Raw genomic sequence first — 144,179 nt, forward strand, 5'->3', positions numbered from 1 at the left:
GCCATTTGATCGCTCGGCCTCTTTGTCCGCTCGACCGCAAGCCCGTCTGGTCTCACGCTCGCTTGACCACTCACTCGATCGGCCGATCGCTCGATCTGCTCGGCCAGTCACTCACTCAGCTCGCTCGGATATTGTGCAGTCTACGTTCAACACTTGACAGAAACTACCCCTACTGGCAGCCTAAAATTATTTGCTCAGGTTATCTCAACAGATAAGTTGAATTTAATTCAGTGTAATTTAAATTCGGCTAATTCTCAAAATCTCTGATAGATTGTCCAACAATCTTGAAACAAATTTGATTATATTGAGATGACCACATAATAAAGTGTTGAGGTGCAATAGACTCAACACATGAAGGCCCCCTTCACACCGACTGGAACTGTGCCAATCAATCACGGGGAAAAGCCAGAGAAGTTCAATGGACTGAACTTCAAGAGGTAATAATAGAAGATGCTCTTCTACTTGACCACACTCAATCTGGCTCGGTTCTTGACCAAAGACCCTCCCAAGCGTGCTAAGGATGTTGATACGCATATCGTTAATGCAGTGGACTCATAGACTCATTCTGAGTTCCTTTGCTGAAACTACATCCTCAACTGCCTTGTCGACTCGTTGTACACTGTGTATAACATGAAGATAACAGCTAAAGAACTGTGAGAGTCCTTGGACAAGAAGTACAAGACGGAGGATGCAGGGGTCAAGAAGTTCATCATGGGTTGATTCCTAGACTACAAGATTGTTGACTCCAAAACGGTGATCAACCAAGTCCAAGAGTTTCAGGTGATCTTGCACGAGATTCACTCAGAAGGGATAGTTCTAAGTGAAACCTTTCAGGTGGCTGCTAACATTGAGAAGTTGCCTCCAGGCTAGAAGGACTTCAAGAACTACCTGAAGCACAAGCGGAAGGAGATGAATAAGGAAGAATTCATTGTTAGACTTAACATCGAAGAAGACAACAAGAGTTCAAAGAGAAAGTTATTCTCTCAGGCTACTGTGAAAGCCAAGGTGGTTAAGCATGGTCAAAACTCAAAACGGAAGAACCCCAAGTCTTCTAAGATAGGACCTAGAGGGAGGCATCAGCAAGAAGAAGTTCTCTAGGAAGTGCTTCAACTATGACCGAGTCAGTCACAAATCTTCGGAGTGCAGAAAGCTGAAGAAGAAGCAGGAGGCTAACTTGAACGAGAGACCAGAAATGAATGACCTCTGCGTCGTGGTCTCTGAATTGAAACTGGTGGGTTCAAACCCATGGCAATGGTGGATCGATACTGGAGCCACCAGACATGTCTATTGCAACAAGGAGCTGCTCCACAACTTCGAAGAAGTCAATGGAGATAAATTATTCATGGGGAACTCAACAACCTCGGACATCATGGGCTAAGGAAAAGTAGTGCTGAAGATGACCTCGGGCAAGAACCTTACTCTAAACAATGTGTTATATGTTCCGGAGATTCGGAAGAATCTAGTGTCCAAATCATTATTAAGCAAGCATGGCTTTTGCATTATTTTTGAGTCGGACAGAGTTGTATTGTCCAAGAATGAAATGTTTGTAGAAAAGGGCTATGTATCTGATGGGCTATTCAAGATCAATGTAATGGTCATTAGACCTAAGATAAATAAAAATAAAAGCTCTTCCACTTACATGCTTGTGTCTTCATGTTTGTGGCATGGTAAACTAGGGCATGTTAATTACGATGTGTTGCGTAGATTAATAAACATACAAAGCATATCTACATTCCACCTTGACCCAAAACGCACGTGTAAGATTTGTGTTGAAGCAAAAATGACAAAGTCATCCTTTCAACATATTGAAAGAAGTAATGAATCACTTGACCAAATCCACACTGACGTGTGTGACCTAAAAGGTACGCCAACACGTGGCGGTAATAAATACTTTATTACTTTTGTAGATGATAACACAAAATATTGTTATGTGTATCTTCTCAAAAGTAAGGATGAAGCTATAGAAAAATTTGCTCTATATAAGAATGAGGTTGAAAACCAACTTAATAAAAATATTAAGGTGGTTCAAAGTGACCGAGATGGTGAATATGTATCACTGTTCGCTAAGTTGTGTGTTGAATATGGGATCAGACATGAAACAACAACTCCTTATACACCTCAGCAAAATGGAGTTGCTGAGCGAAAGAATTGAACTATAAAGAAGATGATGAATGCTCTTCTATTTAGCTCTGGGTTGTCAGAGTTCATGTGGGGAGAAACTGTGTTAATAGCTAATTATCTTTTAAATAAAGTACACCGAAAAAAAAATAGATAAGAGACCTTATAAGTTATACAATGGAAGACAACCATCTTATAAATATTTATAAATGTGGGGGTGTCTTGCCAAAGTTTTGGTGTCTAATCCGAAAAGAATTAAGATAGGACCAAAGATTATTGATTTCATATTTATTGAATATACACATAACAGCAGTGCTTATCAATTTTTTATGTATGAGTCACAAATACTAGATATACACACGAACTCGATAATAAAATCGAGAAATGCCTCATTCTTCGAGCATGTGTTTCTGTATAAGACCTTAGAGGAAGCTAGCTCCTCAAAATGAGCATGTGAAACACAAGGTGAAGAAGATAATGATGAGGAACCAATCAAGGTTGAGCTTAGACGGAGTAAAAGAGTTCGGGTAGAAAAATCCTATGGATTAGATTTTATCACTTTCATGTTGGAAAGTTAGCCCCGGAGTTACTCAAAAGTCGTAAGCTCTTTTGATGGACCTCACTGGAGAGAAATAATTACATATGAGATAGAATCTATCTTGCAAAATCAGACTTGGAAACTTGTGGATCTTCCTCCCAGAAGTACTAGTGAAGTCAGATGGTACAATTGATAAGTACAAGGCCATATTGGTAATCAAAGGATACCGACAACAAAAAGGGCTTGATTACTTTAATACATATTCTCCCGTGTCGAGAATAACTTCTATTAGAATATTGTTGGCTATAACCGCTCTATTGAATCTCAAAATACATCAGATGGATGTAAAGACAGTCTTTCTAAATGGAGATTTAGAAGAGAAAATCTACATGGAGCAACTTGAGAGATTTTCTATACCAGGACAGAAAATAATATTTGTAGATTGATGAAGTCATTATATAGCTTGAAACAAGCATCAAAGCAGTGACATAAGAAATTTGATAATACGATGAAGGCATGTGCATTCAAGATTAATGAATGTGATAAATGTGTCTATATGAAAGTCACAGAGAATGACTACGTCATCTTATGCCTATATGTAGATGACATACTTATAATTGGGAGTAATAATAAGATAATCAAATCCACTAAGGACATGTTAAACTCAAGATTTGACATAAAAGACATGGGCCTAGCTGATGTGATTCTAGGAATCAAAATTCTTAGAACAACAAAAGGACTTGTTCTTAGTTAGTCTCATTATATGGACAAGATTCTTGAGAAATTCACCAATGGTGATACTACGTTGGCATGAACGCCGATAGATATGAGTCAACATCTATTAAAAAATTGAGATGATAGTATCTCTTAGATAAAATCTCTAAAGTGATTGGAAGTCTGATGTACCTGATGAGTTGTATATGACCAAACTTGGCCTATACAGTAAGTAAACTGAGTAGATACACGAGTAATCCCGGTGTTGAGCACTGGAAAGGGATAACAAGAGTACTGAGATACTTGAGGTATACTCATGAATATAGACTACACTATACGAGATATCTTGCTGTAATCGAAGGATACAACGATGCGAGTTGGATATCTGACATAAAAGATTCTAAGTCTATAAATGGATATGTATTCACTCTGGGAGGTGCAGTCATTTCCTAAAAATCTTCTAAGCAAACGGTAATAACCAGATCCATGATGGAATATGAGTTTGTGGCTCTTGACAAATGTGGTGAAAAACTTGAATGACTACGGCAATTCTTAAAAGATATTTTGAGATGGCCGAAACTTGTACCAGTAATTTGCATACATTGCGATAGTTAATTGACAATCAATTGGGCACAGAGCCATCTATATAATGGTAAGTCTAGACATATACGTCGTAGACATAATATCATTAGACAACTACTCTCAACGGGAGTTATCGCTGTTGACTATGTGAAGTCAAAGGATAACCTAGTAGATCCATTAACCAAGGGGATAAATAGAGAATTAATTGCAAGTTCATCATGAGGGATAAGCTTGATGTCATAAGAAATGTAGGTGCAAAGGAAATCCAACCTATGCAGACTGGAGATCCTAAGAACTAGGTTTAAAGGGACAACCTAATTGTACTGATAAAGTTGCTCACTGTGGGGGACCGGCCCGGTGGATCAGTGAAGGATGGAGGTTGAGCATACGTCTTTTAATGATCCAAGTAGAGTAATAAGGAATACTCTTAAGAGATTACCTATGTGAGAAAGAAGTGGAGCCGCTTCGAATAAAATTAGAGGCACAATTCTTAGAACTTCTCACAGAACCAGACGTGTTCATAGACAAGAATAAACACACTCGTGAGAATTGAGTTGTATCAGGGAGAGTCTTGGATGAGATATGTCAATGCTTGTACAAAACGGCAGAATAGTTCAAGGACATTGCGTTTACCATCAGCCAGTAAGCAAATAAATCTTCACAAGGGAAGGTTCAAATAATAAAACCTACCTGTCCTATACTGAACTCAATTGGTGAATGCTATCAAATACCCTATTTCCATTCATGTAGGAGATTATTGAATATATGTGAATAAAGAAGATGTGTATAAAGTACGGTACCCAAATAGTAATTAAATAATAAGGTAAAATAAATAAATAAGCTTAACGGAATTTTTAGAAATTTTTTGAGAATTTTTCGGAGCTCGTATGACGTGTTTGGAGGGGATGCATTTAGAGGTTTGGAAAAAGTCTATTTAGAATACCCATTTAGTTAGGAGTTGATTAACTAGATTAACATATAGTTGGTTAATTAAAACCTAGGTTAAAAATATTTAACCCTAACTTTAATTTCTTATTATCACCAAACCCCTTCCCTTCTCTCCCGATCTCCTTCTTCACCCGACGCCGCTTCTTCCCTCTCGCGACGCCAAGCCACCGCCGCCTTCTTCCTCCCCTTCCTCTCGCCACCGCCGATTCTCCTTGCACCCGAGCCCTCTTCCTCTGACCTAGCGTTGGTAGCCTGATCCCTCTCCGACTCCACCGCTCGATGCCACAAGTGGATTGTGTCGGCTCCGTTCAACCTAATGCCGACACTGACCCCTCTGCCCTAATCTTCCCGGCCGATCTCACCAGGAATCGATTGACGCATCGACTGTCCACAGGCCTCGCTGAGCAGAGCCCTAGCTGACGATCCACCATCGACGATCTTCTCCTTCCCTTGTCATAGCCAGAGCAAATCCATCCCAGCCCTAGCGTGAGAGATTTGATCGATCATCCTTCTCATTGTAGAACCTCTCGGTGCCCTGGTGCTATCGTCGCTTCCTCTGCCCTGGTTCATCTTCACAGCAACAATCAGATTGCATCAATGAGGAAGCTATGAGTTTGAATTTGGCTCCAGCCATCCCTATTGAGGATGATCTACAGATTGTGCCACTAATTTCTAGCAACCACTTCAGTTTTGGGTAAGCTATATTTGGGCATTTGATCTTTGCTTAGTGTTGATTTAGGGAATGATTAATGCAGAAGGCAGTGGCTTCACTTGGTCTCGCCCACCGTCATCGGTAGTGAGTTGCTCCGACCGTGAGTAGTGCATTGGATTTGGGGTAAGACATGTGTGATTGATTATCATCCAAAGGATTCATGATGCCTAGTTGATTTAAGACATGGATTAAATGATGTGTTGACTTGGGTTGTTTCATGCTTAGCCTAGTCTAATTTGTTTATGGTTAGGGATAGCTAATCTTGTAGCTTCGAAATGATTATGGTTAAATGTTTGATCTAATCTAAGTTTCAGGTTGGATCCAATTATTTAGTTAACCGAGATTAATTATAGAATTAGCTAAGTAAAAATATTTTGATGCAGGACTTTGATTCGAGACAAGCGTCTCGACATAGGATTTCTGATCACGATATTCTTTTTGAGATGAGTACCTTTGACTTATCTCTTGATATGATCATTTTTTATTTTGATATGCATAGTAGTTTATAGCTAGTAGTAATGATTATGTTTACTTCTACTTTGGTATGTCACTTCTTAGTTCTTGTAGTCTGCCTATATTCCTATCTGTTATGCATTCATACTTATATTCTCTTGTTTGTTGGCATGTTTACTCCTGTTCATAGAAATGGTATCATACATTCCCCTATTGTGTAGTAGTCTAGTTATTTGACATGTCTGACTTGTGTACGTAATTTATTGTTACCTAGATCATTGTATGGAGTTATTTCCTTTTTGGTACATTTTATATCGAGATGTATACTGTCAGTATCTGCATGTTTAGTGTCATGCACCATCTTGCATAATTGCATGCTAAGCAATTATCGGGCCCCCACGGGCGGGATCAACCGGTTATGACATGGTATTCTTGCAACATGGGTCGGGAGGTCGAAGGTCTGCGGCAGCAATTGCGATAACATCAATATCTGTCCGTGCTAAACACCTTCGACCGCCATGTCATCGCCGGGCCCGTATTCACCGTGATTTACTCCCTCTCATACTCGTGGGGCAGGGGTGAGGGGGCCGCTGAGCGGCGGGACCCGCCTTTGCAACATGCTAAGCAATTATCGGCTCCATTATTGTTGAGTACATCACCAGTTACATGATCTGCACACACAACCACTCATGGGTTAGTGGTACATCAGGCAGGGTGTGTGCAGTTTACTCTGTCAGGGCTCCGCTGGTCCGCTCATGGGTAGCGATGACTGCAGCGTGTAGCGGGCAGGGATCCCTCCCCTTGATCATGATACAGGGAGATGAGAGCTTAGACTCCCCCACTATGTTTGGGGTAGGAGGATAGTGTTGGATCACAACGGTCGGCTAGAAGGGGGTTGAATAGCCTGAAAAAATAAAAACAAACCATTCTCGACTTTTCTTAAATTAACACTTGCATAAAATAGAAAAGCAGTAAATTAAAACAGAAAGGAAGAGGCATACAGGGATTTACTTGGTTACAACCGGGGAGGTTGTTAATCTAAGGAAAGTGTCGCACTAACTATCTCCTTCAGGCGAAGAAGCCTCTTACAGCAATGAAGCGCACAAAGAAAGAAGCTAAACTCTAAATGAAAGCTTACAAGTGTTGGAAATGAATTGCTTGTATTTTTTGAAAAGTTTTTGGTCCAAGGCTGTATTTATAACCTTGGTCGGGATGCCCTTAAGGGGTTCCGGGCGCCCATGGGGGATAAAACTTTATCCCCGACGTACGGATCACGATTTGAACGTGATCTGGAAAAGGTCTAACTCCGAGCGCTCGAAATGGATTCAGGCGCTCGGACCACTAAGTCAACCAAGTTGATTTTCTGGTCCGGGCCTTCTGCTCCGGTGCTGCTCGCCTCGGTCCGGGTCTTCCGCTTCGGCTCCACTTGCTTGGGTGATTTCTGCTATCCGGAATAAGGCTCACCTGAACCCAACTTCCGGTCTTCTCGAGCAGGCTTCCGCTCTGGCTTCTCGTCCCTCGGAATCGTCGTGTGCTTCCTTCTCGTCCACCAGCGTACTCATCCGCAGACTTCGTCCCTCGGTCGCACCCCGTGCCGACCTTCTCGCTAGCTGCATCTCTTGCTCCCCGAACAGTCTTATACTAACTAATTTTGCAATAAAGTGCAAAAAAAATAGAAAATTTTGGTCTACCTCCCTCTAGACTTATACTTTTCCTTCTCCCCCTTTGATCACATAAAAAAAAGGGGTTCAAAGAAAAACTCTAAGGGAAAAAATTTTGTAATAATTTTCAACGAAAAAAAAATGTTCTAAGTTAAAAGATTTCTAAGTAAAACTTTAAGTAAGAGAATTTTCAAAAAAAAATCTGACTTAGAAAATTTTACAAAAATATTTTTAAAAATTTTTCTAAGTAAAAATTTAAGCAGAAATTTCTAATTTCAGAAGAACTTTTAACTTATTTTTCTAAGTAAAAGTTTTACATAAAAAAATTCTAAGAGAAAAAAATGTTTAAAAGATTTTTTAAAGCATTATTAAATTTCAACCTTAATGTTTTATCATAAAGTTAATTAAACATTTTATTTCAATATTTTGACTTCCAAGTCGTAGTGAGGCACTAGGTCTTCTTGTTATTGGAGTAACAACCACTTCCTTAGACAAAGTTTTATAAAGAAACTCACTGTTTAATTTTTTCGCTGAAAGCGCTAAATCTGATTAAAATTTAGATTAAGCAAGACTTAGGAACCCAATATAGGTTCCAGTCAACTGGATTAACTAAGAATTTCTTAGAGACATATTTCTTTAAAATATTTCTAATTTGTCCCTTATTATATCTAAAATACCAATTTAAATTATTAAATTTTCTAACATTGGTATTAGATGAACATGCCTAGTTTTTCAAGATATTTACTTATATTTTTAAATTATCATTTTCTACTTTTAATTTTTTATTTTCTAATTTAATTCTGTCAAATTCTTCTATTGGGAAAGATTTAGCTAATATTAATTTTAAATTCTTAATTTCTTTTTCTAATTTGCAGCAATCCTTAGTTAACAATTTAACGAACTTAAACAATTTATTGGAAGGAAGAGATCGTACCTGACTTACCTTGTCGATCTCGTTGTCTGTGTCTCCCCTGAACTGTTGCTATCTTCCGATGTAGCTCTCCCTTCATCGATGCTCTCGATGCTCATTTCGGAAGAGCTTGACTCATAGTCATCGTCTTGATGACTTTCCATTAGTGCAAGTCCGGAGAAGACTTCGACTTCCGATTCGGACGACGTATTGTCCCACGTCGCTTTTAATGCCTTGCATTTTTGAATAGGCTTCTTACCTTTATCCTTGTCCTTATTCTTTAGCTTAGGGCAGTTATCCTTGACATGCCCTTCTTCGTCGCAGTGGTAGCAGCGGATGGTCCTTTTCTTTCTACCCTACATATGGTTAGTTTTTCTAGACTTACAAAGATTCTTGAATCGTCTTACCATCATTACCATTTCTTCGTCGTCGAGAGAAGACTCCGACTCAGGTTCGTCTCTTGATGCTTTGAGGACGACATTGTTCTTGGGCTCCTTCGTACCTGCACATCTTGATTCGTGCACTTCAAATGTGGAAAAGAATTCTTCTAATGTAATTTTTTCTAAATCTTTCGAAATATAAAAGGCATCTACTAGTAACGCCCATTTTGAATTTCTAGGAAAGGAATTTAGTGCGTACCTTAGCGAATCTTGGTTACTTACCATCTCTCTGAGATTCGAAAGTCTAGTGATGATTTCCTTAATTCTCGAGTGCAGATGCGCAACTGTCTCATCTTCCCCAAGTCGTAGGCTGGTGAGCTGGTTATGGAGTAAATCTCATTTTGCAAGCTTGGCTTCGGACGCTCCTTCATGCAGCTCAAGGAACTTCTCCCAAAGTTCCTTCGCGGAGTTATAGTTGTCGATCCGGTTGACTTCTTGTGGCGGAAGAACACTCAACAAATGGTACTCTGCTTTGCTGTTTGCCACGTAGTCAGCCTGCTTCTTTTTCGACCACTGATATTTCTCCTTACCTTCCGGTGCTGTAAAATCGAATTCTATAATTAACATTAAATCAAAATCGATTTTAAAAAATACCTGCATTCGCTTTTTCCAGTTAGCAAATTCCCCTTCAAACTTCGGCGGGTAGATGCTTGGTCCGACTATTATTTCGCTACTTTGTTCGGTGGTTAGTCCTCCTGAAGTGCATTGGCTCTGATACCACTTGTTGGATCACGGCGACCGGCTAGAAGGGGGGTTGAATAGCCTGAAAAAATAAAAACAAACCCTTCTCGACTTTTCTTAAACTAATACTTGCATAAAATAAAAAATCAGTAAATTAAAACAGAAAGGAAGAGGCACACAGGGATTTACTTGGTTACAACCGTGGAGGTTGTTAATCTAAAAAAAGTGTCGCACTAACTATCTACTTCAGGCGGAGAAGCCTCTTACAGCAATGAAGCGTACAAAGAAAGAAGCTAAACTCTAAATGAAAGCTTACAAGTGTTGGAAATGAATTGCTTGTATTTTTTGAAAAGCTTCTGGACCAAGGCTGTATTTATAGCCTTGGTCGGGGTGCCCTTAAGGGGTTCCGGGCGCCTTGGGGGGATAAAACTTTATCCCCAATGCACGAATCGCGGTTTGACCGCGATCTGGAAAAGGTTCAACTCCGGGCGCCCGGACGATCCGAGCGCCCGGACGATCCGAACGCCCGGAATAGATCTGGGTGCCCGAACCACTAAGTCAACCAAGTTGACTTTCTGGTCCGGGCCTTCTGCTCCGGTGCTGCTCGCCTCGGTCTGAGTCTTCCGCTTCTGCTCCACTTGCTTGGGTGATTTCTGCATCCAAAATAAGGTTCACCCGAACCCAACTTCCGATTTTCTCGAGCAGGCTTCCGCTCCGGCTTCTCATTCCTCGGAATCGTCGCGTGCTTCCTTCTCGTCTGCCAGCGTACTCATTCGCAGTCTTCGTCGCTCGGTCACACCCCATGCAGACCTTCACGCTAGCTGCGTCTCTTGCTCCCCGAGCAGTCTTCCGCTCTGGCTTCTCATCCCTCGGAACCACCACACGCTTTCTTCTCGTCCGCTAGTGTACTCTTACGCAGCGCCTCGTCCCTCGGACGCCTTCTCACTAGCTGCGTCTTCCGCTCGACTACCTGTGCTCCTAAGCTCCTGCACACTTAGACACAAGATTAAAAACACAGAGGACCTAACTTAATTTGTTGATCACACCAAAATAATCTTGGGGTTCCAACAGATAGTTGTACTCCGACAGCATCATGTCCACTCGGTCACTCATGAGCAGTGATGATAGAGTGCACAGTTGTCATAGCCCTACCACTCGGTCTCACTATCGCGTGTGAGATGGCTGACTGGCGTTAGGGGTGACCATATCATTTGCATCATATGCATGGATTGCATTTATTGCTTGTGATTGCTGCATTTTGGATGCTGCATTTGTTTGGAGTGCATATGATTGACATGTATACAGAAGACATGAGGTATCTGGTTTGACGACCTTTATGTCAAGATAGGAGGCCCTGGTGAGTATAGCTTCTTCTTCTATTGTTTAGCTATTCCTTTCCTATTATTGATCATAAGACTGTACTCCATGATTATTACTGTTAGATATATCTTACTATGCATGTCAGCTTGATACCCGCTGAGTTGTTAAACTCACCCCGTTGATTATTCTTATTTCAGGTTGAAGCCGTCAGAAGGTTCCAGTTGCTAGTCCCCACTCATAAGGTTTTCGGTTTTCGAACTTCGGTTCCTTGTTATAAGATATAAATACTTGTGATGTGTGTTTCTTGTACTCGTGGATTTTATAATGAGTTTTATGGTTTTGCGTTTGCTACCTATATTTTTCGCTGCGATGACTTTCCGTTATGGGTTCTTTTCTACTTGTTGTAGTGGAGTATGTTTCGTTTATATTAAACTACATGGTTGTGGTTGGTTGTAAAGTCAACTGGAAGTTGTACTATTATAAACTGTGTGGAATGTTGTTTATTTTATGATATTTTGTTCCAATCGGATAGGATGAATATATAAAATGCGTTGAATGTTTGTTTGTTTGTGTGTATTTATTCTTGCCGTGTTGGCTGAGGATTTTGTATTGTATTGAGGATTCAAATTGTCACCAGTACAGAGGAGATATTGCCGAAATTTCCTCTGGCAGGGACTCCCCCGGGGCGTGACAAGGTAGAAGAGGCATGAACCTCCATTGTGAGCGGGACTTTAGTCCAACATTAGGAGTTTATGTTGAGGTTCAATCAAAATCCCACATTGGAAAGATTTGGTAAAGATCATAAGTCTAAAAGGATGTAGGATATCTCTATTAACATGAGGCATTTTGGGGAGAGCCCAATAGTCACTACAAGAAAACTGCGATTCTACAACACTTAAACGACAACGCTTTTTATAAAAAGCGTTGTCTATTTTTTTTTAACAACGCTTTTAGTGAAAAGCGTTGTCTATTTCATTATTTTCTTATTAATAGACAACGCTTTTCTAAAAATCGTTGTCTATTAGTGATTTTTACGGGTCAAAGACAACACTTCGTAAAAAGCGTTGTCTATTAGCCTTTTTTTTAGTGTCTACGACAATGTTTTTTAAAAAATGTTGTCTATTGTTAAGTTCTCATCTAAATCTTGATTAATACAAACCGTTGGATCTAAGTAAGGAGTAGAAAATCCGAACCCTTCTCCCAACTCGTATCTTCCGATCATTTTTGATCCCGAACCCTTCTCCCAACTCCTCATCTCACGCCGACTTTCTCCATCCAACTCCTCCTCTCACGCCCTCTCCTTCCAACTCCTCTCCGGCAAACCCCTCTCCGGCGAACCTCTCTCCGCAAACCACTCCTCCGAACTCCTCTCCCTCAAGTCAGTTCTTCGTCTTGCTGCAGACGGTTTGAAGGTTGCCAGCTGCCCCTCAGTCTCAGATTGGAGAGGAGGTGTGGTGTTGAGGCATCGGAGGAGGTAGCCGCTTGGCTACTACGACGACGACGACTCCACCCTTCCTCCCTCCTCCGTTCTCCAAAAGTTGCTTCCTTTTGCCGCAGTTCGTCCTCGACTCCTCGGCATTGTCTTCTGCCCCTACTTTCCTTTACTTTTTTGGCGGAGAGAGAACTAGGTCGCGGATAGAGAGAGAAAGAGAGGTGGGTCGTCTCGATGGAGCGCGGAGACGAACGGAGAATCGAAGGGTGGTTGTACCTCATCCGGTCGAATCGCCTCGGACTACACTACTCGAGGAAGAGGTACTTTGTCCTCGAAGGTAACGCCCTCAATTACTACAAGAACTGGCCCGCGCCGGACGGAGCGGTACTGGGAATCTGCCTCTCTTTTTTTCGTCTCGATCTCTTTTGGGGAATGGGAGAAAGATGGGCCTTTTTTTCTTGTTTCTTTGAAATCTAGTGTTGAATTTTCTTTGTTGTTTTTCTTAGTTTCTTTGGTTAGAACTGACCTTTTGATGTTTTATTGATCGAGTTTTTAATTGAATGAAAGAGATGGAGAGACATCTTAGGCATGAGAATTCTTTAGAGTTTTGTTTCTCTGTTGATCATCCTAATCTGATCGGCCGAATGAAACTCACGATTTTTCTACTGCAACTCTTGGTTCATATGGAGAGGGAATTTTTCATTGGAGAGCGTGACCTTCTTGGTCAAACACTTATATATTCTTCTTATCTTCTTAAGTAATTGCAATGTTTTTGACAAAAACTTTTTCTGTTTCATGTTATTCTACATTTTTGCTCACATTTCCCCTAGCCATTTCTTTTGTGGTATCACCATCTCAATTACAGATTGCTCAGTGAAACAATCTTCTCCGTTGAAATATTTAGCTTCAAGTTCTTTGCGTTGTTTGTGCATACCCATTCTGTCGTATAATTTGTATTCTTTGTCTTTTGAGTTCCATAGGTTACAACATTCCCTCTATGCCTTTGCTCGTGATTAACTTTATGAGCCTGTAAAGTCAAGATCTAAGACTAGGAAGTTGAAAAAAAAAAACAAGGTTAATTACTAAAGTTCTGAATAGATTTGTTAAAACTTAGAATTGTATTATTTTGGCATTTGATATTGTACTTTTCTTTTATTATGACACAATATTTATGAATAAATGACTGTAACAAAAAGTTCTTGAATCACTCACTATATTGCGCAACAAAGGATTTATGATCTTGTTCTGAACATTGCAGATTAAATAATAGAAATTCTCTTAAAAATTATTTATTTGAGCTGGTCCCAGGAACAGTCCACACCACACATGTCAGTAGCAGTAGGAAGCTTTTCATTTTTTTTTCCCTTTCTCTATTTTATTCATATTACCTGTTTGATAAAATATTGATGGTATTATTGCTTTACCTTTGTTGCTTATTATCTAAAATTTCTCAAGCCTAATACACTGTGATTTAGACCTTTGTTGCTTATTATTTTGCTGTCATTTAACTGTCTGCTTCCGATTTTGTTTGGATATCCTTTTTTACGTTGCATGACATCATTTTGTTTGTTTCTGCAGGTTTGATGTTGTTATACACTTCTCTGGACTAAAAGCTATTGGTGAAAGTTCATTTAAGAATACTTTTATTTGTCTAAACCCCTACTACACTTCGCTGGACATAGTTTATAATTACTCTTTCTTTATCTTGTAGTGAGAGTCTTCAATTTTACTTTTTCTTTAAAATGCTCCAGTTAGTGGTATCCTTTTGACTTCCTAGTTAAATATATTTGATTTGTGAGCAATAGTTTCTCCAGCTCATTAATTTTCACTGTTGCTTATTAGTGGCTTCTTATCAATCCTAGTGGCTAGTCGCTTGGATGTAGATGCTCCAGTTCTAATCAACACAATGACACTCTAATATGGATAAGTTTTGTTTTGTACACAATCTAATTATCATTGGTGACTAGTCACTTAGGTGGAGATGCTCCAATTCTTAAACTCTAGATCATTTTTTTCCTACTTGGCTCAAGCCACATCAGCAGTAGTTAAAAAATTACAAGGGCAACAATTAAGTTATAGCTCAGATACATTGGAGTACTTTCTTGTCTTCAGTTTGTAAAAAATTACAAGGGCAACAATTAATCTTGTACTTTCTTTTCTGACACATATATTTTTTTTCAACTATGCTTGTCTTTCCCTTCTAATGATTATTACATCTTATGAAATGCTCATTCTAGTGAAATTGTGATAACTAACTGATAGCACCATTTTGAAATAGAACAACTGCCAATTATGTTGTTAATTTCTAAATTTCCCATTTTTATATGAAAATCAGCTTCTCTAATATTTGTTCCCTAGCACTGCATCCCAAGATATGGGACCCGAGCTGGAAATCTTGAATGATGACTATAAGGCTCATTTATCTTTAATTGCCTGCCTGTATATTGATTTTTGACAGTTTCAATTAACCTGGATGAATCTTTGTATGTTAGGTAACTTGCATGATTTTGTAATATAGGGCGTAGGAACCTTCAATGGTTATCAGCAGTGTAACCTTCTTCTGAGCTCATTTAGTTTTGTAATGTGAAATTTTCAATTCGGATTTGCATAATTTTGAACAAGTAGTATTCTTGCTTCTTAATATTTTTATTCATTTATTATTTTCATAAAGTTCAGTTGTTCTCTATGGTGGGTAATATAACTTTATAACCTTGTTGACGCTTGGCATATTAGATAGTTTAGATTGCCAGTTATTTGGGTAAAAGAACAACTGTACATAAATTACATTCAGAAAGATATGCTTGTGCATCTATTACTCCATCTAATGAATTGCAGCTAATGCAGGTAAGAAGACATCACCACCTTCCTTACGATCTGTGTCTACCATTATACTGGTTGGTGTAAGTTAGAGGTAAATTGTTCAAAGTTAAATAACTTGTTGGTTTGAACCTAGATGTTACTAAAACTCATTATTGGTTTTGTGGAATCTGCTCTTTCTTCCTATACCTGCATTAGATATAAAGACCAAATATTTTCATTCAAGTTTCGCAAGTTAGGTTCAAACTTTGTTGAAACACGCTCTTCAGGTGTGGAATATGTAAAATACCGGGAAAAGGGAAGATAATGATAAGGAAAATTTTCAGAAATTTTGGAAATTTTTCGGAAATTTTTCGAAGCTCGTATGGACGAGTTAACGGGGATAAAAACGGGGCCCGGGAAAGCCTGTTTAGGCTATCCATTTAAGCGAGGAAATGTTTATATTTATAATTACTTTTTCGTTTCTTTTATTTTATTTTATTTCATTTTCCCTTCCTCGTCGAAACCCGCGCGCCCCTCTTCCTTCCCCTGTCGCGACCCGTGCCGTAACCGCTCGGCGGTTCCCCTCCTCTTCATTTCTTCTGCCTGACGCCACTGCTCTTTCGCCGCAGAGCCCGATTCCTTTCTCCTCTCCCTCCCGCGCCGCCTTCTCTCGATTCCCCATCGTCACCGACACCCAACCCGATCGCTAGCCTTCATCTTCTCTCTCACACCTCCGTGAGCTTCTCCATCACATCTATTGTCACCGGTGAGCCAGCCGCCTAACCTCTGCACCAGTCGCCACAGCCACAGCAACAGCGGCAAGGCGTGGGTGGCTGTACCCGGTGCCACCATCGCACCACCATTCTTCCGTTCCGGCCATCGTCGAGCTCTAGCACTGTGCCCTAGCGCCGACCATAGCTGTTTGCCTCATATCTTTCGCTCCTCATCACCGAACCTTGTATTAAGGGGTCCAGCACCTCCTCTTTGTCGGATCTTGGACCAGGGAGGTATACTATCTTCTACTCTTCACTGGATTTTGGATTTCTCTTCCTCGCTGTGCTCCAACAGACCCGTGCCACTTACCTTTGTATCGGCAGTGAGCTTGACCCCATTTCCTGCCTCGATTTGGTTCTCTGGTTGTCATGAAATAGCTCCATCAGGTTATTGAGGAGGTCTAAGCATACGATTATTACTCTTTTGTTGGTTTAGTTTTCCTTTCTAGATTATCCTCTTTAGTCGCATGTTGGGTTGTTCTGTTTAAGGGTGCTTGGATTGAAAATTCACTGGCATGAGAAATGTGAAGGTTTTAGATTTGAATTGGAGACTTTGATTCAAGGTAAGCTATGTATATTGTTTTGGTTGATCTCTTGTTAGTGTTAGGTTGATATGGATTGGTAACATATTATATTTGAGATGTTAATATGTGATAACATGACTAATGAGTAATTAGTTATCCTAGGTTGGAATTTCAGATGTGATTGAGGTGCGGATTGTGGATGATTTACATTGATGGCAGTAGCTTTATGGTTACTCCGACTAGAATTTTCTGACAACCACTTCTCTGACTGCGAGGTGATAAAAGGATACTCACTATTGGGACCCTGATTACGGGACGATTGTTCTGATGTGAGGATTGTTTAGCACAGACTACGTATAAAGGCGAGGGTACCTTGACTTATCATTGATTAAGTCATGTTGATATGTTTAGTAGGTTATAACCTATAGTAATGATTACGTTCATTTTTGTTTCGGTTGGTCACTACCTGATCTGTTGCATGCTTGTTTGCTCACCTGTTATGCATTTATTGTAAGTACCCACATGATTTTATATATGCTCATATGGTAGTGACATACCATGCATCATTATGCTCAGGACCTAGGTTTTTATACCCTACCTGACCTGTGTACCTTAGGTCTTCGGATTTGACCATCGATACTACGGTACATATTTTGTATATATGGATATTGTTATGCTGATCAGGTTATTTCCATGCTTAGTGTCATGCATCATCTCGCATGATTGCATGCTGCGCGATAGTCTGCTCCATTATTGTCGAGCACATCGCCAGTTACATGTATCTGTACACACCACCAATCATGGGTTAGTGGTATATCAGACCGGGTGTGTGGCATTGTTTGGCTCCGTTGGTCCGGTGACTTAGCGTGGTAACCATGCAGCGGTGCTGCTATTTGGCTCGTTTAGTGTAGCGGTGGTAGCCGTAGCGGTTGGACGTAGTGTGACGCAGCGTGGTAGTCGGCAGAGATTCCTCCCCGTCATCGTGTACCGGGAGATGAAAGCATTGAGCTCCCCCATTTATGATTTGGGGTAGGAGCATAGGTGTACTCCGACAGCATCCCGTCCACTCGGTCACTTATCAGGAGTAGTGATGTCAGAGTGCACGGTTGTCACAACCCTACCCACTTGGTCTCACCATTGTGTGTGACATGGCTGACTGGCGTCAGGGGTGACCATTACATTTGCATCATATGCATAATGCATTTATTGCTTGTGTTTGCTGCATTTACTTGCTGCATTTGTATGGATGCATATGTTTGAGATGCATAAGGATTTATGACATTCTCGGTCTGACGACCTGACTATTCTAATAGGAGACCCTGGTGAGTACAGTTCTCTTCAGCCCCTTTCTGTTATGCATTATCAGCTTTTGTCTAGGAGACTGTACTCCATAGTTATTATTGTCTGCTATATCTTACTATACATGTCAACTGGTATCTGCTGAGTTGTTGAACTCACCCCCCATGGACACTATCTTTTTCAGGTACCAGGTCGTTATAGAGTCGCTTGGAATATCCTGTCTGCCGGTCCCCACGTCACATCAGAAGACTTAAAGTTTCCCTTTATGTTTTATTTGAATTATGTGTTAGTGTATTTAGCTTTGTGTTCCGGCTTTGTTTCTGGAGCGTTGTTGTTGTTACGTGGTATTTTGTGTTGTTGTGTGGTGTAAGCCTAGCCAGCTAGCAGTGTTTTGTTTTATTTTGTATGGGCTTGTCTTTATGTTTTTCCGCTGTGTTGGTTTTAATTTCAGCCGAGTGGGCTGATAAAAATATATATAACTGCGTGGTTGTTGTTATATTTGTTCAGCCATGTAGGCTGAGATTATTAACTGCGTGGTTGTGTATATATTCCGGCCGTGATGTATATTCCAGAAATGCTTGATTATGTCTGAGGAGGTGCTACCGAAATTTTCTTCGGACAGGGACTTCCCCGGGACGTGACAATTTAGTGGTATCAGAGCAAGTTTATGATACTTGCTATGTGTTCTGGATTTTCGAGATTTATCTGATACCAATTTATTGGTATCAGAGCAGGATTTACGAGTTTTATATCCCGTGTTTTGGATTTCGTGTTTTAGTTTTCTCGATGTGACTTTTCGAGTTTTGGGACCTGGCAGCAGTAGGACATCTCCAAGCTATAGGAGGTATGTTAGTATATTGTATCCTACCTTTTTGTTAGTATATGCACCGTTGACTATTACAGTTTATGACATGTATTAGCATTCTTTATTAGTACCTGTCTAGTTGATATAACATATATTATATGTGTTAGGTAAACCCCTTATCATGGTCGACTTTAATAGAGATCGAGGATTACAGTCTCTGGTGATTTTCCATATCATATCACCAGTAATTTTAGCTTCTGTTACTACTAGTTGATTAGAGGTTGGAGACACATACCAGTCTCTGTTGATATTGGCTAGGTGCTAAGTAATGACTAGTAAGTACATATTTTTGTTGACTCAGTCAGTAGTGTACTGATATACTTTAGTTAGTTTCGTCAGTAAATGATTGATTTACTCTGGTTATATTGGTCAATAGAAGACTGATTTACACTGTCGACTTGGGTAGTCGTAGATCGATTTACCTTAGTTGTTTGCGGAGGATTTGTGTACATTCGTTAAATTTAGATAGTCGATCACCGATTCATTTGTTTTGGTTGGTCCGATCAGTAGGCGATCGACTTACTCTATTTTATAGAGATGCTGATCTTTGGGTTATTTGTGCTTAGGTTGGTATCTAGAGCACATTTGAGTAAATGTTTTGTACTGACGTGGAAAAGACTGAATTGACCGTATACCATTGTCGATTTCGTTCAGTCTATAGAGGATCGATGTATCCTATTCCATGTGGACTTTAATTTTTGAATGTATGTACCTAGTTGGACAACGTAGAAGGTGACCCTGCCGTTTCAAAATGCAAGGTTGATTGGATTAAATATGCTGATTTTGCATATCTATGTGGTGGGTACATATGATTGTTATGTGTTGTAGGAGTGTTATGATGGACGGTCTAATTGCATGTAGTGGGTGTATACTTTTCCAATTATAATTGATGTGGATTTCTAGTAGATTATACCCGAGTGGTCTGATTGGTTATTGGATGTATTTTGTTGATTAAATCTATGTTGTGAAATGTGGACATGTGTTTGAGTGTTTTATTGGAGGTATCTTATCGATTTAATCTGAGTTATGATATGTGCAGATGTGTTCGGTGTAATATTTGAGGTATCTTGTTCATTATATTTGTTCTGTGTGTACACTCGTGTTGACTATGATTTGTTAGAAGTATTACGTTGATTATACTCTTGACATAGGTGTATATATGTCATGTGAGTGTTGTTTGAGGTGTATTGTCGATTATACCTACATTGATATGTGCACACGAGTTCGGTATGCATTGTTGGAGGTATCACGATGATTTATACCTTTGTTGTGAGTATGTTTAGTGTGTACTAATTGGAAGATTATATCGATCATACATATGTTGTGTGTGCACGTGTGTCAGATGTATGGTTGGTAGCATCATGATGATTCTACCTATGTTGAATGTAGAATGTTAAAAGTCTACATTATGATATTTGTTGTATTACCTTGTCAACTAATTCTCTTATTAGTGGGTGACCGACCCACTAGGATGATGATAGAGTTGACTATGTATTTGATTTGCTTACTAGGTTGTTATACCCTAAGCTACCCATAGTGATCTGTGGTAGAAAGATCTCGTATAGTCTCTAGCTGGATAGTTAGGTGCCTTGGGCACTTATGTATTGTTTGTGGTGGAGCGTTGCTCCCACAGGTTATGGATCGTTTGTGGTGGAGCGTAGCTCCCACATATTATTGTTTGTTGTGGTAGAGTGTTGCTCCCACATATTGCGGATTGCTTGTAACGGAGCATTGCTTCCATATTTATTGTAGATACATGTTACGGATTATTTGTAGTGGAGTGTTACTCCTACATATTGAGGATTTCTTGTGGTAGAGCGTTGCTCCCACATATGTGGTATTTTCTGTGATGGAGCGTTGCTCTCACACTAGAGGATCTATTCTTAGATGATTTATATCATTGGTGATCAGATTCCTGACTTGTTGTCGGGGATCTTATGGTTAGGAATGCATGTGATACAAACATTATGTGTCTTGGTGTTACCATTAGGGCTTGCGGAGTCTTAGATGTTTTCATGGACTCGATGATTTGGGTATCCCTAGGACATTGGATCAGAATTCGTTATCGTTATTGACGACGTGGTGTTTTATTCCTGATCTGAGGTGTATCATGTACACCATCTTCGCATAGTTCTAAGGATGTTTCGACGGAAACATTATATGTGAATTCAGTGGTGCGCATTTTGGTTGTCTTCTGAGAGATGATTGAGACACATGGTCACCAGTAGGAGTATACCGTGGTTCCACAGGAGATAGAGGTAGTTACCATTGGGAGTAGACGGAGTCTATAGAGGAGGCTCGCAACTCCCTTTGTTTGGCTCGATATTTCCGGAGATACGTTGAGGGTTTCTCTCGGATTGTTATGTCACTTACACGCCTGACCATGAAAGGCGTGAAGTTTACTTGGACTGAGGATTGCGAGACCAGCTTCCAGGAGCTGAAGCGAAGACTAGTGTCGGCTCCAATTTTGGTTTTACCTTCTAGAGAGGACGGATTCGTGCTCTATACCGACGGATGTGTTGACAGATATCTCAGTTCAGCCCGACGTCACTTATGAGGAGATTCCGGTACGGATTCTGGACCGGAAGGAGCGTCAGTTGCGAAACAAGACTATCCGACTGGTTAAAGTCGGATGACAGCATCATTCGGATGAGGAGGCTACTTGGGAGCTTGAGGATACTATCCGAGCTCGATATCCCCATCTTTTCATTTGAGGTATGTGATTTAATTTACTGTTCAGCATTTATACGCTTTACCTGTTGTTAGTATTTACTGATGGTAGATAACAAAATTTGGGGACCAAATTTTTATTTGTGGGGGAGAATGTAAAATACCGGGAAAAGGGCAGATAATGATAAGGAAAATTTTCTGGAATTTTGGAAATTTTTCGGAGCTCGTATGGACGAGTTAATGGGGATAAAAATGGGGCCCGGAAAAGCCTGTTTAGGTTACCCATTTAAGCGAGGAAATGTTTATATTTATAATTCCTTTTCCGTTTCTTTTATTTTATTTTATTTCGCTTTCCCTTCCTCGCCGAAACTCGCGCGCCCCTCTTCCTTCCCCTGTCGCAACCCGTGCCCTAACCGCTTGGCGGTTCCCCTCCTCTTCATTTCTTCTGCCCGACGCCACTGCTCTTCCGCCGCAGAGCCCGATTCCTTTCTCCTCTCCCTCCCGCGCTGCCTTCTCTCGATTTCCCATCGTCGCCGACACCCAACCCGACGCTAGCCTTCATCTTCTCTCTCACACCTCCATGAGCTTCTCCATCACATCTACTGTCGCCGGTGCTGCCACGGCTTTGCTATCTCGTCTCGTGTTGGGGGCGACTGTGCCCTAGGTTTTCGATCACCCCTCTTTGCTGTGCTCGTGCTCATTTCAGAGAGCCAGCCGCCTAACCTCTGCACCAGTCGCTACAACTACAGCGGCCAGGAGCGGGTGGTTGTACCCAGTGCCACCATCGCGCCACCATTCTTCCGTTCCGGCCATCGTCGAGCTTCTCTCCACTCTGCCCGACGCCATGCCCTAGTTTGCTCTTCGCTCTCGTCGGCCTACCAAATGGTGGCTTGCGGATCTTGGACCAGGGAGGTATACTATCTTCTACTCTTCACTGGATTTTGGATTTCTCTTCCTCGCTGTTCTCCAACAGACCCGTGCCACTTACCTTTGTATCGGCAGTGAGCTTGACCCCATTTCCTGCCTCGATTTGGTTCTCTGGTTGTCATGAAATAGCTCCATCAGGTTATTGAGGAGGTATAAGCATACGATTATTACTCTTTTATTGGTTTAGTTTTCCTTTCTAGATTATCCTCTTTAGTCGCATGTTGGATTGTTCTGTTTAAGGGTGCTTGGATTGAAAATTCACTGGCATGAGAAATGTGAAGGTTTTAGATTTGAATTGGAGACTTTGATTTAAGGTAAGCTATGTATAGTGTTTTAGCTGATCTCTTGTTAGTGTTAGGTTGATATGGATTGGTAACATATTATATTTGAGATGTTAATATGTGATAACATGACTAATGAGTAATTAGTTATCTTAGGTTGGAATTTCATATGTGATTGAGGTGCGGATTGTGGATGATTTACATTGATGGCAGTAGCTTTATGGTTACTCCGACTAGAATTTTCTGACAACCACTTCTCTGACTGCGAGGTGATAAAAGGATACTCACTATTGGGACCCTAATTACGGGATGATTGTTCTGATGTGAGGATTGTTTAGCACAGACTACGTATAAAGGCGAGGGTACCTTGACTTATCTTTGATTAAGTCATGTTGATATGTTTAGTAGGTTATAACCTATAATAATGATTATGTTCGTTTTTGTTTCGGTTGGTCACTACTTGATCTGTTACATGCTTGTTTGCTCACCTGTTATGCATTTATTGTAAGTACCCACATGATTTTATATATGCTCATATGGTAGTGACATATCATGCATCATTATGCTCAGGACCTAGGTTTTTATACCCTACCTGACCTGTGTACCTTAGGTCTTCGGATTTGACCATCGATACTACGGTACATATTTTGTATATATGGATATTGTTATGCTTATCAGGTTATTTCCATGCTTAGTGTCATGTATCATCTCGCATGATTGCATGCTGCGCGATAGTCTGCTCCATTATTGTCGTACATGTATCTGCATACACCACCACTCATGGGTTAGTGGTATATCGAGCAGTGTGTGTGCCTCCGCATGCTGTCAGTTCCGCGTGTCAGTGACTCCGCGGTCAGATTAACGTACGCTTCATTTGGCTCCACTGGTTTAGTGTAGCGGTAGTAGCCGGGCGGTTGGACTCTTGGCTCCGTTGGTCCGCTCATGGGTAGTGTGCAGGTGGTAGCCGAGAGATTCCTCCCGTCCTCGTGTCCGGGAGATGAGAGCATTGAGCTCCCTGATTTGGGGTAGGAGGATAGGTATACTCATTGCATCCCGTCCACTGGTCACTTATCGGGAGTAGTGATGTCGAGTGCACGGTCGTCACCTACCCACTTGGTCTCACCATGTGTGTGACATGGTCGTCCGCGGGGGTGACCATTACATTTCATCATATCATAATGCATTTATTGCTTGTGTTGCCGCATTTACTTGTTGCATTTGTATGGATGCATATGTTTGAGATCACAGAGTTTCTCTGATTCTGACACTATTCTAATAGGAGACCAGGTGAGTCGGTTCTCTTACCATGCATTGTTACGCCTTTTGTCTAGGAGACTGTACTTCATAGTTATTACTGTCTATTATATCTTACTATATATGTCAACTGGTATCTGATGAGTTGTTGAACTCACCCCCCGTGGACACTATCTTTTTCAGGTACCAGGTCATTATAGAGTCGCTTGGAGTATCCTGTCTGTCGGTCCCCACGTCACATCAGAAGACTTACAATTTCCCTTTATGTTTTATTTGAATTATGTGTCAGTGTATTTAGCTTTATGTTCCGGCTTTGTTTCTGGAGCGTTGTTGTTGTTACGTGGTATTTTGTGTTATTGTGTGGTGTAAGCCTAGTCGGCTAGCAGTATTTTGTTTTGTTTTGTATGGGCTTGTCTTTATGTTTTTTCGCTGTGTTGGTTTTGATTTCAGCCGAGTAGGTTGATAAAAATATATATAACTGCGTGGTTGTTGTTATATTTGTTCAGCCGTGTAGGCTGAGATTATTAACTGCGTGGTTGTGTATATATTCCGGCCGCATGTGGCTGATGTATATTGTGTCTGTAGAAATGCTTCAGATTGTCAACCGTACTGGGGAGGTGCTGCCGAAATTTTCTTCGTTCAGGGACTTCCCCGGGGCGTGACAGAATATTTACTTTAACGATGTATCTGCTATTTCCTCCTTTGGCTTTTCATTTTCTTGCTTTTGCATGTTCGGATTCTGGCATATTTACTTTAACGATGTGTTAATTCCTCGATGTATTGTTTACTGCTTGCATTTGATCAATTGCTTTATCTGATAGTGGCGTGGCATAGTGAGGCCATGTGTCTGAATTAGATATTTTCCTTTGATGTTACCCTAATTGGTTTAGGTCAACATAGTATCCGGAAAGTTAGATTGGCAATTAGCAGTTTTTGGTTATAATAGTGGCTGAGTTATGAATGAGAAGGTTTGGTTAAACTTTGAGTTTTCACTTCACTTGTGTTGTATAACTGTCCACTCAAATTGTATACGAGTGCATACAAACTCATTCTATTTTATTGTAGAACGTTTTGAAGTAAGTAAAGAAAAATATGCAGTTAGACGTAATAATACGGAACCTAATCATTAGTTCATGTGCTCTGAAAGTAAGTTGATTTGATAATTTCTTCTTGGTATCCTAAAAAACATGTGAGGTTATGCCTTCATAGACATTCTAGTTGTTGATTGGATAGCCATCTCTTTTCTCTAACAAGTTTTTTCACAGTACTAATGACAACTTTGTTCCACTTTATGAATACTAGTTTAGCTTTATCAAAATTTTAAATTATTTCTGTTAAGTATCCAAGACTAGAAGTGAGTTTGAAGTGATTATTTGTGAAGAAATAAATACAATATTGTTTTCTGCAAATGACTTCTTTTTCTATTTTTCACATTAATATTTTCTTGAAATAGTGCTAGGAAATTAAATAGATCTGTAGGATCTTCAGTCCTGGCCATTTATTACTAGTGTGATGAGCAGTATGTTTTCTTGTATTCCTCATTCCTAATAAAATGTGGTTTGAGTGGATCTGCAACATCACTTAGCTTATCTATTTGTAAAATGTCTTAAACTGGAATTTGAACTGTGACCTTTGTTTTTAGCTTTTACCATCGAAAATTTCTTTTGCATAATACTGATGGTATTATTTTCTGTGGCAGATACACAGTGGTAGGTGTTTTGTCCCAGTCTCAAGCCGACAATCCTTTTTATCAGTATATCTAGTAGAAGTAAGAATGTAAATCGTTGTCTTCGAGGCCGACTAGCTATTTTGTGCTTTTTTTATTTTAAATTTGAATGTCACTATCTACTTTGAAACAGAACAATTTAGTCTTTGTGTATAGTTGAATTCTCCTGTAAATACTAATACTTTGTAATTGAATTCTATTGTTTTGGTACGAGTTTGAAATCATTAGCTGAGCTAATTAATGTTATTTTATAAGTCAAATTCAAATCTAGACATGGTAAAAGAAAATTAATAGTTTTGTAAATATAAAAAAATGATTTTGTAAATAGATTTTTTTTATTTTTATTTTAAAAAGACGACGCTTTTAAAGCGTTGCACAAGTGTTGTCTTTGCCAAAAACAACAACGCTTTTAAAGTGTTGCAAAGATGATGTTTTTGCAAAAAATACACAACGCTTTTAAAGCGTTGTCTTCGCTACAAACGACAACGCTTTAAAAGCGTTGTCGTTGAGCAGACTTTTAACAACAGTGCCTTTAACAACGCTTTTTTAGGCACAAAGACAACGCTTAAAAAGCGTTGTCTATTAGCTTTTTTCTTGTAGTGAGTAAAGTCATGAGGGTCTAGGCTCAAAGTAGATAATATCATGTCATTGTAGAGATATATGAACATCCTTGGGTACAACAAATGGTATTAGAGTCATGGTTCAAACCAAATGCAATGTGGAGTGGCCTTGAACGAAGTTGAGATAGGCCCGGAGCTGGTCATGAGTGACCGGAGATGCTTATGGGGAGGCTTGGAGTAGGTCAAGGTGACCAGATGCTTGTGTGGGGCTTAGAGCAGGTCAGAGTGACTGGATACTTGCAGGGAGCGAGTAGGTCAGGGTGACTAGATGTTCACGGGGAGGCCAGAAGCAGGTCAGAGTGACTAGATACTCACAGAGAGGCCTGGAGCATATCAGGGTGACCGAATACTTGCGTGGAGGCCTAGAGCTGGTCAAAATGACTGGATGCTCACGGGAAGACCCAGACTATGAGAGTAATCGTGGCCTTTATTTGATGGGAGGATTGTTGGGGTTCAATCAAAGTCTCACATTGGAAAGATTTGGTAAAGATCATAGGTTTAAAAGGATGTAGGATATCTTTATTAGCATGAGACTTTTGGGGAGAGCCCAAGAGTAAAGCCATGAGGGTCGAGGCCCAAAGTGAACTATATCATGTCATTGTGGAGATATGTGAACATCCTTTTGGGTACAACAGTTTCAAGGCATGTTTGTTAGTTTATATTGATTCACATGCATTGATGATGTGAACAAATGTATGGGAAGATGCTCTCTCTCACTCGTGGGTACGCAAGGAGGGTGCAAATCAAGGGTCTGGATTATACTGAACCATGTTGACTCATGTACGAGCACCACCTGCACGCACTGAATGCTAGATCAGTCGGGGCAAAATTTGCCCAAGTGAAATAACCAATATTTTACCACGTGTATTCTTTTTACTGCTTAAGAAGGTAACACAAGAAGGTAATGGAAGCATTAACCATTATTTTCGTAACTATTAGAGTGTATACTAAAAATCTAACTTTTGTAAACATTTGTTTTGAAATAAAGAATCACATTAGTAAAAAATATCTACATTTATGCTAAGTGTAGTTGTTCAATTAATTTATAGATAACATGGTGTGTGGTGTCACACATAGAAGATCATGTTATCGATTCTTTATAAATTATAAACAGGAGCTCGCAACTAAGATGGAAAGGAACAAACTATTGGAATAGTCGTAGTGTAACTAGGTATTAGTTTATCTTGACTAATAAATTACACTAGTACACTCTAAGTGTATTGAGCATGACCATTTAAGGTAAGTTCTTTTTATACCGACTTAATAAAAAAACAAGACCTTAGTTATTATGGAAGTATGTGCTCTTAATCCTAATATAATAATAAGCACATATATTTAGTATTTATTTCTTTAACTTATCAAAGGGTGAGATTTAGCTCGATAAATCAAAAAGCCCGATAAGTTGGGAAATGATATTACTTATAGTGTGTATTGTTAATTATAGAAGGAAACTGTGTCCTAGTAATCTAAGTTGATAATGTCCCCAAGAGAAGCTCATAAGGATTGTCATGTTAAACCCTGCAGGTGGACTTAGTCCGACATAACGATAAGGTTGAGTGGTACTACTCTTGGACTAAGATATTAATTGAAGTGAGTTGTCAGTAACTCCTTTAATTAATGGGCATTCGACATCTTAAACACAGGGAGATTAACACACTCATAATAAGAATGAGCTCAAAATGTAATTTGGGATTGGTGCGGTAGTTCAATAATAATTCTTCAGTGATATGAATTATTATTGATGAAATTAAGTTGGGTGTTCGGGGTGAACACGGGAAGCTTAATTTCATCGAGAGACCAAAACCAATTCCTCCTCTCGGTCTCTATCGTAGCCTCTTATTTATAAAGTATTATACCCACCTTTTTGCCCATCCTAAGGTGGCCGGCCAAGCAAGCTTGGAACCCAAGCTTGGGCCGACCAAGCAAATAGGAAGAGCCAAGTTGTGTGGCCGACCCTAGCTTGAACCCAAGCTAGGTGTGGCTGGCCACATCAAATTAAAAGGATTTTAATTTTTTAAAATTTTTCTTATGTGGATTCCATGATTTTAAAAGAGAGTTTAAAATTATAAATATTTCCTTTTATAGCTTTCTACAAAAGATTAAGAAAAGATTTGATATCTTTCCTTATTTGTAGATTGAAAGGAAGATTTTAATTTTGAAAAAAAAAATATTTTTTTGTAACTATGTTCATGATTTAAAAGAGAATTTTAAAATTATAAATTTTTTCCTTTTATAAGTTTCTACAAAAGATTAAGAAAAGATTTGATATCTTTCCTTATTTGTAGATTGAGAGGAAGATTTTAATTTTAAAAGATAACTTTCCTTTTTGGAAATCATCCACATGTTTTAATAGAGAGATTTTAATTTATAAAATTCCTTTTATAGCCAACCATGAAGGGAAAAATTATTAGAGAAATTTTTATTTTAAAATTTCCGGAAACAAATTAGGAAATTTTAATTTGTGTTAAAACTTTCCTTGCTTGGAGTAATGAGGTGGTCGGCCATGATATTTAGGAAAAGGAAATTGGTTTTAATCAATTAAAATTTTCCTTTTCTCATGGCAAAGAAAATAAGGAAGGTTTTATTTAATTTTTCCTTATTTGCCAAGACCAAGGAATATAAAATTGGGGGAAGGGGTGCCTTCATGAGACACAACTCTATTATATTTTCCTCCCTCTCTTCCTTGGTGGTGGTCGGCCCTAGACTTAGCTCTTCTCCTCTTCTCTTCTTCTTTAGTGGCCGGTTTTCATCCCTCTCTTGGAGCTTTTGTTGGTGGCCAGTTCTAGCTAGGAGAAGAAGGAGAGAAAGGAAGTTTTGTTTCTAGCATCCCTTGGAGCTTGGTGGTGGTGGTCGAAACTCTTCATCCCAAAGAGAAGTGCTTGGCCAAAACTTGCAAGAAGGAAGAAGAAGGGCTTGGGTGGTTCTCATCTCGGTAGATCGTTGCCCACACAACATCCGACATAAGAAGAGGAATATGGTAGAAGATCAAGAAGTTGTTGCATACAAAGAAAGGTATAACTAGTAATTCTTTTCCGCATCATACTAGTTTTTCTTTGTATGAATTCCAAACACAAGAGGCTAGAGATTCTAGATTTTCGGATTAGATATTTAAAGTTGTGTTTCTTTTGTTTTGTTTTTCGAATTTGTGATTCTATTGTTCTTTTTGGTTAAATCTATAATTATATAAGGAAATTAAATATTAGATTTCTTTAAAAGGCTTTGTCTAGGCGGTGGTGGATGATCTCATACCCAAGAAGAACTAGTGCCTCACCATACAGTCCTGGAAGCCAATTTTAGAAATTAATATTTAATTAAATTTATAACATAGGTGGATTTGGATCAATAATGTTAAACATCGTTTGTGATCCAAGTCTAAACTATTAAGAACAGATAAGTTAAATTTGGAATCAATAATGTTAAGTTCCGTTTGCGATTCCGAATTTAATTTCTAAAGAACACAATAGGTTGTTAGGAAAGGTTGAGGACTTGTGCAAATTTTTGTACAGTGGAACCGGTACGATCTTCCAAGGACAAACCAACAGTAACCTCCCGGATAGTGATGGTCGCCGGCTAGCTTTAATCCTTAGTTATTGAATGCTCATTATGTTGGGATATGCCCAATGCGAGTGCGTGCTAGAACATGTTTCATAAATATGCGCAGCTGAAAATAAAATAATAATAATTCTTAATTATTACATCGCACACACCACACGCATACAAGGATACAACATACCAAACATAATCGCATAATTAAAATTTTACAGAAAGTAAATTTACGTTAGGTATACTTTACGGATGACCTGTAACGAGAAGGACATCAACAGTAGCAACGTTGTCGAACCTCGCCTCTATTCGTATCCACGCTGAGCTCCTCAAGACAACTCCTTAAGTGCAAGTCTCTCCTTCGGAGGTTAATAGCCACGAGCGAAGAAGAGGGATTAAGAGGAAGAAGAAGAGAAGCACACAAGGGAGAGTTTTTCTCCCTTATGGTCATCACAACAACAAGAGGGAGCACCCTCTTGTTGGCGGCAGGAGAGAGAGAGGGGAGGGAGAGGAGGATTGGGTTCCCAAAAGTCCAATCAATCAAATAATAAAACTTGTGTATAATTCTCTCCTAATTACATCTATATATAATCCTCTTTAATAAGTTGGATTAGAAAGCTCAAATCCAACCCATTATCCCTTAACCAAAAATTAACCCATTAACCCCTTAGTTTGGTTCACAACTAAATCAAGTTGGTTCATGACTAATTTATAATTAAACCAAATGTGGTTCGACTCTACCATAAGAGATGTAGCTCATCTATGCTTCCATCAAGACAAATATTTCCATATTTATCTTATGTATGGTCCAACCAAACATTTATCTCTTGATCTAAAAATCTTATTCTTTAACTTGTTTTATGTCTTTTAGAGACTCGTTAGTACATGTGGCCCATTAGGTTTTCGGTTTATTTTGACTGTCCATAATTAACTACTTAATTATAGAACGATCATGAGTGTCATCTAGTAGTACATCATGATCCCCAATTAGCTAAAAAATCATAGCTAATCTTAGAACTAATTCTAAACCCTTCAGCAGCTATAGTGAGTCGTGCCTTGTTCCTTTCACTCATCTTATACCCACTTGGTTCAAGACATGGTCTATGTGTCTGTCCCCATTAGACTAACTATGTCAAACCTAGCCCAAGTAATACTTCCTCGTTCTAAGGATTCAAATTATTCGTATATGTGTACAAGAGTCTCGTACTCTTAACATGTGATGCTTTTGCAAAAGAGTTTGGGTAATAATCCTAACGAGTGACCATAGGATATACTTCTCCTAGTAAGGAGCAGTGAATCCTATGTGTGTTATCCAAACATGTTTTAGCATTTTGACTTATACCCCAATCATCCTGGGTCCACACTTCAATAATGTGCTTACTTAAGATGTCAAAGTATAAGTCTCCATGACCAAGATGACTTATATATCTCAAGTCAAAGGAAACTTGCACTCGAGCTACAGTTAAAGCTCCACAGACATATTCATATATATAGATAACCATATAAAGTCTTACAGTAAGTCACTTCAATGAATTAGTTACCATAACTAGCATCCATGTTTAACTCTCGACATCCCAATGTCTTTAGCCAGTGAGAAAACAGTTGCTTGATGAACTAAGGAGTATAACCCATGCTAGTCTTACAGAATTGATGATGTCTGAATGCATCAATTCGATGATTAGGAAAATTCCAATATATTCATAATTGCACATGTAGAGATAATCACTAGTTGTGATCCAATCACAATTTCTCTCATGCTATGAATTGTGTTGCGAACATTCAGTAAATGAGTTTAAGACAATCAAACATATAATATGCACTCAAATAATGAATCTATATTTAGTAAAAACTATAAGCCGATTGTCTTAGGATATCCCTCAAAATCTAACACTTTCACTTGGCCTAATGCCAATCGCCATGGTGTCCTAAACTGTAAGCATGGGCGTGACTCTCAAAATTGCTTTGTGGTAGTCTTTGTCAAAGGATCTGCTTGGTTCCTTTCAGTGAAAATTTTTTTGAGCTGTATTTCTTTCCTACTAATGATCTCCTTGATCAGATAATAGCGACGAAGCATGAGTTTTAATCGCTAATGAGACCTAGGTTCCTTTGCTTACATAATAGCTCTGGTGTTGTCGTAGTAAATAGGTAATGCTTCAACAGCGAACCGAACTACTCCAAGTTCGGCAACGAACTTTATAATTTAAACTACTTCCTTTGCTACTTTCGAAGCTGCAATGTATTCCATCTCACAGGTAGAATCTGCAACAGTGTCTTGCTTAGAACTTTTCTAAGTAATTGCGCCTCCATTTAATATGAATATGAATCCAGATTAGGGCTTGGAGTCATCCTTGTTCATCTGGAAACTTGCATCTGTATATCCGCGTATGATCATATCACCATCTCTATATACCAATAATACATCTTTAGTTTTTCTCGAGTACTTAAGGATCGTCTTGACAGCCATCCAGTGATCCATTCCTGGATCAGACTGGTATATGCTCGTAACACTCAGAGCATACGATATATCAGACCTTATACATAATATAACATACATGATAGATCCTATTACGGACACATAAGGTATCTTATCCATGCAAATTCTCTCATCTTCTGTGTGTGGGTACATAGACTTCGAAAGGTGAATTCCATGCCTCATAGGTATGAAACCTTTTTTGATTAAGACATGCTAAATTATTTTTGCACTTTGTCTATATATATCGACTGTGAAAGACCAAGCAACTTTTTCGATCTATCTCTATATATTTATATCTCGAGGATGTAAGTTGCTTCTCCCATGTCTTTTATGGAGAATGTTTTGGACAACCAAACTTTAACCGACTATAAAATTGGAACATCATTTTCTATAAGTAAAATGTCATCGACATATAATATCAGGAATACGACCACACTCTTACTAACCTTTTAATATATATAAGGATTATCTGGATTTTGAAAGGAATTAAATTCTTTAATTGCCTTATCAGAACAGATATTCCAACTCTTGGATGTCTGCTTTAATCCATAAATAGACCATTGAAGCTTGCATATTTTATTTTTGTCAACAGATGTGAAACATTCGGGTTGTATCATATACACGTCCTCGAGCATATTTCTATTAAGGAAAGCTGTTTTCACATCCATTTGTCATATCTCATAATCATGATGAGCTGATATGGTCAGGAGTATCTGAATGGATTTAAGCATGACTACAGGTGAGAAAGTTTCATCATAGTCAATGTCTTGCCTTTGACGATAGTCTTTCGCTACCAATCTTGACTTGTAGGTAATTACATTACTATCCATGTCAGTTTTCTTCTTGAAAACCCACCTACACCCTATAAGCATAATGCCCTTAGGTTGGTCCACCAAATTCTAAACTTGATTTTCATACATAGAATCCATTTCATGACTTCATAGCTGTAAGCCACTTGTTCTTTTCTAAACTATTCAGAGTCTCTTTGTAATCAGTAGGTTTCTCATCCTCAATGAGTAACACGTCATTCAATTTTCTTACAAGAGATCAATATCTCTTAGAAATATTATGTGTCCTACCTAATCTATGAGGAGGTTATGTCATAATTGGTTGTGGTTTTTGACTAAGTATCTCATTAGTGTTTATTGGAGTCTCTTGAACTTCATCAAGTTCAACCATATTTTCACTTACTTCCTGTAAGAGAAATTCTTTCTCAAGGAAGGTAGCATGCCTTGAAATAAACACCTTTTGTTCCAATGGGTGATAGAATTGTTAACCCTTAGTTTCCTAAGGGTATACAATAAATAAACACTTATCAGACTTAGCATTCAACTTGTCTAATATAGTCCTCTTCACATAAGCAGAACATCCCCATATCTTAAAATAAGATATGAGAGGTTTTTTACTAGTCCATGCCTCATATAGAGTAGTTGAGATCGCTTTCATCGAGACTCTGTTTAGCAAGTAAACAACTATCATGAGTGCATAACCCTAAAAGGTTTTAGAAAGATTTGCACGATCCATTATTGACCTAGCCATGTCCAACAAGGTTCGGTTACGCCTTTCTAATACACTATTATGTTATGGCGTATATGGCGGAGTATATTGAGATAATATACCATTGCCCCTTAGAAAATCTTGAAACTCTTGGCTTAAATACTCACCACCTTGATCGAATTGAAGTATCTTGATATTTTTACCAAGTTGTTTATCTACTTCATTTCTAAATTCTCTAAACTTTTCAAAAGCTTCAGACTTGTGTTTCATTAGATACGCATGCCCATAATGAGAGTGATTATCAATGAAAGTAATGAAGTAGTTATAATCTTCTAGTGCATGAGTTGACATTGGTCCACATATATCGGTATGTATGAGCCCAAGTAATTCATAAACTCGTTCACCCTTTCTAGAAAAAGGTGACTTTGTCACCTTGCCTTTTAAACATGAATCGTATGCATCAAATGTATCTAATTAAAATGATTTGAGAACTGCAATCTTTTACAATTTCGGACATGTGTTTCTTGCTTATATGGCCAAGGCGACAATGCCACAAGTAAAAGCTTAATTGATTATCTAATCAGGCACGTTTATTGCTCGTATTGATATTGAATGCATCACTAGATATATCTAACGCGTAGATGTCATTGCATAAAGTTCTAGTACTATAAAGAACTCCATTCAACAATATATCACAATAATTGTTACTTAAAGTCAAATGAAAACCTTTTCTATTTAAGTAAGAAATAACAACAATGTTCTTTATTAATACGAGAAAAAAATAACAATTATCTAGTTCTAAGATAAGTCCACTAGGAAGCTGTAACAAGTATGTTCCGATGGCGACTGTAGCAACCTTTGCTCCATTCTCAACTCGCAGACTTGTTTCTCCCTTGACGAGTCTTCTAATATTCCTTAGCCCCTGTATGTCATTACATATATGTGAGCCATGCCAGTATCCAATATCTAAGTGTCTGAGGAAATAATATGATAATCAATAATGAAAATACCTGAAGAGGATAGGGCATTGGATGCCTTATTCTTCTTCACAGATTCAAGATTGATCTTGTAGTTTCTTCGTCAGTGTCTCATCTTGCCACAATGATGACATAGGCCCTTTTTTTATCGGTTCTATTGTTTTGGTCTTTTTGCTCTTCTCCTTAGCATGATGTTTTGGTTTCCTCTTCGAACCTTTCTTGGAGGAGTCTACTTTTTGCTCTTCCCCTTAGCCTGATGTTTTGGTTTCCTCTTCGAACCTTTCTTGGAGGAGTCTACTAACATCATAATTTTCTGTTCACCTTTAATAGAAGGCTCTACAGTCTTGAGCAAATTAGTCATCTAGGGAATGGTCGATTCTAAATTGTTCATCCAATAGTTCATCACAAATTGTGAATGACTTTTTGGTAAACTAAGTCAAATTAAGTCAATACTTAACTCATGATCCATTGTAAAATGGAGTGATGTTAAACACTCTATGTAGTCGTTCATCTTTAGTACATATTATACTGTGGACGAACCCTCCTACATCTTTGAGCAAAAGAGAAGGTTAGAGACCTTGAACCTTTCGGATCTAGCTTACTCATCAAATATCTCACAAAGATGATAAACAATATCATAAGCATCCAAATGCTCAGGTTGTTTCTATAGTTCAGGAGTCATAGCAGCTTGCATGATACAACTTGTAAGTACAGAATCATCCTTATATTTTTGAAGGACCAACAATTGGTCCACAGTTGCATCGGCATCAAGACTTATGTGAAGGGATGATCAAGGACATAAGCTAGTTTCTCAGCTTTGAGAACAATTCTTAAATTTTGAAACCAGTCCAAGAAGTTTGTCCTAGTCAGTTTATTCGAGTCCAAAATCGAACGCAGATTAACAAAAGTCATAATTAAATGATTAACCTAGAAATACAAAAATGAGAATGTATGAGAGACATGATATTAACAAGTATACATCAAATGCATATTACCCAACTTCACCTCTATCCACATTAATCATGACTTTGGCACAACAAATCAACGCTTCAAGTTTAAAATCAGCCCGTTAATCATGAGATTGCATCTCTATGGTTTGAACATATTTAATTTCAAGTTTGAGCTTAACTTTGGCCAATAACTCAAACAAGAACTTAACTCTGGTTCTTACTATATTAACGGAAGATGTAGGTTTTAATATTATATAAGGGATTTGGTCTCATCTATATCATGCAAATATTCTATCTATACGACATTACATGCATGACATAAATGATGATATGACATGTCGCACGCATGACAAAAATGATGACATGACACATCACACATATGATATAGCATGACACATCACACATATGGTAAGATCAAATCACATTACACGCATGATAAAATATAATTATACCATAATTAATGTATCTATATAACATACAATATGGTATGAACATTAAATAAATTTATATATGTTATAATTCTATTTTTAAAATAAAAATATATTATAAATCTGAATTAATATATTTTATCTAGAATCTTTCTATTATTTAATTATTTTAGAAATAGAATTCTAAATTAATTTCCTAACAATTTAAGAAATAAATAAGTAATATTTCTTAATTTATTATAGAATAATTTAAATCTAGATTTTTATGATTTTTTAAATCTTTCCAAATTTGATATTTCCTAATAATTTAGGAAACTTACTAAAAATAAAATATTTTAATAAATCTGAAATTCCAGAAGAGATTAATTCTACAATTTAATTTAGAATATTTTCAATCTGAATTTTTAATGATTTTTAAAATCTTTTCAAATTTGGTATTTCCTAATAATTTAGGAAACTTTCCAAAAATAGAATATTTTAATAAATTTAAAATTTTCAAAAAAATAATTTTATAATTTAATTTAAATATCTTAGATGTGAATTTTTTAAAATTTCAGAATCTTTCCATATTTGGTATTACCTAACAAATTAGAAAATTTTCTAAAAAATATAATATTTATTAAAATTTTAGAAAAATCCAAAAATGATAATTTCTAAATTAACATAGTATTTCTAAATTTATTTTTTCAAAATTATATCAAATTTTTTTCAAAAATGAAATTTCCTAACAATTTAGGAAACTTCAAAAATAGAAAAAGTTTTAATAATTCTAGAAAAATTTCAAAATTAATTACAACACTAATTACGAACCCTAAAATAATTTTACGATCATGTCGAAGCACGATCAAGCTCTGATACCACTATTGGGATATGTCTGATGTAGGTGTGTGCTAGAACATATTTCGTAAACATGCGCAACGAAAAATAAAACAATAATAATTTCTAATTATTACATCACACACACCCCACACATACAAGGATACAATATACCAAACATGATCACATAATTAAAATTTTATGGAAAGTAAATTTATGCTAGGTATATCTTACGGATGACCTGTAACGAAAAGAGCATCAACGGTAGCGACATTGTTGAACCTCACCTCTATTCGTATCCACGCTGAGCTCCTCAAGACAACTCCTTGAGTACAAGTCTCTCATTCGAAAGTTACTAGTCATGAGCGAAGAAGAGGGATCAAGGGGAAGAAGAAGAGAAGCACACAAGGGAGAGTTTTTCTCCCTTGTGGTGGTCACGACAACATGAGGGAGCACTCTTTTATTGGTGGCGGGAGCGAGAGGGGAGGGAGAGGAGGATTGGGTTTCCAAAAGTCTAATCAACTAAATAATGAAACTTGTGTATAATTCTCTCCTAATTACATCTATATATAATCCTCTTTAATGAGTTGTATTAGAAAGCTCAAATCTAACAAATTATCCCTTAACAAAAAATTAGCTTATTAACCCCTTGGTTTGGTTCACAACTAAACCAAGTTAGTTAATGACTAATTCATGATTAAACCAAACATGGTTCAACTCTACCATAAGAGATATAGCTCATCCACGCTTCCATCATGATAAATATTTCCATGTTTGTCTTATGTATGGTTCGACCAAATATTTAATCTCTTGATCTAAGAAGCCTATTATTTAACTTATTTTATGTCTTTTAGAGACTTGTTAGTGCATGTGACCCAATAGGTTCCTGGTTTATCTTAGATATCCATAATTAACTACTTAATTATAGAACGATCATGAGTGCCACATAGTAGTACATCATAATCCTCAATTAGCTAAAAAATTACAATTGATCTTAGAACTAATTCTAAACCTTTCAGCAGCTACAGTGAGTTATGTTTTGTTCCTTTCACTCGTCTTATACCCACTTGGTTCAGGACATAGTATATGTGTCTATCCCCACTAGACTGACTACGTCACACCTAGCCCAAGTAATGTTTCCTCGTTCTATAGATTCAAATTACTTGTATATGTGTATAAGAGTCTCATACTATTAACATGTGATGTTTTGGCCAAAGAGTTTGCGTAATAATCCTAACAAGTGGTTATAGGGTATACGTCTCCTCGCAAGGAGCGGTGAATTCTCTGTGGACTATCCAAACATCTTTGGGCATTTCAACTTATACCTAATTATCCCGGGTCCATGTCTCGATGAGATGCTTGCTTAAGATGTCAAAGTATAAGTCTCCATGACAAAGATGACTTGTATACCTCAAGTTGAAGGAAACTTTCACTCGAGCTGCAGTAGAAACTCCACAAACATATCCATATATATAGATAACTGTATGAAGTCTTATAGCGAGTCACTCCAATGAACTAGTTACCATAACTAGCATCCACGTTTAACTCTCTACATCCTAATATCTCCAGTCAATGAGAAAACAGTTGCTTGGCGAACCAATGAGTATAACCCGTGCTAGTCTTATAGAATTGATGATGTCTGAATGCATCAATTCAACGACTAGGAAAATTCTAATACGTTCATAATTGCATATGTAGAGATAATCACTAGTTGTGATTCTATCACAATTTCTCTCATGCTATGAATTGTATTATGAAAATTCAGTAAATGAGTTTAAAACAATCAAAAATATAATATGTACTCAAATAGTAAATCTATATTTAGTAAAAATCGTAAGGCGATCACCTTAATATATCCCTCAAAATCTAACACATTACTGGTCATTCAATGCTGGGAAAGGATGGCGCTCCTATATAAAGGTAGACCATGGTCTTCTATATATAGGGAGACCATGGTCTTGAGCAAGACACAAAGAAAAGAAGCAGTAGCTCTCCACCTTCGTTCCCCTCTTCCTCTGTCATGCAACTCTAGCTTAGCGGAGTGCCCGTGATAGCAGTCGAGTACCACTTAGTTCACCATGACTACCAGTGCTTGGTGAGAATCATAATTAATCGTTGTATCCTAGGAAACAGACGACCCAAGTAAACCTCAAAGTACAGCCGGAGGTGGGGCAAATCTATTTCAAGGAAATTGTGACAATCGCAAATCTCAATCCATTCGCCCGCTCAGCCTCTCTGCCTGACCAGCCGCTCGCTCACTTTGTCGCCCACTCGACTTCTTTGCCCGACCGACTGCTCGCTCACTCGGTCAGCCGCTCGACTTCTCTGTCCGACTGGCCACTTGCCTACTTTGCTTGTCCGGTCGTACTCTCACCCAATCGCTCAGTTTTTGCCTGATCGACCGCTCGCTCGGCCGCTCACCCACTCAGCTGATCCCAAGCCTCGGTACGCTCACCCGGTCGGCCTCTTAGTTCCCTTGGAAACTCCACCTCTCTTCTTAGCTACTCGGTTCTCCCATTCGACCTCTCACACGGTAGCTCGATCTGCCCACCCGGCCACTCACTCAGTCCACTCGGTTGAACACTCATTCGCTCGACCTCTTTGTCTGCTCGGCCGCAAGCTTGTCCGGCCACACGCTCACTCGACCGCTCACTTGCTCGACCTCTGGCTCGATCTACTCGGTCGATCACTCTCTCAGCTCACTCGGATACTGTGTAATTTATATTCAACACTTGACAGAAACCAAACCCTATTGGTAATCTAAGATTATCGGTTCAGGTTATCTTGATAGATAAGTTGAATTTAATTTAGTGTAATTTAAATTCGGCTAATTTCCAAAATCTCTAGTGGATTGTCCAACAGTTTTTGCACCTTTAGTAAGATGAAGATTTTGATGCTGAGTGCACAATATGTTTGATATATTACTATGGTTAAAGTTAGGTTAGTTATAATATAGCCAGTTGTGTCAAGTTTATAGGTGTATGATACTTGACAGGACAAAACAGTGACTAAATCCTAGTGGATCTAAGCATCTAAGTCCTGATTGAGAATGAGGCATGAGTTAAATCTTGGTTAGAGACCAAACAATAAAATTATTAGTTGAGGACTAGGTAAATCAAGTCCAAGTGATTAAGGTTTGGTAGAAAAATTCATAATTAAAGGCTAGGTGACTTAAATCCAAGTGATTAAGATTTGATAGATAAAATTCTTAGCAAGAGGTTAGGTGACTCAAGCCCAAGTGATTAAGATTTGATAGATAAAATTATTAGTTGGACGCTAGGTGAATCAAGTCCAAGTGTATGGAATCAAGTAAAGGCTGATTGTTTGGCAAAATGTCCAAGTGTGCAAAATCAATTGGGAGTTGATTGCTTGACACAAGTACAAGTGTGTGGAATCTGAGTTTGTTGCAAATGTACAACGAAATCAGATTTTTTTTAGATTTGTAATGAAATTCTGAATTTGTTGCAATTTGCAACAAATATAAAAATTCGTTGCAAATTGCGACGAATTTTGATATTTGTTGCAAATTGCGACGATTTTTTATATTCGTTGAAAAAAAATAGATTTTTGGTTGAAGAAAGGTTTGCGACTAAAATTTTTTTCGTCGTAAAATTAGCGACAAATTTTGCAACAAATAGGATATTCGTTGTATAATTTGCAACGAATTTTCAATTTTTCGTCGTAAAATTTAGGGACGACTGATTTGTGACAAAAATTTTTTCATATCAAATTTCGTTGCAAATGCATTTTGCAACTATTTTTTTTTTAAAATTCGTTGCTAAATTTGTCTCTAAATGATTGATTTTTTTATTAAAATTTTTTGTTTTGGTAATGTACTAATATTAACTTGTATTCTGTTTATTTTTTTTAATTATTGTATTTTTATTATTGAAAGTTATATACAATATATAAATATATTAAATTATCATTAAAAACTTTTCTATTCTAATCTTTCTGCATTTAATATTACCTAAGTTTATATATTTTATTTATCTATGTTTAACCAGTCATATAAATGCCCAACATTAAGCTTTACTTAAATTAGAAATATATTTTCTTTCTTGTGTTTTTTTTAAAATCTCTATCCAAATTAAGCACTATTCATTGGTTAAGTATTTTGTATATATTGTCATATATTTTTACACATAATTCAATCTATTATTCTAGTAAAAAATCTATTTAAATATAACTATTTCTATTTTTAAAGTAATCAGAAAAATTATCCCTCTTTTAAAAATAAATACTAGCAATCATAAAACTACAAAATGTAGTAAAATCGATTTCTTTCATTAAGGGTAAAACTCCCCACATGTACTACATAGTCTACCCCTATATGCCTATCAAAATCTCTTGAAATATAAGCTTTTATGCAAACAATTTAAAAATTCAATCATATTTAAAAGATCTAACCCAAGTATAAATTTCATTTTTTTACATAAAACTTAATAAATAAAGCACACCATAAATATTCTAAAATTAAAAGGAGATCTGTTATTATCATTACCATCACCAAGAATATCCTACTTTTAAAAATATAAAAATAACATCTTATATATCTATAGTTTATTCTCACTATCTAATTGTAAAAATATGAAATGTGAGTTTGATTATCTTATACCTGTTTTAGTCAAAGTTGCTCTATCAAAATAGCTATAGGATTATATATATTCTCACATGTTTAGTTGATTAGAGGATGATAATTTCACTATAATGATAAGAGAGATTAATTACTTTTCTCTAGTTACTTGACGGTTGACTAAAAACTGATTTAATGATTTACCTCCCTTTACTTAATTCGAGGATGGACTGTGAGAAACGTTTGAAATGAACGTATTCCTCTTTTACTATTAAGAATTATATAATTTTGCCTAAAACAATTTTAATATAATGAAAATTAGGAGGTTATTTTGATATTATTTAATAATAATAATAATAATAATAATAATAATAATTTAAAATTCTATCGAACATTATGTAATCCAAAACCTTATATTTATAATCCTTGTCTAATATAATCCCTACTCAACTTCTGAAACATCTACTACATATTTATCGTCATTTTTTAACTTTTTTTTTTGTTTTTTTCTTCTAATTATGCCGTCTATTAATTATAGCTAGTCTATTTCAAGTCTTTTAACTTTTGAATGCATGGAATTCTACAGTTCTAATCCTATAACCGTATTTTTGAGTTTTCCAAAAATAAGACTGTATACTACACTAGTGTTGACAATTGTGCGAAATTGCAAGTATGAAAAGTAATGACATGCCGTGACTACAATCAGTCCGCAGTACAGTATGGGGTTAATTTTGAGACGGGATCCCCGCGTCGTCGCAGATGCTTTTAGGTCATGGCGACGCTGCGATCTCACTGGTCTCCGATCCCTACGCTCTCTGATCCAATGCCCTCCCTGTAACGCCCTCGCCTTCCTTTTCACTCAAACCCTCCGCTAGTGAGACCGCCGCCGCCGCCGCCGCCGCCGCCACCCCTCCGCTGCTTTCTCCTCCTCTCCTCGTTCGCTCTCCTCCGTCGCCAACACTCCCCCTTTTCCTCCTTTTCACTCATTTGCGGTGCAGGTGCGTCCGCTGCCACCGCTGCTGTCCCTCCACACTCTCATCCCTCTCCGTTGCCGGCTGTGCGGTGCTCGTACGTGATTGGTTACGTTTCTTGATATAGAAAATTTCATAGTTTAATTTATTAAATTTTGTTAATGATAATTTTAGATGTGCAATTTGTTGTTAGTGATAATTTAAGTGTTTAAGTCGTTGTTGATGTTAATTTTTTTTACATAAAATTCCTTGTTAATGTTTAATTTGACACATGAATTAAGCACTTGGTTGTTTGGGAATGATCCGAATGAACTGAAAACATAGATATCTCTTGATTAAATATTTGAAAATTGTTCCATATTTAAAGAGGATAAATGATCTGAATTTATTGATCAAATATAACAAAATAGATTTAGTGGCTGACATATATTGACCAATAGTTTTGAATGGAAATGAGCTATCACTGACACAGAACATATAATTGAATGATAGACTTATCATTTAATATCATTTTTTGTGCAGCAATCATGTAGGTAGTTGATCTGTATGCATAACAATGTATGTGAACTTCATTTGATATAGTTTGATGTAATGCATGTACGTACTTGAAAATTATATGATCACTGGGTAATAATTTTGACATTCTTAGTAGATTATTATTGCAAGAAAATAGATGATAATAAACAACATATTTATTTTTCAGTTCTAGGTACTGTTTCAGTGACGTAACTATCTAACTAAGTCAAAATTTAACTCAATGGAAAAGAAAATCATTTTTATCACTGAAACTGAAAAAGATAATTAATAGCTCAGGATGGGTGTATAACTTTACCATATGAAACATTTCAACTCCTCTATTTGATGAGATAGTTTTAAAATGAACTATATTTGGGATATTTAAAGTAAGATAATCTTCATGCTACAAAATTAACAATATATTTACTATAACAGCAATATCCACAAATGTTCAAAACTTGAAACATATAATGCGCTATAACAACTCTCCCCTTTCCCCTTGATTTTCTATCTTACTTTAAATTTTGCATGATCCATGAACTAATTTAGCTCAAGGTTGTTATAAATGAATATAAATATAATATCTTTCAACAAAGCTTTGATAGTGCATGCATTGTAGAGTCAATTTGTATTTTTTGGGTTTTAATAACTCATTGGGTTTTTACCAATTCCATAATTTAAATCTACTATTGAATTTTTAAAAGAGTTGTTTAAATTTGCTAAGATTTTATGATAATCTAATCATTCTTTCATGGTCATTAAAAGGGGTTAGGATCGTTGTATTAATTTATCTTTTAATTTAATAAAATTTCCCCTATTTATTCATCGAGAGTTTGTGTTTGGCATCATGATTTGTTCATACTACATCACTTTATTTATATGAAACAAAATGTTAGGCAATCTTAGACTGTATATTCTGGAGGGTGGATAGAAGAGGGAAAAGAATTAATGGTGGAAAAGGATTAATTATGGAAAAGAAAAGAAAGAGAAAAAGAGGGAAAGAAAGGAAGAAATGAGGAGAAACTTGCAGCAGTGGCTAGGCTATGGCCATGAATTGTGTCCAGACCACAATCACAACCATGAGCTCACCTCGACCTCATTGTTGGGGGTTGTTGGTTCGCCAAAGCTTGTTGTTAGGGGTTGTTGGGTTATAGGTTTACTTGAGAGTTTGGTTAGGGAGGAAAGAATATTCGTTCCATCCAATTTCAGGTGGAAAAAGGGTAAAACTTAATCCACAGAGATTACAAATCCTTTCTTTCCCTAATTTTGTGTCAAGTAAATGGAGGAAGTTGTCTTCACTCTCGTGCAATCCATTCTTTTCCAAGTCTATCTTTTGTGGTAAACAAGGCATTAGAGTAAAAGAAAAATAACAAGGTTGCAGTAAAACACAACATTAGAAACCTGAAAGCAAACACTATCCATATAAACAACAAGAAAATAAGCTAGTATTTGAACATCGTATCGTCATCTATTTCAATCCATAGTATTAACTTGGAAGATGATGTTTTGGTTCTATGGATTGAAACAAATGATATTATTTTTGAATACCAACTTATTTTCTCATTGTTTATATGGATAGTGTTTGCTTTCACATTTTTTTATTTTATATTTTTTCAACTTTGTAGTTATGATGCTTTTGCTCTATGACTTCATTTCCTATAATGGAAGAGATGTAGCATGAACAGATCACGCCAAACACAAACTCTCGATGAACGAATATGGAAAATTTTATTAAAGTGGAAGATAAATCAATACATGGTATCTTATCTCCTTTTATGCATTGAAATTATGGTCGAGTTTTTGTAAAACATTAAATAATAGATCTATTCTAAAAAACCTAATGATTTATTAAAATCCAAAAAACCTATTAACTAGTTAAAACTAATTACTTAACCCTAAAGAACTCTTACTAATTCAAACTCTTAACTACGTTTGGAAGGAAACAACTAGGAAAGAAAGAGCACAAGGAAATAATTTCTGTATGACTTTCCTTTAATGAAAAGATGACATGAAAAAATTGTTTATCCGGTTGTTTTCTTTGATGGAAAGAAATAAAGAGTGAAGAAATTTCCAAACTTTATTTGTTAAATATTAAAAAAATGGAAAACATAAATCAGAAATAGATTATAATAGTTTTTTTTTTTTTGAGTTTTTAAAGCTTGGATTTGAGTTCCATTACAGATGAAAATGAGGCTTCTGCTCAAATAGGATGGCAGTACTAAATCAGAAAACTAGGGAAAGATTTCCTCAACTTTATCCTTCCCTCTAGTCTTTTCACCAAAGGAAACGGAGGGAAAATGCAGCTAGAAAAAACTTTGTATCACTTTATTTCCTTTATATGTTCCTTCCCCCTTAGGAAACATGCCAGAGGCTAAACCTTTTGGGTGTTGGCCTCCATCATGAACTAAGAATAACCTGATCCAAAGCTTTCTAAGTCATAGAATGGAGCATGCAATATTCATTGGTAGTTTGGCCTTAAAACTAGCATCTACCTTAACTATGTTTTACTTAAAATAATAGAAAATTAGGTAAAAGGATGCATTAGTTGATTTGCACCAACATGTGAAACACTCTATAAAATTATTTTCCAAGTTTACCTCTAGATTTTTCACACAACACCAATATTGTTATACACTGTTAATTTTAAAGATAAACTTTGGAAAATTTTATGAGCACTAATGGGTTGTATATCAACCACTAGATTAATTTGATTTGTCCTTTTCATATTATATTTAGAAATTTCAACGTGGGTAGTGATGTACTTCACTTGATGGTAAACAGAACACAATGAACTCCAAAAAAGGTGCAGGTAAGGTTTCTTCCACTTCAGCTGTAGGGGGTAATTCATCACGAGGTAAAGGTGCTGAAGATCCTGATTCTGGAAAAGGCAATAATGTGTTGAACAAGGGCATGCCTGGTTTGGGCTTAGATTCTCAGGAGAATGGGTGGGAGGTGTATGCAAAAAAATCCAAGAGCAGAACTGGTGGAGCTTCATCAAAACCTTGGGAGTCTTCAAATACTTCTTCTAAACCTTTGGGTCATGTAGAAGGGATCCCTAGGCAAGGATGGGGCACAAATGTAGGAGTTGGCAGAGCCTCTGGGAATAACTGGGCTCAAGCCAGTGATTATCGTAGGCCTGGCGGCAGAGGAATTGGTAAGCAGCAGAAACCTACTAAGGGCTGGGAGACACAGTACGTGGCCCCACCTGCTGGTCCAGGTGTAGTGCCACCACTGCAACACGGTTGGCAATGGGCTGCAAGAGGCGGGTCATCAGGTTCTCAACCGAAAATCTATGGACCTGTCTCTCAAAATCAACTTCAGGATGGTTCCTTCGGTGGAGATTTTGACTCTGATGGTAATATTGTAACTAAACAAAAAGATCATGACTCTGATTCTGATGATGATGATTTGGTGGATGATAGTGATGGTGATCTCAGTGATGACTATGATTCGGATGCTAGTCAAAAGAGCCATGAAACTAGGAAGAAAAACAAATGGTTCAATGGTTTCTTTGAGGAGCTGGATAAACTGACTGTTGAAGAAATCAATGAATCAAATAGGCAATGGCATTGCCCTGCATGTCAAAATGCTCCAGGTTCTATTGACTGGTATAAAGGACTACAACCTTTAATGACCCATGCAAAGACCAAGGGTTCGACAAGGGTAAAACTTCATCGAGAACTTGCTTTACTTTTAGAAGAGGAGCTTCGTCGAAGGGGAACTACTGTTGTACCTGCTGGTGAAGTATTTGGTAAATGGAAGGGTCTGAAGGAGACAACTGACACGGAAATAATCTGGCCTCCAATGGTGGTTATCATGAATACTATACTTGAACAAGATGATAATGACAAGGTACATAAACACATTTATTCCTATATTTTGCCTTTTCTAATCAGTAAATTTATTTTGGTACTGCCTGCTATAGTGCTTTGTGATTCAGTTATAACTTTTGGTTTTTGTATTAGTTTAGTATAATTTTCTTTTTCTAATGATTTGTCTGAAATTAACTAATTCAATTATATTCTTCTCTATTGTTTGAGTTCTTTTGTAGCCTGATTTTTCTTCCTTGAAATTTGTCTAATGAGATTAACAAAATTAAATAAATCAATTAGATATTGATTGCTCATCTTGGGTATTGATGTTCATTCAATTAATGTGTTTGTCTTATTTGCTTAATAGTTGAGTGCTCAAGAAATTGGCTAAAAACTTTGTTTTCCTTTAACTTCCTTAGCCCTTATAACTACTCAAGCTTTCCCTTACTGATGCATAGTATCTGACCACTTTAGAACTTTAATTCATGGTTTTGTGCTGAGTGTTTTATGTAAATTCTGATATTAAGCTACATTTAATAGCTCAGATATTTGATTTGAACGGTTACTTTTGCACTAGCTCAACTTAGGATTTTAACCAATAATGTTCCATGCAAATGTGAATCTTGACTCCTTTATCAAGAATGAGGTTCTAATAATAAATGTTGTAAGTAGTCCAAAGTGGCAGAACTTTTTGTGACAATATAGTAAACCCTAGAGATGCTACATTTACATGCTCAAGGGACATTGACATTATTGCTTGGTGTCGATTTGCTAAATGTTTTTGTATTTCACAAGCATGCTATATAGATGCTACCTTTACAGGAGACCCGACCACGGTTCGGAACTGTTGATTCAATGATTCGAAAAATCATGATCATTAATCTTAACATTTAAAGGTGGTTACGATTCATGACTTACAACTATCAGTTATGGTGTAGTTCGCGGTTCACGACGGTTCAAAGTTATTATTTATATTTTATTTTTTTAAAATTTAAAAATTTATAAAAATAAAAAAAGACTTATTGCTTTATTTAAGTTGCATACATATCCGTTTAAGATATAGAAGAATCAAAGTTTATTTAATTTGTTTACCTTTTTATCCCTATTACTTTAGAAAATGACGTTTTTACTCACTTCTATTTCCCATGTCCGTAGTGGTAGTTCCTTTAGTATTGAAATCTTCTACCTCGTCCTCTAGAAGTTGCATTCATTGAGTTCCTTTTACGACTCTCGTGCAATCAATACTCTGTGTTTTAGCCACTTTACTTTTTAATCTATATTTTAAATAATCTTTGTAAATATTATATAAAATTCTTTTAGAATTTTGTACAATAAAAGCAAGATCAAGAGAAGACGAATCTTTAAATGAGATTAAGACATAATTCAAATTAACATTCCATGCAAAACATCTAATTTAAGTCTAGCATCTAAAACAAATGCAACTTAATAAATATCAAAAATATAATAAAAATATTACTCTTATTTTGCCTTCATTGCTAACACACAAGAAGATAAAAATTCAATGATATTCATTTAAAATTAAAGCTATGCTACAAAAATCCATTACAACTAAATGAAAAGTCCGGTTGCATTCTTAAATATTTTTAAAATTTAATAAATACTACTATATATGTTATATTAGTGCGAAAATAAATATACATTGGTGTTATTAACATTTTATGCAAAAATTAAGACAATAGTTCTCTATATTAAAATGAATCTTCTAATAATTTATACGTTCAGTTCCAACATGTTGGTACATTATGTGGAAATTTTGTAGGTCACATTCTATTAATTTTATAAAATCTACCCCTTATTTCATTATATTAGGATGTGACCATAAATATGAAATAACAATTTTATATAATCTAAATTGTTTTTCTAAAATTTTTAATTCAACTTTCATGCATAGATTTAAAACATGATATACACATCAAATATGAAAAATATAAACCATTAATAGCGGATTGACATACAATTTTAAGTTCTTACTTGCAGTATTAAAACTATCATTAGCAAATAATATTGAAAATATTTTAGAAGATAATTTATATTCTTTTAAAATTAAGCACATCAGTAAAGATATGTTGTGATCGGTGTGTGCTTCATTAAACACTTGATATGCTAGTAAATGTTTTTGGTTTGACCGAGAGTTGTCAATCCAATGACAAGTCACACTTATACATGAATGAGTTTGCCAATCGTCACTTCAAATATCATAATATAAAGATACCTTTTTATTTCATTTATTAAATTCCTTAAATAAATCTTTTTTTATCTTGTCTTACTAATTTTGTAATTGTTCAAGTGAGTGTGGTTCAGGGAACATATTTAACCGTTCCGTTAAGTAATTTTTGACAAAAATCCTTAAATGTACATTTAGAACCAAAACTAAAATATATATGTTTAAAAGAAATAAATTTAACTTATGATTCTTTTAATTTAATATTAAAATATTTAAATAAATTAGAATCGGTATCTTCATTAGTCTCCATTAGTCGATGAAAATATGAATAATTGTGTTTGAGAATCATTGACTTCAAACTCTACTCAATGCTTAGTTTCAATGTATCTCTAGAATTTAGCAATGATCCTTAACTACCATCCGATTGGAATTTGTAAGATGCATTGCAATATATACATTTTGCATGCATCTCTTCATATGGAAGAGGAATTTTCTCACAATGTTTAGTAAAAATAGATGATTTGAAGGAGTATCTCGAACCTTGGAAGTTTTGATACTTTTTTGTCTCGGTTGTCGGAAATGGCTTTGGTTCATCATCAGTAAGTTCACTGTCATCAAGATCCAAATTCGGAATTACCTTCTCTTTTCTCTTTCGAGACTGAGATAAGCTTTCTTCCATTTGAATTGAAGACGAGAAGTTGAAAACAATCGAGCTTTGGGTATTAAGAATCAAGATTAGAGAAGTTAATGTAAAAAGAATGAAATGGAGTTGTCTATATTTATAAAGTTTGGAGAATAACAAGTAGTTAATCATATTCATTTATCAAAAATATGATTAAATAATATGGACCATTCAAATAAAAAACACCTCAAACTGTAGGAACTGTCGGTTAATGGAAGTTTCTAACGACTGAAACCGCTGGTTCAAACGACATTAAAAAAACCCTCCTCTAAAATGTCGATTTAAACCATCGGTTCACCGATAAATTTGGGTCGGAACCATAAACGACCCGTCTAGAGATAAGTTAGTTATGTTCTAAACGATTGGACTAGGTCAATGGGTAACTGAATTGGTTACCATTTCCATCTGAGTCTGGCAGACCTGGCCTTTAGGTAGGTCTACTTTACAATGCACCCAAGAAAGCTCACAAATAATTCATGCATATCCTGTCGTTGATTAAACCTCATTAACACATAATTCATGCATATGATGTCATTGATTAAACCTCATTAACACATAATTCATGTATATCAGGAGCAAATGGCCCCCATGGCATGGTGCAATGGTAAGTGCCACGCCTCGAGGTTATACTTGTTCGCCTAATCGGATGGTACCCCTAGTAACGATATGAGAAATATGATATCGAACCAATTCAAGCCAACACAAACACCAATGCGATATAAAATCACTAAACTCATAACAATTGATGCGTATATGTATGCATATACATGTGAACATACTAATCTTACAATTATACTACTATTATAAAACCTATTTAACGAAGGAAAGAAAATAATAAATAGCGGCAGCAGAACAAAAAATAAAACAACTTGATAAAAATCCAAACTAGAGTGGGATCAACAGCCATGACCTCTAAGTGACACGACACATTCTCTACTTGCTAACTTGGAAATATAGGAAAAACAAGGGGTAATGAGAACAAAATACTTAGCGGGTATAAGAAGATAGTGCATGATCAATATATAAGGAGATCAAAAGGATGCAGTTTCAGGTAATAACGTAACTCATCACCAGGTATAACCAATAAACCACCTACATATGATAAATACATAACAAGCATATAACGAGTCCTGACTGCGCGCAAACTCATGCTATCACTATCTGGTCTAGTGGCCAGTCAGGTCACTGTCTGCCAGCAAACTCATGCTACCACTATATGGTCTAGTGGGCAGGCAGGGTGAAGTAGCTATCTAGCTTCTCAGCTACGGACGGTGGGCGAAATCACACTACCACTATCTGGGTCTAGTGAGCAGTCGTATGTATCATGATTTCTTACGATTTTCTCAACAATGAATGGGAGACAATGACCGACAGGATATACCAACCGTTACTAACGTCTTTCTCAACCACGAATGGGAGACAATAGTCATCAGGATATACTAACGTAACAATAAGAAGAAAATGAATAATCACATTCGATATAACACTCTATAATCATATCTCGGTCTAATTTCACTAGTGTATAGACATGAGCCTAAATAACCAATAAGGTCTAGTAAGATATTCGATATCCTACACTACGGTATGATTGTTCTAACAATAAGCACAAGCTCAAATCATCAACCAGGGGTTAAGCTGGATACTCAACATCCTACACTACGGTATGGTGATATCATACATATATAAAAATCAAGCATGAAGAATCATGAGACTACATAGATATAAAATGAATCATCTCTAAGGTCAAGAATACAAGGCCAAGCTCAAGAGATAATATGAATAGAGTCAAGATAAGCAAATAAATGCTACCTAATCAATATATAAACAAATATAATCATGCACTAAGAACAAAGATCTAAAGAAGACAAATAGGAATTACTCACCTCTAACGTAGAGTGTCCAAATCGTCTTCTAGTAAGATGATCTATCTCTAGCTCATATCTGCAAACACATGATACGAAGAAACTCTAAGGATATATTAATCATTTAATTCGTTAATTAATCAATTAACTACCGAGTTAATTTAATTAACTGACTACAAAACCAATAATTCAATTAACTCTTAATTGATATTTAAATCAATTATCTATCCGATTAATATCCAATTAACTAAGGTGAATTAATTAATCACTCAATCTACTATTAAGCTATTAATCTTTGAAATATCACATTAATTAGTTAACTGCTCCATGAATCAAGTAATTAATAATTATCATATCTATCAATTAATCATATTATTATCTAACTAACCAAAAGTAATTAAATCTGTTAAGTAATATTAACGGTTATCAATAACATTTCTTAACCCATAAATTAATCTGATTACTCATTCCATGTTAAGCTATTCAATTAACTATTTAATTAAATCAATTTGTTAATATTTGATTAAGCTTACCTACGGACGAACACAATAGTCGGCGAAGACCACGACCGATGTCTCCCGACATGCAGGAAGAATGATGGAGGAGGGCCACGACGGTGATGACGTCTAGGCAGCCGAAGTGGCAGCTAGTCGGCATTGAGAGGAGCAGCCACGTGCGAACGCATGGACAATAAGGGAGGTCTGCTCGCGGTGGCTTGCGTGGGTTTACAGTGGCTTCAGTAGAGGCAGTGGCCGACGACAGGCGCTGCACTAGTCCCGTTGGCCGACGATGGAGAAAAAATGGTGCTCGCGAGGGAGATAGCCCGACAGAAGACCAAGTAGCGCCCGTGGTCAGGGAAGGAGGACGTGGTGCCAGCATCATCCGGGTGCGTGGATGGAGTAGTGGTGTAAGCGGTCGGTGCGAGGGAGCGACGACGGTCTCTCGCATGGCGGACAACACCGCATGCATGGGGCGAGGTACGGAGAAGAGGGGCGGCGACCCGCGATCAAGGCGCCAGAAGGCCGACGATGGAGATGGAGGAGAGGGACCGATGCCGTGGCTAGTAAGCAGAGATGGCGCGGTCGTCCTTGCGGGCAGGCGTGCGCTTGCAGGAAGGAGAACGGTGCGGGCAGAGATGAATACTAACCTAAAAATAAAGAACGGAGGAAACTTAGGTTTAGAAATATTAACTTAGGTTAATAGATATTATCAACTCCTTTAATGTGGTATTTCTAAATAGACTTTAAATCTTATCCATTTATCCCCATAAAATCTAAAATGACTCATTTAAAATCTAGAAAAATTTCTATTAATTCATATAAACTTATTTCTCTATTATTTATCAATTTAATATGCTATTATTTTCCTAAATAAATTTAATTATCTCAAATTTTAACCTATATATATATATATATATATATATATATACTACAGGAAGTGGTAGGATGAACTCCCATGTAGTGAGGGTTCAAAGCTCACGTTGGGCATTCTTGAATGTCTACGGAGTTCCAATCACCGGTGACGTTGTGCCGTCCTCTCAGAACCCCATCTTCGCTTCTTGGATTTACCCAGGTGGCTGGTGGGAAATTTCTATGAGGCCGACCCGGTCACCTCCATGATTAGTCGCAGTGTTCTAAAACACGCCTTAGGAGGCTGCCTAGGCGCTCGGCGTCGGCAACTGCACCGGAAAGGCACTGGGCGGCCAGCCTAGGCGGCCCTTCATTTAAAGTCCTACATCCTATCCGATTCATCTGCTCACGCTGGTTCAATTGCCTCTCGCCTCCTTTGCGTCTCGCCTCTTCCAGAAGCATATGTTCGATGATCGGTAAGTTTTTCAATAATTTATTTTATGCAATTTTTTTCCTCTTGCGAGCGTTGCGGGACGTGTCCGGGAGCCCGTCCGCCGTAGAGCGTTCAGTGCTGTGATGTTTTTAAAAAAAATAATTTATTGTTTATTTAATTCAATAACTCCTAACTTAAATAGGGTAATTCGAATAGGCTTTTATACACCCTAACTAATTATCCCAATAAACTATATAAAAAATATATCTAAAATTAAAATCTTTTCATAAATTTTATTAATTTATTTTCTAATAATATGATATTGAAAATTTTAAAATTTTAATAAATATTATTAATTAATTTATATTATGATATTTTATATTTAAAATAAAAAAATTCTAATAAATCTTATTAATTTATATAAATCATATTTATATTCATAATTTTATATTTAAAATTAAAAAAATTCTAATAAATTTTATTAATTTATATAAATCACATTTATATTATGATAATATTTTTTTACTGATTTATATACTAAATTTATTCTTAAATTTAGGGGTGTAATCGAATCGAGCCAAGCCGAATAGTAAGAAGCTCGAGTTCGTTCTCAGTTCGTTATCCCTAAGCTTGAACTTGGCTCGAGTTCGATTCGAGCTTTAGTTCTTAAGCTCGAGTTCGCCTAGTAATAAAATTAAATAGCTCGTGCTCGACTCGACAAAAGCTTGTTTAAAAATTAAACAAGCTTAGTTCGAGGTCATTTAAGATAATTAGCTATAATAATTATATATATATATAATAAGATAAACGAGCCTCTTAACGAACATGTTCGCGAGCCTCTTAATGAACACGTTCGTGAGCCTCTAAACGAACATGTTCGCGAGCTCATGAACTAAATACTGTAAAGCTCGAGCTCGGCTTGATGCTTTTGAGCTTGAAATCAAGTTCAAGTTCGGCTCGTTAATTTAATCAAACAAACTCGAACAGACTTTTTTTTTCTAACCAAGACCCGAATAGCTCACGTGTGGCTTGACTCGTTTACACCCCTACTTAAATCACTTTTAGGTTATCATAATTACAATGATAAGCAATCCATCTTTGATGACATCAGTCACTCAACCTGAATCCGGAATTCTTGGGAGAAAGTCAAATGACATTGGATGAGAGTATGGAATGTTGATTGATCTTAAGAACCTCGACAAAATTAAATGTAAGTTGTGTGAAAAAATGATATTGGGGGAGTATAAGATCAAGGAGCAAATAGGAAATATACCTGGAAATGTATCTGGTTGTCGAAAAACATCTTAATGATAAAAATAAGTGCAAATAGATTATTTTAGAAGGGAGGAATAGAAAGAAGAATAAAATAATGGAAGAACAAAGTTGTAGAGTCGAGATGATTATTTCTCTAGACGAAGAAGGTCTTGAAATTAAAGGGATAGATGGAATTAAAAAACCTCTTCCACTTGGCCCCATGGATAGATATACATCGGTAATTGTTCCAGAAAATGTAGGTTCTGGGGGTAAAGTGCTTTGTAAAAAAATATAAATGAAGCTCTTTTCAAAGAGAGAACTCAACAAGTTTAACAATATATTGGGAGATGAGTTTATGAAAATGGAATCCCATTTAATGATGTGGATAGTGATAACTTCAAGCAACTAATGGAGCAATTGGATAATGATTTGGTTTCTAAAATCATCTCAAGAAGACAAAAGTAAGTGCAAACAAAGAAAGAGGAACAGAAAGAAGAATAAAATAATGGAAGAGCAAAGTTGTAGAGCCGAGATGATTATTTCTCTATACGAAGAAGAAGGTCTTGAAATTGAAGGGATAGATAGAATTAAAAAAACCTCTTCCACTTGGCCCCATGGATAGATATGCATCGGTAATTGTTCCAGAAAATGTAGGTTCTGGGGGTAAAGTGCTTTGTAGAAAAATATAAATGAAGCTTTTTTCAATAAGAGAACTCAATAAGTTCAACAATATATTGGGAGATGAGTCTATGAAAATGGAATCCCATTTAATGCTGTTGATAATGATAACTTCAAGCAACTAATGGAGGCAGTGGGTCAATTTGGACAATGATTTAAGCTTCCAACTCAAGATCAACTTAGGGAGTCACTGCCGAAAGTCAAAGTTGAAAGAACAAAGAAACTGCTGAAGAAACATGAAGAAGAATGAGTGCTCGATCATGACAGATGCATGGAGTGATAAAAAAGAAGCATCTTAAATTTGTGTGTTAATTACAAGCAAAGTACTATATTTTTAGAGTCTAAGGAGTCTTCAGACGAGACACATACTATGAAACTTATTTTTGAGTATGTTGACAAGTGTGTTGAACAAGTAGGAGCTTATAATATTGTTCAGATTGTAATAGACAATGCCACTAACAATGTGATTGTAGCTAAATTGATGAGAGAAAAGCGACTTGGGATTTTTTGGAGTTCATGTGCAACTCATTTATCTCATGCTTGAAAGTATTGGTAAACTTCTACGATATAAAAAGATTACTGAGCAAGTCAAGTTTTTTACCATTTTCATTTATGCTCACTATAAGACTTTGTCATTGATTAAAAATTTCATATAGAAGAGAGACATAGTCCGACCAGGAGTTATTATATTTGTATCAAATTTCCTTACATTGCAAAGTTTGATTGAAAAAAATCTAGTTTAAGAGTCATGTTTACAAGTGATATGTGGGAGAAATGTAAATGGTCAAAAATAAACAAAGAAATTGACTTACTTTACTGTGATGAGCATGAGTTTTTAGAATGGTGTGACACTTTATTTGAAAATATTTACTTCTTTGGTAAGAGTTTTTTGATTGGTAGATGGAGATAGGAAGTCATCCATGGGGTTTCTATATGAGGAGCTTTTACAAGTTAAAGAAGATATCAAAGTGGCCTGAACAATGTGGAATCAAATTATCAGTCTATCATAGTGATCTTTGAGTCAAAAATGATGATAGACTTGATATATCATTGCATACCACTGCATTTTTATTGAATCCCTATTTTTACTATAAAGATAGTTCTATTCCTCTTTTTGAGGAGGTCGCGACTGAGATTTTTGAATGCTTGAAAATTTTGCACGCCAATGAGTTAAATCTACATGATATAATTATTAATAAGGAATTTACAAAATGTAGAGACAAGATTGTTATTTGAAAAAATATTGACAGCAAAAGCATGTGAAAAAAATGATGATACATTTAATCCATGTGCATGGTGGAGTACATATGGTGCTCACACACCAAACTTGCTAAGAGTGACATTGAACTAGTATTTGTCCAATTTAATGTTATTGGTTGTGAAAAAAAATGGAATGATTCGATGTACTAGCTTTAAACTTTAAGGTTGGATTGTGGATGGTGGGAAAGATGATAAAGTTGAACTAGATTCTGGGCTCACATGGTAAATAGTTGATCAAGCAAGTGGAGCAGATGAAAATCTACGACCCCGAAGAAGTTCTAGAGTGAGAGAACTTTACGAGGATGATTTTGCATTCGAAGAAGAAGAGGAGGATCACAATGATGATATTGAGTTTGTGTCCGATGAAGAACAAGTTGTTAAAAATTATGGAAAAGAAGTAGAATAAATTTGTAATATTTTATTGTGTAATTGTGAACTTATTTTAAATTTGATGTTACTGTGTTCAAGTATGTGATTTATTACGTAATTTATGTTGATACCGTGGAATGCGCCTAGCGACGCCTATCCCTGCGTAGGCGGCTTAGGCGCTAGGTGCTGTTCTAGCGCCTAGCGAATTTTAGAACCTTGATTAGTTGGTTCCAAAAGCTAGATACCTAAATTATAAAAAATTGTATATCAAGATTAAATGATAAAATCTTTGAGTAGTGGTAATATTGGTGAAACTAAAATTGTTAGGGAAAAAAATCAAAAAAAAAAAATTAAACTCAATTATTTGATAGGATAACAGATGTATAAAAATAATGGTAAGAATGATGTATATTTTGCTTCATTAAAAACAATTTATTAATAATGCATAATATAAATAATGGAAATAATTTCACTACCTTTTTTATACTTTTCTTTTTAAATATGTTGCTAAAATAAATCCACATTGAGTGTAACTTGAACGGGCTTAATCTTAATCACTTTATCTACAGGATAAATTTTGTTTAATCCTAAATGTACTTTTACTGATTATAAAACTTAAAATGTTTATTTCATTTAGTTTGATTGGATATTCATTTTTTAAAAAATAATTTCAAATATAAAAATTTAAATAAATTAGATTTGGTATTTAATATCAGTAACCATTTTCTTGAATTCTAAGTTTTGTAACATTTTATTTTAAGAAACCTTTATTTTCAAATTTAAATATGATTTTATCAAAAAATCTTGAATATGGAAATTTCAAATTTAATTTAGTTGAGTTCGAATCCAATTTTGTATATTTAATTTTTTAATTATAAAAAGGTTAGTCCTATGCACGAAACTCCTATCAATACGAGTTCTGGGGAAGGGTCGGACCACATTAGGTTTATTGTAATTTATCTAAATTTAATTTAGTAGAATACAATTTTAATTTTTTAATTATAAAATTAAGTAAATTTATTTATTATAGTTTCAACCTAAATATAATATTTTATGTTTCAAAATTTAAATTTTTTTATTTTTTTATCTATTCTAATAATTATAAGAAAAATTAAATTAAATTAAATTTAAATAATAAAATTTTAAATTATTTTGCCTAATATAATAGTTTGTTTGTTATGTTGTTATTATGCCAATATAAAAAATTTGATACTTAATGCTCAAGGTTCTTATCAAATGCTTATAAATAAACTTCACATAATTACATAAAATATTTGTTCTTTCAAACAAAATTTACATTATCGAAAATGAAAATATTTTATGAAAATATCAACTCAATAGACGACACTTTAAATAAATCAAGAGTGTGCATATGTGGGTCTCAAATAAAAAAACAGGGCAGCCCGGTGCACGAACCTCCCACCATGCGAGTATCGGGGAAGGATCCATTGTACGCAGTCTTATCATGCTTTTTTGCGAGAGGCTGTTTCCATGACCAGGTCACAAAGAAGCAACTTTATCGTTGCACCAAGGTTCCCTTTTAGCACTCAAATATTAACAAAAATAATCTTTAATTAATATATATTTATATTTAAAAATAAAAAAGTACCGAAACTAAATTGGCACAACACGATACATACTGAAATTGTATCGTTCTGGTTCTGGTCTAATACTGAAATTCTGACATGCTTCAAAATCTTAAACCTTTGGTTAGGTATTCTAAAATTGGCCTGGTTCATTAAATTTAAGTTGATTTTGTCCATTTTAGAATGATATCTAAGAACTTTCCAATTAATTTCTTTACCTTTGTAGCTTATGTTTTGAACTTTTCCATTGATCTGCATGGATTGCCCAATTTTCTGATAAAGATCAGATTAGCATTTGTTAAATTTGTAAGTTGGTCAATTTGTATCACTATTTGCTTGACAATGCTAAACAACATAAGTACAATTAATGAAATAATTTCAGATGTTGAAGCATTGTTAAATTTGTAAGTTCATATCAGGTTAAATTGAATTCACATATTTAGTTATTCTACCCAAAAGGTGCAACTTGTGCAAGTTCGAGCGAGTTTCTTGGTTGTAGTAGTCCTATTGAGAAGGTTAGAAATAATTGATTAAGCTTCGAGTTAAACATGGCATGGTGGCCTGAGAATTTGAAGTGGATTAGCTTCTTATTGATCAGGTTGATTGAAGTTTCCAAGTTCGTTAAAATGAGGTTGCTAAGAGACTGTCTATATCCTTATCTTTGGATGAGAGCCATGATACCTGGTGGTTCACAGTGCTCAGGCAAATAATATATATATATATATATATCACGTAGGCTTTGACTTTAGCTCAAGCTCAACTTGACAAACACTTGTGGGTTCTGTTAATACTCCTGCTAAATCAATGATAGATTTGTTTAGGAAAAGGGTAGTGGAATATCAAATCCGATTAAACTATTATACGATTCTAGAAAACTTCTCTTTTATTTCAATAGCCTTGCCTCCTTTTATATACAAATTATATACTCCTATTTAAGAAATTGAAATCACATAATATCTCCTAATCAATTACAACTATTATCAAATCAAATCTGGCAAAGTATACAATATCAAATCAAATTTGTAACTCCCCCTCAATCTAGGCGGTAGATACTTTCCAACCCAAGGATCGTGTTCATCTCACTTAGATTAGGTTTGAATAAGGCTTTGATGCTTTGATAGAATGTAGTTGACGGTGATTGACATATCATCATCAATCAATCTCCACATGTTTGGTACCGTCATGGTGGACAAGATTCTTGGCATTTGTTATAGCTAAATGGTTGTCACATAAGATTTGAGTTGGGCTTGATATCTCAACTTTGAAATTGTTTAGCGGTCGTTTTAGTCATATACCCTTGCAAATACCGAGGCTAGTGCTCTAAACTCAGCTTCTACACTACTTCTAGCGACCAATTTGCTTCTTGCTTTGTCATGTTACTAGGTTTTCCCAAATAAAAGAGCAATATCTTAATGTAGACCTTCTTTTATTTGGAGACCCTGCCCAATTAGCATCAGTATATACTTCTAAAGATCTGTTGCATGATTTCTGAACATAAGACCTTTCCCTGAATCTTTCTTTAGGTGTCTCAATATACGATTCACTACCTCTGTGATACATAGATGGATTACTTAGAAATTGACTCATTGAAAAACTTATGTCCGGATGTGTATGAGTTAGGTAGATCAGCTTACCCACTAACTCTTGGTATTGTCCCTTGTCAGCCACTAATTCATCAGTTCTAGGCATAAACCTAGTATTGGGATCCATGGGAGTTTCATTCGGCTTGCACCCACTCATTCCAATTTCGTGCAACATATCAAGTACGTATTTGCATTGGGAAATAGATATGCCTTTGTTGCTTCGTGCCACTTCCATTCCTGAGAAATACTTTAAGTGCCTTAAGTCTTTGATCGCGAATTCTTTGGACATGAGAGACTTGAGTCTTCTAATTTTATTACCATGATTTCATGAAAGGATAATGTCATCAACATACGCAATGAAAATTGTGATTTTCCCATTTGGGAAGTACTTAGTGAACAAAGTGTGATCAGCTTGTGACTAAGAGTATCCATCATTCTTTAAGACTTGTGAATCTGTCAAACCACGCTCTTGGTGACTATTTAGGCCATACAATGGCTTTTTGAGTTTGCATAGTTTTCCTTTTGTATCACTTTTGAATTGGTTTTTTACCATGATATGGAAGTTATGGAAGATGTGTTTCGCTTCTGATTTGTCTTTCATTAGGAATGCCTAACATAATCTAGTGTGATCATCAACTAATAGTAGGAACCACCTTGAGTTTGTGAGACTCAGAGTACGAAATGGTATGTCACCATGGATGAGAGCAAAAGGATGTGTATGCTTATATTGTCTGGGAGAGTAAGTGTTTCGAGTATGTTTTGCAATTTGACAAACTTCGCATTGAAACAAACTCGAATTTTTATTAATAAAGAGTGAGGGAAACAAATACCTTAAATATGAAAAATTGGGATAACCAAGTTGAAAGTGCCACATTATAATATCACTTTCTTTATTGGACTAACTACTATCACGAGACTTAATTGACATATGTGACTAACTAAATGACGGGAAGATAGATAAACAGTAAGGAAGTAAAGGCCTTGAACACAGCATTGCCAATCGTCTTCCCGGTGCTTAAGTCCTGAAACACACAAGAGTTAGAAAGGAATTTAGTCTCACAATTGAGATATTTATTTAATCTACAAACAGACACAAAATTACAATCAAGGTCAAAAACAAATAACACAGAATGTAGAGTTAGTGTGCTTGAGAGATGAATGGTTCTGTCCCAACTACTTTAGCACATGTCCCATTTGCTATACGCATCAATTACGGTTTCACATAGTGAAAAAGTGGAGAAAAGTGATCTATCACCTATCATGTGCTCTGAAGTGCCAGAATCCACAATCCAAGGGAAGTGGGTAGATGTGTGCATTGTTGATTGAAGCAATATGTTTGCCTTGAGCTGTTGGAGAATATCAAGTTGTTCCTTAAAGAAAGGAATCGAATTGTCACTCTGAAAGGAACCGAGTTGTCACACTATGTCATGGGTGTGGCTGCGACATTTCCCTTTGCTTCGCGGTCTCGGGAGGGCTTCCAATTCGCTGCTCTCCCTTGAAGCTGCCAACATGTGTCTTTGGTGTGTCCTTGCTTTCTCACACGCGTCCTTTCTTCGGCCGATTGTCATTCATGTTGTGAGCAGGATTCTGGGCAGCTAGCACTTGCTACAGTTTGACTTGAGAGGCTGAATTTTGGGGTTTGGTTGTCCCAACATTACCCGCATACGGCTTTCTTCCCTTTGGACTTTTGAAAATGCCTCCCAAAGATTTGATAGTGGTTTTGTGTCGAGGATTCTACCCCTTATTGCAACCAGAGACTGATTAAGTCCCATAAAAATCTTAGACATTCTCTTGGTCTCACAAATCTCTTGAAATATGTTTGGTCTTCTTAAGAACACTTTCAATTATGGGTTTCAAAGATATCCACCTGTTGCCAATAACAATTGAGAGTTGTGAAGTAGGTAGTTATTGAATGATTACCTTGCTTGAAGCCTTAGAGAGTGCTAATAACAATTGAGAGTTGTGAAGTAGCTTGTCAAGTATTACCGAGTTGATAATACTTGAAAGAAAGGCAAGCTAACTAGTAAAAGGGTATATGTTATACATTTGAACTATTGTACGTTCTAAACTTGACACTCTATATGTTTACCTTTGCACCCCTCAAAAGAAGATTGACTAGGAAAGAGCAGGTACTTTCTTTGCCATATGATCTATTTGAAAAGTTTCTTCAAATGAACAGGGATGTCTTGTTAGCCCATATCTCTGAGTTGATAATACTTGAAAGAAAGCCAAGCTGAGGAAACAGGAATACATTATCCGGTTGAGTAAAACAGGTTGGTATTGTGGAGGGATTGAGTCATCTGCCAGGAGAGCCTCCTTTATAAACCTGTTAATAAATATTCTAGTTGCTTGTTTCCCTTTGCACTTGTCATATTCCAATTACTTATATTGAGTGCTTCCAACTACTGGGCGAATTCCTTAAAGTTACTGAATCTGCTTATAGGCAATTTCTCAAACTATCAAAGCACCAAGCCTCTAAAGGATGCAATATTCCTTCAGGCTTAAATAGTAGAGTTTATGAATCTTGGTAGCCAAGTGAGCGGCCACTCACTTGGCTACCAGGATTCATAAACTCTAGTATTTAACCTGGAGATCTAGAGTTCGAATCCTGGGGAAGGCAAAAATTCACTGGCAAGGGGTGAGAAGTCCTTGTGAGTAACGGCACGGCCGAGGGTCGTCGGATGACGACATAAGGGGTCGTCAGTTGGGCCGCCATTGTAGCCGCCCAAGGGACCATCAGGGGCCGCTAGTGTGGCCGGCCAAGGGGCCGTGATGTTACAATAAAAAGGCGCCTTTTTATTGTAACGACTTGGCCCCTTGGGCGGCCCAATTGGCGGTCCCTTGGGCGGCCCAACCGGTCCCTTGGGCGGCCCAACTGGTGACCCCTTATGTCGTCGGTTGACGACATAAGGGGTCGCCAGTTGGGCCGCCCAAGGGACCGCCAAGGGGCCAGGTCGTTACAATAAAAAGGCGTATTTTTATTGTAACGCCACGACCCCTCGGCCCCTTGGGCGACCACACTAGCGGCCCAACTGACGGCCCCTGATGGTCCCTTGGGCGGCCACAATGACGGTCCAACTGGCGATCCCTTATGTCATCATTCGACGACCCTCGACCGTGCCGTTACTCACAGCGATGCTCACTTGGCTACCAGGATTAATCCTGGGGAAGGCAAAAATCCACTGGCCAGGGGTGGGAAGTCCTTGTGAGTAACGGCACGACCGAGGGTCGTCAGATGACGACATAAGGGGTCGCTGGCCGCCCAAGGGACCATTAGGGGCCGCTAGTGTGGCTGCCCAAGGGGCCGTGACGTTACATCGTATGATCCCCATGGCCACGCCGAAGGTCGCGCGACCTTAGCGGCTTCTTCGGAGGTGCCTAGTGGCTGTGTTGGAGGGATCACGCAGCCCCAGGCTGCGTCAGAGGGTTTGTACGACCTCGGGGCAGCGTTGGAGGGTTCGTGTGACAGGGGTCGGAGGGGGCGCACCGGAGGGGATTTGTAACCCCCCGGGCAGCATCGGGGTGGGGGTGGGGGGGGGGGGGGGGGGGGCGCGAGCGAGTCTTTTTTTAAAAATTAAAACTGAACTTATGGGTTGATTATCTCAATTAACTCATAGCTATGATTGGGATAATCCAAAGAGGCTTAATTAAATCCTAATAAAATTATTTAATTAATTATATATTATTTAAATTTCAAAAACATATAATATTTATTTATTTATTTATCTCTATATTTTTTATTTTTTAAAATATTTATTTTTAATTATTATGTTTTATATTTAAAAACACCGCGGAGGAGTCAGTGACTTCCGTGGCAGCGGAGAGGTCGCGTGTTGAGACTAGGAGGTTTTAATTAAAACTAGATTAATTATCTTAATTAACTCTATGATAGAGATAATCTAAATAGTCATAATTAAACTCTAATAAAATTATTTAATTAACTATATATTCTATTTATTTTAATTCTAAAATATTAAATAAATTATTTATTTATTTATCTCAATTTTTTTTTCTTTTTTTAGAAATTTCTTTATATATATATATTTATATATTATTTTTTTAAATATTTTATTTTTAGTTAGTTTATTTTATATTTAAAAGATTATGAAACCATATTTGTACGATATGGTACCTAAATCGTATCGTTCTAGTCATAGACCGGAATTCTAATACGCCTCGAGATTTTAAACTATGGTTTATATCCGACTTAAGAAACATTTTGGGTCCTTATTGATAGGCTGGCCTAGCAGTTATTCATTCTATATGAAATCCTTCCCTTTTTTATGTGCAGATAGTCTTTCAGCTAAAAGTTCTCTGCTATTGATCTTTTCCTTATATTTGCGGTTCTAGGCTGTATTATATCCAAATTTCTATTCTTTCACTCAATCTTTTGAAGAACTTGTTGGTGCAGAATTCTTAATGAAAGTCTGTGTAATTGGATTTACTTGGAAAAGAAATTAGCTTGTGTTCTTGGATGAAGACTTTGGAGAAAGCTTAAGAGTGAGCATGTATACTTTTTTGTAGCCTTTGATTTTATCATAATTTTCAAGTGAAATTTTGTCAGCAAATCCTATTCTACTTTCACTAATTTGAATACTTTTTGTCAAAATATTGCAATTAGTATATCGGAAATCCTCCTTTACATGCCCCATAAGCTAAGTAGTTTTGTGTTTTTGAATCTTTTGGAGAATTTTTGTACAGCATTTTATCCATTGAGTTCACTTTGCTAATATTACAAATCAATTGAACTTGCATCACACTCATGCTAATATATCAAAAAATATTCTGGTATTAGCATCCTGCAAACGTAGTGCTCCTGTTTCTTCTTTCTTACATCTGCTGTATATGAGAATTTGATCCATATTTTGTCTCATTTTGTTCAATGATACAGTGGCTAGGTATGGGAAACCAAGAGCTACTTGATTATTTCAGTACGTATGCAGCAGTGAAGGCCCGCCATTCCTATGGACCTAATGGGCATCGAGGAATGAGTGTTTTGGTTTTTGAAGCTAGTGCAATGGGCTATTTGGAAGCTGAGCGGCTGCATAAGCACTTTGCAGAGCAAGGAACCAGTAGAGGTGCATGGGAACATCCTCGGCGAAATCTATTCTCTGCTGGTGGTAAACGTCAACTGTATGGTTACCTAGCACGAAAAGAAGATCTGGATACCTTCAACTACCACTGTCAAGGTATGTCTTTCTTATCTATTTTACTGCTGTGTATTACAGATGACATCAGATATTATATGAGGGAAAGGTGGTTTTGAAAGACCATGGCTTCCTTGTGAATGTTCTTTCTTTTGTTATATGTTTCAATGAAGTTTTGGTTCTGCTTTACATACCTGATTTGTTATTCAACGATAATTTTTTTACAATTGATGAGTGAAGCAGTAAAGGTTGGAATTATAATATATTTATTAAATTATGTACTTTTAGAGTAGAAAATTAAGGAATATTTGGTCTTCTTTCCCCCCTAGCCATTTTCGTTTTGTATCTTGTGTTGCAAGAGTTTGATAGCATTATCAAAGTGCGTCCTTCCTCCTCCCTTTCATGTATCCTTTTCCCCCTTTATCTAATGAATGCTATTGTGGGAATACATGATTCTGTAACCATATATACGCAAAAAATATTATGATAGCGTAGCTAGTTTCCATAGAAGTCTTGAAGCTTCAACATTGCCCTTATCCATGAATTGTTCTTACTTTGATACTTGATTTGATTCCTTCTTTCTTAACTCTTTTTTTTTTAATTTTGTATTTTATATTTTATTCCTAATTTATCATCTCTTTATCTTAATTTTCTTTACCTAGTCTTTTACTCATCTCTTTTTGTTTAGATTTTTCTATTATTATTCTTTTTGTCCTCTTTTTCCTTCCCGCCCCTCCTTTTGTCTACATCTTTTTGTGTGATCTACATTTTTTTATCTTCTAAACATTTATCTTGTTCTTTTTTGTTTCAATTGCCTCCTTGTCATTTCATCCACCACATAATATCTCCACCTTTCACCAGTTTATTTCCACCATCAACACAATTGTCATAATGTTTTCCATACATTGGTTAGACAATTTGTATAAATATGCTTATTAGACTACACTAATAAATCAATGAAATAATTCTTTTTCTTTTTTTGCTTCTCTCTTTCAATTATAATTCTAATATTATTTTTTTCTCCCGCCACTTTCAATTAAAATCTTTTTCCCTTCTCTGATAATGCCCTTGCGGATAACCTTTTTTATCAGCCGCTCTAGGCTTATATTAATTGCTCATGTCGTTACCATCTTATTTTTTTCTTGTAAATGCCTTTCCTATTTTCTTAATTGCATGGTTCCTTTCCTCTCTTTGTTTCCCTTTTTATTCCATAAAAACTCCACTGGTTCCTCCTTTATTGCTCCTCTCAGTCTTTATTTTATTCTCTTTCCTTTCCTTTTATTTCTCTATTGCATCCTTTATCTCTTCATCTTTTGCAGGAGTGATCAATTACAAGGAAAAATTGCTCCTTCAGATTCCAATAATTAACTCATCACCACCATTAATTTCTTATTCTCATCCATTCTTAGTTTTATATTTCCTTTTACTAGCTTTTATAGTTGGATTTCTTCTACTGGCTTTCGAAGTTGGATTCCTATCGTCCTTCAAATTTTTTTACCTGTCCTTATAGTTGGATTCCTTTCTTAGACTCCATCATCGACAATTTATCTTGCTTGACCTTCATTGTCAACTTTTCTCATATTCTTTTTACCGGCCTTGATTTCTTTTTTTTTTTGTTCTTTTGCTTGGTCTTCATTGTTGATTTTTTCTTTAATTTTTTAGGATCCTTTTTACGGGCTTTCATAGTTGAATATTTACCTTTTACTCGGGCTTCATTGCCTTTTTTTTCTTTTATCATCGTCATAGTTGGATTTCTTCATTGCGTTAGGTTGCCAACCAGCATTAAAACTATGACAAATATTCAATGAACAACAACAACAACAACAACAACCAAGCTTTTTCCCACTAGGTGGGGTCGGTTGTATGAATCCTTTTACGCCATTGAGCTCTGTCTCCTATTATATCATCATCTATATTTAAATAAATTTTATCTTGTTTTATTGTTACTAACCAAGTCTTTTTTGGTCTTCCTCTTCCTCGTTTGATATGCATGTTTATCATAGTTTCATATCGCCTAACTGGAGCATTTATTGGTCGTCTAAGTACATGTCCGTACCATCTTAAACGTGTCTCTCGGAGTTTGTCCTCAATAGATGCAACTCCGACTTTCTCTCTAATGCTCTCATTCCTTATTTTGTCCATCTTCGTATGTCCACACATCCACACAAATATTCAATGAACGAATTCATTAAATTATTGTGCTAATGTTAGGTTGTTCCCCGGAAGGAACACGTTGTAGTGTCCGATTGTAATGTCTCAACAAAGACCGCTACATCTCTACAACTCGGGTGTAGTACTAAATATGCAAGAGTTTGCATTGCAGGGTCCGACTGGAACGTATCGGCAAGGACCCCTCCATCTCCATGAGAACTTGGGTGTAATGTTAAATAAGAAAGAGTTTTTACACTATAGGTTGTATAAGAACAAATATGATAGAAAAACTAATAGTCTAAGAGTTGGAATGTGGAATATAGGAACCCTCACTGGTAAATCAATGGAGGTAGTAGATACGATGATTAGGAGAAAAATTAATATTTTGTGTGTATAAGAGACAAAATACTAATAGTCTAAGAATTTTTTTTATAAGAGAAAATGGGTAGGCGAGAAGGCAAAGATGATAGAGAATTCATGTTTTAAGTTATAGTACACAGGAAAAATTAAAGCAAGAAATGAATTAGAAATTATTGTACATAGTTCGTTAAAGGATGAAGTTGTAGGAGTAGTTAGAAAAGGAGATAAAATTATAGCACTTAAGATAATAGTGGCGAAAGAAATTCTTAATATAATTAGCGTATATACATTGTAAGTAGGATTAGATGAAGCTACTAAATCAAGGTTTTAGGATGACTTAGATGAAGTATTACAAAATATTCCGCTAAATGAAATGATTTTAATATGAGGTGATCTAAATGAGCATGTCGGAATGAAAAGAAGGGAAAACTATATTAGATTTTACGATAGCATATTACCTTATATTAATTAATACGTTTTTTAAGAAAAGAGAAGAATACTTTGTTACGTTCAAAAGAATATTATAAGGTCATTTCTGGACAAAACTTAACTATCCAAACATAGATTAGTAGTGTTGGATATACGTCTCAAGCATAGTTTCAATAGAAAGAAAATATATATGACTCCTAGAATTAAGTGGTGGAAGTTAAAAGATGAAAATTAAAATATATTTAAGGAGAAAGCAAGAGTATAAGCATTAGATGAAATATATGGTGACTCTAATATGACATGAGATAAAATGATATCAAAGTTGAAAATAGTAGCTAAGAGTGTCTTGGTGAGTTAAAGAGACATACACCACTAAGTAAGGAATCTTGGTGGTGGAATGAGAGTCCCCTCGGGACGGTCTAATGGCTAGCGCATGAGGTGCTGCCACTATGAGTTTTGGGGTTTGAATCTCGGCATAGCCGAGGTAAATGCCTCCCTCATGCGCTAGTCACTATTCCAAAGGCTAATATTCACACGTGATTTACCTCTTCTGTGTTGGCCCTAGGACGGGTTGGCGGGGGTGGTGAGGGCTAGCGTAGTCGCCTTTTGCCACCATTGGTGGTGGAATGAGAAAGTATAAGAGAAAATGAAGGAAAATTGAATAACTTATAAGAAATTATATATTTGTAAGAATGATTTTTTTTTAAAAAGATATATAATAGCCCAAAAAAAGGCTAAGAAAGTAGTGAATGAAGTAAAAAATAAAACTTTTGAACGATTATATTAAAAATTGAATACAAAAGAAGAGGAAAGAGACATTTATAGAATAGCCTAAGTGAGAGAAAGAAAGACGAGATTTTATCCAAAGAAAATATATTAAAGATGAATGTAATAGGATACATTAGTAAACGATGGAGTAATAAAAGAGCGGTGGAAGACGTATTTTCATCAATTTTTTAATGAAGATTTAGGTGACCAACTTAACTTAGATAATTTAAGTAGGTCAAATGAGTATAGAAATTTAAATTTTTATCGTAGAATTCAAACTTCAAAAGTAGAACAAACTTTAAATGAGATGCAGAAAAGCCGTTGGACTAGATGATATTCCGATAGAGGTATGGAAGTGTATAGGGAAATAAGGTATTGAATGACTTACAAAATTATTTAACATTATATTGAAAACGAAAAAAATGTCTGATCAATGAGGGTAAGTACTCTAGTTCCCCTCCCTTATGCGCCAGCCACTATTTCAAAGGCTAGTAGTCACCCGTGATTTACCTCCTCCGTATTGGCTATAAGACAGGCTGATAGGGGCGTTGGGGCGAGTATAGTCGCCTTTTGTCACCATTGGTGGTGGAATGAGAAAGTATAAGAGAAAGTGAAGGAAAAATGAACAACTTATAAGGAATTATATATTTGTAAGAATGAGGAAAATTTTTAAAAAATATATAATAGCCCAAAAAGAGGCTAAGAAAGTAGTGAATGAAGTAAAGAATAAAACTTTTGAATGATTATATCAAAAATTGAATACCAAAGAAGGGGAAAGAGACATTTATAGAATCGCCTAAGTGAGAGAAAGAAAGACAAGATATTTTATCCAAAGAAAATGTATTAAAGATGAATGCAATAGGGTATACTAGTAAACGATGGAGTAATAAAAGAGCGGTGGAGGACGTATTTTCATCAACTTTTTAATAAAGGTTTAGGTGACCAACTTAACTTAGGTAATTTAAGTAGGTTAAATGAGTATAGAAATTTAAATTTTTATCGTAGAATTCAAACTTCAGAAGTAGAACAAACTTTGAATGGGATGCACAATAGAAAAGTCATTGGACTAGATGATATTCCGATAGAGGTATGAAAGTGCATAGGGAAACAAGGTATTGAATGACTTACAAATTTTTTTAACATTATATTGAAAACGAAAAAAAATCTGATCAATGGAGAATAAGTACTTTAGTTCCCCTCCCTTATGTGCCAGTTTCTATTCCAAAGGCTAGTAGCCATTCGTGATTTGCCTCCTCCGTGGTAGCCAGAGACGGGTTGGCAGGGGCGCTGGAGGCGAGTGTAATCACCTTTTGCCACCATTGGTGGTGGAATGAGAAAGTATAAGAGAAAGGGAAGGAAAAATAAACAAATTATAAGGAATTATATATTTATAAGATGAGGAAAACTTAAAAATATATATAGTAACTCAAAAAAAGGCTAAGAAAGTAGTGAATAAGTAAAGAATAAAATTTTTGAATGATTATATCAAAAATTGAATACAAAAGAAGGGGAAAGACATTTATAGAATAACCTAAGTGAGAGAAAGAAAGATAAGGGATTTTATTCAAAGAAAATGTATTAAAGATGAATGTAATAGGGTACACTAGTAAACAATGGAGAAATAAAAGAGCGGTGGAAGACGTATTTTCATCAACTTTTTAATGAATATTTAGGTGACCAACTTAACTTAGATAATTTAAGTAGGTTAAATGAGTATAGAAATTTACATTTTTATCATAGAATTCAAACTTCAGAAGTAGAACAAACTTTAAATGGGATGTACAATGGAAAAGTCGTTAGACTAGATGATATTCCGATAGAGGTATGAAAGTGCATAGGGAAACAAGGTATTGAATGACTTATTAAATTATTTAACATTATATCGAAAACGAACAAAATATCTAATCAATGGAGGGTAAGTACTGTAGTTTCCTTATATAAGAATAAGGGAGACATATAAAATTGTACAAACCATAGGGGTATTAAATTATTGAGTTATACCATGAAACTTTAGAAAAAAAGATTAAGGAAGGAGATCACGGTGATTGAAAATTAATTTGGGTTCATGTCTAAAAGATCAATAATAGAAGTTATATATCTTCTTAGACAATTAATTGAAAAATATCGGGAGCAAAAACAAGATCTACACATGATATTCATTGACTTAGAAAAAATTTATGATAAAGTCCCAAAGAAATTATATGGAGAATTCTAAAAAAAAGATGTGTTAGCATAACATATATTGAACTAATTAAGAATATATATGAGAATGTAACGACTAGAGTAAAGACTGCAGTAACTGAAATATTTTCAATAAAGATAAGATTACATCAAGATCAGCTCTAAGTCCCTATCTTTTTACACTAATTATGGACGAACTCATTGCATACATTTAAAACATAGTACTGTTGTGCATGTTGTTTGCAGATAATATAATTTTGGTAGATGAAACACGTGAAGGAGTAAATGGTAAACTAGAATCTTGGCGAGAAACACTAGAAGGGAAATGTTTTAGGCTTAGTTGAATAAAAACAGTATATATGGAATTTAACTTTAGTAATATTAGACGTAATGAAACAATTGTTAAGATAGGAGATGACGAGTTGCCCAGAACTGAGAGGTTTAAATATTTAGGATCATTTTTCCAAAACGATGGAGGGATTGAGAGAGATGTCTTGCATAGAATACAAGCAGAATCATTGAAATGGAGGAGAGTGTTAGGTATTTTATGTGACTATAAAGTATCTCTAAAACATAATGAAAAGTTTTACAAAACTGTAGTTAGACCTGCTATGTTATATGGAGCTGAATGTTGAACTATGACTCGAGCATATGAGTAGAAGATGCGAGTTGCAGAGATGAGAATGTTAAGGTGGATGTGTGGACATTCGATGGACAGAATAAGAAATGAGAGAATTAGAGAGAAAGTCGGAGTTGCATCTATTGAGGGAAAACTTCGAGAGACACGTTTAAGATAGTACGGAAATGTACTTAGATGATCAATAAATGCTCCAATTAGGCGATGTGAAATTATGACAAATACACATATTAAACGAGGAAGAGGAAGACCAAAAAAGACTTGGTTAGCAACAATAAAATAAGATAAAATTTATTTAAGTATAACTGATGATATAGTAGGAGAATAGCTCAATGACATAAAAAGATCCATATACCCAACCCCACCTAATGGGATAAGACTTGATTGTTGTTGTTATTGTAGTAGTAGCATAGCTGGATTCCTTTTTACTAGCCCTCATAGTTGAATTTTTCCCTTGCTTGCCTTTGATTGATGATTTTTTTTACCAGCCTCCATAACTGTATTTCGTTTACTAGCCTTCTCATAATCAGATTCCTTTTTACCAACCTTTATAGCTTGATTTTTACTTTTAGTGGCCTTTATAGTTGAGGTTCTTTTTAGTAGCTTTTCTAGCTGGATTTTTTAGTGTTGATCAACCTTTATTGTCGACTTGTTATCAGCTATGAGCTTTCATAGCTGAATTTACTTATACTAGCCTTTATAGCTTAATCTTTTCTAGTTGCTTGGCTTTCATTGCCGATTTTTCCTTTTACCCACCAATTTTACTATAAGTTTTGAGTTATAAAATGTAAGTTAAAGCACAGTGAGAAGTTGTGAGAGGTTGAGATCTCTTATTGGTAATCCTAACAAGCCTTGTTCCTTGGTGTGCTCAGGATAAAGATTTGGAGGAAGATGATCGAACATGCTAAAGAATGCTTCTACTATCTTTAAACGTTAGGTTATTCCTCAACTTAGAAAAGAGTACAAGTATTATAATCCTCCATCAAAAAAGTTTTAATTCTCGATAGTTGTTAATTTCAATGACCAAGCGTCTTACTTCACCACAACCTTATCTTCAGCAGGAGAATGTCATTCTAGAAGATAAGGATAGGGATTTCTTGCTCGATCTGTCATTATTCCCATTGTCCAAGCCAGTATTTGAGTCTATTTCAATCCTATGTCTGAACGTGTGCATAGAAATCCCAACTGTCATTGAAAGTGTCTGACTTGATAAGATACTTAAGGAAGAAGATAGTTGTCTCTGAACTAATGTAAGTTCACGAATCCAACTCAGATTAGGAGAATAATTATGATGTCAAGAATGTATATTTGCATAGGGAACTAGATGAAAAATTTATATGGAGATCCCTCTAGCATATGGAAATAATTTGAAAACTCACATTATATCAAAGCCTTATATTGACTTGAGCGATCACCACGGGCATGATTTGCAAAAGTTATGATTGTCATGGGGTACGGACAAAGCCAAGACAATCAACATTGTTTATTAAACACTTCTTCAGGGAGAGTCACAACATGTTTTGATAATATAACCATGGTTTAAACTTCATATCAGAGTTTCAATTTATGATCGAAACGATACGGTTTTAGGATCATAACATGCCGATATGGTTTCGATATTTTTTAAATATAAAATATTTTAATTTACAATAAAAAATATAATCTAAATATTAAAAAAATGTAAAATGTAAAAAAATAATAAATTTTTTAAAAAGAAAAAAATATGGGATTGCAGCTCCCTATATGATAAATAAATAAAATTTTTATTATATATATTTTAAATTAAAATAAATAAAAAATATCTATGTATATATATTAAGTTAATGGGGTAGTTTTATTAGGGTTTCATTAAGCCTATTTAAATTATCTATTTATAATATGAGTTGATTGAAATTATTAACCTAAGTTTTATTATTAATCTATTTTTTAAAGTTTTCTGTTTGCACCCTGCACATCTACGCATCCTTGCGACCCGTTGAGGTAGCAAGCGGTCTTCGAATCACCGCCGCAACCTGCGGAGGTCGCGGTGCGCACATCCTCGCTGTGACTCGCGCGTCCGCGATGCTGATGGGGTTAGTGTTGGGCGGCAAGCGGAATGGTAATTTCACCAGACACGGAATGAAATTTTAAACGATGAATATAACACTGCAACAAATGATGTGGCTCATTCCAAGCAAGATTTTTTTTATCTCCCAACAGAAATATCTCCTTAAAGAGAAACAAGCAAGACAACATGCAAGCTAATAAGTATTCCCATAGATCCAAATCTTAAATTTGGAATAGCAGAGAAAGATGTAGAGAACTTATTTATCTATCTCATACATGATCATACATAGCATACAGAGTTAGTGTGATTAGTTAATTCTTGCATGATCCAAAAGAAGCTCATTTGCAATCATCTTGCCGAGTATTATAATATCTCAAAGAAACACCAAGAAAGACTATTTTGTTTTAAAGAAATGGAGGTTTAGTTATGCAGTCATTGGTGGATAGAAGGTCAACCCTTGGATATTGCACCTTTCTTGGTGATAGTCACGTGGCATGGAGGAACATGAAACAACATATGGAGGTAGAATATCGAGCAATTACTCATGGTGTGTATGTGAACTACTTTTGTTAAAATCATCATCTTAGACATCTTGAAGATAAGTGAAATCACCTAATGAGATTTTATTATGATAATAAGTTATAATTTACAATCTAGTGCCAACATGATTGAACAAAGCAAAGTTGATAGACACTTCATTAAGGAGACTAGAGCACGTGAATTTGTACCTCCTTTTGTATCTACACATGGATAACTTGCCGATATAGTTTAAAGAGTTAAGTGGCTTAGTATTTCGAAGTATTATATTCAAGTTAGAAATGATAAATATCTATTCATCATCTCGAAGGAGAGTAAGGGATTTTGTAACTATATATAGGCGGAAAATATTTTATAAATTATTAGATATGATAGTAGCTAGTTTCCTTAAAAGTTTTGTTTTAATATCTCATGTCGTCTTGTTCGGTATGGGCAAAACATTTTGTTTTGCTCGCTGACCGAAATCGGCATGCCTGAGGTACCTCGGTCGTTGAGGATGTGTTGTGCGAGCCTCACGGCTGTCGAGGATGCATTGCGCGAGCCTTATGACCGCTCGGACATGTTGCGCGGACTTCGCGGTCACTTTTGGTGCTGAACAGGAAGGAGAAGTGTCAAACTTAGCTTTTAATTAAATAACTTAGGTTAATAATTTCAATCAAGTCGTAGTTAATAGTAATAGTTGAGAAAATGTTAATAGGTTTAATTAAACCGTAATAAAACTAACCCATTAATTATATATATATATGTATATATATATATATATATATATTAATTTTTTTTAGTTAATATATTTTATATTTAAAAAATATTGAAACCAATTTGGCATGACGCGATACGATATCGAAACTGTATCATTCCGGTCCAGGACTGGAACCTCGACATGGTCAAGATTTTAAACCATGATAGAATTATTACGATTTTTATTAAAAGTTGCATTGTCAATTTATAGATAGGGGTTAGAGCCCCATGTATTAGAAAGTTTTAAGTTAACACAATTTTTAATTTTCGACAATTACCTTTTTTTAGTCTTTCCTCTCTTTTTGATTCTATTTAATCTTCTTCTTCCTAGTTTTCTTCCCATATCCAACCTCCTTCCTGTTTTTCATCTTCCCTCCCTTTTTTCATCTTCTCTCGCATATTGTGCATGGTTAAATTTTTCTAAGCTTGCATCTCCTGCATCATTCATCTGAAAATCCTTTATATACATCATTGTCTTCATTATCTCAGTTCTTCATTCTAATATACTTTCTTCCTGTTTCACCCTACCTAAGGTTGATTTGCCAAACAAATGACTTCACTCGATGCCCATGGGCTAGAGTCATTTCAGATCACGAAATCTATACCTCAATTGAGAAGCAAGAATTACCCATGAATATCCAGTGCAAACTACTTGTGCAACCAACTTGAAAGATAACATGAAACTGGAGGCAATGAAGATTAAATGAGTACAAAGGTGAAAGGTTTGACGTGAAACAACAATGTGAACAGCATAGGTATAAAATAAGACTTAACAATAACTAATGGATCATAAATAATGTAACACAAACATCCATTTAAATATCGAAATTAAAGTATGTAAAGCTGAAAATCTCATCCATCATGAATACCAAATGGCAACTGGAACCCAAATCACTATGTAAACAATGCAAAGATAAACAAATGCAATGCAATGACTTATTCAAGAGCTCCACATTTGCTAATTGTGATCCACCAAGTGTCCGTACTCATCCATTGAATGAAGGCCCTACACTCTTCTTTCTGCCATAGAGAGTGGTGCTCGTGTGTGCTCTAACACATACATGACTACCCAAGGAGTATATTGCGTCCAACACATCACACTCGCCAGTAGGCTAGGTATAGTCGAGGTAAGAAGGAATTGGTATAACTTGTTATATGGTCTGTGATTATCCTAATGGGCCTAAGACTATCTACAATAAAACATACGTGATATAATTTGCATCCATTAGTAAATCATCCAGCTAAGATACTATGACGTTCTGTCTTAGGTTCACTATGTTCTAACCTATGGTAGCATCACAAACATCCATTTACTCTAGTATGATGTAAGGTATCCCATATAACTACTATCTAATTGCATGAATATATCTGATCATTGCTCACATATATACAAATCATGAAAATCAATGTTAGTTTGAACAAATAAAGTACTAAAAACATAAGGGCAGAAGAACATAAGCAGATAAACAAGGTAAAATAGATGATATGTATGACTATCCAGCATCACCTTCTCCACTACATGTGCAAGTTACCACATTATTTCCAATTCTCAATTAATACAATTTAAACCTCATTTTTCATTTGAGTATCTATTTAACCAAACTGTCCTCAAGCATCACCTCAAGTCAATTGATTACTTATTGCAATTAATTCTCTAATTAATATGCCTAATCTCATCATAGCCAATAATTAAGACAATCATCTCTACGAATCAATATCCACACACTTATTATAATTTTATTATACTTCACAATAATTTATTTTGATATGTTGTTATTAATAATACTTGTAATTTCAACTAAAGTCATACCTCAATCATCTTTGATTACATCTAAAATCTCAATTACCAATCTGGTGATACTACAACAACAACAACCAAGTTTTATCCCTTTAGGTGGAGTCGGTTATATGGATCATTTTACGCCATTGAGCTCTATCTCCTACTATATCATCATCTATATTTAAATAAATTTTATGTTGTTTTATTGTTGCTAACTAAGTCTTTTTTGGTCTTTCTTTTTTGATATGCGTGTTTGTTATAGTTTCACATCGAGCATTTATTGGTCGTATAAGTACATGTCTGTACTATCTTAAACGTGTAGTTTCCCCTCAATAGATGTAACTCCGATTTTCTCTCTAATGCTCATATTTCTTATTTTATCCATTCTTGTACATCCTCATCTCTGCAACTCTAATCTTCTGTTCATGTGTTCGAGTCATAGCCCAACATTCAGCTCCATATAACATTGCATGTCTAACTGTGATTTTGTAGAATTTTCCTTTAAGTTTTAGAGGTACTTAATTACTGATATGGTGATATTAACTAATATTTGTCCTTATGTTTTCACCAGCCTCAATTTAATGTCGCCATGATCAAATTGCCACTCTTTTACATCATTAATCGCATTTGCACCTCTAAACACCTAATCATTATAGAGGTGATCAGATTGTAACACTTCTACATCAATCACATTTGCACCTATAAAATCCAATCATTATGGAGGTTGTCTACAAGAAAGAAACAAGGGTTGGTGAGTAACTCAATCCAAAGAGACACTTCTGAATGCATAGCTACACAATCAACCCCTCAATCGCATGCTTCGAAAAACACCTTAACGAACAGCAACCACATTAGCATGCCATTGAACGATATCACAATTGAACTACAAAAGCAAGATTTACAACCTGTTGTGAGGTACGAATTCCACCCTTATGCTTGGTGAGGAAGGGGAAATTAAGATATTTTGTTGTTGTAGGGGATAGAGCAATAGGGCAACTAACGCAATTTCTTCTATCATTTTGAGTTGCTGCATTTAGTTTCAACAAGGAAAGGGGGAAAGGTATTGCCTTCAATAAGGAATTCCACTATGACATTGCTCAAGAGTGTGGTTGGGCATGTAACATTTTTGTTGCTCATCAAGACATAGATTGGGCATGCAGCATGACAGCCAATACCCAATGTTGTTATGTAAGCCATAGCAACAACAACAGATTTCAACAACTCATGGCAGTCAATAATAAAGTATTGCATCTCTCTAACAAACATTCAAATGGCATGCGGCATGAGGGCTTCAACGAGATTAAGAGGAAGCTTCAAGAGGAGGTGTCATGCTGAAGAGAAGGCTTTGCTCATGCTGAATGAAGGAGGAAGGGATCGTCCAAAATTTAGAGCTGTAAATGAATCAAATGTTCATGAACAAGCTTGGTGTTCAGCTTGGTAAGAGTTTGTTTATGTTCGTTTAATACACATAATATTAATTAAATGAATAAGCTTGAACAACTCGTTAAATTAAACAAACAAGTTTAAGCACATATGTGTTCAGCTCGTTAATGTTCATGCACAATGTTCGTTAACAAACTATGTTCATCAATAAAACTCTTATCAACATGCTAAATAGACAAGGAAACTTTTAAAATAAATAAATAAGTTTATATTATCAAATTCAATAACCAACCAAACAATCTTAAAATGTAAAAGTTTCAAACAATCAAACAAGCTTGAATTGAGAGCTTGATAACATCTAAACGAACCAAGTTCAAGCTTGAACCAAGCTCAAGCCAAGCTTGAACCAAGCTCAAGCTCATAAAAAGAAACGAAGTTAAGCTTGAACAATTATTTCAACGACTTGGTTTATTTTAAGCTCGGCTTGGCCTTTGCTTGGTTACCTTATCAAACAAGCTTGAACACCACAAAGCTTGACTCGTTTACAACCCTATCAGAATTGGGAAAGAAGTGAGATCATTGTCTCATGGGGAGATAATGTGTCATGTGGTGGAAGGGCTTAGCCTTATCATGAGATGAGGGAGAGGAGGAGGTTTAAAAGTTATTTAAAATACCTAAAAACCTAATCTATAATGACTTGGTCAACTAAACTGATATGGTTTAGTTCAGCTGCCTCAAATCTGGTTCAAATGTAAAACCCTCAATTTAATCCTGTTTGAAATCCAGTTTGAGTGTAAAATGAGATTAAATAAATCACTACTTGAATGCCAACTCAATTAGTATTCTAACTCCTAATTAACCCCAAAACTTTATCAAAATCAATAAATCAACTACAAAACTATTTGGTTCAGCAAATTATAATTTGATCACATTAAACACTAATTAGCCACTACTTATGTTAATTTAAATTTATTTAATTTTGATATATAACAATGTTTGTGTTGCCCAATACTTAAAACTTCGCTAGTCCACCCACTTCAAGTATTATCATTGTGTCTTAACCCCTTAACTATAATCCAAGACTCATCCACATTACATCATTGCCGTAGAATCTCAATATTTCTACCCCCTACATGGCCCTTTTACATGCAAACTTCTTAACATCACTCATATTTGTCACAACCAAGTAGCCCACCCAAGCTGAATATTTCACAACGAAGTAGAATCTCAATATTTCTACCCCCTACATGGCCCTTTTACATGCAAACTTCTAAACATCACTCATATTTGTCACAACCAAGTAGCCCACGCTTAGCTGAATATTTCGATATGCAACTCATGTTTAAATCTTGTATCATGTAGGGTGGCATGGTTATTGAAACGTATTATTTCAGTAAATACTAATTAGGTAATTTCTCGTGCTATTGAGTCGATCCTATTGATGAGTATATTGTTGACACTGGACCCTCCTTGGTACAGCATGACACATGTCAAGTTGAATTCAAATAATGTTTATTATTTTTGTAGTTTATTTCGCCAAATTTCTAATTCATTTATTTCCTATAAATTTCTTTTTATAAGTAAATAAGTTAGGTGGAAGACGATTCTAAGGTTAATAAAATCCATCCATCTCATAAGCTATTAGAAAATGAACTAAATCATTTTTGATTCAATTACTAACAAATATAGTTGTATTAAAAGTAGAAAATCTATATGATTGAATGTTGAATAAGTATACTTCATTTGAAATATGTAGAATTGTATGAAGAGAAAAAGAGCATACATATTTTCATCTACTCCATAATTTACAAAGAGTTCAACTAAAATACGAGGATGCACGAGACACTAGAAAAGGAAGATCACAAATTAAAGAAAAAAAAAAAAATCAATCATAGATTGACCTCTCCTTTCCTTCTATGTTACTTCTCTAATCTATCAAGTCAAATCAAAATATTCTTTAATACTATCAACACTCCCTCTCAAGTTGGCTATAATGCCCAACTTGTTAACTTGAAATTCAAATGCCTGTTTCAACAAGTCCTTGGTCAACACATCTGCCACTTGCTGTGAAGTTGGCACAAATGGAATACAAATTATTCCCTCATTGAGTTTTTCCTTTATAAAGTGTCGGTCAATCTCAACATGCTTTGTTCTATCATGTTGAACTGAATTTTGAGCAATGTTGATCGCTGCCTTGTTATCATAGTACATCTTCATAGGAAGGTTAATTGCCTTAGTTAGATCTCCTAGGACCTTCTTAATCCAAAGAACCTCAAAGACACCTTGAGCCATAGATCTAATTCTGCCTCGACACTACTTCTAGCAACTACACTTTATTTCTTGCTTCTCCAAGAAACTAAATTGGCCCAAAGAAATGTACAGTACCTGAAGTTGACCGCCTATCAGTTATTGATCCTGCCCAATCAGCATCAGTATACACCTCAATCCCTCTCTTGTCATTTTTTCTAAAGAAGAGTCCTTTTCTTGGAGTCCCTTTCAAATATCGGAGAATTTGATATGCAGCTTCAAGGTGCTCTTTAAATGGAGAGTGCATAAATTGACTCACGATACTCACAACAAAGGCAATATTAAGACGTGCATGTGACAAGTAAATCAACCTTCCAACCAGTCTTTGGTACCTTCCTAGAAGTTCCCTGTTGGACTTCTCCAAGCTTAACATTAACATCTATTGGAGTTTCTGATGGTTTGCAGCCACTCATTCCAGTTTCTTTTAAAAGATCTAGAACATACTTCTGTTGTGAAACCACAATGCCCTTCTTGGATCTTGCAAACTTCCATTCCAAGAAAATATTTTAGTTGGCCCAAGTCTTTAATCTCGAACTCTTTGGCTAAGCTTCGCTTCAATTTGTGCATTTCTTCAGCAGCATCACCGGTCATTATTATGTCGTCCACGTAGACAATCAACACTAAAATCTTGTTCTTGGTGGATCTTTTAGTAAATATAGTATGATCAGATTGACTTTGAGTATATTCTTGACCTCTAACAAACCTTGTAAACCTGTCAAACCAAGCTCTGGGGGATTGTTTGAGCCCATATATAGACCTTCTCAGCTTCCACACCTTCCAAATTTCTCAGTGAATCCGGGTGGAGGTTCCATATAAACCTCTTGTTTTAGGTTCCCATTTAAGAATGCATTCTTCACATCTAGCTGATTCATTAGCCAATCAAGGTTAGCAGCTCTAGATAGAAGTATTCGTACCATGTTCAACTTAGCAACCGGAGAAAAAGTCTGAGAGTAGTCTACTTCATAAGTCTGAGTGAACTCTTTAGCTACCCAGCGGGCCTTATACCTCTCCAAGGATCTATCTGAGTTGTATTTCACAATAAATACCCACTTACAACCAACAACTATCTTCCCATTAGGTAGGCCCACTTTCTCCCAAGTAGAATTCTTCTCCAAAGCTCTTATCTCCTCAAGAATAGCTTCTCTTCACTCAGGAACATTCAGGGCTTCCTGGATGCTGTTAGGAATGGATGCACTAGACAATTGTGAAATAAATGTACAATAGGAAGGTGAAATATTTTCATAGGACACAATTTGACGGTGGATATTTTGTACAAGATCTAACACCTACATGATCTAACAACTTTCCTAAGAGCAATGGGAAGGTCTAGTTGACTAGAAGAGTTAGACTCAGAGTTACCTGGAAGATCAAGGCCTTGTGAATCATGAATTTATAATCGAACCTTGATTAGATTCTTGAGGATGCTGGGGACTAGGGCCTTCATTTTTCTTTGAATAGACAAGATCTTTATATCGTTTTACATCCATTTCTGTTGTTTCAGCTTGTTCATTTTGAGATGACATTATCACAGAGTGTTCTTGTTTGTCGGTAGATTCAATATTTTCACATTTTCTACCTCTTTTACTTCTAGTGATTGGGCATCATTAGGAACAAGTGCAAAGGTTAAATTAGATTTATCAACACATTCATCTTTATTAGTTTTGTTCTCCTCCTGAAGATGAGAGTTCTGGTATGAAGTTCCTTCAAGGAAGGTGATATCCATAGAGACAAATATCTTTCTCGAAACTGGATCAAAGCATTTGTGATCCTTTTGATTGGTGGGGTATCCCACAAATATGTATTTATGTGCTTTTGGATCAAATTTTGATTTTCTAGGATCAAAATTATAGCAAATGCAACACTTCCAAAGATTTTCAATGGGATGTTTGTCACTAACCGAGAATCGGGAAAGCATTATGTTAAAACCTAGATTGGAGTTCTAAATGCCAAATTTCGGGTTGACATTCGATTAATCAAATAGGTTGTTGTCAGAACTGCTTCCCCCAAAGATACTTAGGGACCTTAGTTGTAAAACTAAAGGATCTAGCAACTTCAAGGAGATGTTTGTTTTTTCTTTCGGCAACTTCATTTTGTTGGGGTGTATAATTACATGAACTTTGGTGCACAATTCCTTAACAAAAAATTCCCCAACACATTGTTAAAGAATTCCGTTCCATTATCACTTCAAAAAATTTTAATCTGAATCTGAAATTGAGTTTGAACCATGCTATAGAAAATTTTAAACATCATTGCAGCCTCAAATTTTTCTTTTAGCAAAAAAACCCATGTGACCCTAGTATGATCATCAATGAAAGTAATGTACCAACGTTTTCCAGAAAGGGTGGTCATTCTAGGACCCCAAATATCATTGTGAATCATAGTAAAAGGTGCTGATTTTTGGTATGATTGGGATTGAAAAATAGATCGCTGATGTTTTACTAATTTACATGACTCACATTGAAAAACTGACTCCTCTTTATTCATAAACAGCTTGGGAAACAATAGCTTTAAATATTAAAAACTAGGATGCCCCAGTATATAATGCCATAACAAAATTTCACTATTATTTGGAACAGAAATAGAGCTGAAACAACGTTTATAGTCTTGCCTTCCAATAATTGACCCTTCATTAAGTAGGTAAAGCCCACCATCTTGTTTAGCATCCCCAATCATCTTCCCTGAGGTTAAATCTTGAAATTCACAACGTGAGGAACAAAGATTAGCTCTACAATTATGATCATGGGTGATTTTATTGATGGATAGAAGATTGTGTAAAAGGGTAGGAATATGTAGAACATCTTTCAATATTATAGTTTGAGAAATAGGTACTGGTCCTTCTCCTGCAATAGTGGCAAAGGAACCATATGCAATTTTGACCTTTTTATTCTCTACACTTCGTGTATATGAAGAGAAATACTGTGAATACCAGTCATATGATCAGTGACACCTAAATCTAAGATCTAGAAGCTATTAGATTTGGTACATGCAATGGTATTGATGGGAACAATACCTGACTCAGAAAGGGAACATGGAGAGTTAGAATTTCCTAAGGATTGGGATTGGAATAGTTTTGTAAATGCTCCATTTATTCCTTAGTGAAGGGAAAATATTCTGAGGAAGATTGCTGCTTTGCTAACTTGTTATCGTTGCCCTATTTTCTCTTCCCATTTACTGATTTTCCATGCAGCTTCCAACAGTTTTCACGACCGTGCCATGGTTTTTTGTAATAGTCACACCAAGACCTTTGCTTTCCTTGTCTATTTCCTTCAAATTCTGCACCACAAACTGCAAGAGGAGAACCCTCCATTTTTGGTTTTGATTCAGGAACGTTTTTTTGGCATCACATGTCTTCTTGCTTCTTCTCTACATACTTCTGAAAAAATTTCTCTCAGAGGGGGCAAGGGCTTTCGTCCCAAGATACATCCTCGAAACTCATCAAGTTCTTTGTTCAAACCCGCCAGAAACACAAATACCCGGCCTCTTCTATCTTCTTATAGCGAGCACTATTGCTTGGATTTTCCCAATCTTCTTCAAACTGATCCAACTCTAGCCAAACAATCATCATATCATTATAATAAGTTGTTACTTCATGATCTCCTTGCTCCATTTTCCACAGTCGGGCATTCAATTCGAACAATTGAGAATAATTGTCCAAATCTGAATAAGTTTCTCTAACAACTTCCCGCACATCTTGAGCTGTAGGTAGGAATATAAATGACTTTCCAATCATAATGACTATAGAATTTTGAGACCGCCACTGATCAAATCTTGGATCCTTTGTGGTTGGGGATTTGATTTCACCATTTAGATATCCAAGTTTTCCTTTTCTTTCTATTGCCAACTGCATTGTCTGAGACCACTCAAGGTAATTTTTTCCATTCACTTTATGAAGGGTAATCTGGAGAGAGCCAGTAGAGTTGTTAGGAACAAAATCAACCATCAGTTGGGCATTTGCCTCTAAAGGCATCTCCTCACTCCTAGCATCCAAAGATGTTCAGCCAGAGCCAACCATGGTAGTCTTAAAATTCATCCTTATGCACTATTGGTCTGATACCATGTAGAATTGTATGAAGAGAAAAATAACATACATATTTTTATCTACTCAATAATTTACAAAGAGTCCAACTAAAATAGGAGGATGCAGGAGACACTAGAAAAGGAAGATCACAAACAAAAGGAAAATAAAAATCTCTCTCAATCACAGATTGACCTCTCCTTTCCTTCTATGTTACTTCCCTAATCTATCAAATCATATTAAATTAAATCAAATCAAATCAGAATATCCTTTAATACTGTCAACAAAATCATCTTGGCATACTTTAGTAAATATCAAAATGTGTCATATTATGACAACATAATACTAAATTTTTTAATTTAATTAACTGTTAGATCCTAGGATGTTTTCCATTTAACAAAAGGTATCCTACTTGGTGATAGAGTAATAATAGATAACCAAGAATCATGTAATAATCAATAATAATTCAAGAAAAATAAGAGGTGTTCAACAAATTATATATATTTATTTCTTTTATATAGAAAAAACATAGTCACTATACCAAAAGGTCATGAAATAAAAGAATCTCTAAGCAACTCTAAATACTAGTTATCTAATTATAACTCCAAAATCAATCTTTGTTTGAAAATAAAAAATGAGTACAAATTATTAAGTAGGTAAATAAAAAAAAGTGCATAAAACCAACTTATCTAGAGGCTAATAAATAGGAAATAAACACAAATTATTAAGTGTTTAAATAGAACATGTATTTAATTTAATTAAAAGATCAAAAAATTTGGATAAGTTACAAATCTCATTACATCTTTAAAGATATCATTTGAAAATTTTAATTATGCACACACACACACCAATTAAAACAATCATTCTTTTTATATCTCATCTTCATTTATTACAATTTAATTTACTTTTAATTATCATCTTTCTGTCATAACTAATTAATCTATCACTAATAAATTCATTACAAATAAATCCACTAAGTGAATTCATGGAGCTAAGTCCTCAGAGTGTAAATAATGTCATTTGATGTATGAGTTGAAGCTTTTACTAGTGATATACACTGATATAATGTCATTGCACAAATAAATATCATGTGGGCAGTTAGGTACAATGATAAAAGGCAAGGCTCAAAGTTTACAATTTTTAGTATTTATTTTCTCCATTTATGTTCATTGTTATTTCAATTTAGTATTTTACACAATAGTTATTTCACCTTATTCACATTTTATCGATTAATTTAAACAACTAACCTATGTCATCGCTTCATAAATCCTACTCTGTTTAAATAGTAGATTAAGACAGGTGGTCTCGAGACATATGAGAAAGCTATTCAAGCACCAACGGGTGAATCAACATATAACATGGAACCTAAAAAATTCGCTGAAGAGTAATTAGAGTATCAATTTTTATACTTTTGGAAATAAACCATCTGTCCATGTTAATTCTTATATGATCACCACATATGTATAAGACGAAAAGAATATCAATTATCTAGCCCTCCAATAGTTTAGTTTTTTTATAATTCATTTCTTTATTTTGGTATTGTTTTAGTGCCTTCTTCAAAACAGTTATAGCAGCATACATATGATTTATTTTTATACATTAATTTATGCATAAAGAATGTGTAAATGAGTCCAAAAATCGATTTATTCAATCTGTGCTTCTCTTGAATAAGTATCTGCAAATATAAATATAGAAAAGACTTAAGAAAACTTAAACTAAATCTTCAGTAATGATAATTACCCAAAATTTAGAAATTAATTAGAATTCGAGGTGGATAAATAGTGCATTTAAGCTACCTCAATATACTCCTACTATTAAAAAATGATTATTTATTTTTCCATCCTAAACTAGTTACACCACCACTATCACCAACATAACAACCAAATCTTTATCCCACAAAGTGAGGTTGACTATATGGATCCTCTTACGTCATGGGGCTCAACCTCCTACTATATCATCATTTATATTTAAATAAATTTTATCATTTTTTATTGTTGCTAATCAAATCTTCTTTAGTCTCTCTTTTTCGATTAATATGTGTATTTATCATGGTCTCACATCGCCTAACTCAAATATTTATTTCTCTCTTAAGTATATGTACATATCATCTTAAATGCGTCTCTCGAAGTTTTCCCTCAGTAGGTGCAATCCCGACTTTTTTTTTAATATTTTCATTTCTTATTCTATCCATCTTCGTATGTCTGCACATCCACCTAAACACAAACCTAAAACAAAAATATATAAAAAAAATGTTTACCTTATAAATTCTCCTTGATCGACAAAACTACATAACGTTTTAATGATGCAAAACACCCGAGCCAATCGAATCGAGATTACATGTCAAGATTAATCTAAAATAGATAATCACTTCTCAATGACACCAATATAATTACTCACCTAATTCGTACCTTTAATTTGACAAATGTTGCGACAACAATGTGAGGGCTGGAAATAGGGAAGTTAAGGAAAAGGGTGGAAAAGGAAGTGGCGGGTGGTTGTGACAACACTAGGAAAGTAGGTGGTGGGGTGTTGGGCACAAGTAATTATACGAAAGAGAGGAAAAGAGAAATAAAAAAGAAACAAGGAGAGGGAATGGTAGCAAATGTTGTCCTCACTTAGGCGGCAACCTTAACTGTGGCTATGAGTGCAGAGAGGAGGAGAAAAAGAGAGAAGGAAGAGGAGAGATGGTTGACAACGACCTCTCTTGGTTCCAGGAATAACATATGCTTAGGGGATGAGCGGCGCCAATGGATGTTGTGCACACACAGGAAGAAAAAGAATATTGACATAAGGAGGCTAGCATCTATCATCAACAATGAAGAAGTGGTGCGGGAGGTGTCACACATGAAGGTGGTGTGGTCGACAGCGACGCTCATGAGAGGAAGTGAGGTTAGAAGGTGGTGGATTGGGTGAGAACGAGAGACGCGTGCAAAGAGAGAGTAGAGAATTATATAACCTTAATTCTTTAAAAATTTCACTAATTCATCCCAACACAACTAAACTAGACTATCCCCATATAAAAATTTGGTTTAGCCCTAAACTATCTTAAACAAATCAAAATCGATCTTGGTTTGAACATAGGCGGCCCTAATTACCATGCCTACTCGATGGGTTCATTCTAAACCTAACCCAACTTTAACTCGAAGCCCAAAATCAATATTTATTGATTTGGTTCAAGTTAATTTGTCATTTAAAATAAAAAAATAATTTAAGATGTGAAAATTTACATACCATTCTATCTAATAACTATAATCTTATTGTTTTAAGCAAATAAACCAAGTGAAAGTGCATTAAATTAATAAAAGTTATCTAAATTCATTCATCATTTTAAAATTATATGCCAAGTATCAACACAACGTAGTGCGGAAATTATACAACTTCAATCGCCGACTGAAACTTCAACATAGAATGATACTTCAAACGTTACCTTTAGCTTTGCATTTGTATTCTCTTATTCTTTTTTCTTCTTCATTTCCTCCACCTCTGCTTTGCTATTGGCATCATGCACGAAACTCCAACACCATATTTAAACCATACCATTCCAATAAAAATCGAAAGTCCGACATGGTTTGAGATTTGAAACCGTAGTTCGATTACACCCTTGTAACAGCTTGCTAGTCTTGCTAGTCACCAATGTTTGTATTGCCTTCATCGATATGTTTCTTGGCAGGATCAAATCCATTTCCATCATGCCATCCTAATTGTCTCTCAAGTCACAACCTCCAATGCCCACCTTCTAGCAACAAGCTTTTCTGTTATCTTTTCTCACTATTTTGGTAATATTTACCTCGTGTTCAACTATGCCACTACGCCAACCAAATTAAATGCTTTTGCCATGTGAGCATGTCACCAATGAACGTTATGCTTAAATAAGTGAATTGATTATGATGTAAGCAGTAGAGAGAGATTAAACAATGTGAGTAGATAGATATCAAATAAAATTTTACTTAGCATGATAAAAATAATTTGAAAGACATAGATATTAGTAGTGATAAAGACTTATATAACTTCAATTCAGTAATGGGGTATGATTTCAAAAATTGACCCTAAATAGTTGGTTTGGGATTGACAATATTTTTGTTTGTTTGTTTCTTTTGTATTGTTCTAATAGGGCATAATACATTTAGATAATGTAGAGTATAGGACAACATTTCAAATAAAATGTTAAATTTTAATTTATTTTGTTTTTTTATATTAATGGCAATGTACTACAACACACGAATTAAAATCTTGTGCCGTGTTGACTTACACGATTGAGAATTTTCATTCCGCTCTCCTATTGAGGCGCAAAATAGTCAACACTATCACGAAAACATCAAAAAAGGAGAAGGGAGGGAGGGAGAGAGAGCAAGATCAAAATGAGAGAAAAAGATCACTTACCACTCATTGGTGGCTCAATCCACACTTGCATCGTGAGAGAGAGAGAGCTACTCAACAAAGTCAATGTCACGAGAGAACCATCACATGCACGACAGGGAGAGTCGTTGGCTATGATGTCAGCATGAGAGATGACAAGAGAGAGTTGTTGCGCCATGTGAGAGCAAGTTGTCTTGAGATTTAAGAAAGTTTGAGAGGTTTAGGGGAGAGCAAAAAAATAGATTTTCTTTTAGATTTTTTCTAATTGAATAACAAAATACAATTAAACGAGGTCTTTCATTCGATCCTAAATTGATCAAATAGAGTCCAAACTAATTCAAATCAACTTGACCTAGATGACAAACCCTACCCAAATTATTCCACCACACCCAATGACACTCAGACTGTATTCTCTAATACCTAATAATCAACTTGGTTCAAGCTAAATAATTAATTGAGTTTAAAATTAAATAGCAACGAAAATTTTAATAGAAAGGAATATTGTAATAATTCTTGTAGTAAAGAACACACTCACCTTTGATGTTTTTAATTGGCTCATACTGGAGTCAAAGTTTCAAAGTTTTTCATTTATGTTTATTGGTGTTCCCAAGTATAAGTTATGCTAAATTAAATTAAATGGATGCTGTCTTTCCAACACAAAGATTATATATTACAAACAATAAATGTAAATTAAATAAATTGTGCACTGAGATATGATAAAGTTTGGACTAAGGATTTAAGTATTTTTTCTAAGAAAGTAAACCTTTTGCATAGTTAATTTATATCTAAGATCACATTGAACTGTTATAGTTCAACTAGTTTAGCTTTATTTTAGTTTAAAAATGATGATGACAATAACAACAACCAAGCCTTTTCCCACTAGGTGGGGTCGGCTGTATGAATCCTTTTACGCCATTAAGCTCTATCTCCTATTATATCATCATCTATATTTAAATAAATTTTATCTTGTTTTATTGTTGCTAACCAAGTCTTTTTTGGTCTTCCTCTTCCTCGTTTGATATGCATGTTTATCATAGTTTCACATCGCCTAACTGGAGCATTTATTGGTCGTCTAAGTACATGTCCGTACCATCTTAAACGTGTCTCTCGGAGTTTGTCCTCAATAGATGCAACTCCGACTTTCTCTTTAATGCTCTCATTCCTTATTTTGTCCATCTTCGTATGTCCACACATCTACCTTAACATCCTCATCTATGCAACTCTCATCTTATCCTCATGTGCTCGAGTCATAGCCCAACATTCAGCTCCATATAACATAGCAGGTCTAACAGCGGTTTTATAGAACTTACCTTTAAGTTTAAGAGGTATTTTACGATCACATAAAACACCCGACGCTCCCCTCCATTTCACTCATCCTGCTTGTATTCTATGTAAGACGTCTCTCTCAATCCCTCTATCATTTTGTAAAAATGATCCTAAATATTTAAATCTCTCGGTTCCGGGCAACTCTTCCTCTCCTATCTTAACAATTGTTTCATTACTTCTAATATTGCTAAATTTAAATTCCATATATTCTGTCTTTAATCTACTAAACTTAAAACTTTTCCCTTTTAGTGTTTTTTTCCAAGATTCTAGCTTAGCATTTACTCCTTCACGTGTCTCATCTACCAAAATAATATCATCTGCAAACAACATGCACCACGGTACTGTGTCTTGAATGTACACAGTGAGTTTGTCCATAATTAGTGTAAAAAGATAGGGACTTAGGGCTGATCCTTGATGTAACCCTATCTTTATTGGAAATGTTTCAGTTACTCCGCCTGAAGTCTTTACTCTGGTCGTTACATCCTCATACATATCCTTAATTAGTTCAATATATGTTACGCTAACACCTCTCTTTTCTAAAATTCTCCATATAATTTCTCTTGGGACTCTATCATAAGCTTTTTCATACCATGTGTAGATCTTGTTTTTGCTCCCGATATTTTTCAATTAATTGTCTAAGGAGATGTATAGCTTCTATTGTCGACCTTCCAGGCATGAACCCAAATTGATTTTCTGTCATTATGGTCTCTTTCCTTAATTTTTTTTTTCTATTATTTTTTCCCAAAGTTTCATAGTATGACTCATTAGTTTAATACCCCTATAGTTTGCACAATTTTGTATGTCTCCCTTGTTCTTATATAAGGGAACTAGAGTACTTATCCTTCATTGATCAGGCATTCTTTTTGTTTTCAATATCATGTTAAATAATTTTGTAAGCCATTCAATACCTTGTTTCCCTAAGTACTTCCATATCTCTATCGGAATATCATCTGGTCCAACGGCTTTTCCATTGTGCATCTCATTTAAAGTTTGTTTTACTTCTGAAGTTTGAATTCTACGATAAAAATTAAAATTTCTATGCTCATTTGACCTAATTAAATTACCTAAGTTAAGTTGGTCACCTAAACCTTCATTAAAAAGTTGATGAAAATACCTCTTCCATCGCTCTTTTATTTCTCCATCATTTACTAATACCCTATTACATTCATTTTTAATACATTTTATTTGGCTAAGATCTCTTGTTTTTCTTTCTCTCACTTTAGCTATTCTATAAATATCTCTTTCCCCTTCTTTTGTATCCAATTTTTGATATAACCGTTCAAAAGTTTCATTTTTTACTTCACTCACTACTTTCTTAGCTTCTTTCTTGGCTATTGTATATTTTTTTAAGTTTTTCTCGTTCTTATAAATATATAATTCCTTATAAGCTATTCGTTTTTCCTTCACTTTCTCTTGTACTTTCTCATTCCACCACCAAGATTCTTTACTTAGTGGTGCATGTCCCTTTGACTCACCGAGTACACTTTTAGCTACTATTTTCAACTTTGATACTATCTTATCCCATGTTGTATTAGAGTCATCGTATATTTCACCTAATGCTTGTACTTCTACCTTCTCCTTAAATATATTTTGTTTCCCATCCTTTAACTTTCACCACTTAATTCTAGGAATTGTATATATTTTCTTTCTATTGATACTATGTTTGAGGTGTATATCCAATACGACTACCCTATGTTGGGTAGTTAAGCTTTCTATAGGGATCACTTTGCAATCTTTACAAATCTTTCTGTCCTTCTTCCTAACCATAAGAAAGTCAATTTGCGATTTATTATTCCCACTTTTGAATGTGACTAAGTGTTCTTCTCTTTTCTTAAAAAACGTATTAGTTAATATAAGGTCATATGCTATCGCAAAATCTAATATAGTTTTTCCTTCCTCATTCCTCGTTCCAAACCCATAACTCCCATGAATTCTCTCATATTCCTCATTTTTCACTCCGACATGCCCATTTAGATTACCTCCTATTAAAATCATTTCACTTGGTGGAATATTTTGTAATATTTCATCTAAGTCCTCCCAAAACCTTGATTTGGTAGCTTCATCTAATCCTACTTGTGGTGCATATACGCTAATTATGTTCATAGTTTCTTTCGCCACTATTATTTTAAGGGCTATAATTCTATCCCCTTTTCTAACTACTCCTACAACTTCATCCTTTAACAAATTATCTACAATGATACCCACTCTATTTCTTGCTTTACTCTTTCCAGTGTACCATAACTTAAAACCCGAGTTCTCTACCATCTTTGTCTTATCGCCTATCCATTTTGTCTCTTGTACACACAAAATACTAATTTTTCTCCTAATCATCATATCTACTACCTCCATTGATTTACCAGTGAGAGTTCCTATATTCCATGTTCCAAATCTTAGATTATTAGTTTTCCTATCATATTTGTTCTTATCTAACCTATGGTGTAAGAACTTTTGCCTATTTAACACTACACCCAAGTTCTCATGGAGATGTAGCAGTCCTTGCTGAGACGTTACAGTCGGACCCTGTAACGCGAACTCTTGCATATTTATCACTACACCCGAGTTCTGGAGATGTAGCGGTCCTTGCCGAGACGTTACAGTCGGACCTTGCAACGCATTCCTTCCGGGGAACAACCTAGCATTAGCACAATAGTTTAATGGATTCATTCATTGAATATTTGCCATAGTTTGACGCTAGCTGGCAACCTAACGCAACCCTCCTCCTTTATCCGGGCTTGAGACCGGCCATGACCAGTCATCATGGGCGGAGTTAGTATAAAAATGATAACAAAAATTAAAATATTAATATTTGTATTTTGTCAAATGACAATAACAATTAGATAACAATGACAATAAAGCAAAGGACAATATACTTTTTACATAAATTTTGAAAAGGGAAAAAGAGATTTTCTTTTCAAAAAAGTTTACAAGAGATTTTGATCTCATTTCCAACTTGCAAAAATAATATTTTTGTTAATGGAGCTCTGGTACGGTTCAAAATTTTAAACTTTGCTGCAACATATTTATTTAGCATAGAATAATCTAAAATGTTGGGTTCGATGAAAGATATCATCGAGTGTGCCAATGGAGGTGATGTGAAAATGGAATACTTCATGGAGCAAGCTTAGTCGACATCAGTTTGGGCTAGCATGTTTTATGAATGGCAGAGGGTTAAAAAAAATCTCAAAGGATTGCATTGCTCAATAAAGTTTTACTTGTGAGTGCTGTTCTAGATTCCAATAATTCATATAAGCATTTTTCTCACCTTTGAGATAGTTTGCTCCAAAGAAAAATTCAACCAAGAATGTTAAGCTAGATTTTTTATTGCAAAATTATTGGGTTATCTTGCAAGAGAGCCTTGAAGCTTCAAATTCTTGGTCATGCACTTGCACGCATATGTTCATGTTTTTTTCTTGGCTTTGGCAAGAGAAACCATGTGTTCATATCAACGACATATGGCTTGCTTCTATTTGATTGACATTTTAAGCTAGTTTCATTTTAGGTAGATTACTTGAATCTAACTTCTAAAACATACAGCTTTTGGCCACCAGATAAATGAGCAGTTGCCTTATTTGTTTGCCTGTCCTTCGTGTTATGTGGATTAAAAATATTTTCAAAATATTTGCAGGTAAATCTCAACTTAAATATGAATTGAAATCATATCAGGAAATGGTTGTAATCTCAATGAAACAAATGAATTTGGACAATCAGCAACTAGTTTGGCTGAAGAACGAATTCGTTAAGAAAGAGAAACTATCCAAGACTGTTGAAGAAACATTCGGTATGTTAACCCAAAAGTTGCGGGAGACCATGGAAGAAAACAGGATTGTAAGACTTAGGACCAAGATCCAACATCAAGAGAACAAAGAAGAGGTAGTTTCTTTATTTTATTATTCCATAAGTATTACATTTTTATTGTGTTCAAAATTTTCATTTAAAGTTTTTAAGAGTTGTGCACTTGGTATCATGTTGTAAGACAGTGGAAGTGTTATTACTTTTCTGCGATCTTAGGAACCTAAGATGACCTTATTGTTTTGATGATTTTCAGATGGATTACCAAGAACACTTTTTCAAGGAACAAATGGACAAGATTCACAGTGCAACTGAAGAGAAAGAGCGATTGTTTGAGAAGTTGCAGCAGGAGGAGTGTGCAAAGGCAAAGCATTCTGATTTAAATTCTGGAACCACTGAAGAGAAGAAGCTCAGGTATTTCTTTTGTTTTGCATGTTCAAGTAAATGGAAAATCTCTGCAAGTATCAATGATTTTCTAATCAAACATATTATACTAAGTGATGAAAACTGGTTGCTTCAACAGTCAAAAATTTCTTGTAAAGTAAGAAATCTCTAGTAAAAGTTAAGAGGCTTTATTGGTTATACTATTTGTGTGTGGTTGGGGTGAGCGTAATCACTTTTGTTACCATGTTTATCTGCAATTTTGTGATGCTTGGTGCTATTCATTTCTGATGGTGATCAATGATGTTTTAATACACTTTTCTGATCACATGTTCTCTATTGTTTCAAATTAATTTTTTTTTGTATTTTTTGATGTAACTTTTTTGTTTTTTTTAATAACTTTAGAACTTTGGTTTTACTTGAGGTCTATTTAATGTTTTGGTTGCAGAAAGGAAGAGATTGCGAGGTTCATTAACAACCAAGCAAAAGGAGTTGAAGAATTTGAGGCTGAGAGAGAGAAATTGATTAAGGTCCATGAGGAGAAGAAGGTTGAACTCAGGCGACGATATCTGGAGGAGGAAGTTAAGCTGGAGAAGGAGTTTGATGATGCTCTTACCAAACTGATGGAGAAGTATTCCCCTGCTACCTTCCAGGCTTCGAGAAGCAGTTCTTAGGGGGAAAAAGGGTTGAAGCAGAATGATACTGAAGGAATTTTCATAATTTTGACATGTAGAAACCAAAAGAAATTCTTTAGCTGTTAACAACTACTGATCACATGACTTTAAAACTTGACAAACAGTTCTAAGAATAGAGGAAGAGATTTGATCTGACAATTTAACTAGTGCGTAACCATTCTCTTTCTACTTTTATATCGGTTCAATCTTGCCTTGATTGAATGTGTGATCTTTTGCACCACTTGCAATATCCTCATGGTTTCAGAGGTGAGTTTCCATGAATTTCTGAAGAATCAATCTAGTTTCTCTTTGTTCAATTTTGCATGTGAGAATTGAGGTGATTTCTTGTACTTTTTGCAGCAGCTCCATCACATGTTTCAGCTCTCTTATGTCATTACATTTTTAATTTGAATCTAATCTTAGAGTTTTTTAAATGTTTTTTTACATTTGTTATCATCTCATTCTTCTAGTAATTCGTGATGCTTGGCTAAATTATTTTTATGGAAGTTTTGGACTATATAAAGATTACTTTTGAAAGAAAAAGCGATAAAATGCCCTTTTCTGAGAGAAACTGGGCACAATGAACCTCTCTTATATATGGTCATTCTTTAATGAATTCTTAAAGATACTCTCCAGCTTTGTTGGAACGTTCTTTTACCATTGTGCACGTTCAAAATTTAATATTATTTAAAGAGTAGTTTGGTGGACGAAGATTCTATTAATGTGGGATTATGAGGAACTATCTATTATACTATACGTAATTTTATTTTATAAGAGGTTATTTTGAGTTTCAAATCCGTACTTTCTAAGTTAAATAATAATAATTTTATTATAGTGCCGAGTTTCCATTCAATATTATTTACAAAATAATATATATATGTTTAAAGGTCTTACAAATACATATTTATAGAACTTTTGCTAATGCCTAGGATATACAAGCTTTAGTATTAATAACTGCATGGCACAATCGTTAACACAATCATGTAACATGATTTAGAATCTTCCTCCCTATTCCATTGCTTATTTTAAGGGGGTTATCGATTGTTCATTGTGGTAAATTTTGTCCCGATCAATTGAATATTTGACTTACGCAGGTTATGCTCATTCATCGATCATTCAAATCCTAAATCCAACTAAACAACTTTATAGTTTCAGGGTTCAATAGTCGACTACACTTTGTTGTTGGAAATTATCAATGTTATCCAACAACCTAGGTCATGTTAGTCAACTTATTGATAAGTTGACGATTAGAACCAGTGGAGTTTCAATACGATAATGTAGATCTAATTCCTTTTATATTCTCGATGTACCTTTCTTGATATCATCGTCATTAACTTGAACTTAGTGGTCATCAACTTAATAGTGTTGATCATCGAGTTATCTCTTCAGATATCGACACGTCCCTTTGGATAAGCTTATCTTTTCGGATAAAAATTTTAAAGGAGAGGCGAAGGCTAGGCCTTATTCCTTAAGACGATATTATCTTACCTAGATGTTTACAATCTATTAGCAATCGCCTCCCAAAATACAATAACCTACGACTCTAAATATTAGCACTGTAAATTTTGAGTCCTGATGAACTTTTAAAACCTTAGAACTCATTAAAAGGGAGGAAAAGAAAGATGAGGAAGAAATCTCACAATTTTTTTTTTTGTAATCTATGTATCCCGCTTTTCGATCAGACTAATCATGGAGGTGATTGGTCAAGCTCTATGACAGTTTCTTATCATCCACCAAGATAAATATGAAAGTACGAACAACTTGTCGCTTCATAATCAACATTTCAGGAGTGTCTTCCCATGAGAGGGAATTAATTTCATAGTGTACTATAGCTAGGAATTGATATGTAGATGTCTGATTAGCTATGAAAGCACTTTACAATTTCACCACATGTTGGGACAGAAAACTCACAACTAAAGTTGCTTGTGGTGCTTATTATTTGTTATTCTAGAAAAAATGAGAAAGGGGGGCTATTTATAGGGCTGAAGGGTGAACCAATATGTGAGCTATTAATTAATTAAATTAATAAAACCAACTAATAGGTGTATGCCTAAGGGTGAGCTATTAATTGATTTAATTAATTCATCGGCTATTAGTATCTTTTAATTAATCAGTAATCAATTACTTTTTTTATTAATTGATTAATTTATTTTCTAGCAAAGTTAATTTTGATCAATTTCTCATAACTCCATAAGTAGTTCCACACGAATATTCATGCATATTCGAGTTACAACTCATGTATTTACATCCATGAACTTATATTTGTGTCGAATCATAACAAACTAACCCTTCATTATTTGAATAATCTTAGACATTAATTTTTCATTTAGTCAAGAAATTAGTTGACAATGATCTACCTGTGAAATAGTTATCCATGTATATATTCAATTTATTAGTTACAAAAATTAATTTTTTATCAATCTTCCACATGAAAATTCTGGATAAGTTTTAAATCTCAAATAAGAGCTCTAGTGGAAACTAATGCATCAAAAAAAGGTAACTTAAGACTTTGAAACTTTGCTCGTGGAATATGATTGGTGTCCAATGAATATTATGTCTTGAATTGTTTAATTATCGGTCAACATCAAGATAATCATATATACACTATAGCCCCCTAAGGTTCTACTAGTTTTATATCATGTCCAATTTTACCATGGACAATGCTTGGAAATTCATAAGTGCTTACAATTTTGAAGCGACCCCTTACTTTGCACTTATACAGATGATCTCCTATCAAGAGTATCCTACAATACCCCAGTTATACTTTCTGCGATATAATATATGAATCATTAAGAGTCTTTGCTCATCCTATACCCATTTTGCAGATAACAACTTTTCACCTCCCGAGAATGAGTTTGAATAATAATTATTCTTAGGTGCCTCAAACTTTATAGCTTAGTTGTCCCTTTTGAATCATAATATTAGGATCTCTAATTAACATGGTTGGGTTACCATTACTTAATTCTTATATTGGGTTTTCACTCATTCTCCTAGACATGCCTTTCGGTAGACCTTTTCAATATGTATGATTCTCCATATTTAATAGAAATCTTACCACTAAAGATCTACCACTTTATGGTATTAAGTCTTCAACAAATATTGCAAGACTTATCATATCACATTAGTGCCCTTCTCTTAGCTTGTTGGCTACCACAATGTATTATAACTATTGGCACATATCGATAAATTTATATACATTCAACTCTTTAGACCCCAATTTAGGTTTTTGCATCTTATCGAAAATACGCCTACATTTATTGGTTCATCCCCACATTTATTAGCTATCTAAAAAGGTTCATGACCTTTCTATGACTCATAGAGAGTTTTCATCTCTATCTTAGTGGGTTTTGCGGTTTTTCGTGAGGATAACTTGTCCCATAATTTCTAGGATAATTTCACACTTATCAATATAACATTTATCGTCTCACTAATTCACAATTTCATATTTTGCAATTGAGGTAAGATAGTCGGTTGACTAATGTTGCTCTTCTTGAAGAGACATTCCTCAAACAATATCTTGTATTCTCTTCTTGATTGTTATAGATGATTTGGTTAGTTGATTTTTCAACCACATTTCTAGTGTTTATTTATTTGTTTTTTTTAAACACTTCAAGGATCTTATCAACAACTTTTCATATCTCCTTTAATATTGATGAAGGGATATTCTTTGCGATGAAAGACAAAGGTTGTATAACACCTTTGGATTGCACAAAGTCACCGTTCTTGTTCAAAACCATGCGTCCTCATTTGACCTTTTGATTGCACTGAACCAAAGTTTATAATTGCTCGATAGAAGTTTGACCAAGATTACATTTGTTTTTGAGAATTACTTGATCTAGAGAGCATGCACCCCTTGGTCTTCCGATTTCACTAAGCCAAAGTTACAATCATCTGATCGGAATATTAACCAAGATTGTACTCAATCTAGAAAGTATCTAGAAAGTATGCATTCCTTGGTCTTCCAATTTCACCGAGTCAAAGCTATGATTGTCTAATCGGATGTTGACCAAGATTGTACTTGTTCTTGCGAATTACTCAATCTATAAAACATACATCCCTTAGTCTTTTGATTTCGCTAGATGTTAGATTGGAGTGCTAACCAAGGTGCATTTGTTCTTTGAGAAGTGCTAGACTCAAGAAGCTTGCATCCCTTGGTCTTCTAATTGTGTCAAACCAAAGCCATGACCACCTAATCAAAATTAGGCCTATAAACAAGCCAAACCGAGCCAAGTTTTGTAGTGTTCAAATTTGTTTGATAAGGTAATCGAGCTAAGCCAATCCGAGCTGAGCCTAAAATGAACCAAGCCATTAAAATGATTGTTAAAGCTTGGCTTGATTTCTTTTTTTTTATGAGCTTGAGCTTGGTTCATTTAAATGTTATCGAACTCTCAATTCAAGCTTGTTTGATTATTTAAAAGTTTTATATTTTAAGCTTATTTGATTAGTTATTGAGCTTGATAATATAAATTTATTTATTTATTTTAAAAGTTTCTTTATTTAGCAAGCTGATAAGAGTTTTATTGATAAACATGGTTCATAAACATTATTCACAAATGTTGTTCACGAATATTATTCATGAACGTTGTTCATAAATATTATTCATGGACGATAATAAGCTGAACACATATGTGTTTAAGTTTGTTCATTTAATTAAACAAGTTGTTCATTTAATTGATCTTGTGTGTATTGAACGAGCATAAACAAGCTTTTACCAATCTGAACACCAAGTTTGTTCATAAACATTCGATTCATTTATAGCCCTAATTAGAATGTTGACCAGAGGTGGATTTATTTTTCAAGAGATACTTAACTCATGAAGCTCGCATCCTTAATCTTCTGATCACGCCAAGCCAAAGATATGGTCGTTCAATCATAGTACTGACCAAGATGCCTTTATTCCCGAGACCATCCTTAGTTAATACAATAAGATAAGATCATAGCTAATCGTTGAGTTATGTTTTGTGCCAAGGAAGTATCACGATACGCAAACTAGGTTTACACCCGATCACCATTCACCATAAGATTAGAGAGAATTTTATCGCATGTTGAGCAATAAATCAAAGTGAGTTTATTACTTGTTGAGTGTGAAAGCCAAGATTGTAAGATTGCCCATTTAGCTCAATGCCAAGGACATGTCCTTTGGTTGCAATTGAATTAGTGCAAGTAAGAAATTCTTTTGGCTTCAGCATAAAAGGAGTTAAACTCGATCTCTTTGTTAATTGCAACATGTTTGATGCAATTCTTTTAACTCATTCAATTTGATCGCCATATGTCTTGTTTCATCTTGAGTCAGACTCAAGTTTGAGTTTTAGCCAAGTGGGCATGAGTTTCAATTGAATCTTTCCATTGCCGCCTTCTCAAATAATAATTGTTGAATCAAGCTTACTTTGGTCTCCTGAAAGCTGCTCCAGTCATCCAAACACCAAGGTCACTAATAACAACCATTTTTGACATATTATTTCACTCTCATATTTGATGTTTTTACTCATCTCATATGCTTAAATTGTCATTCCTATCATGTTTTGAGAGTAAGAGTTAATTTGGAGCTTCATTGTAATTCTCCTACATTTAGAGCATTATTTATTAAGATTTGAACTTTATCTTGTAGGAGATCAAAAGAGAGCTAAATTAGAGTTGAAGCTCATTACAGAAGCCAACATGGCCTAGTCATATGTGTCTCTTGACATAGCCTGATTGTGTCTCACATAAAGTGCACTTGGAAGCTCTAACTGCAAAGTTCAACATGGCCTGGTCATGCCCTTAGGCACAACCATGCTACTATCCTCAGTTTCCATCATGGCTTGGCTGTGCCGAAGGGCACGACTGGGTGAGATGGAAGAATGTACGGGAGATCATCATCTTGGCCGACATGACTTGGACTTGCCAAGGAGCACAACAATATCAAGGGGCACAACCTTGTCATGGGTCAATTCAAGACAATATTTAGGCCAAGTTCAGATCTAGGGCAAGAGAATCTCTTTAGAATCACCTCCTTCAACCTTCATCAACCCTAGCCATCATCTCCACCTCCATTCCTCCTAATTAGGAGGAAGGGTGATCATCTCCACCTCTCCTTCTCGAATTAGAGAGGAGAGTCCACTCTAGTTCTGAGGAATCTCCGACAATCCACATCCCCCACTTCACAAGCATCTCCACCTCTCCTTCTCGGATTAGAGAGGAAGAGAATCCATTCTATTTCTGATGGCATTCCCCCGAACTCAAACAGATTAGGAAAAGTTCAGATTCTCCACCACATTTTAGGATTATGAAGCGTGTTTTGTTCACCACCGCCACTTTGTCAACATTATCTCTTCTTTGAATTAGAAGAAGAGGATCCATCCGTATAGAGGAGACCTAGTCCGGATTAAGAGAGACATTTCCCCCTTCATCGCTAGAATCTACATCCACCATAGGAAGAGATCTCCACTTTACCTTAGTTCTTAGCTTAGTTTCATTTGTGCATGCCATGTGTTTATTATTATTCCGCTTACATTACTTTGATTTATATTAAAGCATTTTAATTCCTTTAACTCTTATTTTGTCTTGTTTAAAGCGGTAAGTTCTTGTTATTTATTTGGATGCAAATAGGTTAGGTTAGATTAAAAAAGTTTTACGTTACACTTCCATTAATTCAATTGCAATTGTAACTTGTATTATATTAACATGTCTTTCATTTAGTAGTCTTAGCAATCCAAAAGCCAAACTCTCAATTACAACATCAAAAACTCAAGCAATAACATAATCCTAAAAACTATCATTCTATTATTATATTCATTGGGAGATGATCCGAGTCATCCCTATGTTACATTAGCATAGAGAGGATTTAATAGTTAAATTGAGTTTGACACACCGGTACATACGGGTGCTCTTATTAAATTTTGATGTCATTGCCAAGGGATGTAGTAGTGTTTGATAGACTTAGGATTATTTTTAAATTTTTTCTATTTTGTTTTTCGACAAAAATTTTTAGTATCTTCAAATGCCTTGAAACTTTGCAAGTTGAAGAATTTAGGTATGGGGATCAATACTCACAGCTTTGCTATGAATAACGATTTATTTTGGCCAAATTTCATCATTTAGACCATCTTTTTAATTTTATTTGCATTTACTTTTACTGTGGCGGTGGTCATAAAAATTCCAAAAATTGTTAGGTGCCTTAATTCTATTGTATGCATTTGTTTTTTTTTGGTGTGTTCCTTGTATTTCTCATCTTATCTTCTAGAGTATTTTAGTGTATAATTAGGTTTTTCTACAACAATTTGACTTGTAAGCAATATAAAGAACAACAACAACAAGACTCTCAGAGAACTTTGGACATCATATGTGACTTGTCAATCCTTCTACATCTAGTATCTTGAGTTAGATGCAGACTAAAAATTATTGAGAATCATGCATTGTTACCAAAATTCATGGTCTTGATAGTGAGGATCCTAGTAGGTATCTGTAAGAATTTTGTATGGTGTGTTCTATCATGAAACAGCATGGCATATTAGAAGAGGACATTAGTTTGAGGGATTTTCCATTTTCATTAGCAGATGCAACGAATGACTAGTTATACTCTCTTCCTCCTGGGACAATCATTAGCTGGTTCAAGATGAGAAAAATATTTTTTATGGGATTCTTTTCGGACTTGAGGACTGCAACTATTAGAAATAACAATTGTGGGATTCAACAAATTTCAAGAAAGACGTTATACGAGTATTGGGTTCAAGAAGTTGTGCTCCAGTTACCCCCACCACCAAATTAGTGATCAGCTTCTCATCTCGTATTTCTATGAGGGACTCCTTCCCATTGATAGAAATATGGTGGATGCAGCTAGTGGAGGAGCTTTAGTGAACTAAACACCAAATGAAGTAGAGATTTCATATATGACAGTTAATTCACAAAAGTTTGGGACAAGACAATTATCAAGGAGTCCATGAAGCTCAATACAACCAGGGCAAGAGAATTGAGAGGAATCATAGGAAATGTATAGATTGAGTTCAAGGTTAGATAGATAGTTATTCTTAGTAACCCTCTACACAATTAATTTAGACATTGAGGACTTGTGGGATCTACTTTAGTTTGTTTCACCCGACCGACATTTGTCCAATATTGCAACCAGATGAAGGGTCCTCTTTTGCAAATCAAGTAGCAGCAGTGAACGTGTTTCCAACCAAACCCTAGTACCATTAGTCACAACAGTATGCGTATAAGCAACATTATGACCCCATGACCACTACCTACAATCCGAGGTGGAGAGACTATCCAAATCTAAGGTATGGAAATGTACCACACCAACCTTATCAACCACCATCATCTTTTTAGAGACTGTTCAAATTCTACTAGAACCCAATTATCAATAGATTGTAGCAGTACCAATAGTCCAAGACAATTCCTACCACACTCAGTCAGATACCTAGATGCAAGAACTTATGAAATTTAAGCAACATCTTATCTTACAACAACAAGCTAGCCTACAACATTATCAACTAAGGAATGATGCGACTATTCAAAACTTAGAGTGGTAGATAGATCAACTTGCATCATTTGTCATCCAACAACAAGCATAAAATTTCAATCATCTTTCCTAGAAAAATCTACCTAATGGTATCAACATGCTTGAAGAGATGGATTATAGAGTTTGTGATAATCTCATCTATGATTCTGCTATTCTACAAGACTCCTTAATTCATTGTGATATGATGTTGATAATGTTAATGATGCATGCAAAGTTATTGGTGAAGTAGTAGATGTAGATATTGATGATGAATATGAAGCATGCCATGATGAAATTATTGATTCTGTAGACATTGATGATGATGTTGACATGTTGCCAACCGAACAAGGCTATGATCCAATTGTAAATGATCGTGTGAAGATTTGTGTAGATGGGGCTATGCCACAAAATCACTTTCTTTAGATGTGCAACAACCTGAATTAGAGGAGGACAAGTAGTTGTCAATTATTATTACCCAGAATTTTCAACCCGCCCAAGAGAAAGCATTTGCAGACATACTTGTGTAAAAAATTTTATTGAACAAGGCCCTAACCTTAACCGCAATCAGTTCAATTATGAATTGAATACTCCAACTGAACCACCTGCAATCGTCTAGAAGAACTTGCAAAGAGAATGTGGTGGTGGAAGCAATCCTTACTTCTATCGCAACCATTCCACTTTCGGACAAGCTTCTTCAATTGAATCACCTACGACTGCTAGAGAGAACTTTCTCTCAAACCATCCCGCTCCCAGCCTAACTTCTTCAATGGAATAGGCTTTAACCACTAGGAACTTTGAGGAGTTCGTTCCTTTACTTTATTTCTCTTGTTTTCCTTTATCTATATACTTGTTTGTTGCTTTGCTTTGAATACTTTTCTTTGAATAACTTTCTTTCTTCCTTTATACCTTGTATAATTTTGTTTTACAATTCCCTGTACATTTTGTTGTAGTACTTTGAGATCATAAAAGTTTTTTAAGTCTGAGCATCGCATTTTAGATCAATTGACATGATTGTATACTTTGCTTTTATATTGTCGTTGTAGGATCGAGATGTGTTAGGAGGGGGTGAATAACACTTGTGACTTTTTCACTTTTTCATTTAAAATAAACAGAGTAAAACATAGCAGAAAGTAAAGAACACAAAACAAGGACACTAAGAATTTTACTTGGTTCGGAGCCCATGATGACTCCTACTCCAAGGCCCGCATGTGAGAGTACTTTCGATGGGCAATCACTCATAAATCGGAAGATTATACGTACAAGTATTGTAATAAAATAAAGTTTATAGATGACTTGGAAAGTTGGATCTTTTGCACAGTCATCGTCAGAGTAGAGTTACGACGTTGTAGATTCGTCTTTTGAGTAGTGCGCATGTGAGAAGATTGTTCTGAATGAATGCATTACGTCATCGCAAGTGCACAGTTACGTCGTCAGTAATACAAAAGATATCAAATCCACAGGGACTGTTGATTAAGTACTAGTTAACTTTGCACGGCGAGCTATCTAGACAATTGAAAGTTAATTGGAAAAGAGAGAGTGAAGAAAAGAGAGAATGTAAAGAGTAGAGAATGAGGGGGAGTTGAATTTGGGGATGGATAGATACTAGGATTTCGATTTCGTTGTGATGCTAGTTAATGTCCCTATACATTGTTCATCTCCCTAACTCCATGCTTACACTCGTGTAGGAGTTCTAACTAGAGTCCGGTACAATCCCGTGAAGATTGCATCGAAGAGTTTACTCAAGTTCTACCGCCATTATGTAGAAGAGGTAATTTAGGAAGTCCGATTATAGGGATCATCCTTCTCACACAAGGGCCCACGGTCCTACGTTCCTAGATTACATAGATTACTTCCTAATGGTAAATTAATGTAATTAAGTAGAAGAGGTAATTTAGGAAGTCCGATTATAGGAATCATCCTTCTATCACAAGGGCCCACGGTCCTATGTTCCTAGATTACACAAATTACTTCCTAACATTAATTTGGGAGAAACCTCTAAACTCTAATTAGTTTTCCTAGTAGAGATTTGATCCCCATTTCAAGGAACTGCCATAGAAAGTAAGGGATACCTTCTGTCACAAGGTCCCATGATCTTACATTCCAAGGCTCTTTCTCTACATGGTGATCTAACTCTACATCTACATGGATTTACCTCAACACATTTCGTCAAACGCAAACAAGGCACAACACACATAGATGATGATATAAACACTTCATTGCATAGGAAAATATCCAAATACATAGTTCATACATTCATAATCACATCACAGCTACTTCCTACATCCTAGATCTAGAGATCTACTCCATAGCAAAGGAAATACAACTAAAGACAAAGAAAGAAGCAAACTGCAACCCAATACAAAGAAGTAGAGAGAGGAAAGTGCTTATCCTTGAAGTGTGGCGTCCTTGGAGGCGTTCCCTTGCTCCGAAGGTGGAAGGATCAACGAAGATAAAGGAGATCTAGAGCCTCCCCAAGGGTAGAACCCTTCCCCATGCAATGGGGAAGAGCCCCAAGCCAAAGATGAGCCAAAGATTCCTAAAAGTGGGAGAAAACCCCCTTTTATAGCGTAGGCCATGGTCACGACACGGCCCGTGACATGGCAGTGTGGCCCACACGACCATGTCTTCTTTCTTCTCTAGGTCACATGACTGTGTCATGCTCCCTCTCTACATTGCTTGCTCTGCCAGAATGACACGGTCGTGTGGCTCACACGACCTAGCTCTGCTTCTTCTATGGAAATGTGGCATGGCCATGTGGCTCACACAGCCATGTTCTGCTTCATTTATGGAAATGTGACACGGCCATGTGGCTCACACGACCATGTTCTGCTTCTTCTTTGGAAATATGACACGGCCATGTGGCTCACATGGCCATGTTCTAGTTGTGCTGGTGGGCTGACAGGGCAGTGTGGCTCACACGGCTTGGATGACACGGTTGTGTGGCTCACATGGCCTAGCCTTGTAGGCCATTTTATCACCTCTTAACTTGGTATTCTTGAGTTGAGGTCTTCATTAAAGTTGTAGATCTTGAAGTTAGCTACAATATGATTTAAAGAACAACTCAAAAATCCAATCGAGAATAAAGTTATACCCATTTTACTATTGGTATACATTGCAGGATTTGACACGACCGTGTGCTAAGGTCGTGTCTCATAGAAACGCATTTTAGGCCTTCAAGACGTTCTTTTCTCTGGTTGAAGTCTTCATAAGAGTTGTAGATCTTGAAGTTATCTACATCTTGATATAAATAACAGCCCATAACTTAACTAAGCACAAAGTTATGGCTATTTTAGTTTCAGTCTGCAGTACTAAAACTTTCATATAGCCTTCACACGACCGTGTGGATTCCACACGGCCTTGACACGGCCATGTCAATTCCACACGGCCTTGACACGCCCCCCACACGGCTTTGACATGACCGTGTCAATTCCACACGGCCAGAACATGGAAAAACTTAGTTTTCCCATGCCCGTGTGAGTTCCACATGGCCTAGACACTCTGGAAGCTCTAGACTTCATTTAAGCTTCATTTTTGTTTCAAATCGCATCCTATCAATCAAAATAAGCAAAGAGCAAATCTCCAAACAGAATATAATGGAAGTATGGTATTATAATGAAATAGGGTGCAATAAGCATAGATTATGCTCATGAAATATAAGTAGATGTGCGTCAAAGTATGTATAAAAGTGTATATAATCTACGCACATCACACCCCCAGACATAAACCTTTGCTTGTTCTCAAGCAAAAACTGCATCTAAACTCATGTGGTTAAATAGTACATCATAGTCTCTAGTAAGTAAATCTAATCCTATCAAATAATTTCATTGATGAGTAAGATACAAAAATAGTTTAAGTATGACCTAAATAGTAGTTCTCCGTGTTTAGTGTGATAGTGGCCTATATTTATCAAGAATCAATCCCTAAGCCTAGTCAAGTCATTATAAAATTATATTCCTTATGTTTCTGGTGATAGACACTTACCTGCCACACGCTTGATTCATCCTCCATAATCTACCCATGATCTTAAATGCGTGCTCGATATCAAGAGAAAATAGCAGTTATTTCCCTAGTAACCTAACTCGGTTTCAAAGGGGTAACTTGCTAGTTTCAACTCATGACAAATATTTTTTATATCCCTTATTCATTCATTTTTTTTTCATCATCATTTTTTTTCTAAGTGATTGCAAGATGCAATACTTGAACACAAATGTAAATAAATGCAAATGTTGGGATATTTTGATTTTTCCAAATGAGTTGACATGATTCGAGCCTCATTTAGGAACCAAAATGCAGTTTGAGAAGTCACCATAGAAACACTAGTGCTAATCAAGTTCTATGAATCATGACTATTTTCAGAATTTTCTACCATCAAAACTAGGCAAAGTGTATATAGATCCAAAAATAAGGTCAATACTTAAACTCTTATAGTAAAAACATTACTCACTTCATGCTATCAAAGATAGAAAAAGATATATTACTAAACATACTAGCACCATAAGTAACCCATAAACCATATAAAATCTAGAATAAACGTGCTACTATTTTGTAATAAGGAACAAATAATCATGATGTGATAAATGATGCAACTAGCAAAAATTTTATTATGCAAAAAGAAATAAGTAAAAATTAAACTAAATCAAATGCATCAAATGCACCCCCCCTCCCCCCCCGGACTTAAATTTTTCATTGTCTCAATGGAAACTAAAAACAATGTGGAGGAGATTTAAAGTAAGAGAAGTTACCAAATGATGTGTGCCAAATACCCATGTCATGAACTTCTCCATCATGTAGTTGTCCTCCTAATCTTTGAGTCCTATAAAAGAAGATAGACAACAAAAATTAAGTAGAGGATACAAGTTTATTATATAAAGAAAGAATTGAAACAAGAAAGAACTAAAGACTTAAATGAAAACAAGGAAGATGAACTTGGGTTGCCTCTCAAGAAGCGCTTGTTTAAGGTCATTAGCTCGACCACCTCATTAGATTCATCTAAATCTCGCTCTTAGAGGGGCAAGATATTTTAGAACCCTCTTACCAAGGGCTCTTATTATGGAGAAAGCTTTCAACATAGGAGAAATAAAGTGAAGTATCGCTCTCCCCATCTTCGTCTTCTTGAAAATCTTTTTAGGTGGTCGAAGATGGTTTAGATTGAGCTTCCAATTCTTGGCCAAAGAGAAATCTGCACATGCAAAAGAAAAATATACCTCCCATAAGCATGTAAAATAAGTAAGAACTAGAACCATATCAAAATAAGTTGAATAAGTAATAAAAATCGAATCACATCCAACAAAGTCAATGATGGATACCTCTAAAAAGTTGTCCGAAAGATTACAAGAAATACTAACCTTACTTTGCTGAGAGATACCTGAAAGTTCCAAACATGTGGACGTGACTTCTTTAGAAATAAGTACTAGTTATGGCTCAGTGCAATTAAAAGTGGTGATTCTTGAGACTCTGTTAATTTTGCATAAGTCCCTACACATTGGTCCACAACATGTTCAATCCTTACAACTCTCATAATCTCAGAAGGTTGTGTGGACAAAGGAGGTGATTCTTGAGATGCTGCTTCCACAACACAGCTCCCTACACATCCTTCCATATCATCAAAAAATTTCGTGTACATGTTTTCTAATCCTAGATCTACACTAGATCTACAAGAAAGGGGTTTATACCTTTGAAGCGAAACCCTTCGCAAATCCCTCTCGTCCAAGGTTCTTTGGATCTCTAGTGTGTTCAAGTGGATACACCTCTAGAAGTATCCACACGAAAAAGAGATGGAGAGGACAACTAAGAGTGTGCTAGCACCCTTAGAGGTCACAACAAGGATGAGAGGGAGAGAAGAGAAGAAGAGAGGAGGAAGAAGAAGATTGCTTGAATGCACACTAATGTCATGCCTTAATGTGGCTGGCCACACATGGAGGTTTTTAAACCTCCATGTAATACCAAGAGTCATGACTCTTGGTCTCCCTTATGAGGTGGCACACCTTGATTATGTGGAGCATCATCATTGGCCGGCCCATGCCAAGTGGCATTTGGTCAAGTCAAACTTGACCAATGAAGTGGCATTTGGTCAAGTCAAACTTGACCCTTCATCTTCCTTCTCAAGTCAAGTCAAACTTGACCTCTTATCTCCCATGGTTGATCAAATCTAACCATTTGATTCAAACCAATTTAATTTAATAAATCTATATTCATTGAATTAAATCAACTCAATGAATCCAAGTCTAAATTAGACTCATTTGACACATGAATCAAATTGAGTCCAACTCAATTAGTTTATTTTGGATTACTCTTAATCCAATTTGGTTCATCATATGAATCTAATCCTCTTGGTTCATCATATGAACCTATTCTCCATCTAATTGCCCTTTGTGTGTGACCTTATAGGTTCTTGTAACGTTGACAATGCTCCTAAACCCATTTAGAAGCATATGTAATGAGCAGTATCTAGCAACACATCATTACTACCCAAGTTACAAGAATGTTGAAATCCAACATCACCTTGTGACTACTAATTGTGACCCTTCACAATATATGATAATGTCCTTCTATCCTTGACATCTAGATTGATCAATTTGAGATATAGACGGTGTCATCCTCTGATCAATCTAAATCTTGAACTCCAAGTAGACTCACTATAATCAAATGAGCTCAATATCTCATATTGACTCATTTGGGCATGACCATGCACTTAGTGGTCTCACTCTATCAAGAATAACGATGTCACTCCCATTATATAGGAGGGATAGATCCCATCTACATCACTCACATCACTCCGCATAATTTGTTACATACCCAGTAATCGCCTTTATAGTCCATCCAGTTACGGGTGACGTTTGACTAAGCCAAAGTATGCAACTCCTTATGTAGGGAACCATGGTGACTTCAGGTCCAAGGACTAATAGTCATACTAATAGCCACATAAGAAAGTATATGACACTCATATAATGATCCATGATACTTTCTTATGGCGGGTCATTCAGTATACATTCTCCAATGCATACCCATGTGTCAACTTGATATCTCTATATCCATGACTTGTGAGATCAAGTCATCGAGTTGACCTACATGCTAGTCTCGTCGCATTAACATTGTCCCTGAATGTTAATACTTGACTAGGAATGATTAAGAGTAGTGTTCTCTATATCATCACACTATCGATTCAACCAATCGATTGATATAGATAAGAACCTTCTACTCAAGGACGCTATTATACTTAGTTATTTGACACCAATACAAGTAAGTATAATAACCAAAACAAATGCCTTTATATACATAGGAATATGATACAATGAGTCCATACAACAATCATCATATGATTGGCTCTAGGTCTCTAACTAACAAAATATACCTCTCATAAGCATGTAAAATAAGTAAGAACTAGAACCATATCAAAATAAGTTGAATAAGTAATAAAAATCGAATCACATCCAACAAAGTCAATGATGGATACCTCTAAAAAGTTGTCCAAAAGATTACAAAAAATACTAACCTTACTTTACTGAGAGATACCTGAAAGTTCCAAATATATGGACGTGACTTCTTTAGAAATAAGTACTAGTTCTGGCTCAGTGCAATTAAAAGTGGTGATTCTTGAGACTCTGTTAATTCTACATAAGTCCCTACACATTGGTCCACAACATGTTCAATCCTTGCAACTCTCATAATCTCAGAAGGTTGTGTGGACAAAGAAGGTGATTCTTGAGATGTCGCTTCTGTTGGTGCGGGTAGCATTAACGGTCTAACCCAGGTTTTGATGAATGACAAATAGGTTAAGTTAGTTGTGTTGTTGTCTGACACTTTGATCGAGTGTGCAGGAGAAGTCCAGACAGGTCGACGGGCTGACCAGATGTCTGGCACGAAGTCCAGCTAGGTCGACGGGCTGACCGGATAGCTGGCGAGAAGTCCAAGCGGGTCGACGGGCTGACCGGACGCTTGGCGAGAAGTCCAGCTAGGTCGACGGGCTGACCGGATAGCTGGCGAGAAGTCCAAGCGGGTCGACGGGCTGACCGGACGCTTGGCAAGAAGTCCAGACGGGTCGACGGGCTGACCAGACGCTTGGTAAGAAGTCCAGACGGGTCGACGGGCTGACCGGACGTCTGACAGGTAAGTAAGGTAAGTCACTGGAGGGGAGTGACCGCAAGGACGCGTTCCCGGGAAGGGAACATTAGGCGTCGATCCGGCTTAGATCCATTTCGGATATCTAAGTCGAGATCGTGACTAGATCCCGGTCTCGTAAAGACGGAATCTAAGTCATACTCTTGATGCTAATTTTTATTACCTAGCGTATCTGTAAAAATGTGCTAACCAACTGTGCTGCAGGGTTTATTTGCCTCGGACTAACACTGTTTTGCAGGTAGGGAACAGTGAGGGTCCGGGCGCCCGGAATGGCTCCGGGCGCCCGGAAGGGATCCAGGCGCCCGGAGGCAAGTTTTATCCCCAGGACGACGTTGACACTTGGAGCATGCTGGTTGGGAGTGTTACGTCACATTCCAGGCGCCCGGAGCAGCATATAAAAGAAGCCCCAGGCAGGAGCTTCAACATATCAGTCTTCTGAGAACTCTGAGTCCAATCACTCTGCTGCTCTGCGCTCCAACGACATTCACAAAGCTCCGACGACTCACTCCGGCTCTCTTTTTAATTCATTGTTTGTCGGTTAGCTTTGTTTTCTTTCTTTTCATTAGCAATATTTGTACGTAAATTGTAATTATCCGAATTGCTAGTGAATTGCCCAACGAAAGTACTCACGAAGTACGGGCTTCGAGTAGGAGTCGTCACAGGCTTCGAACGAAGTAAAAATCAACGATGTTCATCTCTTTACTTCTTTACTTTTCCCTGCGTTTTAACTCGAGATTTTTCGAATCGATATTCACCCCCTCTATCGAATTCAACGGTCTTACAAGTGGTATCGAGCAGGTCTGCTCCGATTTGGTGCAACCACCAATCAGACGAGGGTGAAATCATTTTTAACAATTCCAAACTGATATTATTATCTTTTTGGAAGATTTTTTTTTTCCCGTTGCATTTAAAATCTAAATTGGTACAACACCAACTTAGAGTTTCTATTTCTCCCGCACTGCTAATCCAAGACGAAGTCTTGGAATTTTTTTCCAGTTAATTTAGTGTGTGCAGGATAAGATGTCTCAACAAGAAGGCTTCAGCACAGTACGTCCTCCCCTATTCAACGGGGATGACTTTTCGTACTGGAAGAGGAGAATGGAGGTCTACATGAAGACAGACTACGACCAATGGATGAGCGTCACAAGGGCTTACAAAATTCCAGTAGACAACTCCGGGAACATAGTAGATCCTGAAGACTGGACAAATGATATAAAGAAAAAGGCATCAATTGAAAACAAAGCCATCAATACTCTACATTGCGGACTAACACGAGAAGAACTGAACCGGGTCGGACCGCATCAAAACGCGAAGGAGCTTTGGGATAAACTGATCGAGCTGCACGAAGGAACAAGCGATGCGAAGGTAACAAAAAGAGATTTGCTGTTAAATAAAATTTTTAATATAAAAATGCAGGAAGGAGAAACGGCAAGTCAGCTCCACGCGAGGGTCAAAGATATCCTCAACGGTCTCCACGCGATAGGCCACCAAATGGAGAACCGAGACTTAATCAGGTACGCGTTAAATGCTTTTCCGCGAAACAATTTGTGGGCATCAATCGTAGATGCCTACAAAATTTCAAAAAATTTATCTAAATTAAAATTGGACGAACTCTTTTGTGAATTAGAACTTCATGAGCAAACTAACGTCGGGGTCGAGAAAGGTGTAGCTTTATTTGCAGGTTCCTCTAAAGAAAAGAAGAACAAGCCCGAATCCGAAGAAGATTCTGATCAAGACTCTGAAGACGAAGAACACCTGGTGAACCTGGTAAGGAAAATGTTCACCAGGAAAAAGAGAAGCTTCAGCAAACAGGATCTTCAGAAGATCAGTTCGCCAGCCGACTCAAGAAATGTCACATGTTTCGGATGTAACAAAAAGGGGCACTACAAGAACGAATGCCCAAGATTGAAACTTGACAAACCAAAGTCAACAAAGAAGAAAGCCCTCAAAGCAACATGGGACGATTCCTCCTCAGACGAATCGGAGGGAGAAAGGCAAAAGCACCAAAGTCACCTCGCGCTGATGGCTCGCGAAGCTGAAACGGAAGACGAATCAGAGGAATCGGAAGACGGGTCCGAACCCGAATCGAACCACGAGTCCGCACTCGTTTCCGAAGGTTCCGAAGAGGTATACCTAAACTTAAATCGTAAATTCTTTAGAATTATCTCATGTTTAAATAAAAAATTAGTTAAATTGGAAAATAAAAATAAATCGCTTCTTGAGGAAAATCAAAACCTCAAGGAACAATTAAAAAATTCGAATCCAACTCAAGATCGAACACTTGAGGAGGAGAATTTATCATTAAAAAATGAAATTAATAAGTTAAAAGAATTGTTGGAAAAATTCACAACAAGATCTAAAAATTTAGATTTAATTCTAAATAACCAAAAGGCATGCTATAATAAAACCGGACTTGGATATAAGTCAAACTCAAACAAAACCTTTAAATCATTATTAACCCAACACAAAGCAACTAAACAAGCTTGGGTCCCGAAAGCATGCTTAACCACGCAAGTAGGACTTAGTCAATTCTATATACCTAAAGATAAAATATATTATATAAACTTGAATAAATCAGATCAAAAACTAAAATATAAATCTAAATTAAAATCAAAATTCAAAACTCAACAAAATTTAGATTATCACCAAGTTGATTATAACTATAAAAAGAATCGACACAAACCCAAAATCTAAATTAATGGCTAATAATTCAGGGGGAGGCTCCAGAATAGCTGACACCTCCAAAACTAACCTACCCGACAGGGTAACCCAAAACAAACTAACCCGGCAGGGTAATTAGGATTAGTTAAAGAGAGACCAAGTTTAACTTGACTCATGGTACTGGTGAAGTTTTTGGATGATAGTACGTTAGGGAAGCTTGGGCATCGCATGTCTAGAAAGATATGACTTCGATCTGGTGCATTTGGCCAAGTGGAACTGACCGAAGCTACCCTTAAACGAATCCTAATCAGTTAGACTAAGATTTAGTACTAAGTTCCGTGGATAGGACTATTCGGAAAACTTCGAAAGGTTGGTTACTTCTAATGATGTCCATGTGACTCACCAAGCTTAGAAATTTATCCGAAAAATGCCTATTTGTGGAAACCAAAACTAAGTCTGAATCTAACACACGTTAAACCAAAACTCCATAATTAAAAATCTAATTTCATCTCACAAAATCATAGGACTCCCTGATTGATAATATAGATCGGGTGAGATGAATAAGAATTAAAAATTATTTTCAAAATTTTAAACTTAAAAATTATTTTCAAAATTTTAACTTTAAAAAAAAAAATTTATTTTCAAAATTTTAATTTTAAACTTAAAAATTATTTTCAAAATTTTAAACTTAAAAATTATTTTCAAAATTTTTAAACTTAAAAATTATTTTCAAAATTTTAACTTAAAAAATTATTTTCAAAATTTTAAACTTAAAAATTATTTTCAAAATTTTAAACTATTTTCAAAATTTTAAACTTAAAAATTATTTTCAAAATTTTAAACTTAAAAATTATTTTCAAAATTTTAACTTAAAAATTAATTTCAAAATCTTAAACTTAAAAATTATTTTCAAAATTTTAAACTTAAAAATTATTTTCAAAATTTTAAACTTAAAAATTATTTTCAAAATTTTAAACTTAAAAATTATTTTCAAAATTTTAACTTAAAAAATTATTTTCAAAATTTTAAACTTAAAAATTATTTTCAAAATTTTAAACTTAAAAATTATTTTCAAAATTTTAAACTTAAAAATTATTTTCAAAATTTTAAACTTAAAAATTATTTTCAAAATTTTAACTTAAAAATTAATTTCAAAATCTTAAACTTAAAAATTATTTTCAAAATTTTAAACTTAAAAATTATTTTCAAAATTTTAACTTAAAAATTATTTTCAAAATTTTAAAATTATTTTCAAAATTTTAAACTAAAAAATTATTTTCAAAATTTTAAACTTAAAAATTATTTTCAAAATTCTAAACTTAAATTAATTTCAAAATTTTAATTTTAAAACTTAAATTAATTTCAAATTTTAATTTTAAAATTAATCTCAAAATTTAATTTTAAACTTAAATTAATTTTAATTTTAAAACTTAAAATCAATTTCAAAATTTTAATTCTAAAACTTAAATTAATTTTGAAAATTTTAATTTTAACTTAAAAATTAATTTCAAAATTTTAATTTTAATTTAAAAATTAATTTCAAATTTTTAATTTTAACTTAAAAATTAATTTCAAAATTTTAATTTTAACTTAAAAATTAATTTCAAAATTATAATTTTAACTTAAAAATTAATTTCAAAATTTTAATTTTAATTTTAATTTAAAAATTAAGTTTAATTTTAACTTAATTTCAAAATTTTAATTGTAACTTAAAAATTAATTTCAAAATTTTAATGTTAACTTAAAAATTAACTTCAAACTTAAATTAATTAAAATTTTTTTAAAAATAATGATTGATTAAAAATTGATAAACTGAAACTAACATAAAAATCCTACTTATTGTAGGAAACCAAGTGGATTTTGGACAGTGGTTGCTCCAAACATATGACTGGAGATCACACCAAGTTCACTCAATTAACCTACAAAAGCCTAGGAACAGTTGTCTTTGGAAACAACGGTAAACTCAAGGTAATTGGTATAGGTAATATTGAATTAAAAATAGATTTCATAATTACAAATGTTCTACTTGTTGAAAATTTTAAATACAATCTTCTGAGCATAAGTCAATTATGTGACACTAGGTATAAGGTAAAATTTCTATCTACAGAATGTTTGATCAAACATCTAGATAATCCAACTATAAGCCTAAAAGGCTTTAGAAAAGACAATATTTATGCCATTAACTTAACCACTTATTCAGTCAAGTGTTATTTAACACAAAAAGAAGAAACCTGGTTATGGCATAGAAGAATGTCACACACACATTTCAGAAACATAACTAAATTAAATGGTCTAGTTAGAGGCTTACCAAAATTACCTAACTTAGATTTAACGATATGTAATGCTTGTCAACAAGGCAAACAAACAAAATCTACCCACAAACCAGTTAATGAATCCCAAACCAACTCAGTCCTAGAACTTTTACACTTAGACCTATTTGACTCCCATGGAGTTAAATCAATAAATGGAAGTCTATACTGTTTAGTTATAATAGACGACTATTCTAGGTTCACTTGGGTCAAATTCTTAAAAAATAAAGATGAAACCTTTGAAATTTTTACAAATTTCTGCAAACAAATTGAAAATGAAAAAGGCATAAAAATCAAAAGAATCAGAAGTGATAATGGAGGAGAGTTTAAAAATCATAATTTTGATAAATTTTGCCTTGAAAATGGCTATCATCATGAATTCTCTTGCCCTAAAACTCCCCAACAAAATGGAATTGTAGAAAGGAAAAATAGAACTTTACTTGAAGCATCTAGAACTATGCTAAACGAATACAATTTACCTAAATATTTTTGGGCAGAAGCTGTTAGTACAGCCTGCTATGTACAAAATCGAACAACACTAAACAAAAAACACAATAAAACATTTTTTGAAATATTTTACAACAAACAACCTAATATAAAACACTTTAAGGTATTTGGTTGCCTAGCCTTTATCCTAAATACTAGAGAACACTTAGGCAAATTCACTTCCAAAATAGAAAATGGAATTTTTTTAGGGTACTCTTTGAATAGCAGAGGCTACAGAATTTATAATAAAGTTACCTTAAGAATTGAGGAAACCACCAATGTAAAATTCAAAGAATCCAATCAAAACCTAGAACAAGCCCAACCTCAACCAGTTGACCCTGTTCATGAACATATCAATTCTGAAGGAACAAACCAAACCTAAAATCATGAAGAAGAAGAACAACTACAAGAAAGTCAACCTTCTAGAACCATAAGAGTCAACCCAAACCATCCTACTGATCAAATAATTGGTGACCCAGACCTTAGGGTCCAAACTAGGTCATCTTTCAGAAACCTAAGTCAAATCTCGTTAATCTCAAATATTGAACCCAAAACTGTAGCTGAATCCCTACTCGACCCAGACTGGGTCATAGCTATGCAAGAAGAATTAGCTCAATTTGAGCGCAATGAAGTTTGGGACCTAGTACCTCCACCTAACGATAAGAAAATAATAGAAACCAAATGGGTATTTAGAAACAAGTTAAGTGAAACTGGAGAAATTACTAGAAACAAAGCCAGGTTAGTCGCCAAAGGGTTCAGTCAAGTTGAAGGACTTGACTATGATGAAACTTATGCCCCGGTAGCTAGACTAGAGTCCATTAGAATGTTACTAAGCTATGCAGCCCATAAAGGATTCAAACTATACCAAATGGATGTCAAGTCTGCCTTTCTTAATGGATTAATAAAAGAAGAAGTTTATGTAGGTCAGCCACCTAGTTTTGAAAGCCTAGAACACCCTGATTATGTCTACAAATTAAAAAAGGCATTATATGGACTTAAACAGGCACCTAGGGCATGGTATGAAAGACTAACCTCTTACTTAATCTCTAAAGGGTTCAACCAAGGTCAAGTTGACCCAACACTATTTGTGAAATCAATAAAAGAAGATATTTTTATAGCTCAAATCTATGTAGATGATATCATCTGTGGTTCGACAAACTCAGAATTTTTAAACGAATTTACAAACCTAATGGAACACGAATTCGAAATGAGTCTGGTAGGAAAATTAACTTATTTTCTAGGGTTACAAGTCAAACAAACAAATGAAGGAAATTATATTTATCAACAAAAATATACTAAGGAGTTACTTAGAAAATTTGGAATGGAAAATACTAAAGAAATAAAAACACCTATGGCCGTAAACACAATCCTAGATGATGATCCTAATGGGAAATCTGTAGACTTAAAACATTATCGGAGCGCAATAGGTAGTCTACTTTACTTAACTGCAAGCCGACCTGACATTTTATTTGCAGTTAGTATGTGTGCTCGATACCAAACCTGTGCTAAAGAATCTCATTTGACTCAAGTCAAAAGAATCTTTAGATACCTCAAGGGAACCACAAATGTAGGAATTTGGTATCCTAGAACCAACAACTTTGAATTAATAGGATATTCTGACTCAGATTATGCCGGATGCAGATTAGACCGAAAAAGCACAAGTGGTGGATGCCAACTACTTGGTCCATCCCTTGTCAGCTGGTTTAGTAGAAAGCAACACTGTGTTGCACTATCTACAACTGAGTCAGAATACATAGCTATAGGCGAATGTGTTGCACAGTTATTATGGATGATGCATACTCTAAAAGATTTCAACTTAAATATCACAAATGTAAAAGTATTAATTGACAATATAAGTTCAATTAACTTAACCAAGAATCCTGTGCATCATTCAAGAACCAAACATATTGAAATTAGGCACCACTTCATCAGGGATCATGTTACTAAAGGTGATATTGAACTCAAGTACATTGAGTCTAAATCAAATTTAGCTGACATTTTTACAAAACCACTCCCTGAAAGTGAATTTAGCAACTTACGACGACAATTAGGGATGTGCTCAATAGACTAGGAAATTTCAAAAATACTTTCAAAATTGATTTCACCAACTTATAGGCTAAACTTGTTTGTTTTCAAACTTTCCATTTTTTAGACTTTCGAAAACAGTTTTGGCCTTAGACTAGTTTTGAATCCTTAGAAAGCATGTACCCATAGGTTTAGTTCTTGAGCATCTCACCAACATCTTAGGTTTACCTTGCTTGTGTTTGATAAACATAGAAAGGGGTGAGATGCATAGGCCAACTGTCTGGACTTAAGATGCTTATTTCAGTGCATCAACATAAGTCTGGACATTAAATACAATTCAGATATTAATCAGATTAAAGTTCATCAGTCAAGTCAAACACTGACTGATCATAATTAACTTAATCTGACTAACCAAGTGAAAGCTACTATCTTCTGACAGTTAGTTAGTACCTAATTGGTTAGACAGCTGGTAAGCGTTAAGTATCAAATTCAGGGGGAGAAATAAAACTACTTTAGTTTTTCAAATTAAATTTTAAACTTAAGTTTGAAAATCAAAATTTAAAAACAACTTGTTTAAAATTGTGAAATTTTTTTTAATTCACAAACTTTTTATCCTTTTTACCTAGTCTTTGAAAACTGAACTTGGGGGAGTATAAAGATTTGAAAACTTTTAAGTTTAATTTTCAAACATAAGTGTATAAGGTTTTAAGTAACTCTACACTATGATTGTTTACCCTTGTTTTTTTTTATGAATGCCAAAGGGGGAGAAGGGTTAGGTGGTTAAGTTAGCTAAACCAATCTGAAAAACACAAACTAACTTTAAAACCACACAAATGCATGGTGTTTCGTACATATGCTTTCACTAACTTAACCAGGTTGTCATTCCATCAAAAAGGGGGAGATTGTTGGTGCGGGTAGCACTAACGGTCTAACCCAGGTTTTGATGAATGACAAATAGGTTAAGTTAGTTGTGTTGTCGACACTTTGATCGAGTGTGCGGGAGAAGTCCGAGACAGTCGCGGGTGACCGGATGTGCACGAAGTCGGCTAGGTCGACGGTGGCCGGATAGTGGCGAAGTCAGCGGTCGACGGGTGACCGGACGCTTGGCGAGAAGTCCGGCTAGGTCGACGGTGACCGGATGGTGGCGAAGTCATGGTCGACGGTGACCGGACGCTGGCAGAAGAAGTCGACGGTCGACGGGCTGGCCGGACGTCGCGGTAAGTAAGGTAAGTCCGGAGGGTGACCGAGGCGCGTTCGGGAAGGAACATTAAGCCGATCCGGCTTAGATCCATTTCGGATATCTAAGTCGAGATCGTGACTAGATCCCTTGGAAAGACGGAATCTAAGTCATACTCTTGATGCTAATTTTTATTACCTAGCGTATCTGTAAAATGTGCTAACCAAGCTGTCTGCGGGTTTATTTGCCTCGGACTAACACCGCTTTTCTGGTGTAGGAAGTGAGGTCAGGCGCTGGAAGGATCCAGCGCCGGAGGCAAGTTTTATCCCCAGGACGACGTTGACACTTGGAGCATGTTGGTTGGGAGTGTTACGTCACATTCCAGGCGCCCGGAAGGGATCCAGACGCCCGGAGCAGCATATAAAAGAAGCCCCAGGCAGGAGCTTCAACATATCAGTCTTCTGAGAACTCTGAGTCCAATCACTCTGCTGCTCTGCGCTCCAACGACGTTCACAAAGCTCCGACGACTCACTCCGGCTCTCTTTTTAATTCATTGTTTGTCGGTTAGCTTTGTTTTCTTTCTTTTCATTAGCAATATTTGTACGTAAATTGTAATTATCCGAATTGCTAGTGAATTGCCCAACGAAAGTACTCAAGGAGTACGGGCCTTCGAGTAGGAGTCGTCACAGGCTCCAAACGAAGTAAAAATCAACAGTGTTCATCTCTTTACTTCTTTACTTTTCCACTGCGTTTTAACTCGAGATTTTTCGAATCGATATTCACCCCCCCTCTATCGAATTCAACGGTCTTACAGCTTCCACAACACAACTCCCTACACATCCTTCCATATCATCAACAACACAAACATCAAAAAATAAACCAACATCAATATCCTCAGTGGGAGAATCAACTATAGGATGATCACTGACTTCATTTGCATTTTTAAGTTGATCTGTCTCATTACATTCATCATCTGAAAATTCAATTTTATCATAATATCCTGTAAAACTTGGAGGTAGATCTGAAAACTTGTCATCATAACATCCTGTAAAACTTGGAGGTAGATCTGAAAACTTGTTATCCACTGCATTATCATCACAATCCTCATATGAAAATCTTCATCTTTATATACATCCAGAAATATGTACTCAACCATATTAGAATCACAGAATTTTTTAAAGTCTTTATTTTTATTGATCTTCACTAGCCTTTATGGAAAAGAAACCCTTAGCGAAGCTCTTGGGAAAGGTACTTCCTTTTTCCCATATTCCCTTTGATCTTGCGGAGGAGGTCCAACTTGCTTATCTAGTGTTGGTATTATCAACCATTGAGGAAAAGGTACTTGTGACCTTTGTGAACTTCTTGGAGTAATGGAACTGAGTTCTTGAGGTCTTCTATTGTTCTTCTCCTCAATTCTAAACAAATCATTCTTCAGAAGTTCTTCATGATTCTTGCCACTTTTCAACTTAATATTATTATCATTTACACTAGATCTTGTCTGTGTAGGATGATGGTCTTCTTTGAACCATTTTGAAACAATACTATCAATCTTTGCCTCCAATTATTTGGACCCCTCATTCTGTGACTTGTGAATTTCAAAATTCTTGGATGGTTGAATTGCAATTTGTTTAACAGTCTCTCTTGCATTTATGGCTTGCACTTCTTGAATTTTTGAAGGAGATTCCATCCAACATTTGTTCGACCATTCATGGAGGTTCAATGCGACTTGATCAATTAATGTATATGCTTCATCCACACTCTTATTCATAAAAGAACCTCCAACTGATGAATCCAATAAATATTTGTCTGAGAAAGAAATTCCCCTATAAAATATGTGCAAGGTCAACCAATTTTCCAAACCATGATGAGGGCAATGTCTTTGTAGACTCTTAAATCTGTCCCATGCTTCAAATAATGGTTCTCCATCTGTCTGAATAAAATTTGTAATGCAATTCCTCATATACACTATTCTACTTGGAGGGAAAAAATGATTCAAAAATTATTGCTCCAATTGTTCCCAACTTGTAATGCTTTGAGGACAGACAGAATATAACCAAATCCTTGCTTTATCCTTAATATTGAAAGGAAATGCCATCAATTAAACTGCATCCGCTGACACTCCTTCACAGTTCACCATATCACAAAGCTCTAGAAATGTCTCAAGGTGCAGATAAGGACTTTCTGATACTTCTCCTCCAAATTTGTAACCTTGTATCATGAAAATTAACTCTGGATCTAGTTGGAAACTTTCTACTTCAATATGATGTTGCACAATGGAAGACATAAATCTTGTAGAAATGGGTGCAGAAAGATCTCTTAAGGGTATGCTTGGCATGTTAGTGCTCATGGATATCTAAGAAAAAATTATGAGAAAAAACAAAAATGAAGAATTAAAGACAAGAAATGAAATGCTATATAAAAGCAAGAAAGAAAATATAGAATTTAAATTGCAAGAAAGAAAGTGTATAATAAAAAAAAGAAAGAAAAGACAAAAGGAAAAAGAAAAATATCTAGAGTAACTCATATGCTAATCAACTAATGTTAATCGAAAATAGTCTCCGGCAACGGCGCTAAAAACTTGGTACATCACCACAAGTGCATGGTTACGTCGTCAATAATACAAAAGATATCAAATCCACAGAGACTGTTGATTAAGCACTAGTTAACTTTTCACGACGAGCTATCTAGACAATCGAAGGTTAATGGGAAAATAGAGAGTGAAGAAAAGAGAGAATGTAAAGAGTAGAGAAAGAGGGGGAGTTGGATTTGAGGATAGATAGATACTAGGATTTCGGTTTCGTTGTGAAGCTAGTTAATGTCCCTCTGCATTGTTCATCTCCCTAACTCCATGCTTACACTTGTGTAGGAGTTCTAACTAGAGTTCGGTATAATCCCGCGAAGATCACACCGAAGAGTTTACCCAAGTTCTACCACTATTATGTAGAAGAGGTAATTTAGGAAGTCCGATTATAGGGATTATCCTTCTCACACAAGGGCCCACGGTCCTATGTTCCTAAATTACACAGATCACTTCCTAACGGTAGATTAATGCAATTAAGTAGAAGAGGTAATTTAGGAAGTCCGATTATAGGGATCATCCTTCTGTCACAAGGACCCACGGTCCTACGTTCCTAGATTACACAGATCACTTCCTAACATTAATTTGGGAAAAACCTCTAAACTCTAATTAGTTTTCCTAGTAGAGAGTTGATCCCCATTTCAAGGAGCTGCCGTAGAAAGTAAGGGATACCTTCTATCACAAGGTCTCATGATCTTACATTCCAAGGTTCTTCCTCTACATGGTGATCTAACCCTACATCTACATGGATTTACCTCACACACATTTCGTCAAACGCAAACAAGGCACAACACACATAGATGATGATATAAATACTTCATTGCATAAGAAAATATCTAAATACATAATTCATACATTCACAATCACATCACAGCTACTTCCCGTATCCTAGATCTAGAGATCTACTCGATACAAAGGCATTACAATCAAAGACGAAGAAAGAAGCAAACTACAATCCAATACAAAAAAGTAGAGAGAGGAGAGTGCTTATCCTTGAAGCGTGACGTCCTTAGAGGCGTTCCCTTGCTCCGGAGGTGGAAGTATCGGTGAAGATGAAGGAGATCTAGGGCCTCCCCAAAGGGGAGAACCCTTCCCCAAGCAATGAGAAAGAGCCCCAAGCCAAAGATGAGCCAAAGATTTCTGAAAAGGGGAGAAAAACCCCTTTTATAAGCATCCACACTGGTCATGACATGACACCATCACATGACCGTGTGGCCCACACGACTATGTCTTCTTTCTTCTCTGGACTAGTGACACGACTGTGTGGATCCACACGACCTCATACATCTTGCTCTCTGCCAGAATGACATGGTCGTGTGGCTAACACGACCTAGCTCTATTTCTTCTCTGGAAATGTGACACGGCCATGTGGCTCACACGACCATGTGTCTCACATGACTATGTGGCTAACACGGTCATGTTCTACTTCTTCTCTAGAAATGTGACACGGCCATGTGGCTCACATGGCCATGTTCTACTTCTTTTCTGGAAATATGACACGACCATGTAGCTCATACGGTCATGTGGCTCACACGGTCATGTGACTCACGCGGCCATGTTTTGGCTGTGCTGGTGGGCTGACAGGGTCGTGTGGCTCACACGACCTGGATGACATGGTCGTGTGGCTCACATGGTCTAGCCTTGTAGGTCATTTTAGCATCTCTTAACTTGGTATTATTGAGTTGAGGTCTTCAGTAAAGTTTTAGATCTTGAAATTAGCTACAATTAGATTTAAAGAACAGCTCAAAACTCTAACCAAACACAAAGTTATGCCCATTTTACTATTGGTATGCAGTGCAGGATTTAACATGGCCGTGTGCCAAGGCCGTGTCTCATAGAAACGCATTTTAGGCCTTCAAGACGTGTTTTTATCTGATTTATGGCTTCATAAGAGTTGTAGATCTTGATGTTATCTATATTTTGATATAAAGAACAGCCCGTAACTCCAACCAAACACAAAGTTATGGCTGTTTTAGTTTCAGTTTGTAGTGCTGAAAATTCCACACAGCCTTCACACGGTCGTGTGGATTCCACACGACCTCCACACGCCCCCCACACAGCCTTGACATGGACGTGTCGATTCCACACGGCCAGAACATGGAAAAACTTAGTTCCACATTGCCCAAACACTCTGGAAGCTCTAGACTTCATTTAAGCTCTATTTTTGCTCCAAATCGCGTCCTATCAATCAAAACAAGCAAATAGTAGATCTCCGTACAGAATATAATAGAAGTATGACATTATAATGAAATAGTGCAATAAACATAGATTATGCTCTATTTACGGCAACCTCTCCCCCAAAGCTTCAAGACCCCGGAAGTTTCTCTATTCCTTGCACAATAGGAACTAAATTTATAGAAAAAACTTTTTATTATTTGGAGGCAAGTGTTAGCCTCATTCCATATTTAGTCTGTAATAAGTTAGATCTTAAAAACTTTAAACTTACTACTATGACACTTCAATTAGCTGATCATTTATATAGGTACCCAATGGGTATCGTCGAGGACGTGCCGGTTGATGTGGGTGGTTGTATTTTTGTACCCACAGATTTTGTTATTTTGGACATGGAAGAGGGTTCAAAGATCCTAATTATTTTGGGAAGACCTTTCCTTGCGACCGCCGAAGCCATAATTGATGTGAAGAATCATAAATTATCTTTGGCTATTGGTAAGGAAATGTTAGAATTTGATCTATCTAAATTCCCTAACGATGTCTCTTCTTCTCTAAAAAAAGGTAGATCCGCTACCTTAGCGGCCCCCCTAGTGACGACCCCACGGATATGGAGGGAGGTTCATGCAGGTACACAGGCCATAGGCGCATGACAGGGTAAACCTCAGGTCGTCAGTTCCTGATAATCGACCCCTGGCCATTACACCAGAGATACCATGCGCCCACTGGATGAAATACATGATCCAGCAAAAGTTGAGAGAAGGCCCCCAACAAATAATAAAAAGTACATCTATCCTGCAAGGGCAAGAATGAAGGAAGAGTCAGCAACACTAACCCAAGGAGGGAAAGTGGTGCCTCCATGGGTATAATCGGTATCAACGGAGATAAGTTTAAGCTAAAGACCTAAAACAAGCACTTCTTAGGAAGCAACACAAGGGTTCTTTTTAGTTAGTTTAATTTTTAATTTTCTTCTCTTAGTTAGTTTATCTAAGTTTTTCTTTATTTTATTTTTCAGGTTGTGAGTCACCTCCATGAGCTAGCCATAATTATCTCATGGGCGTGGAGACATTGGAGAAGTTACAAGGAGAAACTCAGCCCTTGTACACTCTACAGAGTCGGTTGGGTGATTTCACACGATCGTATGATACAAACAAAGTTGGGAGAGTACCAGGCCTTGTGATACCACACGGCCATGTGGACCTTACAGAAAGAAAGAAGAAGGCAGCTGTGTAATTTCACATGGCTATGTGAACCCACCCGAGATGAAGAAGAACATGATCGTGTGACTTCACATGGTTATGTGAGGATGGCAGAGAAGAAGCAGACATGGCCCATGTAAATCGACACAGTCGTGTGAATCTAGCCAAAAAGAAGAAGAAACAAGCCATGTCACCCAACATGGCAGTGTAAAGATACCCTTGACCTGGCCGTGTCTATAAGACACGATCATGCCGAGGTCGTGTCCGCTGCACACCCTTGCCAAGATCAACATCTCTACTCACTTTTTCTCCCCAATCCTTTTCATCCTCAAATCTTCTTCATCCATCTAGATTTTAGACTCCTTGTCTTTAAGATCCAGATCTTGATCTAGATCCAAAACCTAATTTCAAATCCAAAAATCACTCATCTTCTTCTCCTCCTCCTTCTTCCTCCTCAAGATCTACCTCCATTCACAAGATCTCTCCTCCTTTTTCTCCAATCAAATACTTTACCTCGCTTATCTTGCCATCATGTTTCATCTTTTGAAAAAAAAATTGAAGATAAAGGCAAGGAAAAAGCTACATCAAAGGGCAAAGGCAAGAGGATGACACGTGACGAAGGTAATGATAATGAACATCATATTATTTTTAGAAATGATGAACATAAATCTAGATATGATTCTCTTTGTGTTAGAAAGATTATTTGTACAAGATATATGGATCCAACTACCATAGATATTTTGGAAATTAGAGATAATGTAGATGGATGATAAGTTCTTTTGATTGGAATGATATAATGTACTTACATCTACCAACATATCCCCACCTTGTCCTTGAATTTCTAAATTCAATTGATGCCCACTTCTCTTCTGAAGATGATTATATTGGCAATATCAATTTTAGATTAAAGAACCAGGAATTTTAGTGGGCATTTAGTGATTTTAATAACTGTTTTGGATTACCTATCGATGGTGCTCGAATGTTTGATTCCACTTTTAATTGGAATAGATTTTGGACCTCTATTATCGGGTCAAATAATCCTTATGAACCCTCTAGAGATAAAGCTTTCCACATGCAAAACCCTGTATTCAGATACCTACACTGTGTTATGAGCAAAACCGTTTTTAGTAGAGGGGATAGTGATGGGGTAGTTTGAAAGGTGGAACTTTACTCTCTTTAGGCCATACTTAATAAAGTTGATTTCTATTCTAGTTTCTGTTGGTGCGGTTAGCACTAACGATTTAACCCAGGTTTTGATGAATGACAAATCAGGTTAAGTTAGTTTGTTGTTGTCTGACACTTTGATCGAGTGTGCAGGAGAAGTCCAGACAGGTCGACGGGCTGACCGGATATCTGACACGAAGCCCAGCTAGGTCGACGGGCTGACCGGATAGCTGGCACAAAGTCCAAGCGGGTCGACGGGCTAACCGGACGCTTGGCACGAAGTCCAGCTAGGTCGACGGGCTGACCGGATAGCTGGCGCAAAGTCCAGATGGGTCGATGGGCTGACCGGACGTCTGGTAGGTAAGTGAGGTAAGTCACTAGAGGGGAGTGACTGCGAGGACGCGTTCCGGGGAAGGGAACATTAGGCGTCGATCCGACTTAGATCCATTTCAGATATCTAAGTCGAGGTCGTGACTAGATTCCGGTCTCGGAAAGACGGAATCTAAGTCATACTCTTTTTCTATTACTTTGTTGAACTTTAACTGTGCTAACAATCTGTTTTACAGGATATATATTCGCCTCGGACTAACTCTATTTCGCAGGAGAAGGAGTTCCTGGAAATAGGAGGTCCGGGCGCCCGGAGGTAAGTTTTATCCAAACTCGCGCGTCGCCATGTGGAGCTTGCTGGTTGGACCTGCCACGTCCCACCAGGGCGCCCGGAAGGGATCCGGGGCGCCCCGAGCCTCATATAAAAGAAGGTTCAGAGGGGAGCTTCAGAACAACAACGAAAAGAAAGTTTTCCACTGCTTGCTCTACTGCTCTGCGCTCCTGCGACGCTAACAAAGATCCGACAATACGCTTCTTTCCTTTTCTTTAATTCTTGTCGGTATTTTCTTTATTTTGCTAGCATTCCTATACTTTAAATTGTAATCATTTTCGAACTGCTAGTGATTGCCCAACGAAAGTACTCACGGAGTACGGGCCTTCGAGTAGGAGTCGTCACAGGCTCCGAACGAAGTAAAAAACATCGTGTTCATTTGTCTAAGTTTTTTTTATTCCGCTACGCTTAACTCTTTTTAACGCTGTCTTTTCGAATCGATATTCACCCCCCTCTATCGACGTTTCACGATCCAACTAGTGGTATCAGAGCAGGTACCACTCTGATTTGGTGCAACCACCAATCAGACAGGGGGTGAAGATATCTTTGTTTTACGCTTAATTCAAATATGATATTATTATTAATTTAGGAATTTTTTCTTCGTTGCAATTAAATCTATATTGGTGCAACACTAATTTAGATACTCCTATTATTTTTTTCCGCACTGCTAATCCAAGACCAAGTCTTGGGATATTCTTTTTCGTTGTTTACTTGTGTGCAGAATGTCTCAACTAGAAGGCTTTAGCACAGTACGTCCTCCCCTATTCAACGGTGATGACTTCTCGTACTGGAAGAAAAGAATGGAGGTGTACCTAAAGACAGACTACGATCAATGGTTCAGCATCATAAAGGCATACCGAACTCCAGTCGACAACTCCGGAAATCCACTAGACCCGGAACAGTGGACTCCGGACATGAGGAAAAAGGCATCAACGGAAAACAAGGCTATCAACACGCTACACTGCGGCCTAACACAAGAAGAGCTGAATCGGGTCGGACCGCATCAGAACGCTAAAGAATTGTAGGGCAAACTGATCGAGCTACACGAAGGAACGAGCGATGCAAAGGTAACAAAAAGAGACCTACTTTTAAATAAAATATTTAATATAAAAATGCAGGAAGGGGAAACGGCAAGTCAACTGCACGCGAGAATCAAGGACGTCCTCAACGGACTCCACGCGATAGGCCACCAGATGGAAAACAGAGATTTAATAAGGTACGCACTAAATGCCTTTCCTCGTAATAGCTTGTGGGCATCGATCGTAGATGCCTATAAAATTTCGAAAAATCTATCTAAGTTAAAATTAGACGAGCTTTTCTGTGAGTTAGAATTACATGAACAAACTAATGCTGGAGCCGAGAAAGGTATTGCTTTATTTGCAGGCTCATCTAAAGAAAAGAAGAGCAAGTCTGAATCTGAAGAGGATTCCGGTCAAGATTCAAAAAACGAAGAATACCTGGTGAACTTGGTAAGAAAATTGTTCACCAGGAGAAAAAGGAGCTTCAGCAAAAAGGACCTTCAAAAGATCAGTCCTCCCGCGAAACAAAAGAATGTGACTTGCTACGGATGCAACAAAAAGGGGCACTACAAGAATGAATGCTCAAGACTGAAATTCGACAAACCGAAGCCAACCAAAAAGAAGGCCCTCAAAGCAACGTGGGACAACTCCTCCTCGGACGAATCGGAGGTAGAAGAACAGAAGCACCAGAGCCACCTCGCGCTGATGGCCCGCGAAGCTGAAACGGAAGACGAGTCGGGGGATGAAGAAGGGTCCGAACCCGAATCAAGCCACGAGTCCGTACTCGTTTCCGAAGGCCCGGATGAGGTATATTTTAATTTAAACAGAAAATTTTTTAAAATTATTTCCTGCTTAAATAGTAAGTTAATTAAAATAGAAAATGAAAACAAATCACTCCTTGAGGAAAATCAAGACCTCAAGGAACAAATAAAAAATTCAAATCCAACTCAAGATCTAATACTTGAAGAGAATTCATCATTAAAATCAGAAATTAATAACTTAAAAGAAATACTAGAAAAATTCACTACAAGATCAAAAAATCCTTACCTAATCCTGAACAATAAAAAAGCATGTTATAATAAAACCGGACTTGGATACAAGTCGAACTCAAATAAAACCTTTAAATCATTAATAACCCAATACAAATCAACTAATCAAGCTTGGGTTCCGAAAGCGTGTTTGACCACACAAGTAGGAATTAATCAATATTACATATCTAAAGAAAAAATATATTATATAAACTCGAATAAACCAAATCAAAAACCAAAATACAAATCAAAGAAATCAAAATTTAAACATATTAAAACTCAACAAAATATAAATTATCACCAAGTTAATTTTAACTATAAAAGAAATCGACATAAACCTAAAGCGAAAATTTAAATTAAAGGCCAATAATTTAGGGGGAGGCTCCAGAATAGCTGGCACCTCCAAAACTAACTTACCCGACAGGGTAACCTAAACAAACTAACCTGGCAGGGTAATTATGATTAGTTAAAAAGAGACCAAGTTAACTTGAATCATGGTACTGGTGAAGTTTTTGGATGATAGTACGTTAGGGAAGCTTGGGCATCGCATGTCTAGAAAGATATGGTTTTGATCTGGTGCATTTGGCCAAGTGGAACTGACCGAAGCTACCCTTAAATTGATCCTAACTAGTTAGACCAAGATTTAGTACTAAGCTCCGTGGATAGGACTATTCAGAAAACCTCGAAATGTTGGTTACTTCTAATGACGTCCATGTGACTCACCAAGCTTAGAAGTTTATCCGAAAAATGCCTATTTGTAGATACCAAAGCTAAACCTGAATCTAACACAAGTTAAACCAAACTCCATAATTAAAATCCAACCCATCTCACAAAATTATAGGATTCCCTGATTGAAAACTTAAATCGGGTGAGATGACTAAGGATCAAAATTAAATTTCGAATTAAAATTAAATTTCAAATTTCAAATTAATTAAATTAAATTTTGAATTAAATTAATTAAATTAAATTTCGAATTAAATTAAATTTCGAATTAAACTATATAAATTAAATTTCGAATTAAATTAATTAAATTAAATTTCAAATTAAATTAAATTTTGAATTAAATTAATTAAATTAAATTTTGAATTAAACTATTTAAATTAAATTTCGAATTAAATTAATTTAATTAAATTTTGAATTAAATTAATTAAATTAAATTTCGAATTAAATTAATTAAATTAAATTTCGAATTAAATTAATTAAATTAAATTTCGAATTAAATCAATTTAAAATTAATTAAATTAAACTTCGAATTAAATAACTAAAATGAACTACGATTAATTAAAATTTAAATTAAATTAACTTTAAAAACTATTTAAAAAAAATATTTTAAAAAATTACTTTAAAATTGAATTAACGTTAAAATTTATTGTAAATTAACTTTAAAATAAAAGACTAACCTTAATTCCTACTCATTATAGGAAACCAAGTGAATTTTGGACAGTGGTTGCTCCAAACACATGACTGGAGATCACACCAAGTTCACTCAACTCACTTACAAAAGCTTAGGAACAGTTGTCTTTGGAAACAACGGCAAACTCAAGGTAATCGGAATAGGTAATATTGAATTAAAAATAGATTTCATAATTACAAATGTTCTACTTGTCGAGAATTTTAAATACAATCTCCTGAGTATAAGTCAATTGTGTGATACTAGGTATAAGGTTAAATTTCTATCCACGGAGTGTTTAATCAAACATCTAGATAATCCTACTATAATCCTAAAAGGTTTTAGAAAAGACAACATCTATGCTATCAACTTAACCACCTCTTCAATTAAGTGTTATTTAACACAAAAAGAAGAAACTTGGTTATGGCATAGGAGAATGTCGCACACTAACTTTAGAAATATAAGCAAATTAAATGGACTAGTGAGAGGCTTACCGAAATTACCTAACTTAGATTCAACCATATGTAATGCTTGTCAACAAGGTAAACAAACAAAATCCACTCACAAACCAACTCGATATTAGAACTTCTACATTTAGATCTTTTTGACTCCCATGGAGTCAAATCCATAAATGGAAACTTATACTGCTTAGTAATAATAGATGACTATTCTAGGTTTACTTGGGTTAAATTCCTAAAACATAAAGACGAAACTTTTGAAATCTTTACAAACTTTTGCAAACAAATTGAAAACGAAAAAGATATTAAAATTAAAAGAATTAGGAGTGACAACGGGGGAGAATTTAAAAATCATAATTTTAACAAGTTTTGTCTTGAGAATGGCTACCATCATGAATTTTCGTGTCCTAAAACCCCCCAACAAAATGGAATTGTAGAAAGAAAAAATAGAACTTTACTATAAGCCTCTAGAACTATGTTAAATAAATATAACTTACCTAAATATTTTTGGACAGAAGCTGTTAGTACAGCTTGCTATGTGCAAAATAGAACAACATTAAATAAAAGACATAATAAAACTTTCTTTGAAATATTTTATAACAAACAACCCAACATAAAATATTTTAAAGTATTTGGGTGTCCAGCCTACATCTTAAATACTAGAGAACACTTAGGAAAATTTACCTCTAAAGTAGAAAATGGAATTTTTGTAGGATATTCTCTAAATAGTAGGGGTTACAGAATATATAATAAAATTACGTTAAAAATTGAGGAAACCACAAACGTAAAATTTGAAGAAACCCAAGGACAAAATCAACTTCAACCTATTGAAAATAATAATTCTGAAGAAACCAATCAATCCCTAGATCATGAAGAAGATGAACACACTCAAGCAAATCAACCCCCTAGAACTATAAAAATCAATCCTAACCATCCAACTGATCAAATAATTGGTGACCCAAACCTAAGGGTTCAGACCAGATCATCCTTTAGGAACCTAAGTCAAATTTCCCTGATTTCAAAAATTGAACCCAAAACTGTAGCTGAATCCCTACTTGATCCAGATTGGATCATCGCTATGCAAGAGGAACTAGCTCAATTTGAGCGTAATGAAGTTTGGGATCTGGTACCACCACCTAAAGATAAGAAAATAATAGAAACAAAATGGGTATTTAGAAACAAATTAAGTGAAACTGGGAAAATTACTAGGAATAAGGCTAGGCTAGTTGCCAAAGGGTTCAGTCAAGTTGAAGACTTGACTACGATGAAACCTATGCCCCAGTAGCCAGATTAGAATCCATTAGAATGTTACTAAGTTATGCAGCCCATAAGGGATTCAAACTATATCAAATGGATGTTAAGTCATCTTTTCTTAATGGACTGATAAAAGAAGAAGTTTATGTAGGTCAACCTCCTGGATTTGAAAATCTAGAACATCCTGATTATGTCTTTAAGTTAAAGAAAGCATTATATGGACTTAAACAAGCACCCAGGGCATGGTATGAAAGGCTAACATCTTACTTAACATCCAAAGGATTCAACCAAGGTCAAATCAACCCAACCGTGTTTGTTAAATTACTAAATAACGACATATTTATAGCACAAATATATGTAGATGATATAATATTTGGTTCAACTAACTCAGACTTTTTAGAAGAATTTGTCAACCTAATGGAACAAGAATTTGAAATGAGTTTAGTAGGAAAATTAACATATTTTCTAGGATTACAAATTAAACAAACAAATGAAGAAAATTACATTTATCAACATAAATACCCTAAAGAATTACTTAAAAAATTCGGAATGGAAAATACAAAAGAAATAAAAACACCCATGGCAGTAAACACAATCTTAGACAATGACCCAAATGGAAAACCAGTGGATCTAAAGTATTATAGAAGTGCAATAGGTAGTCTACTTTACTTAACTGCAAGCAGACCTGATATCTTATTTGCAGTTAGTATGTGTGCTAGATACCAAACCTGTGCTAAAGAATCCCATTTGACTCAAGTCAAAAGGATTTTTAGATATCTTAAGGGAACAACAAACGTAGGAATTTGGTATCCTAGGACCAATGACTTTAAATTAATAGGATATTTTGATTCAGATTATGCTGGATGCAATGCAAATTAGACCGCAAAAGTACAAGTGGTGGATGCCAACTACTAGGCCCATCACTTGTTAGCTGATTTAGTAGAAAGCAACATTGTGTTGCACTATCTACAACTGAGTCAGAATACATAGTCATAGGAGAATGTGTAGCCCAATTATTATGGATGATGCACACCTTAAAAGATTTCAACTTAAAAATCTCAAATGTAAAAGTGCTAATTGACAATATTAGCTCAATAAATTTAACAAAAAATCCAGTGCATCATTCAAGAACCAAACACATTGAAATCAGGCACCACTTTATCAGGGATCATGTTACTAAGGGTGACATTGAACTCAAATACGTTGAGTCCAAGTCAAACTTAGCTGACATATTCACTAAACCACTCCCTGAAAGTGAATTTAGCAATTTACGTAGAAAACTAGGAATGTGCCTAATAGACTAGGAGTTTCAAATTTCAAAAATATTTTCAAAAATGGTTATTCTCAAATTATAGGTTAAAACATATTTCATTTTCAAAACTTTCCTATTTTTAGATTTTTAAATATATTTTTAGCCTTAGACTAGTTCAAAATCCTTAGAAAGCATGTACCCATAGGACTAGTTTTGAGCATCTCACCAAAACGCTAGGCTTACCTTGCTTGTGTTTGACGAACATAGAAAGGGGTGAGATGTATAGACCACTTGCCTAAGACTTAAGATGCTTATTTCAGTGCATCGATATAAGTCTGGGCGTTAAATACAAAATATACATTAATCAAGTTTTAGTTAAACTTAACTTGACTAACCAAGTGAAAGCTGTTATCTTCTGATAAGTCAGTCAGTAACAAACTGGTTAGACATTTGATTTAATATCAGGTTCAGGGGGAGAAATAAAACTACTTCAGTTTTTCAAACTTAATTTTGAAAACCAAACTTTTCAAGTATTTTAAACCATGGTTTTAAAACTAGTACTCTTGAACTTTGAAAATCTGATTCTGGAAAAAGAATTTTACAAAATTATTTTGAAAACTCCTTTGTTTTAAAAATTATTCTACTTTGAATATTTTTAGCAAATACTTTCAAAATTTTATGTCAAGTTCAGGGGGAGGAATTAATTTAAATTTTCCCTTTATTTAAAAATATTTTAAAATTTGTGTTTGAAAAATATTTTCTTAAAAATTTCTTAAACCTATTTTTGAAAAACTAAGCTGTTTTACTTTTTATTGAAAATTAATTAGATTTAACTTAGTTTTTGAAAATTGAATTTAAAACTCTAGTTCTTAAAATTTGATTTTACTTAATTTTGACATTTTGATTTGAAAGTTAACTTTTACAAAAATTAATTTTAAAAATTGCTTTGTTATTGAAGATTATGGAAATTAGATTTTTCAAAACTTAAGTTTACAAAATAAGCTTCTCAAAATCATTTTCCTTAACTTTGAAAATTGAATCTTTTACAAACTTAGTGTTGAAAAATAAACTTATGTTTGAAATCTTGAACTTTTAAACTTTGACCTTATAAACTATACTTGAAAAATCAGCTATCTTTTAAGATTTAGTTTTTTTAAGAATTAAAAGCTAAATAATGTATCTTCTAAACTCCCCCAGATTAACTTGACGTTATTTCTTACTTTGTCTGAGGTCTGTATCTATGCTTACTTTATACATGCTTACTTTTGATGAATGCTAAAGGGGGAGGGTTAGGTGGTTAAGTTAACTAAACCAATTTGAAAATACAAACTAACTTTAAAACCACATAAATGCATGTTGTTTCTTGCATATGTTTTCACTAACTTAACCAGGTTGTCATTCCATCAAAAAGGGAGAGATTGTTGGTGCGGTTAGCATTAACGATTTAACTCAGGTTTTGATGAATGATAAATCAGGTTAAGTTAGTTTATTGTTGTCTGACACTTTGATCGAGTGTGCAAGAGAAGTCCAGACAGGTCGACGGGCTGACCGGATGTCTGGCACGAAGCCCAGCTAGGTCGACGGGCTAACCAGATAGTTGGCATGAAGTCCAAGCGGGTCGACGGGCTGACCAGACGCTTGGCACGAAGTCCAGCTAGGTCGACGGGCTGACCGGATAGCTGGCACAAAGTCCAGACGGGTCGACGGGCTGACCGGACGTCTGGCAGGTAAGTGAGGTAAGTTACTGGAGGGGAGTGACTGCGAGGACGCGTTCCCAGGAAGGGAACATTAGGCGTCGATCTGACTTAGATCCATTTCGGATATCTAAGTCGAGATCATGACTAGATTCCGGTCTCGAAAAGACGGAATCTAAGTCATACTCTTTTTCTATTACTTTGTTGAACTTTAACTGTGCTAACAATCTGTTTTATAGGATATATATTTGCCTCGGACTAACTCTATTTCGCAGGAGAAGGAGTTCCTGGAAATAGGAGGTCCAGGCACCCGGAAGGGATCCGGGTGCCCAGAGGTCCAGGCGCCCGGAAGGGATCTGGGTGCCCGGAGGTAAGTTTTATCCAAACTCGCGCGTCGCCATGTGGAGCTTGCTGGTTGGACCTGCCACGTCCCACCAGGGCGCCCGGAAGGGATCCGGGGCGCCCCGAGCCTCATATAAAAGAAGGGTCAGAGGGGAGCTTCAGAACAACAACGAAAAGAAAGTCTTCCACTGCTTGCTCTACTTCTTTGCGCTCCTGCGACGCTAACAAAGATCCGACAATACGCTTCTTTCCTTTTCTTTAATTCTTGTCGGTATTTTCTTTATTTTGCTAGCATTCCTATACTTTAAATTGTAATCATTTTCGAACTGCTAGTGATTGTCCAACGAAAGTACTCACGGAGTACGGGCCTTCGAGTAGGAGTCGTCACAGGCTCCGAACGAAGTAAAAAACATCGTGTTCATTTGTCTAAGTTTTTTTTATTCCGCTATGCTTAACTCTTTTTAACGCTGTCTTTTCGAATCGATATTCACCCCTCCTCTATCGACGTGTCACGATCCAACAGTTTCCATTTTTTGCAAAACTTCCTTGTAAGAGCTGGGAAAATATCCTCGAGGTTGATAGTCTTTGGCAGTCTGATCACCCAAATAGTTATAAATCTGAGTTATGGACTTGATGAGTAGGAAGTCATTCATGGCAATAACATGATCGATATTGATGCTTGTCTTGTCATGAAGATAATTTATCAGGATAAGAATAGGTTAGACTTTCCTAGAAAGGATGGTTTACCATTACCTCTTCCTTGTCCTGAGTGTACCTGAGCTCGTAACCCTATTAATTGGGTGATTACTGACACAACACCCGAGTTTGTTCCCCCCACTGGTAGGAGACATTGAGCTCCACCTTGAGCCCTCATCATCTAGATACTCGTAGCCGGCAAGACATTCTTTTACCTATGGTATAGGTCGTTCCAAATTTGACTTTTCTAACTTTTGTGCCTCTTTGGATTCACTTCATGAGAAGCATAGTGCCCAACAACAAATGTTGGAGGGTCGCTTCAAATTATATTGATCCTGTCTGAGAAGCTGATCGTGAAGGAGATCCGGAAGAAGGAAACCCACTGTAATGACGAGGAATAATGCCGGTGAAACCTCGACCCGAGAAACCCAAAGCGGATCGGAAGAAAACCAGAATCACCGTAGGAAATCTGATAAGTAGGAAGAAATCCCCGTCCGAATAGGAGAAAACCGAACTTTCAAGCTCCTGAAGCTCCCTACGCACAAGAGACCAATCAACACTATCGTCAGTGACCTAAGACCGGGGTGGGAATCCCTGGCTAGGCCCTCCGACGCTCAAGTTAGTGATCTCCCTTGATGTCGAGGAAGGAAGAAGAAAGAAGATGAACAGTAGCCAGAAAATTAGGGATGTCCAATTACCTAGCCAACGGAGAGGATTCCCCCTTTTATACCACTTCATATAACCTCCGTAGTCATGAAGTGGACCCCGGTTTGTTAGAGTTCATTATGACATCAGCTGCGTACTTGGGGAAGATGATTTTTAAGGAATCTTTTCTGTACCCCAGATGTACCTTCTTTGTCGTTTAGCGCCTGCAAGACAATCTGAAAGCATATTTCCCGCCAAAAAATATATACTTTCCATCATAAATTATTCTATTCGATATATTCATGTATGATTCTTCTTCATGTGACTTCTATTTGTAATAATATTTGATCCAACATGTTTCTGAGGCATTCGTTAACCCTTTTGGCCGATATTAGTCTACTTTTGCTCTGGAGTATGTATCAGTCGTTATTAACTTACCTTGATACGGCAAGCATGTATTGACCGATATTGGCCTACCTTCGTTCGGTAGGCATGTATCGACCGATATTGGCCTATCTTCGTTCGGCAAGCATGTATCGACCGATATTGGCCTACCTTCGTTCGGCAGGCATGTATCGACCGATTTTGGGCTATCTTTGCTCTGGAGTGTGTATCGGTCGTTATTAACTTACCTTTATACAGACAGCATGTATTGACTGATATTGGCCTACCTTCGTTCGGTAGGCATGTATCGACCGATATTGGCCTATCTTCGTTCGGCAAGCGTGTATTGACCGATATTGGCCTACCTTCGTTCGGCAGGCATGTATCGACCGATTTTGGGATATCTTTGCTTTGGAGTGCGTATTGGTCGTTATTAACTTACCTTTATACAGCCAGCATGTATCAACCGATATTGGTCTACCTTCGTTCGGTAGGCATGTATCGACCGATATTGGCCTATCTTCGTTCGACAAACGTGTATCGACCGATATTGGCCTACCTTCGTTCGGCAGGCATGTATCGACCGATTTTGGGCTATCTTTGCTTTGGAGTGTGTATCGGTCATTATTAACTTACCTTTATACAGCCAGCATGTATCGACCGATATTGGCCTACCTTTCTTCGGTAGGCATGTATCGACCGATATTAGCCTACCTTCGTTCGGCAAGCATGTATCGACCGATATTGGCCCATCTTCATTCGGCAAGCATGTATCGACCGATATTGGCCTACCTTCGTTCGACAGACGTGTATCAACCGATATTGACCTACCTTCATTCGGCAGACATGTATCGACCGAATGGGTTATCTCTGTTCTGGAGTGTGCATCGGTCGTTATTGGCTTTCCTCCTTTGACTCTTTCTTCCTTTTCTTTCCTCATCTGAAGACCCACGAAACCTAACCCATATCATATATGATGACCAGTTCCAAGAGGTACATGATCATTTTTAGTTCACGAGGAACTTCCAAGGTCAGGTAGCCGAGTTTGTTCAGGATTATGATATAGAACAGGCGAGAATGAGAGAATTTATGGAGTCCATGGACATCACTAGCCATCAAGTAGACACTATTTATTACTACCATAAGTACCTTGGCCAAATACCTGGTTTCTCTAGTTTTCTTTCTAGATGATGAGGACGAGGACTTCCCTTTCCCCCACCTCCACTACCATACTGATTTCATCCGAACGATGAAAAATTTAAGTCTAGGGAGGTGTTTGCATAGTCTGAGTCTTTTGCACTTTCTTTGCTTTACATTTCTTGCACTTTCATTTGTCTTGCTTCATTTTCAGCTCTTTCATTTATTTTTATTGTTTGCACTTTTATTTGTTTTGCTTGTTTCAGTCTTAGCTTGCATCTTTGCTTACATTTTTGTTATTGTTTTTTTGTTCCTGTTATTGTTTGTTTATTTTATTTCAATCAACATTTTGATTGTCTTTTAAATTATTTTATGGCATATCGAGACCATCATTCCTCACTACTTTGTTGATTTATCTAATAACAAAATTCTTTGCACGTTTATTTCTTGATTCATGTTGTTGTGAGTATAATGCTAATATTTTAGTGTACCTCTTTTCTCTATCTCTAGTAGCATGAAATGAGCTAAGTATTGTATAAAGACAAGTTTAAGTTTTGGCCTAACCTTAAGGATCTTACATTCACTTTACTTAAGCTTGAATGGTAGATATCATTGGAATAGTCATGATTCATCCTATTTACTTTGTACTTTAGTTCCCATGGTGATTTCTTGGATTACGTTTTGGTTACTAGATGACCTCGGATCATGTCAGCTCATTTGAAAAAAATCAAAAATCCCTACATTTGTATTTGTGTTAGTGCTTCACCTCCAAAGCACCAAAAAAATAAAATATAATATAAAAAATATAAAAAAAATATGATGGATAAGGGATTAAAAAAATAGTTATCGTAAGTAGAAACTAAACAATTTATCCCTTTGAGACCGAGTTTTACTGGGGAAATAAATGTAATATTTCTCTTGATTCCGAGTACTCCTTTGAGACCTTGTATAGCCTAAAGAATATGAACCAAGTGTGTGGCAGGTAAGTGCCTATCACCGGAAACATTAGGAACTAAATTGGATGATGACTTGACTAGGATAGAGATTGAAACATTGAAGAGTTTGAGTCACTCATTCCACTATGCACAAGACCTTATGCTCAGGCCATACTTAAGTTATTTCTACGATCATACTCACCAATTAAACTAGTTGATAGAGTTAGGAAAGTACACTAGGGATTATGATGCATTATAGGAGCACATGAATTTACATTGAGGCATTTTTCTTGAGGACAAGTAAAGGTTTAAGTCTAGGGGTATGATGTGCATAGATTATATACACTTTTATGTATGTTTTGACGCATATTCATGTACTTTACTTATGCCTGATTCATGTATTTTTACACCTCTGGTCTTACTTTCAGCATAATTACTCTTCTTTGTCGGAGATATACTACTCTTTGTGTATTTTTCTACTGACAGGAGTCATTTTGGAGTGAAAACGATATTTGTTAATGATCCAGAGAACATACGAAAGCAAATGACACTGGTCGTGCGATCCCACACGGTCATGTCAAAAGAGTAGAAGGGAAGATAGCCACGGCCGTGTGAATCCAACCGATCTTGTGGCCTAACTAGAGGAGGAGCAAGACATGATCGTGTGATCTCACATGGTCATGCCATTCATCTAGCAAGCAAGCAGAATATGGCCGCGTGATCCCACACAGCCATGCCACTCATTTAGAGAGCAAACAAGACACGGTTGTGTCAATCCACATGGTCGTGTGACTTTAGCCGAAGCCTAGAAGGCATCGGTCATATGGATGCCACACGGTCGTGGCACGGCCATGCCAGGCCCGTGTCCTACCCTATAAAAGGGGATCTCTTCTCCTTTTCAAAGGGAAGAAGGTTCGAAGTTCCATCTTGGTGCCGATCTCTATCTTCTCCGATCTTCATTTGATGATCCAAAGTGGTTTCCATCGCCTCATCGACTCCGAAAGCTTGGGATTAGATCCGAAGATCACTCTACGACATTGGATAAGCATCTCTTCACTTTTCTCTCTTATTGGATTTCGATGCTTGTAATTCATATATCTTTGGATCTCTTTCTTTTTGCTATGGAGTAAATCCTTTGTTCTAGGATAAAGGGAGTAGTTGTGGTGTGGATTAATGTAAGAACTCATGGATATGTCAATTTCCTATCTAGATGGCATTATCATGCTTTATATCTATTTGATCTTATGTAAATGCATGTGTTTGAACTTAATTCTCATGTTTGATTGAATGGTTGTGTAGAGTTGTTGATCCCATAGGGGGATGCCCTAGATTGTATGATTGAGGGGGTCTTAGTGACAGGAGTAACCTGTTAACGGACATTTAGGGTACCACCTTGAAAGGAGAGGCAATTTCTCACATGGAAGTAGATAGTTGTGTGTGTAATTGTCATCCTCATCTTTATGGTTATTGAGTATGAGTGTATTCTTATGATGTATGACCAAGGGGTCCTAGTGACAGGGATTACCCGCTAATGGACTTTATAGGAATCATTCATATTTAATGGCAAGAGATGTTGATCTAAATATCTTGTTGGCTTGTCCACTGCAAGGAAGAGCCGACAACTTCCTACAAGTGCATGTGAATTGAGGATAGACAATTGGTAAACCATGTTAAGTGGATAAACATCATAATGAAACCGAACCTCTATAACATTCTCCAAAACCAAGTTTCTCTCTCTTTCTTACTCTCAGTCTCACTTCTTCTAGTTAGCTCATAACTAGTTTATATTTATTGTTTAGCTAATTCTATGTGAGAGGTCACTAGTGATTATTAGTCCATGTTAGTTCGATATCTTTTATATTACTGACGACGTAATCGTGTACTTGCAGAGACATGAGGTATATACCACTATGAAAGTGCTTCTCCGAGTCCACATCATGGGCTCGGCTTACAAGGAGATAGCTAGTCGAACTTGGCTGAGTGACTACACTTCATTTCTTGTAAATCTATATAAGGAAGTGGTCATAGGTTAGAGCTCACCTTAGTCGATTTGTATTTTGTCTAAGGCTATTTTAAAGAGGACATTGATAGAACTTTCTGTATCCATGAAAACTTTGGATACTTTGGAGTTGGCAATGATAGTTTTGATGATCAGGATGTCATCATGGGGGAAATCTATTTCTTCAAAATCTTTGGGTCCATAGTTGATTTGGGGGCCTCTGCTTGCTCTCGAGTGGATTCGATTGCTTGGATTTCGAGTCTACGACCATGAGTTTTTCATGCTCAATTGAAATCTCCATCGGTGGGGCCTCCATAAATCATACCTACCCTTCTTACCATAGCATTGCTATGATTTTCTTCCTACCTAATCTGAGCAAGCTCCGGGCCATCATGAGGGGTAGAGGGGTTGCCCAGTAGTGGTCATACATTGGTTGGTTGACCGACTATACCGGGGTCAGCACTGGAGGTCTAATCGGCTATGGAGCAATTTGGGGAGGTGGCCGACCTTGTCCAATCATTCAATGATTGTCCCGGATGTACTGATGACAATCTTGAGTATTATGGGTTTTGGTTATGTGGTAAGTATAGAAAGTGAGTATCCGATGACGGGGCTCAATGAACGAGGTCCGTACCACTTACGCATGTTGTACTATCTTCCCTTCCCGAGCCACGAGGAGAGGACTTAGTCGGGGCTCTTTGTGTCTCATGGGAGATGAAGAGGCCTTCCACTTGGCTTCGAAGGACCTTTCTTCTAAATGGCTTAGGCTTTTTCCAAGTTGATGTTTTGATGATTCACCCCAATAAACTATCAAAGTCCTTAGGAGATTTCTCAAAAGGGAATGGAAAAAATCTCCATCAATGAATCACTGTGAAAAGATACTCACTGATATTTTTGAGGTAGAGGAGGGAAAGTTCATATCCACTTAGTTGAACTTCTTTATGCAAGCCTTCAGAGACTCCTTTATTCATTGCTTGAGGGTGAAGAGGTTTAAGTTGGTCTTGTGGTACCTCTGGTTGTTGGTAAAATGATATAGGAAAGCTCTTTTAAAATCCTTGAAGCACGCGATGGAACCATCAAAGAGTCGGTCAAACCATCTCTATGTCTAGCCGAACAAGGTTGTTAAGAACGCTTGACAGTTGACACTGTCTGTGTACTGGTACAATAGAGCGGTGTTTTTGAATAGTCAGAGGTGGTCCTCGGGATTGATGGAGCCTTGATATTCCTCGACCGGTAAAGGTTGTAAATGCTTAGGTAGCTTGTCTTCAAAGATTTCTTGGGTGGAGGGTACACTCGGCCATTCGGGTGAATCACTGGTGACCAGGGCCCTTCCGTACTTAGGATTGCAAGGAGGTGAATCTCCAGTGGAGGATGCTTGGGACCGCTTGATTTACTTGAATCTTCTATGAGCACTTGAAGTAAAACTTAGCTTGCTGCCTCAGCTTGGATCTTTTATCAATGGCTTATGACCCTTCAAATGATGCTACAAGTGTTTTGGAGAGGGTTGACTTCGCTTCTTGTTACTTTTGTGCTAGCACTTGTGCTTTGACCATTATTAGCAAATCTAAATCTTCTTGTGTCAAAGTAACGGTTGTAAACTTTATGGTGTTATCCATCTTCGTGTTCCAGATCAAGTGGAGAGGTTCCAATAGACATGACCAAATTTAATTCGGTCTAGAAGCACTGAACGATGGACTGCCGGTGAGCTAACTAGGAGTTTGACTGGAAGAAGACTTTAATAGGAAGAACGCTGGGGAACATCTGAAGATGCCTGCAAGTACCAACAAAAGGAGGAGGATAAAACCATTAGTAAGCAGGCTAGGTGGTCCTTGGCACAACTACTCTAATGATCAAGTCAAAATTTGGGAAG

At 36.1% G+C, this 144,179-nt stretch overlaps 1 protein-coding gene, 2 long non-coding RNA genes and 1 other non-coding gene across 5 annotated transcripts; all 4 read left to right on the plus strand.

Moving 5' to 3' along the window:
- Nucleotides 1-4,998: 4,998 nt before the first annotated feature.
- On the plus strand, nucleotides 4,999-6,815 carry LOC121968006. The gene is made up of 3 exons (XR_006107895.1): nucleotides 4,999-5,594; nucleotides 5,656-5,735; nucleotides 5,996-6,815. It is a non-coding gene; the product is annotated as an uncharacterized LOC121968006 (long non-coding RNA).
- Nucleotides 6,816-11,018: 4,203 nt separating this feature from the next.
- LOC121968013 lies at nucleotides 11,019-15,512 on the plus strand. Its single transcript, XR_006107898.1, has 2 exons — nucleotides 11,019-11,319; nucleotides 14,088-15,512. It is a non-coding gene; the product is annotated as an uncharacterized LOC121968013 (long non-coding RNA).
- A 26,683-nt stretch (nucleotides 15,513-42,195) lies between these two features.
- LOC121968022 (protein SUPPRESSOR OF GENE SILENCING 3 homolog) lies at nucleotides 42,196-95,212 on the plus strand. Of its 2 annotated transcripts, none has more exons than XM_042518553.1 (6): nucleotides 42,196-42,586; nucleotides 45,776-46,846; nucleotides 64,939-65,236; nucleotides 93,835-94,079; nucleotides 94,255-94,412; nucleotides 94,828-95,212. In XM_042518553.1, exons 2-6 carry the CDS (start codon nucleotides 45,782-45,784, stop codon nucleotides 95,051-95,053), a joined length of 1,992 nt encoding a protein of 663 aa, XP_042374487.1. In that variant the 5' UTR covers nucleotides 42,196-42,586; nucleotides 45,776-45,781; the 3' UTR covers nucleotides 95,054-95,212. The 2 variants fall into 2 exon arrangements, with proteins under 2 accessions (XP_042374487.1, XP_042374481.1); XM_042518547.1 differs by having other exon boundaries at nucleotides 42,196-42,575.
- Nucleotides 95,213-122,164: 26,952 nt separating this feature from the next.
- LOC121993643 lies at nucleotides 122,165-122,270 on the plus strand. Its single transcript, XR_006115346.1, has one exon. It is a non-coding gene; the product is annotated as a small nucleolar RNA R71 (small nucleolar RNA).
- The last annotated feature ends 21,909 nt before the right edge of the window (nucleotides 122,271-144,179 follow it).

The sequence above is a fragment of the Zingiber officinale genome, chromosome 1B, assembly GCF_018446385.1.
Source record: "Zingiber officinale cultivar Zhangliang chromosome 1B, Zo_v1.1, whole genome shotgun sequence".
Lineage (NCBI taxonomy): Eukaryota > Viridiplantae > Streptophyta > Magnoliopsida > Zingiberales > Zingiberaceae > Zingiber > Zingiber officinale.

Coding starts and splice junctions, on each gene's coding strand:
- LOC121968022 (XM_042518553.1), top strand. CDS start 45,782: ATGAACTCCAAAAAAGGTGCAGGTAAGGTTTCTTCCACTTCAGCTGTA. Junction 46,847..64,938: donor AACAAGATGATAATGACAAG/GTACATAAACAC, acceptor TCAATGATACAG/TGGCTAGGTATGGGAAACCA. Junction 94,080..94,254: donor ATCAAGAGAACAAAGAAGAG/GTAGTTTCTTTA, acceptor GATGATTTTCAG/ATGGATTACCAAGAACACTT.